At 45.2% G+C, this 143537-nt stretch overlaps 3 protein-coding genes across 6 annotated transcripts; 1 reads left to right on the top strand and 2 right to left on the bottom strand.

Annotated features, from left to right (window-relative positions):
• Window positions 1-30811: 30811 nt before the first annotated feature.
• AHNAK2 (AHNAK nucleoprotein 2) lies at window positions 30812-53548 on the top strand. The gene is made up of 4 exons (XM_054635384.2): window positions 30812-30869; window positions 31474-31615; window positions 31956-32131; window positions 32973-53548. The coding sequence occupies exons 2-4, from the start codon at window positions 31480-31482 to the stop codon at window positions 52584-52586; spliced, it is 19926 nt and encodes a 6641-aa protein (XP_054491359.2). The 5' UTR covers window positions 30812-30869; window positions 31474-31479; the 3' UTR covers window positions 52587-53548.
• Window positions 53549-57664: 4116 nt separating this feature from the next.
• On the bottom strand, window positions 57665-72281 carry PLD4 (phospholipase D family member 4). Its single transcript, XM_054634618.2, has 11 exons — window positions 72159-72281; window positions 69148-69237; window positions 66746-66981; window positions 65911-66094; window positions 65456-65576; window positions 64972-65099; window positions 64286-64486; window positions 63736-63875; window positions 60561-60726; window positions 59429-59525; window positions 57665-58156 (listed from the first exon to the last, which is right to left on the bottom strand). Exons 1-11 carry the CDS (start codon window positions 72159-72161, stop codon window positions 57957-57959), a joined length of 1566 nt encoding a protein of 521 aa, XP_054490593.2. The 5' UTR covers window positions 72162-72281; the 3' UTR covers window positions 57665-57956.
• Window positions 72282-76863: 4582 nt separating this feature from the next.
• On the bottom strand, window positions 76864-135257 carry CEP170B (centrosomal protein 170B). 4 transcript variants are annotated; one of them, XM_077180772.1, is made up of 21 exons: window positions 135120-135257; window positions 133740-133875; window positions 121692-121781; window positions 118628-118706; window positions 116065-116123; window positions 114648-114786; window positions 106176-106277; window positions 105125-105601; window positions 102825-102887; window positions 101128-101873; window positions 98829-99014; window positions 98516-98624; window positions 95278-97053; window positions 91782-92031; window positions 89379-89538; window positions 85567-85605; window positions 84877-85020; window positions 83388-83476; window positions 82754-82847; window positions 81784-81835; window positions 76864-81060 (listed from the first exon to the last, which is right to left on the bottom strand). In XM_077180772.1, exons 2-21 carry the CDS (start codon window positions 133842-133844, stop codon window positions 80825-80827), a joined length of 4995 nt encoding a protein of 1664 aa, XP_077036887.1. In that variant the 5' UTR covers window positions 133845-133875; window positions 135120-135257; the 3' UTR covers window positions 76864-80824. The 4 variants fall into 4 exon arrangements, with proteins under 4 accessions (XP_077036887.1, XP_077036888.1, XP_077036889.1 ...); XM_077180773.1 differs by lacking the exon at window positions 85567-85605; XM_077180774.1 differs by lacking the exon at window positions 102825-102887.
• Between the last annotated feature and the right edge of the window lie 8280 nt (window positions 135258-143537).

The following is a 143537-nucleotide window of genomic DNA, read 5'->3' as shown; positions in this document are numbered from 1 at the left end:
AATGTATCTTGTTTGTCAGGATGTTGTAAGATGGCCCAGAAAGGCTGGACCTTGGTATATTCCTAAAGACAGTGCACAGAAATAGGGATGTCAGCAGAGCCAGCCTGAGCCAGCTCTTAGCAAGGTCTTGTTCCCATTCTCAGCCACCTCAGTTCACTCTGCTGCTGCTGACTGCACCTCAGGAGGCCTTTATTGCTCCTGGCACCTCCATCCTGGAGGCAGCTGCAGGACATCTTGCTTGAAACACAGAATCATGGAATGGTTTGGGTTGGAAGGGACCTCAAAGTCCATCCAGTTCCAAGCCCCTGCCATGGGCAGGGACACCTTCCACTAGATCAGGTTGCTCCAAACCCCACCCAGCCTGGCCTTCCACACTTCAGGTGCCACCTTCTCACTTCCCCTGTGCTAACACTGTGCCATTGCTTCATCTTCCCCCTTCCCAGCCTTACCACCTTGCAGTGGCTACAGCCAACATCTGCTTTTAACTCCTTATTTGGGTGCCACACTCACAAGATGACAGAGGTTGTATATGAACTGCATACTGCTTCACAACATATTTATATTAATTATATATGATTATAAATATTGTATATAATCACACATTATATGTGATTATATATTATTTATTTTGTATAGATATACAATAGCATCCCATAATAAATAGACACAATTGCTGAAGTGTTATTCAGTTCATGTGCTGAAAAACTGTATATTAATTAGATAAAATTGCATATAGTATTTCTAAATTAAGTCATATCTGTGATCTGTAATTAATATATAATGTATAATTAGATGTAATAATATACTTTAATTGCACAAGTTAAATAATTGGCTTTACTATAAATACTGTAGTTGTGTGACCCTGTTTTCATAAAATGGCTGTAAAGCACCCACATAGGATGGAATCAGAGATACACACTCAGTTTTCCTCTCAGATTTTCAAATACCCTCTGTGACAACCATGTGAGCCCATTCCAAACTTGGGCCCAGGAACCCAACATCCGCAGAATTTCAGGTGTCAAAACCTATTCAGAGCCAATAGCATAAAAACCCCCCAGCACAGCATCTGCCTGGACATGAAACCAGGCTGCTCTGTAAACACAGGGGTTCTCCTTCTCCTTTGGCTAGAGTGGTTTTTACCTGCTCAGGGGTGTTGGCAAAGCAGCCGGAGCAATTGCAGGGCACTCCCAAGGCCACTTACGTGTTGTTTGTATTTTACACCCTCTCTCACCTCACCCCTATTTGACAGAATGCAAACCAGCAGCCAGATGCTTCTGTGAAACACGGAAAACCTGGGCTGAAATCTCTCGCTGCGACTTCTTAAAGCTCCAGGGAGGAGGAGTCAAAGGATTAGTGGAATTCCTGGGAGAGGGAGGAGTCAGCTGTATTGCAAATTTCTTTCCTTTACATGGGGTGTGTCATGGTTTTACGCTGGCGTATGTCTTCAGTAGCTACACCAGGTGCCAATATTCAAATCTGAGTACCGATTAGTTTGACCACAGCATCCCAAAAAACTCACTTCTTTTTCAAACCAAGACACTGTGAAATAGAAACAGGTGAGAGGAGGGGCTGGAAATTATCACAAACCCGGTTTTGCTGATTTTAAGCAGCTTCCCTCAAGCGTAGAATATCAGCACACGCTGAATGCAGCTTTAAGCACTGGCACTCCCACCTTGCCAGACACCATAGTGCTTCTTCCCTTGGTCTAAGCATTGTCAGCTCAGCATTCTGGGGGCTTTCGGAAACAATCAAACAGCTGATAAAAGTGACAAGGAGAAAAGAACTTAGAGAGGGCACTGGGGCAGCCTCGAAGCCCGTTTGAACCGCGCTGTTGTGACAGGCTGCATCCTGCGTGTGTGCATGCCTGCATGAGAATTTACTAATACATACAACGCTAATTACCCAGTTATGTCCTGGAGCAAGGCTGGGAATGAATTTCAGGAAAAGAGATGTTTGTTTTGCGCGGGCGCCCACATCCCATATACTTCCAGTGCCGCGGAAATCGCCCCGCATCTCCGCCCTGGGAGCGCCCGCAGGCAGCAAAGCCGGGAGCGGACACGGAGCTTACGGAACCCCCTGTGCCCCCATCCCTCAGCGTCCCCCGACATGGAAAGCCCGACCAGCACCAAGCCCAGGGTCTGTCCCCTGCTCCCGCCTCGGCTGAAGGCGTACAGCTGTTGCCTGAGCAGAGAAAGGGATTGGGTTTCACGGGCTGTGTAATCTGCGACAGTGCTCCCTGCCTTGGGGAGAGCAGCGAGCCTCACCCAGGCTCAGCCATCCCCTTTCTGCCCGTGAGGAACGCCCCGGTCGACATAGAAGGAAAATTGTTTGCTGAATTTCTGCACAGCCCTCCTTCCAATTGCTGGAGAGAGAGGGGGAGTGAGAGAGAGTTTAAGGCAGGCTCTGCACTGGTGTTCTGGGCTATTTCAACTTCAGGGCAACTTTAGAGAACTTCAGTTATTTTTGGTAAGTTTTTTTCTTAAAACCCAAACGTCTCTCTCTCTCTCTCTTTCTTTCTTTCTATGAAATCTCTGGTGCAGATTGCAAAAGTTTGCAGTAGATGATGGGCTTTTAAAAATGCAGAGAGATGTGGGTGTGAGCATTTCGTGTCCTTTGGTACAGAAACCGGACTTTACAATTGTAAAGACACAATGTTCCCAGCTGCTGTACTTGATAAGCGAAACCTGAAGATGTTGTGTGTTAAATGACACTGCTGGGGAAAAGTATGCACAGAGCTTCAACCAAGGTGCATCTCACCTGGTGTAAACCTTTGCCCCTTTCCTGTGTATGGGAAGAGGTGAGATCAGGGATGAACAAATGTGTTCACCCTGATAAAAAGTTTCTGATCCGTGTTTTTACGCAGGGGGTTTCAAGCCTCTGAGCCTCCCAAAGCTTTCAGAGGGATGTTGGTTCTTAGTGTATACACACCCCTCCATTCAGTAATCTCTATTCCAGATCATGCATGTTGTTTTTCTTACTTCCTCTGTCTGTATACTTAACCCATCGGGACCATCTCAGAGATAATGAAACTCTTTTGTGGTGCAAAGAGCCAATCCCAATAGTTGCAATGAATTTCAGGGTGCAAAGAGCCATGTTCTTACAGTGAGGTTGATTTCTGATGAAGATGAGTTTTCTGTTATTTGTCCTATCCTAGATCTGTTTGGATTTTATAGTATCTCTGCTCCTATAAGAGGAATACTATTTGTGTGGATACTATATCTCAATAGATACTATTTGCAGTACATATGTATACTGACTTGGCATTAGGATCTCTGAATGTTCATGGAATTTGAGACTAAGATTAACCTTGAGGCATTCCAAAAGCAGATCCATAACCTTGTCAGTAGAAGTTGGATCCTGGAAGTGCTCCCTGCAAGGCTGCTGAAGCTAGTTCATAAAGTGCTGGGAAATACACAGGGTAAAATTATTCTGTCCACCTGTCTAGGTTCATCCATGTACCCTGATACCTTTCTGAACGTGTGAATACAGATGGTCAGAAGTAGAACTTGTAACAACCTGTAGAGAAAATGAAAAGTCCATTCTCTCAAAGCTTCAATAGAAAAGAGGGAAAACATTACTCATATGAGACAAAAGACCAAAAGTCATTGCTAAAACAAAACAAAATGAAAAAAAAACCATTATTCCTTATAATTTATGACACAAAGAGCACAGAAGATTGGAAGATGACTTGTAAGAGACACTGTATGATCACCTGTTGCATGCATGAGGGAAAAGGTCTAAGTGTTGCCTCACTCTTTCTTTTACTATAATAAAAACGACAAATTTTGCAGATCTAAGCAAATCAGAAGTAAACCAGCTTACAACAGCCAATTTACTTCCAAAATCTATCCTAACATAGGTCAAAAATCCAGCATAAAAAAAAAGTCAGATGTTTAACGGCACAGGAAAACCTCTAACATCTCAGGATTTATTGGGTTTTATTAGCTATGTTTAAAAATGATAAGCGTGACTGGAACTTTTAATTGCCGAAAGTGTATAACAATGGAGTTAACAATAACTCTTCAGCAATAAACTGAAAACCATAAATCTGCTCCAGGCACTCTGCGGTGCTGACACGCTCCACCATGGCCGTAGCTTTTCTGTGCAAGCATGTAGATTTGTTAGCTAAAACTGCATTTTACTATCTTTGGTGTGGCACTCTCGTAAAGTAAACTCTACTATTAGATTATGAGGCTTGTGTAAATCTCTGACTGAAGTCAGTTTGACTCTAGTCAGTGCTCGTAAGCAATCCATTGGGGATGGCTGCCTTCCAAGCTCCTCTGCAGCGGGTGTTAATGGCTTTGCAGTCGGACGGGGCAGCGGGAACTTCTGGCAGTGGCTGCCCAGGGGTTTGGAGATGGCACGTATTGCCTGCTTTTAATTGTCTTGGACTCTCCGTCTGTCTTCACAAAACTATGAGGTCAACGTGCCTCTATTTGCTTTTGGCTGTACTTGAAGCTCATCACTGAAACAAAATCCAACAGTCTGCAACGCGTGGTTGTTGGGAATAGCTGCAATCTGAGTTAAACTCCTGTTGACTTCAGGGGGTTCAGTGCCCTGCGCTTGGACACACCTTTCTCCAGGAAGGCACACCATGAACTCCACAGGTGTTTCACTTAACGTTGTCACTGTGAGTGAGTGGAGGGAGCATCAGGGTCTTACTGAGATGTCATGCCTTCCATGAAGCCACAGGAATGTGGATTTGAAGGTTTGAATCTCCAGATATACTCAGAGATTTGGGTTGTTTGTGTTCCTTGAGTTTTCTACTTGGGCAAAGAAGTAATTTCATCCTATACAAGTGTAAAACGCTGAGGGATTAGAATAAGATTTTTTCCAGGATTCCTCACATTCAGAGACCTAAATAATTAGAATACAAGGCAGTGTATTTGAAAGGTGTGAAAGCTTATAAGCTGAGTAAATATTCGAGTAAATAGAGTCAATCTAATTTTTTACATCTAGCTATTTTTGCGTTCCATAATGCTGCTTACATTTGGAAACAGCAAAATATGCCCTGAAAAAACCCAGCGTTCCCTCCTCTGTGTTTGTGGGCTCTGTATTGCAGGTACAGTGTGAACCAGTAAGGCTGAGAAAAGCCTCACCCTTAACCTTGTTTGGAGTGAGGAGGGGACCTGGCCCTCTGCACCAGCACAGGCAGACCCAGCAAGGCCAAGCACTTGCTCACAGGCAGTTTGCCATGTCCCTGACCCCCGGTGCACCAACAAACTGTTTTCCTGACAACACCAGCTAACAACTGCTGCCTTGTCTGCTTCCCTTTGGTGTAACATCCCAGCAGGCTTTTCCCTCCACAGCCAAGTGGTGGAGCAGGGCTGAGTGATGTCGGGGACTCGGCTCCCGGTGGAGCTAAGATTAAACCCAACCAAAACTAATTTGCCATCTCTCCACGTGCTGCAGGAATCAAGGCAACATCCTTGTGGCAGGGAAGGTCCTTTGGATGACCCACAGCTGTGCCTAGCCCCAGTGTGGGAGGGTTATGCCTGCTCCAAGGAAAATTTGCTAAATCCACGTGTTTGCTCGTTTCACTCCGGATTTCAGAGTCAAGGCTGGAATTCATTATTTCGTATTGGAAAACAAAACCTCAGGCTAGGAGAGGACTGTTCATGCGCTAAATACTTCCTACTAACATGTTTACTTCCTGAAAGGGGACTATAGGTAGCCAAATATCTGAAAGTCACCACTGACTTATTGGAGAGAGTAAGTCTGCAGTTTTCTGTCAGAGAAGGGGATGACCAAATGTGTAGTCCAGAAGAGAAAATAGTGAGTCCAGAGTGAAACAAGTCAAAGTATGGTAAGGGTGCTGTGGCGTGTAAGTAATAAATAGGCCAAGATAATTGATAGAGGACCCATCAGTAAGGGATGGCAACTCTGCAAGGGAGAGATCCCAGGCCATGGTAACAGCCCAAATCCCAGTAAAATTCCATGGAGCAGGAATGCAAGTGCCTGAAGAAGAGCAGGCACCAAGTCTACTTCATCTGCCTAATAAAGATAGCAGTGTCTTCAGGGGGCAGAATTATCTGTTTTTCAGAAACACAAACAAGGAGATAAGGTTTATATGATTTCCAAGCTTGCTGATAAATACTCGAGACTCCAAAGCCACAGGAACTGCTCTTCACTGCTGGGCAAATGTTGTTTCTTCTCTGTAGTTAAGAGAACAAACACTACTTGATTTTGATAGCAGTGCCCTGTACCTGACTTTCACAGAGTCAGAGGAGCAGCTCTTATCCATGCAGCCCTCTGATTTTAAATACCTTTTACCTGCCCACTGACCTCCCAGTTCTCTCCCCTTGAACAGTGGTGTGTCTGCAGCCTCAGCCAGCCAGCACTGGAAAGCAAAGCTTTCAAGCTGCACACACTTCTTCCCATTTCCACAAGTCCTAGCTAAACAGTCTAAGAAACTGTTACAGATATAAAATATTCCACCTTGAAGTACATCCTGAAAGCTCACACATTTTATTAGTCCAGGCATCCCTACTTTTCCTAGGATTCCCATACTCCATACCAGCCATAGGAAGCAAACGTCATCAGGTGTTCCACAGGTCCTCTCTTCATTTACTTGCTGTGTGATTTACTCCAGCTCCTGGACCTTTGACTGTCAGCCAGGCACAGTGCTCTACTTTTCCCTCAAGTAAACACATGCAGGAACTTTTCTTTCCTTTTCCTCACATCACTCCTTTTTAATCCAAAGAATTTGCCTCAGCACTATTACTTGGAGGAGTGAATTCCAAAATGGGAATTTTTACCTGAATAGAAGAAACTCAAAGGATGTGCATGCAGGAGCAAAAATTATTAAAGTTAGCAAATGGGATAGTAACTTTTCCACACAGTAGGAGTGGCTTTAATTGATGCTTGAATTGTATTCTGAGGGGGAAAAATGGCTTGGTGGCACTAGGCATCATTATCTTGAAAATTAGAGATTAGTTAGCTTTTGGTGAACCTCAGAGAAGTTAGCAGCTCTCCCTCAGATCAGAAGATCAGATAGGCATTCAAAAGATTTGGTTTGATTTTTTTTTTCTATTTGCTTGAAAACTGAGCATGGTGGTATTTGGTCAAAGGTTGGGCTTTATGATCTTGGAGGTCTTTTCCACATTTAAAGGTCCTGTGATTCTGTGTGTGTGTGTGAGTTTATTGGAAGGTCTATAAGAGATGAAGATCTGTGAAACTATCATGAGAAAGTTGGTGGTTTCTATTGCTGATGTTTCCTGATATGAGCTGAGCTTCCCCTATTCCTGCTTCTAAAGTCAGCTGAAAGCAAATAATTTACAAGAACAGTAAAATGTCATTAGACATTCCCCAAATATTTTCATATATGTCAGAGCTGATCTGATTTATGCTTCAGTGAAAGGTCGCATTGATTTTTATATGAAATGTGTCCTCACACTCCTTGGGGCTGACTTTTTCACATAATGGACTTGATTATGAGAAAAAAAATTGTTTGCAGAATGAATAGCTCAGCGCCTAAAGAGTGAGTGAGAGCTCATACTGGAGGCAAACTGGGCATTTTCACATGAGAATGATTACATGCTGCACTTGGGTTCCTGGTGATGCCAGCTTGCTACTCAGGCTTCCCATGAACAGCATTGGGTGGTGTGTTCTTAGGGTTTGCTATCAGTATCCTTTTGGGGGGCACGTCTCAGACTAGAAAATGATTGACCATGTAAGTGGTGTAAAACAGACTCTTCACACACAGGTATTTATGAGGGGACATTCCAGTGATCAACAGAGCTGGATGGAGGCAGGGCCCTCACAGGTCTGCTGTGAAAGGAATAAATTTAGTAATGGCACTGTGATCTTATATCTGTATTTGGGTTAGATGTTCACAGTGGATTTAACCACTGCTTCAGTCAGTCTAAAAGCAATCCGTGAATGAAAGGGTTTGGATAGAGATAGCAGGAGAAATCATGTTTTTCTTCTTAAAATTATCCTTCCTCAGAGATTAAAAAGAAGCTTTTGGATAACTGTTATTATAACTGGGTTATGCCAGAAAAGCTCATCACAGGGATTAGTGCATTAACTACATAATTATAATGTATACACTGCATGCTTCACCAACCAAATATATAAACCTCATTTAGTCTAAATAAACCTTAAAGCTCAAAGAATAAGCCCAGCACTTTCAGATAAGCTCAAGCATGAATGTAATCTCTCCTTAATATACCAGCTTTTTTCTTAGAAAGAAAACAGTGTGCTCAGCGCATGTGACAACAAATCATCCCTGGGTCTCATGGTGAGGAGATCAGAGCAGCCATCAGGAGTCCCTGAGGAGCCCAAGCAAACTGTCCACAGCAGCATTTTCCTGGGAGCCCTGCCCAGTGCTTCCCACTCCTCTCCCTTTCTCACTTTTCTGCTTTTCTCCTGTGGATAAACAGCCCCAGTCCTGCAGATCCCCTCACATCCCAAGCACATGGCCAGTCCCAGGCCATGGGACCCCTCCCAGAGACCTGGATCATCATTTCCCTTCTGCTGCTGCTGCTGCTGAGCACAGCAGGACTGGGAGTGTGCAGGGTGTGTGGGTGCCTGAGGTGTCCCTGTTCAGAAGTCAGGCTGCTCCGAGGGTATTGGCAAATACAGCATCCCAGACAGGCAGGATCTCAGCTGCAGAACGTAAGGAGAACCTGGCAGCAGAAATGTACTTGGAGGGCAGCAGTGTGTTGTCATTCTGGGGCCAGCATGAGCAGGTACATGTGTCAGCAGCCTTTACTGCACATCACTAAGATGATGTTGTAGTCAAGCCACGGGCTCCAGAGCATGTTGTCACACAAATTCAGAGCTGCCCCTCTCTTGATTAGGAAAATGCTGCAGTCCCTTTCTGTCAATAGAACCGTGGCTTTTCCAGGAGAGCAGTGCCTGGTGCAGGGCAGGGAAGGCTGTGGCAGGCAGAGGGCAGGGCAGAGGGGTGGTGGTTCTGCAGGTTGGGCGTTTGCAGGCAGGCAAAAGGTGCAATGCTAGTAGGGGCATTGGGGGCACTCAGAACTGCAGGTGCTCTGAACAGAGAGGGTGAAGCACCTGAGTCAGATTAACTTGTTGGATGTGGACCATAGCTGATGGAATGGCTTTGGAAAGAAAACCTGTGGAAAAAAAAGTGATTTCTTATTTTCAGTTTTTAGAGCTTTTTTCACCCAAAGAAATGTTTAACTTCCTACAGCACCCATGAAGGACAACTATGACAGGCCAACCTTGAAGTCCTTTGCAGCTGGTACCTCTGGGATCAGTCTGCTTGGCAGAGGCAGTGTTGAGGGAAGATACCTTGGCAAAAAGACAGGTCTGGGAGCAGGGGAGCCCACAGCACACCCCCCTACCACAGGCTGCTGCATCAGCAAGGCTGCTCAAAGGTACCTGTGATGGAGTCAAAGACAACCCCAGAGCAGGGACAGAAGCAGATGCCATGGAAAGAAAACCAGTGATTTTGGATTATTTTTCAAGGGCACTGAGAAAGCAGCCAGCAGGGCCACACACAGACACATCCAGCCACAGGCCAGTGAAAACCAGTGTGGGTGAGACAGCCTCATGCAGCAAAATCCCATGTGGGCAACCACAGCATTTTCCAGCCCAGGAGAAACACCTTGTAGGAGTTGTGCCAGAGCTGTGTTGCACATCAGCAACAAGGCACACTGCAGTGTGTTTGGGGTGTTTCTGCTGACCACTGCCCCCATCATCCTCAGCTGTGCTTCATTAATTTATTTGCCCTCCTGTGTGTCTGGAGCTTATTGCTGGTTCACATTCAGTCCCTGCCCAGCTCTGAAGGAGGGGGATTGGAGTCAGCAGATCCTCCACCCTGGTGTTTGATAGGGAAGCGGCGCTTTTGCAATGATCCCCCAAGTTGTGACATGCCCTGGAAACTGGTCCTCTGCCAGCAGCCCTCTGTGCAGGGACTGCTCATGCAGCTAAGCTCAGGTGCTGCATGAACACCTCTGCACTATCACTCTGTTGTTTCATGGCCTGGGCTGACAAAGTTTGGGCCCCATGACAGCACACACAGATACAGCCCATGGAGCTGGGGCTTTCATTTGCACCACAGCAAAGGCAGGGCAAAAGAGCCATGAGAACCTATTATTAATGTTTCCCCTCCCCACAAATCCTCCTCTTCCAAATGCCCAGTAAGGGACGGAGGGGGAGGGAAAACCATCATCCTCTAATCCAGAACAGGAGCTGGCTGTCATACCAGCACAAACAGACCACACCAACTCCTCCACTAACTCTGCTCTTGTGGGGAGACAGAGATGGACTGCGATAAGGTTTTGGCTCTCAGACACACTTGGAACCATGGGGAAGGCCAGCCAGAGCCTGTGCATCCAGGGGAATTGCTAAATCAGCACTGACAGATTGCAGCAAGGAGCAATGTCCTTGACCTGGCTGCAATAGCTCTGAGGAGCAGGAGGGAGAGCTTCTTGCTTTGCAGGGACTTTGCAGACAGCAGTGTCTCTGGCAGGAGCACAGGCTCAAATCTGTAAAACTAACTGCTGTTGCACAAAAATGGCACAACCCAGCCATGTTTGTCAAGACCTATTCCTCATTTATTGCTGCTGCAGTCTGAGGGCAGGTTAAGGTCCCCACCTTAGGTGAGAGACAGTGTCCTTCCCAGGTGTGCCTCAGAGGATTTAGAAGGTTTGTGTCACACAAGTTGAGCAAAATGGAGGTGACAGTAATAAACAGTTCTACAGAGAAAGAAGGAAGGCTTTTTCAAGGTGCATTTTTGCCTCCTTCATTGTCTAGAAGATCTCAGAAAATGTCAATGGTAGTAAAGCCCTGCTGGCTGGAGCAGAGCTGTGGATGCAGTTACCCAGCAGTGGGTTTGTGCAGAGTGCTCGTGGTGGAGACACCTGATACAAGAGCATCTAAGAAAACCATGAGCTCTTTGATCTTGTCATGTAGGGGATCTCCAGCTGCTCTTCTGCAGAGGAGCAGGAGGCTGCTGCTCTCTGACAGGAGACCTGAATGCAGAATCTGGAGGGCATTTGTTTTCCAGTCAAGAGAAATAAGGGAGTTCAGTGTTTTAGGCAACCTGCAGCTGCTGAAGATTTTGTTCCCACTGTCATGCCCCTTGAGTTTTTGGGTGAGAGGAGGATGCAACATGAAATGCTGCATTTCTTTTTAACTTTTGTCCAGCTCCCCTGAAGTTCCTTCAGTAGGCAGAGCAGCATGTTGGAAGTGGAGTTATAGCAACAGCAGCACAATACCTACAACCCCAGTTGGATTTGTATGATGACAGGTAGGAAAAATGGAATGGCACTCACCTTGAGGGTGAGAAAGCAGGCAAGTAAGAGTGTGTTTAACTGCTCAGAGATGTGGACTTACCTTGGGCTGACAGCAGTAAGGATATTTTGCTGACAGGACGTGATATATTTGATGGAAATGAGATTTACATTGCTTTTGGAAAATACATGAACGTGGCCTACCACACAGACACCATAGATAGCTTAATAAGCAAATTTTAAATATTTGGACATTCTGTTCACAAAATAAATTGATGGGAACATTAATGAACATTAATTAGCTATCAGTCTTTTGGCAGACCCGAGTAGCTTCAATGAAAAGCATCCTGACAGACTTTACTACCTTTCAACAAAATAAAAATATATAGAAGCTCATCTTAAATTTATACTTACAAAAAGCATACTGTATTGCTTTTTTTTTTTTTTTTTTTTTTTTGCCTTTTTTTTTTAATAGTAGTAGCTCAGTTTATTCACAGCTTGGTTAAGTTGCTGTCATGGTTTAACCCCAGATGTCAGCTCAGCCCCACTCTTCCTATTCTCTCCCCATTTCCTCCCTCAGTGGAATGGGGAGAGAATAGGAAGAGTAAAAGTGAAAAAACTGGTGGGCTGAGATAATAACAGTCTAATAGATAAAACAAAATCCACACACAAAAGCAAAACAAAACAAGGAATTAATTCACTGTTTCCCATTGGCAGGCAGGTGTTCAGCCATCCCCAGGAAATCAGGACTCCATCACAGGCACTGGGGAAGACAAATGCCATGGCTCTGAATGTGTCCTTCCCCCTCCTGCTTCTTCCCCCAGCTCTATATGCTGAGCAGATGCCATATGGTCTGGAATATCCTTTGGGTCAGTTGGGGTCAGCTGTCCCAGCTCCTTTGGCACCCCCACTCTGCTCAATGGTGGGGTTGCTGTGAGGAGCAGAAAAAGCCTTGACTCTGTGGAAGCACTGCTCAGCAATAACAAAAACATCCCTGAATTATCAACACTGTTTCCAGCACAAATCCAAAACACAGCCCCATACCAGCTACTATGAAAAAAAAAAAAAAAATTAACTCTACCTCAGCCAAAACCATCACAGTTAGAAAAATTGTGGCTTTGTAATTAGTGGTTCTTTGCAAAATCATGAAATATATATGTGTATGCACAATGCCTATCTATATAAAAGTTGTATGTGCTTAAATGAGTTTTGCACTGATAGGCTCCTTGGCAAAGAAATCACTTTTAGTTGTCCATTAGGGCTGGACTCAATAGAAATTTTGGCTGACTTTACTGCAAGCCTTGGAAACCATTGGAGTATTCAAGACTTAGGCAGTCAGATGCCTGCTTTAATTTCTATTGACAAAGGAAAAGGAGGGATGAGTAAATGTAAAACATTTCCTTCCAGCTAAGAGAGGCAGCATGGTGCAGGGAGGAGGTGGAATCCAGCACATCTGGGTTGAATTTATTGCTGGCTCTGCTGCCAACTTGCTTTGTGACTTTGAGCAAGTAATTTTTTTTTTTTTTTTTTTTCACTTTGCTGTCTTACTTTCTGCAAGGTGGGGAGAGCTCACCTAGTTTCACATGGTGCTTTGGGCAGGTGGAGGGACTTCCTTGGTGGCCATGACCAAGATGGGGCAGTTGGCAGGCTGGCAGATTAGTAAGTGCCAGGCAGTGCTGTCTGTGTGACAGAGGGTGCAAGGGGTAGCTGTGCCTTTTGAGGGAAATATGTTCATCAAGTGGCACCATGCCTGCATAAACATGTGTCCATTAGTGCCAGTAACCAGTGCCTCCTACATCACAAAGTAATTTGGAGCTGAAGCTGGGTTGGCAACCTCTGTCTGTGATCTCCTATTTCATTTTCTACAGCACTCTCAGGGAAGAGCAATTGCTTTGGGGCTAAATCACAGAGAATGAAGTGGCTGTTTTTAAATGGTCTCTGTATTTGTGCTTCCTGGACCCAAAGCTGTTTTCACATTCCCAGTGTGGAGGAAAGAAGGATGGCAGCTTCCTTTTTCTTTTTTTCTTTTTCTTAAGATGCATTTTCTGCCAAAAGTGAAGAACTGAAAAAGCATGTGAGAGCCAAGAGAGAGTCATATATGGCCCTCTGCATGCCACCACGACTGTGGTCCAGCAGTGATGCTTGGGCTACCAGAAAGTTCCTGCCTATCTCTTATTTGCCTTTGTTCCTCACTTTGTACAGCACTGATGTCTTAGTGCTGCTTGCTGCACCCACCAATGCAGCTCATGGCTAATCTACAAAATTATTGCATTTTTTTCTCAAAGCGTTTATTCTTACAGGGTTGCAGGTGTGATTGCTATGAGCAGTGATGTGTACTCTGCTGGATTTTGCAAATCAAAGCTGACCTCAGCCCATATCACAGTCTGAATTACAAGATGAATGCAATGTAACATGCCATGTATCAGTTTCAATGGGGCCAAGTGATGTCTTGCTTGAGTAGGCACAGAATGAAATATCAATACTTCAGGATTTGATCCTGTGGCATTAGGTGATCAGCAGGTATCATATAAGTCCTGCTGATTTTTGTAAGCTTCCATTTATGGCTTATGATATGTCCTTATGATCCTACTGGTGGATCAGGATGTCTTTCATGAAACCTTTTGGAAATACCTGGAATGTGAGAGCTTGGGCAGATTTATCTCTCCACAAAGTTGTACCTGAACTCAAGACTGTTGAGTATTGTACAGATGATGGAAGAACTTGTCAGGAATAGTGGTAATCATATGCCTTTATGCATAAATAAAGATGCAATATTCAAGTCTACAGACAGAGTGATTATTAAAATCAATAGAAAACATTGATGGAGACTGATGTGATCTATACACTCTACTGCAATATTCTCCTTTATTTTTTTAACCTACAAAGGAGAAAGGTTATTAAGAATAACATGGTAAGATGAGTATAAAATTTTCCTGACATACTGTAGCTTTGTTATAAGCTGTCATAGTTTAGGTGTCCCTTCAACTGCACTGATTTTCTCTCCTCTGCAGGGTACATAATGTATTCTTCTTCTCACAGTAACATATTTGGCAACTAGAATCAGTCAACTGAACGGGGGTGCAAGACACCTGGGTTCAGCCTCTGACTGTGTGGGGGATGCAGTCACATCACTTCTGTGTGTCTGCCTCCCCCTCTGTCCAGCCCCCTCCTCCTCTGTTAGTTTAACAGAAAGCCCTTTGGGGCCAGCACTGTTCTCCATTGTGTATTTGTACAGCATAATGAGGTGTCAGTCTTGGGGCAGGCTCTTGGAAACTACCAAAGCATAAATGGTAATAAAAATTAATTAAGTGAATACCCATGTCCTAGGTGTCAAGGCAGGGTGTAAAAATTATCTCCAGTAAAGTGGTCTGAGTGTTTTAAAGTGTGATACAAAGCTTCTCCAGATTTCAGAGGCTTAAATCCATCTCTTAGCATGCAGCCAGGACTTCCTGCAAAGTTCTCTAGTCCTGCACAGACAACTTTGTGAAGTGAAAGCTGGATTTGAATTGCCGTGGGTTAAAGGCGGTTATTCCCACAGTTCCCATTTCCTAATGTTTTCCACTTATGATGTTCTTCTCTCTTAATGTTCATAGTAACTTGTGCCAAAAAAGGTGTTTCCTATCATGTTCTCCTCACATTGTGTGTTGTGGTTTAGGGATTTTTTTTATTCCATATTTTCAATCCCCAGAGAGCTAAGGTTAGTCATAAACATGCTTTTGGCTATCAGATTCATGTGTGGTTTGCTATAGCAACAAACAAAAGCATTAGTCAGAAACTGGCATGAAGCTATAAACACATATTTTTTTGTGATATTACCCAGAGTTAGCTGAATTTATCTGGTACACTGTTGCCACACAACTGCATTGTATTTGGACTATAATCCTGGTTGAATAGGAACATCATAGAAAACCCAAATAATACATTATAGAGAAATAAGCAAGACTTTTAACTGATGTTGTTAACTGTCTGAAGATCATGGCCAGATTCTGCTATTGCACTGTTATAAATTCAGATGAACACCTTCAGGACACAAATTTAGATCAGAGGCTAAAATCTGAATCTGTATCTATGGAATAAAAGGAAAATTATCATTAAAAAAAACCTTTAAAAACATTTATTAAAAAAACCCCAGTTTTTCCTTTGCTGTTTTCACCTCCATAATTCTACTGCAGCAAAATGATTAGAGGGAGGTGTTACCAGGTTGCAGTAGGTGGTGTAAGTCCACTGCCAGCACTCCTGGAACACCCTGCCTGCAGCATGGCAGGGAGGGAGCCCTGCTGGGGACAGTCTCTGTCTGGCTGTGCCTGCACAGCACTGGGAAGGTGCAGGCTGTGCAGAGCTGGTGTCTGTCCAGCCAGCCTGGGCATGGGAGGAGTGGCTGGTGCAGCAACTCCTGCTTTCCCTGGGGAGTTGGTTGGGTTTGTGAGGCGTGCACTGAAATCCCACAGCTCCCAGTGCCTGAGCCAGATGGTTTAAAGGTTGCCCTGAAGGCTCTACAGAAGTGGTGATTTTTGCCTAGGCAGAGTAGGCACATTCCTGCTTTATTCCAACCATTTGTCTTCTCATCCCTGCACCTTTTCAGGAACATGAGCCCTGCTCTGTTTTGACAGCTGCATTTAATAAAAAACATATGCATGAAAAATGTGTTTTCCAGTATTCCTGATCTGGCACTGCTCTGCAAGGAGAACTTAAACTTCCCTAAAAATTGTTTAGATACATTTTCAGGTCCCTCTCTTTGAAGGTGCATGTGTGAAGTGGTCATGACCTTCCCTGCTGCAGAGGTGTGCAGAGTGACATAGCTGTAGTATCCACACCTGCCCAAGTGATAAGAGCAACAAATCCATCAGAACCTCCTTGTACCAACCAGTCTAGAAGTTTTTCACAGGGCCAGTGGATAAACCTGCAGCAACATGTACTTTGCACATGTGTGCTTGAGCCCTCTGAGAACTGGCTTTAGAAGTTCAGGGATCAGGAACAAGACCTAGCATTGGCTAAGTTGTGTACCAAAAGCAAAGTTTTTTTCCTTAACCAACCCCCTAGCAGAAGGACATGCCCCAGGAGATCTACATTTTAACCTCACTCTGTGCTTTTCTTAGTGTTGTTGAATCTGGGTCCTACACACCTGAGACCCTGGCCGAGGTGTATTTTCAAAACCTTTTGGGATAATTTTTCCACAGTCGATTTCCCTGATGCAGAAGTGTAGAAGGACCTGTTTTGCAGTTAGCAGGACTTCAGGAGGCTTTGAGCAACCTGCTCTAGTGAAAGGTGCCTCTGTCCATGGCAGGGCGTTGGAATGAGATGATCTTTAAGGTCCTTTCTATACCATTTGGTGATTCTGTGATTCTGTGGCTTACTCTGGGCTTATGTGTGGGTTTGTCTTTGCCCTTTTCTCATGTGTCTCCTTTTGCATCAAGCCCTGCACTTGATTTCTCTGAAAAGAAGAAGAGCTCTGGGTATTTGTCTTTTAAGGTCAGCAGAGTGATTTTCTTTTACTCTGTTTTGGTCAAATGGGGGCAGATCTTCTTCTTAAGTGTTCAAAGTGGGATTAAGTAGTGTTCAAAGTATTTGCAATGAAGAAAGAAACAAATTCTGCTCTCAGTGTAGTCGCAGAATTCTGTCAACACTGCCCCAACACCACTATATAAAGGAAATATTTCAGTCTCTGCTAAAACCCTATTAACATCTCAGTCCATGGAGGACTTTGGGACTGCAGCATTTAAAAATGTCACAGTAAGATGGTGGTAGAGCCTTTTGTTTTAGACAGGATAATTTCATGGTAGCAATCGTTTTCCTTTTCTGGCATTATTGACTGTAAGCTGTGCATAGTGCAAGGAATGCAAATCCACCTTCCTTAGGAGAGGGCAATGGTCTCTGCTGCACACAGAGCTCACAGAGAGCTGAACCACTGCTCAGACAGCAGAGTCCTCATGGGGCCATTGGACCAGGCAGGGTGCAAGACAGCACAGGTAGTAAAACACCATTGGTTTAAAAATACTCTTTGCAAAGAAAAAAAATACTTTAAAATACTTAATACTTCAAAAATATTAAAAATACTCTTTGCAGATAACCCTTCAGATGGACTGAAAGGCATCTCCAGGTGCCTCCCATTCTTTCCCTTTGCTCAAACTCTTCACAGTTTCACAAATCAAGGTGCTCACTGCTATTCTTCAGAGTGGGTAAAAGCCACTCCTGTTGCACAGATTTAAATGACTGAAGAAGCCACCTTGGAGCAGATCTCAAAAACTGTAACTGAACTCCAGGATCTTCCTTTTCCTTATACTGTGTATTGGTACAAAGCTCTTTTATTTCAGTGGAGTCTTGATCTGGCTGAAGAACAAAATGTAATTTACTCTCCCTTATGAATTAGTCTGAATTTAGCACAGCTGTTTATCAAGAAAAAACCTTACCATGCGCCTCCAAAAAGAATGCATCCTGTTTTAACTGAGTTACAAGATGCTTAACCTGAGTGTGAACAGACCATTATGATAAAGTTACTCATTTCCATTAGATAGCATTATTTTCGTATTACAGAGAAGCTCTGGATGTTTGGAAATGCTATGAATCAGTGTTAGGGTTGATAATCAAATCCAAGAAATAGTCCTCTTAGTGCTTTCAAACAACTCCACCCATCTCAATTCAATTCATGGATGAGCCACAGTGTAGTTACTTTCTTGCTATTTTAGTCTTTACCCAGAAAGAAATCCAGAACTGCAGTAATGAGTCTTGAAAGAAATGGTTTCTCCCAATCGTTTACACTTGTGCCTGTGAAACCTAAAACTGAAATCTACTTCCTTAACTAAACTGTGTTTCCCTCTAATCTATTAAGCAACCTTTTGATTTGTTATTTTTGGGTGCTAGGAGGTACAGAAATGGAAAATCAGTACTGAACCATTTAAAAACCACATGCAAAGATTCAATTTTATTTTTTTCAAAAATATAATGCAACAAAAGTTTGTCAGCGTCAGTTTTTCCTTCTGTCAATTAATATGCACTTAAAATTTCAATGCTTTTCAGTCTTACAAAATCATTTCTAATTTCAAACAATGAAGATTAAGGTAACATTTAATTTGTAAAAGAAGACGTATCAAATGACACGTTTAGAAAATGCTGGGCAAGGTATGCATCTGTTAGGGAAAGGTATTCCAAAAAGAGGTAAAAAACAATGGGCTGAAATCACTAGACAACATTTTGAAAAAGAATTTGGTATGTGACCAACTCAATTATTTTGAAATCTGACCTTTTTGTGACTGAAACCCAAGTTTATAGTCCATTTATTCAGGTTTGAATTACACTGATGTGGGCAGAACTAAGCTAATTTATTTATTTATCTGACTCAATGGATTAGTTTGTCTGTAAATGAGATTTTACGCTTTTGTAAACCCACAGTCTGCACCCAGAAATTCTCTCCAATTTTAAAGAGAATCTCCTACCACACAAAAACAAGGAAAAGTGAGCTGTGCCAAATGCTATTTTGCTACTGTCAGTGTTTATTGACAGAAAAGATTTTTATCTTAACAAAGTGAGGGAACTGTTAACTTTATCTTTGATGTAAAATATTTTCCCATAATAATTTTCTGTCACCTTTATCCCATATCTCTTGTATTACATATACATTAAGGAATTTAAAAGCTTAAAAAATATTTTCTTCTGTGGTGATTTACATCCAAACAAGTTGCCCAGGGAATTTTCTCTCGAGCTGACAACCTGTTTCCAAAGGCAGATATTTATATAAAAGCCCCCATAAAAGGTTGTGGGAAAACTACCAGGTTTTTTTCTGCATTCCTGTTTTGAGAGGGGCTGTGCCCAGCATACCAAAGCGACAGCAAAGTCGCATCACTCCATTAATATTGCTGTATCTGGGCACTGGATTGTGCACTGAATTTTATCAGTTGGGTAAGGAGAAATAAAAGTCTTCTAGACCATAAGGACCTTAAGGCCATAAGGATCATAGTACAAACTCTTTCTCTCTATATATGTATGTGTTTATATTTATCTCTAAATACAAACATTTTACTGAGCATTGATTCTGATGGGGATTTTTTTAAGCAAAGGGTTTGAAGAGCATTTTTAGCAGTTTGGGCTAAAATGTCTGTTTCTAATTTGGAGTGGTAAGTGCCATTTACACAAAGCCTGCATCAGTTTCTTTGGGCTTTTTGCAAAATGTTAGCAGTTCCTCTATTCTTATCTTAAGACCTATTCTTACAGAACAAATGTGCTTTCTACCAAAACCACTGAGAATTAGCATCTTTCTTCATGTACTGGGCTACCTTAAGAGACAGCTTGGTGTTACAACCACTTCTTCCTAAGAAATACTGACTCTGTGGCCAGAGAAATTGAGTCTCGGGGCTGCCAATCAAGCCTACGCAGGCAGAGAGATCATTTTCCATAAATGCATTCATTTGATTCATTTATAAATCTGAGCAGGGCTGTGCTTTGGCAGTGGAACAGGCAATCTGCTCTGGTTGAAGCCTGAATTCTTGGAAGGGTGAATCAGAGAGGGGAAGGAATGTGGCAAAGTTAGTTTTTGTGATCCTTATGGGCCTTATCTGCAATAGGCACCCACCTGCCTGTGCTTCTGGGTGAGTCGTGGTAAGAGCTGAGTTCACAGCTGTCCAACAGGGAAGGCTGCAGGAATCAACTCCTTGCTCTGAGAGGAAGGCAGATGTGCTGTGCATTTCCTTCCCAAGTCTAGTTTGTTGTGTAGGTGAAGGGGTTTATTTCAGAGGGGAGAAAACTGCAAGATTTCAATAATCAATATGCTGGATAATCAAATAGCTGCAGAATAGTTCCCACTAGGGTTTCTGAAGCTGGTAAGTGAGAACTCTTCATTTGCAACACATTCCTGAAACCCTTCTTAAAACTCAGATCATCCAGATGGGCAGTGACACTCCAGGAAATTTTATTTGGGTATCCATACAACTATTTACTATTTACTGTTTATCCATACAACTTTACATTTATTCACACAGTAGTGAATCAATTGCAAGTAAAACCAGCATATTCCAAGAGATAAAACTTGAGAGTCCCCGGAGATAAAGCTGTTGAGGATCAGAGTGGATTAGACCAGTATTTATTGCTTTATTTGGCTATGAATTGCTAACTCACTTTCTGTCCAAAGGGTGGTAAGCAATTTTGGTTCAGTCCAGGAGTTTGGGCACGCATAGCAACAATTGCTAAAAAGTGATTACCTTCTCTTATCATCTTTGTGAGAACAGGCCCTGCAATCCTGGAAAAAATCATAATTTATAATTATCCTGATTCACAATTATTCCATTATCACAATGTTATGCAAGAAAACACTGTACAAATTCATGCAGGAAGTAAAGCACAGACTGGAAACCCATTCTGTCAAATAAAACCTGGGAGGGAGGAAAACTCCTGCCTAACACATGCAAGACAGAGACATGGGGCAGGAAGTTACATCTACCCTCTATGCAAACAGACTAAAAGTGGGGATGATACAAAACTTGTGCTTCTGAGACAGAACCATGGCCTAGGGGAAGCAGCACCAAACCTCTGGTTGCCTGCTGGGTGCCATGAGCATTTGCCTTTTTCACTTGTGTTATAGCTAGGAGGAGGAGGGACAGACCAGGAGAGCCAGATACAGCTATCAACCACTGCTGTCTGCTTTTGCTGTCTCTTTTGGACATCCCTCTATTCATGTTCTTGCAATAAACTTTGGTTAAGAGCTTATTTTCAAACTCGCTGTTACTTGTAGGAAAGGTTATTCTGTTTCAGTAAGAGGTGAAATATCAGCCTAATGAAATACTTTATTTAATATTTTATCCTTGTAACAGAAGAGTTATGTGAATCTGGCCAAACTACATTTCCTATATAGCCAAGTAACCAATAAATGATGATGGCTAGATGAAAGTCATTAACTCGGGGTCTGCTAAATTTCAGTTTGACAGTTGGAAAAAAAAGTCCCCTGTGCTTTTCATGTTAAAATATGACTCAAACTGAGAAGGTCTGTGCAGAGCCCCACCAGAGTGATTTATTTTCACGTTCTGAATTGTTCTGTGGCTTCTATCAAGTATATCTTTACCATCAGAGAAAAGGTAGACCACTGTAAGAATCACGAACTTCTTTCTTCAGCCTTCCTAGAGGTTTTGCTCCTATTGTGAAGTGTGACGAGGAATGCTTTTAATACTTTTAAATCTGTGGGCAGAGCTTATCAATAAACACACACTCATGGGAAAGCCATTCACTCTTCTTTTCATCTGGGGGCTGTTAGTTTTTGTTTTTATGGCAGTCTTTATATCAGTTCTTAGTTGCCAGTGCTCTTACACATCTTTCCTGATATTAGTCAACCTGTAGAAAATGCTCTATAAAATCCTACAGAGCTCAGTATGGTCTGCAAGGAAGCTTAATTCCTGAGACATTTCCCTGCTTGGATGTACTTTGCAGAGCAAAGTACTGTTCCTTTTGATAAAAATAAGTGTTAACTTCATGGACAATCCTCTGGCTGGGCAAGGAGACTCATGATTGTAACTCACATATATATAATGTCTTCAAAAGGTTTTGAGATGAAATGATTTGAAGGCTTTTAATGAAGTACTCTAACAGCCAACAAGGGCAGCTTAACATACCAAGGCAATGAATCAAAACATCTTGTTCATGCCTTGAATGGAAGGAAACTATTCACACACGTTGGTTATTTGGGAGTAGCTGCTCCTTTAGCATGACTGTGCCCCTGCTTTCGGCTCCCAGGTCCGAGCTGCATTCATCACAGCACAAGTATGCAGCCCCGGGACAGAGTGCAGCCAAGGGGCATTGCCAAACCAGAGCAAAACAAAGGCAGGAGTGTAGCTTGAACACCGGCCCAGCTGGTTCTGATAGCATCCCGCTGATAACGAGGCCTGTTAAACTCCTTCAGCAGCAAAATCTTTATCTTCATTCCACAGAGCAGGCCTTTGTCTTCATCCCACAGAAATTTCAGGGCTTGGTGGGGAGGGTCCCACTGGCAGCACAGAGCAGAGGGGAAGTGCTAAAGGGGCGGTGCTGACGCTTACTTTAACACCTTTTTTTGAGGCAGAACGGCTGATTTTGCGCTGTGGCAGCCGTTCCGTGCAGAGCTGCCGGGCTGGTTCTTCTAGCTGGAGCTGCTGCGTGCCCTGCTGTCTCGCTGGCAGCGGTTCAAGTGAAGTAACACGGCATTCCAGCCATGGAGGGCTGGGAGCGGCAGCTCTCCGTGACTGTGGAGCCATCCATGGCCATGGAGCCTGCTGGATAGAGTGACAGCCGAGTGTCCCCATCCATGGCTATGGAGCCTGCCCCGATAGAGTGACAGCCGAGTGTCCCCATCCATGGCCATGGCGCCTGCTGGATAGAGTGACAGCCGAGTGTCCCCATCCATGGCCATGGAGCCTGCCCCATAGAGTGACAGCCGAGTGTCCCCATCCATGGCCATGGAGCCTGCCCCATAGAGTGACAGCCGAGTGTCCCCATCCATGGCCATGGAGCCTGCTGGACAGAGTGACAGCCGAGTGTCCCCATCCATGGCCATGGAGCCTGCTGGACAGAGTGACAGCCGAGTGTCCCCATCCATGGCTATGGAGCCTGCCCCATAGAGTGACAGCCGAGTGTCCCCATCCATGGCCATGGCGCCTGCTAGACAGAGTGACAGCCGAGTGTCCCCATCCATGGCCATGGCGCCTGCTGGACAGAGTGACAGCCGAGTGTCCCCATCCATGGCCATGGCGCCTGCTGGACAGAGTGACAGCCGAGTGTCCCCATCCATGGCCATGGAGCCTGCTGGACAGAGTGACAGCCGAGTGTCCCCATCCATGGCCATGGAGCCTGCTGGACAGAGTGACAGCCGAGTGTCCCCATCCATGGCCATGGAGCCTGCCCCATAGAGTGACAGCCGAGTGTCCCCATCCATGGCCATGGAGCCTGCCCCATAGAGTGACAGCCGAGTGTCCCCATCCATGGCCATGGAGCCTGCTGGATGGAGTGACAGCCAAGTGTCCCCATCCATGGCCATGGAGCCTGCCCCATAGAGTGACAGCCGAGTGTCCCCATCCATGGCCATGGAGCCTGCTGGATGGAGTGACAGCCGAGTGTCCCCATCCATGGCCATGGAGCCTGCTGGATGGAGTGACAGCCGAGTGTCCCCATCCATGGCCATGGAGCCTGCTGGACAGAGTGACAGCCGAGTGTCCCCATCCATGGCCATGGAGCCTGCTGGATGGAGTGACAGCCGAGTGTCCCCATCCATGGCCATGGAGCCTGCTGGACAGAGTGACAGCCGAGTGTCCCCATCCATGGCCATGGAGCCTGCCCGGATAGAGTGACAGCCGAGTGTCCCCATCCATGGCTATGGAGCCTGCCCCATAGAGTGACAGCCGAGTGTCCCCATCCATGGCCATGGAGCCTGCTGGACAGAGTGACAGCCGAGTGTCCCCATCCATGGCCATGGCGCCTGCTGGACAGAGTGACAGCCGAGTGTCCCCATCCATGGCCATGGCGCCTGCTGGACAGAGTGACAGCCGAGTGTCCCCATCCATGGCCATGGAGCCTGCTGGACAGAGTGACAGCCGAGTGTCCCCATCCATGGCCATGGAGCCTGCTGGACAGAGTGACAGCCGAGTGTCCCCATCCATGGCCATGGAGCCTGCCCCATAGAGTGACAGCCGAGTGTCCCCATCCATGGCCATGGAGCCTGCCCCATAGAGTGACAGCCGAGTGTCCCCATCCATGGCCATGGAGCCTGCTGGATGGAGTGACAGCCAAGTGTCCCCATCCATGGCCATGGAGCCTGCCCCATAGAGTGACAGCCGAGTGTCCCCATCCATGGCCATGGAGCCTGCTGGATGGAGTGACAGCCGAGTGTCCCCATCCATGGCCATGGAGCCTGCTGGATGGAGTGACAGCCGAGTGTCCCCATCCATGGCCATGGAGCCTGCTGGACAGAGTGACAGCCGAGTGTCCCCATCCATGGCCATGGAGCCTGCCCGGATAGAGTGACAGCCGAGTGTCCCCATCCATGGCCATGGAGCCTGCTGGACAGAGTGACAGCCGAGTGTCCCCATCCATGGCCATGGAGCCTGCTGGATGGAGTGACAGCCGAGCATTCCTGCTGCGCTCCGGCTGTGCCCCGGACCCCTGCCCAGCAGTTGCTGTAACTCAGTCCATGGGATCTTGCAGGACAATGGAATGAATCCAGGTCTCTGGAATGCACTAGGAAGTCTCTGTAGAAGATGACTTCTTGATTTTTTTTGCTGGTGGTTTTCCCCAGCATTGCTGGAGCTGTTGACTGGAAGTGCCACAAACCTTCTCGAGGTTGTGGTGGAGCCTGCACAGTCTGTGCAAGAGCCTGTGCTATAACCGTGTTTAAACCTTATGGCAGCTTCCTTTAGGAACAAGCACATGCATAGCAAGGTTTATTTGCAGACACTTTCAGATTCTTATCTTTGCAGCTGATGCTTGCAGGATCATTTCCCTCCAGTATTACTTGCTTGGGAGTCAGGTGAGCTTACCTATCTGAAAAAGTGCTCTTGAGAGGCCAAGATTAACGTCAGGCATGTGCATAGTGTTCCTGTTATCAAGTGCTTTCCTGAACTGGGACCTGCGATTTAAAACATTCTAAGTATTCTAAGTATTCCCTATTTCAACTATAAGAAGTGAATCAGAAGGAGCTGCAGGACCTCATGCCAGCACTGCTCAGGAGCTGTGAGAGCTCTGAGAGAGGAAAAGGAATCCCAGTAATTGTGATACCTGCAGGAGAGGGAGAAGCCGTGGGGGAAAGTCAGGCACACCATCCATCTGGAGAGAGGGATGTGGTTTTAAAACCAAAAGACTTTCTGGTGAAATGCATTAGCAGTTACCAGCCATTTATGCATGAGGAGTAACAGCCCTGTGTGACAGAGTGCCTGGGGGCAGAGGGACAGACTGACCTGCAGGTACAGGGACTGATGGCTGCAGGAAGAGAGGTCTGGTACAGGAGCCAGCTGAAGCTGTCCCTGACAGCAGCCTTGCACATCTTTGTTTACAGCTAGACATAAGCCCATGAGGGAGCACCATGAAAACTGCTAACCTACATGTATGAATTCTTTAGTGGGTCAAACACAGTGCCAACAACGACAATGACATTAAATTATGTTGTTTGTCTTGCAATTATTCATTCCTCTTTCTCCTTATTAATAACACAAATGAGGTTATGTGTCCAGAGCATGCTTTGCACTGTCAGAAAAGACCTGATCTAAAGATGTCCCAGCCTTGCCCACATGTCAAGGTACAAGTTTTCTAACTGGCTATGGACTCAGAGTTATTTCCACAACACTGCACAAATAGATTTGCTAGTTTCTTGTCACAGCTTAGAAATGGTAACTAGCAAATGCCAAAATCTTCATAGAGAAAAGGCATAGGTTGTGACAAAGCATAAAGAAAAGGCATAGAGTGTGTTATTGTTAATAAGTGAGTGAGCAGAGCATAAAAGTCCTCACCTGTGGGCAGGTTTCTGTCTGTTAAGAGAAATTATTTGTTGAAGTAATGTTGAAGTTGATGCAAGGAAAAGTAATATGCTTAAAGATGAGAACAGATCACTTAAATTCACTATTCATATGCAAATATAACTTTAGTACAAAATCTTAAAAAGCAAAAAGCCCAAATCAAGAGCTGAAGAAAAAGGGCTATAGTCTGGAAGCAGAGAAGCTAGGATGATCAGCAAAAGACATCTTTGTTTCTTTTAGTAACATCTCTGGTATTTTCATGTACTATTTAATTTTGAAGCATACAGATCGCAGGAATTTTATATGCCAGTGTTCCAATTAAAACTAGGTTTCTCTTTATACAATACATTAAAGCACATTTGATTTCAATTAAATGACACTGCCTTACTTGGAATTCATTATATTGTATCAAATGTGATTTTGGAGACTGTTGCCCAATGAATGTGAATACCAAAAAAATAGCCTCTTTTTACTTTTTTCCTTCTGGTTTTGCCCAAACAGTCCATCTGGGTTGCTAGGCTAAAGATAAAATAATTTTAAAATAATTGCATTTCGAAAAGCAGATACAGATTTCAGCCATATGATATGAAAATGATCCTGCCTATATAACTCCTACTGCTTACTTTCAAAAAATTCCCTTGTTCTGAAGTCAGTCCAGTAGCTATTAGAAGTAGTCATGATGTAAATTCCATCTTGTTTATGAAAACATTTTGAACAAAGCATTGATTGTCCAGGGTCCATAAAAAAAAAAGTTAAAATCTTTAAAATGTTGGCATTGCTACTATTCAGGGCATGAGAATGACATGCATATAAATCATAGTTTATTGGCATGGGCTTTTCTACTCAGAAAGAAGGCTTTGCTGAAAATGTACTGCAATGCCTCTCTTTTAAAGATTTCTTTTGAAAGTGTTCTGAATCAGGAAATAATCAGAAGCAAATCTTAGTTTACAGTAGGAACCAAGGGCACAAGTAGTCTTTTATGACATGGGTTAGCTATCATAGAGGGGCAGCCTAGGCAGAGTTTGGGGAAATCAGGGTGGATGGAACAGCCTCAGTGTGAAGCTTTGGGAGGCAAGGTCATCTGTGTGTCTGATGCCCCTCCTTGGAGTCTCACCCACATCTCTGTTAGCCCTAGGGACAGTAATACGTTGGTTAATTTTTTTAGGAAAAGGCGCTACTATCACAGTTTAGGAGAGGTACTATACTTGCATTGCTCCAGTTCCAGACAGCTGAAGTGAATCTGAAGATACATCAGAGTAAAACAAGAGTGAACCAGCCTAAGAAGTCTCACAGATGATTCTTTCCTGTTTCTTTTCCAGTAGCAAAATTATTGGCAGCCACCAGGGATCAATGCTGCAGTTAACGTTGGAGTGCTGCACTGAAGAGCAAACACTCCAGCAATCCAAGCAATTTTCTGTTAAGTCATTCTACTGGACTGCAGGGCTTGTGGGTGGGATTCTCCTAAGGGGAAAATATGGCAATGCCACAAGACTTAGTCCTTACTATTTCTTGGAATTTTAGTAACAGCCATAAAATTTATTGTTGGCACCTGAATCTTTAGAAGCACTAGGCAAATTAAACAATCAAGCATCAATCCTACAGCTCTTCGCCTCATATGATGCTTATTAAAATACATTTGGTGAAGTGCTTCATGAATGGATTCCAGAATTTTCAAGCAGAAATGCTTAAAATCAGGTTCATAACTCCATGTCTAAATTTTTTAAGATGGTTATGCTAATTTTTCAGGTTTTTTGAGCTTTTGAAGACTACAAATGCTAGAGCTTTTGAAAAAAAAATCAAGCTAAATTTCAGGCAGGTAATTAATCTGAGCTAAAATGTGCATTAAGACCATTTTCTAGAATTTGCTAGAATTGTCCATTGTAGGTGTCAGGACTAGTGCTGTGAAGGCTAAAGGAGGAATAATCTGGCAGCCCTGATGTGTTCTGAGTTGATCCTAATTCCCTGGAGCTGTAATGCTGCAGGGGAGCTGATTATGATGCTGTACATATGGCTAATGTGGATTGCTTTTTATTTTATCAAGTTTGGAAGCCTGACCCACAGATTGGTAGGGGATATTCCCACTGGAAGCACACTGTTTCCATCCATCTTAACAAAGCAGTCCATCACTGATCACTGGGGCATAACTCTTCCAAAACTTTGCCTGTACTATATAATTTTATCATCGAAAAATCAAAGAAGTAAACACAGGAGATCAGAAAATTATGAGGCATGACCAGCAAAATCCCAGCCACTTTAACAAGAGCTTGGCAACATGTGTAAGTCAGTGATTGCAGACATGACTAAGTCGTGCCATCTTGTCTGCACACAGAGTGTGTAATGTCCAGAAATCTTGTGTTCCAGCCCAAGGATTCTCCATTTGAGACAGACAATGAGTTGCACAGTTCTTCTTGTCAGTTGTTTTCTCCAGTTTTTGAGCATATTTTTAAGCCAGAGGATCTGTTTAGGAGAGCCAAAGCTATGTATAGTAATGGCAGTTGCAGAACTGAGTGTTGGGGAGCTAGACAGTCTGATGGCTTGGAAAAAACAAGCATGGAGACAGGAAAGAGACATAGTTATTGGGACAAGGACTTGGGCATGTGTGTGAATAGCTGGTGCATTAGGGAATACGTAGTTCAGCCACACTGTCCTCTACTGGTTAAAGCTGGATCTCTGCAAATGTTCTAATTCTGTTCTAAAATGCTGTTTTCATTCTTTGGTGCCCAATTTAAAGCGTTTCATCATACTTTCAAGACAGCCCATCTCCTTCACCTCTTCTCTGTCTGCCCTCAATACTTTTAAAAACTAAGAAAAAATGTCTTTTGTACTGTCAAGGTTCATGATATTTACTCTCCTGTTCTTAAGACCTTTGTCAGAAGTGAGGAAGAGTTTCAATATGAGGAATTTCAATCAATTTAATTCACTGTGAATTAGCAACCTTAATTACTGATTCTGCTATTTTAAAGAATAAAACAACTCTGGTAGAAACACTTCAGATTCCCTCTGTACACGTCTCCTTAACTTTTTCTGGTCTCCAGTCCTTCCAAGCTTTCACTGTGGGCTCAGTCCCTCTGGAAAGGTGGGGGCTGGTGGAGGAGACTGGGGTCAGCAGATGGTCGATGCTTTTCTTTTTCTAAACATATCAGAAATACTCATACCCAGAACTCTAAAGGCTTTTGTGAAAAAGAAAACTCCCCAGTTTGGAGAAAATGTGGAATTAGAAGTAAACCAGATTATAACCCCTGCCCATGGCTAGTAGGGAGAACTAGATGATCTTTAAGGTCCCTTCCAACCCAAACCATTCTGTGATGCCAGGAATCTAAATTAAGGCAGGCCTTTCCAGTGGCCTGTGCACAGCCCTTGCCCTGCTGCTCCAGGGAGTTTCAGCTTGCAAGCTGACTGCTCTGTGCTCTGTGTGGATCATGCAGGCACCAACAACCACAACCTGTGTGCTGCTTTCAGGTTCTGGACGACAGCTGAGACCGGCCGAGCCCCCGGGAGATGCTGATGCCGATGCAGATGCAGAGGAGGAAGATTCTGTGAGTTTTTTAGGGTTGAATTTTTCTGTGATGACAGTTTGGCAAAATGGGATCTTAAATATTTTGTTTATGGCTAGGTCTTGCTGGTGGTTTTCCTTCCTATTAAAATGTATTTTTGCTTGGGATTGTCCTGCCAGCTCAAAACCCAGAAAGATGTTTCAGTGTAAAGGCATCTGCTCTTTGCCATGGTTCATTGGCATAAGTTTACTACCAAGACTTAGCAAACTATTACATGGCTGTTAACTACAGTAACTTTTCTTTAAGGATTTAGACAGTTTAGGTTCCCTATTGTCTGACTGGAGAAGGAAGAATGCCAATTGCTTGTCAGCAGAAATTCCTGCTGGGACGTTTGCTTGCTTATAGAGGGCAATAAAGTTTGAAGCCATTGGATGCAAAGTTTAGGTATGGAAATAGAGCAGGGAAGGGATTTTTTTTTTGTAACTTTTTCAGTTATTACTAATTGATCTGTCTGTTTTCAGTCTGTTCAGCCTGCAGATACACACAATACATAAAGAAAATCAAAATAAGCTTACCACTGGGTTTTGTCTCTCAGAACTCTGTCCCTTGTGGGTTTGAGTGCTTTAACATGAGAACTGTATTTGTTCTTGACCTAAAAAAAAGTTATTGGTTATTTTTTATCCACTGTCAGTAATGAAAGATTTTTACTCAGAAGGTTACTATGGATAGCTAGAGAAACATTCCTAAAAACGAGTCACTGTTTAATGGTGAGTGTTCCTTTACCACTGCTCGTGTCTTTTCCACAGGTTACTGAAGTGGCAGTAGAAGACATTCGTCCAAGGCCACAAGGATCCTCTCCAGTTTATGAGTATCCCGTAGAAGAAGACTATTTAAAGGCAAGATAACTAAATTTTCATGTAGGCATGGCTTTCTCAAGATACTTTAGCTCCCACAAGTAGCAGAGAGCCACATGCCATAGAGTGGGACATTGCTGCAGCCATATTGTCTTCCTGTCCCCACCAAAACTGCATCTCTGTTCATTGATGGATTTATTTTGTGCTGGGCTTCCTGACCATGTTCTTGTTTCTTGGCATGAAAATGCATTTGACTTAATCCTGTAAAGGAACAAGGCAGAGAGCATAAAGAAATTGTAGTGTTTTTCCTGTTAGAATATATGGCTTGAACCTAATTAATAAGTATTTCAAAATTACCTGCACCTCTTGGTTATTCAAAGTTAGAGATTTAATTAGTACAGCCATGTTAAGTAGGTAACAGTTTAAAATTCATGCTGAAGTTGAATAAGTAAAAAAAATTATGTTTACAGAATTGAAAGATGAACAATGTACTACATTAGGACACAGAAAGTCTCCCAATATCTTAAGACATTTGGTCTCTGACTAAATGAAAATTTTCTTACAATGATCTCTGATTTAATGCAAATTTTGGTACAATGAATGGAGGCCTTAGCATGTAATTTACTGCTGGGATTAGTATAGTTAAATCATTCATGTTGTACATGGCACTTGATCCTGATTTTGCTCTGTTGCCATTAAAGTCAGCCTCATTTCTTGCTCTAAACCAGGAATTTTAACTGACTTTTTTTGTACTTAAGAACACTGTGGCTTCTGAACTTGAAATAATTTAAAATTGTTTTTCAGCTTCAAGAAGAAAACAAAAGACATTCTACAGACAAATCAAAGCAGAGTCATCCACAGGTCAGTCTAAAAGCACTCTGTAGTTTTAGGTATGAGCTTTGTAAATAGTAAAGTTTGTTAAAACACACAGAGATGAATGGATGGACAGAAGGAAGGACAAATGGGCAAAGAATCACTTCAGACTTGTTTTGACCAGGAACTCCATGAATGGCCAAGTTGTGGCACGGGCAGGAACATTTATTTGTCCTATTTGTGGTCCTTCCATAATTCTTTTTAGAATTCTTTCTTTAGCCTTCTCTGATTTGAGTGCAGTACAGCATTAACTCTTACTCTGACTTTTCTGGCCCATTGACTTTAATTCGAGTGGTTAACATCTTCACAGAAAATACAATCTTTCAGCCCTAAAAGTTTCCATATGTTTCACATTTTAAAATTATAACCTATTTTTCCTATGACCCTGATTTAACATAACCCTAACACATGTGCTTAATTGTAATTTAGAACAGAATCAAACCCATACTAAGTATATCCTCTATTTTGGATAATCTTTTTTGCGCTATTGAAAATATACTTGAGGAGATTAAATTTTTTATTGTAGAACAACTTAGAACCCTTTAATACAAATTAGTAAAAATGATAAATTCACATATTTTTCTATCTCTAGGAGACAATGGAAGTGACCCTGAAAACAGAAGTGGAAGCTGGAGCTAGTGGTTTTAGTGTGAAAGGTGGAGGAAATGAAGGAATATTTATTAAAAAAGTACTTAAGGAATCTCCTGCTTCAAAAATATTTAGTCTTAGAGAAGGTACAGTCTGATTTTTTTATTTTGTTTTGATTTTATTCTATATCTTTAAATAATGAGAATTGTAGCTGTGTGATCTGCCATCTCTTTGGGTATCAGAAATAGTAGATTTTAAACCAACTAATGTTATCTATGAGCTTAACCTGTCCATATTAATAATTTCTAAGATCACTTGCTTGAACAATAATGAAATGTGATGTTTTTTGTATACCGTAAAAAAAATCAGTTTTCACTGGAACAGTGGAAAAGACACATAGAAATTAGTATATACAAAACTAAAATAGAAAAAAAAAACTATAAGAAAACACAAAGTAATTAAAATTATGTATTATTCCACTTACAGGTGATCAGCTTCTAAGTGCTACAATATTTTTCGATAATATCAAATATGAAGATGCACTCAAGATTCTCCAATATTCCGAGCCATACAGAGTCCAATTCAGCCTCAAAAGAAAAATTGCCGTGCAAGAAGATCTGGAACACTCTACAGCCCAGCACAAAAAGGAAAGGATAGCCCAGGTAGATTTCTGATTAGTTTACAAAGTTTGGATAACATACTATAGTAATGTGCTCTGTGGAAATGATCATAAAACACACGCTTGTGTCTTCTTAAGACTTACACATGTGTTTAAAGTTACTAGCATGAATATTCATGATTTTAAAAAATCCCACACAATATTTGCAGCTTTTTAAATATCTTGAGTGAGACTATGGATTTTATATAAATCCACAATCTTGTTTTAGGTGGTGATAATACTCTTTAGTGAGTCAGCATTTTTTAATTGTTAATTGTCCACTGATGGAACAGACTTGGGTAATCTCTGTAATACTTATAATAAGCATGTTCAAAAATGTAAAATATCAGTGAAAATTTTAATCCAAAGCTTCTCTGTAAGATTTTTCTATTAAAAAAATATCTGTGTCTAACCACTGATATTTTGCCAGACCTCTTCATAGGTTTCCATCAACTTAAAGATTGTATTTTCTTCAAATACTTATACATACACATAAATACTATATATAACATATATTTGTACAGGGATAGATAGATAGATAGATAGATAGATAGATAGATAGATAGATAGATAGATAGATGCATACATACATACATACAGAAACCACTGTTTACTGTAATATTTTGAAAGGAATATCTTCAGAAATCCATATATTACAGTCCATTTGTTTTATGTAATTTCTGCCTGACATTGCATATTTTTATAATCTTCAGGATTTTTTTATATAACAAGTAGATACTAGTAATCAAAAGAACATTTTTCAGGTTTTAAGGTATGTTTTTTATTTTCTGTTGCACCTATATTTAGGTTACTTCTAATCTTCTGAATACTATTTGTTCTTTTAGGAAAAAGAGCTCAGTGAGAGCATTCCTGAAGAAACACTGCATGTTTCAGGAAAATCCATTTCAGAAGAAGACAGGGAAACATTAATTGTAAGCCAAAGAGTAGGAAGAAGTAAGAGACCTAAAAAAGATAGATTATCATGGCCAAAATTTCAATCAATCAAAAATAAAAAGATATTGAGGCACAGAAGATCTCATAGTACATCAGATGCATATGAGCCTGCTTTGCAGGATATTTCCCCTACAAGCACGGACACAGAGTCTCAATTTCCACAAGAGGTCCATACCAAAGAGAAAAAAGGAAGCCAAAAGAAGCTGAAGTTCCCTAGCATTGGATTCAGAATGCACAGGTCCAAACCAGAGCCACAAGAGAAGCAAAAAAAAGAAATAAAAACGACACTGATCTCTGAAAGAGAAAAAATGCATAAATATGATATAAGCCTGGAAAATCCCGAAATTTTAACTGTTGAATATACCACATCTCCTGCTTATGAAGTGAAGACAGGGGAGGGACATGAAACTTTAACAAAAGACTTAAAAGAAATTAAAAATGGCATTCCGTCTCATGTAAAACAATGCCCTGAAGTTGAAATAAGCATTAAAAATGACAAGGAAGCATCATCAAAATTTAGTGTACCTGAAGTACCAGACATAACAACAGAGATACCAAAGCCTAGTTTAGAAACTGCTGATCTGAAAGTAAGCCCAACTAAAAAATCTCCACAAGCCTCATCAAAATCCCGAAAAAAGAAACAGAAGGGAACAGCAGATAAAAAAGATGGAGAAAGTGGAATTAACATAGACTTGATGGGTCACAGTACTAAAGGATCTGTACAAGTAAAAGGCCTAGAAATTGGCACTGCTAAAGTAGAATTACAGACATCTGAAACACTGGAAACAGGAGAAAAACAAGCAGAAGACACACAAATACTAAATATTCAGAAAATAAATTCTGGAATTTCAGTGCCCAACAGAAAAGAGACAGAGACTGACATTACTAAACAGGGAAGTGACGTTCCACAGTCAGTCCCAGAAAAAACAGCTGATATGACTTCAGAGGACAGCAGGAATTTCAATGCAAAAACTCTTTTGCCAGATGCACAATCAGATGTATCTACTTGGAAAATACAAATGCCATCATTCAAAGTGGCCAAAGCACCCAAAGCACCCAAAACAGACATGAAAATAACAAGAGAAGAAAGCAAAGAGGACACAGACGATAGGATAAAAAAGGAAGGTATGGAGGAAGATGGCATGCCCACAAATGACAAAGACTTAAACATAGAAATTGAAATGAAGAGAGGAGAAAAAGATATAGAGGGGAAAGAAAGCAAATTCAGACTGCCAAAGTTAAAATTCCCTACATTTACCTGGTCAAATACCAAGGAAGAAACAGCCCAACTTGAAGAACAGATAAGTGACAGAGAACTAAAAGTGCAAACCTTGGAAAATGCAGGAGGACTTCAGGTAACTGGACCAACAGAAAAAATTCCAACTGCTGAAATGGAAATAGGAATATCCATGGGAAAAATTGATGAAAACAATATAATACAAAAACCTGAAGGCCAGTTGCCGAGTCTGAAAAAACCAAATATAAAATCTACCCCAATAGAAATAAAAACAGAAGATACCAAAGGAAAAATACAGATTTCAAAAATAGGTATTGAAACAGAGAAGTGGGAATTCAATAAAAAATCAAAAGATAAAATTTCAGAAATTACACCATCTAATATCAAAGCTCCCAAGGGGGACATCAGTCTGCCCTCTGTTGACGTCACCCTTCCACAGGCCAGCGTTGACTTGCAGGCCCCCGAGGCCAGCCTTAGCCTTGAAGGAGAAGCCAAAGTCCCAGAGAAGGAGGCCACCAAGACCAAGGACGGCAAGTTCAAGATGCCCAAGTTCGGCATGCCTTCCTTTGGCTGGTCCAGCAGCAGAGAGGCCAAGGGCACCGTGGCCGCCGAGGTGGACGTCAGCCTCCCGGAGCCTCAAGTGACGGTGCCTTCCGGAGCCAGCGAAGTGGAGGTGACCCTGCCCACGGCCGATATCCAAGTGCCCGGTGTGGAGGTGACCGTTGATGCGGGCACAGTAGCAGCCGAGGGTGAGAAAGGCCGATTCAAGATGCCCGACGTCAAGATGCCCAGCGTCAAGCTGCCCAAAGTCAAAGCTCCCCAGGCACAGGTCAGCCTGCCCAAGGCCGAAGTCTCGCTGCCCAAAGGCCAGGAGGGCGAAGCGGCCCTGCAGAGCCCCGAGGCCGAAGGCAGCCTGGAGGTGGCCGCTGGCAAAGCGGAGGGTGGCGGCATGAAAATACACATGCCCAAAGTCAAGGTGCCCAGCGTGGTCTTCTCCAAGCCCACCATCAAGTCTCCCAAACTGGAGGCAGACGTCAGCCTCCCGCAGGCCGAGCTCAAGGCCGCCGACATCACTGTCACGGCCCCCGATGACAAGCTGCCCTCCGTTGAAGGCTCCCTGGAGCTCCAGGCGCCCGACGTAGAGGTCAAAGCTCCCTCCGCGGAAGGCAAGCTGGAGCTGGAAGGCACGGGCCTGAAAGGCAAGCTGAAGATGCCCAAATTTGACAAGCCCAAATTCACAGTCTCCTCCCCCAAGGCCGAGGTGCCCACAGCCGAGGACAGCCTGCCCAGCGCTGAGGTGGAGCTCCCATCCGCCACCGTGACGGCCTCAACAGAGGGCACTGGCGTGAAGCTGGAGAAGCCCTCCCTCAAGATGCCCAAAGCTGACATCAAAGCTCCCAAGGTGGACATCAGCCTGCCCTCTGTTGACGTCACCCTTCCACAGGCCAGCATCGACTTGCAGGCCCCCGAGGCCAGCCTTAGCCTTGAAGGAGAAGCCAAAGTCCCAGAGAAGGAGGCCACCAAGACCAAGGACGGCAAGTTCAAGATGCCCAAGTTCGGCATGCCTTCCTTTGGCTGGTCCAGCAGCAGAGAGGCCAAGGGCACCGTGGCCGCCGAGGTGGACGTCAGCCTCCCGGAGCCTCAAGTGACGGTGCCTTCCGGAGCCAGCGAAGTGGAGGTGACCCTGCCCACGGCCGATATCCAAGTGCCCGGTGTGGAGGTGACCGTTGATGCGGGCACGGTAGCAGCCGAGGGTGAGAAAGGCCGATTCAAGATGCCCGACGTCAAGATGCCCAGCGTCAAGCTGCCCAAAGTCAAAGCTCCCCAGGCACAGGTCAGCCTGCCCAAGGCCGAAGTCTCGCTGCCCAAAGGCCAGGAGGGCGAAGCGGCCCTGCAGGGCCCCGAGGCCGAAGGCAGCCTGGAGGTGGCCGCTGGCAAAGCGGAGGGTGGCGGCATGAAAATACACATGCCCAAAGTCAAGGTGCCCAGCGTGGTCTTCTCCAAGCCTACCATCAAGTCTCCCAAACTGGAGGCAGACGTCAGCCTCCCGCAGGCCGAGCTCAAGGCCGCCGACATCACTGTGACGGCCCCCGATGTCAAGCTGCCCTCCGTTGAAGGCTCCCTGGAGCTCCAGGCGCCCGACGTAGAGGTCAAAGCTCCCTCCGCCGAAGGCAAGCTGGAGCTGGAAGGCACGGGCCTGAAAGGCAAGCTGAAGATGCCCAAATTTGACAAGCCCAAATTCACAGTCTCCTCCCCCAAGGCCGAGGTGCCCACAGCCGAGATCAGCCTGCCCAGTGCTGAGGTGGAGCTCCCATCCGCCACCGTGACGGCCTCAACAGAGGGCACTGGCGTGAAGCTGGAGAAGCCCTCCCTCAAGATGCCCAAAGCTGACATCAAAGCTCCCAAGGTGGACATCAGCCTGCCCTCTGTTGACGTCACCCTTCCACAGGCCAGCGTCGACTTGCAGGCCCCCGAGGCCAGCCTTAGCCTTGAAGGAGAAGCCAAAGTCCCAGAGAAGGAGGCCACCAAGACCAAGGACGGCAAGTTCAAGATGCCCAAGTTCGGCATGCCTTCCTTTGGCTGGTCCAGCAGCAGAGAGGCCAAGGGCACCGTGGCCGCCGAGGTGGACGTCAGCCTCCCGGAGCCTCAAGTGACGGTGCCTTCCGGAGCCAGCGAAGTGGAGGTGACCCTGCCCACGGCCGATATCCAAGTGCCCGGTGTGGAGGTGACCGTTGATGCGGGCACGGTAGCAGCCGAGGGTGAGAAAGGCCGATTCAAGATGCCCGACATCAAGATGCCCAGCGTCAAGCTGCCCAAAGTCAAAGCTCCCCAGGCACAGGTCAGCCTGCCCAAGGCCGAGGTCTCGCTGCCCAAAGGCCAGGAGGGCGAAGCGGCCCTGCAGGGCCCCGAGGCCGAAGCTAGCTTGGAGGTGGCCGCTGGCAAAGCGGAGGGTGGCGGCATGAAAATACACATGCCCAAAGTCAAGGTGCCCAGCGTGGTCTTCTCCAAGCCCACCATCAAGTCTCCCAAACTGGAGGCAGACGTCAGCCTCCCGCAGGCCGAGCTCAAGGCCGCCGACATCACTGTCACGGCCCCCGATGTCAAGCTGCCCTCCGTTGAAGGCTCCCTGGAGCTCCAGGCGCCCGACATAGAGCTCAAAGCTCCCTCCGTGGAAGGCAAGCTGGAGCTGGAAGGCACGGGCCTGAAAGGCAAGCTGAAGATGCCCAAATTTGACAAGCCCAAATTCACAGTCTCCTCCCCCAAGGCCGAGGTGCCCACAGCCGAGGTCAGCCTGCCCAGCGCTGAGGTGGAGCTCCCATCCGCCACCGTGACGGCCTCAACAGAGGGCACTGGCGTGAAGCTGGAGAAGCCCTCCCTCAAGATGCCCAAAGCTGACATCAAAGCTCCCAAGGTGGACATCAGCCTGCCCTCTGTTGACGTCACCCTTCCACAGGCCAGCGTCGACTTGCAGGCCCCCGAGGCCAGCCTTAGCCTTGAAGGAGAAGCCAAAGTCCCAGAGAAGGAGGCCACCAAGACCAAGGACGGCAAGTTCAAGATGCCCAAGTTCGGCATGCCTTCCTTTGGCTGGTCCAGCAGCAGAGAGGCCAAGGGCACCGTGGCCGCCGAGGTGGACGTCAGCCTCCCGGAGCCTCAAGTGACGGTGCCTTCCGGAGCCAGCGAAGTGGAGGTGACCCTGCCCACGGCCGATATCCAAGTGCCCGGTGTGGAGGTGACCGTTGATGCGGGCACGGTAGCAGCCGAGGGTGAGAAAGGCCGATTCAAGATGCCCGACGTCAAGATGCCCAGCGTCAAGCTGCCCAAAGTCAAAGCTCCCCAGGCACAGGTCAGCCTGCCCAAGGCCGAAGTCTCGCTGCCCAAAGGCCAGGAGGGCGAAGCGGCCCTGCAGGGCCCCGAGGCCGAAGCCAGCTTGGAGGTGGCCGCTGGCAAAGCGGAGGGTGGCGGCATGAAAATACACATGCCCAAAGTCAAGGTGCCCAGCGTGGTCTTCTCCAAGCCTACCATCAAGTCTCCCAAACTGGAGGCAGACGTCAGCCTCCCGCAGGCCGAGCTCAAGGCCACCGACATCACTGTCACGGCCCCCGATGTCAAGCTGCCCTCCGTTGAAGGCTCCCTGGAGCTCCAGGCGCCCGACGTAGAGGTCAAAGCTCCCTCCGTGGAAGGCAAGCTGGAGCTGGAAGGCACGGGCCTGAAAGGCAAGCTGAAGATGCCCAAATTTGACAAGCCCAAATTCACAGTCTCCTCCCCCAAGGCCGAGGTGCCCACAGCCGAGGTCAGCCTTCCCAGTGCTGAGGTGGAGCTCCCATCCGCCACCGTGACGGCCTCAACAGAGGGCACTGGCGTGAAGCTGGAGAAGCCCTCCCTCAAGATGCCCAAAGCTGACATCAAAGCTCCCAAGGTGGACATCAGCCTGCCCTCTGTTGACATCACCCTTCCACAGGCCAGCGTCGACTTGCAGGCCCCCGAGGCCAGCCTTAGCCTTGAAGGAGAAGCCAAAGTCCCTGAGAAGGAGGCCACCAAGACCAAGGACGGCAAGTTCAAGATGCCCAAGTTCGGCATGCCTTCCTTTGGCTGGTCCAGCAGCAGAGAGGCCAAGGGCACCGTGGCCGCCGAGGTGGACGTCAGCCTCCCAGAGCCTCAAGTGATGGTGCCTTCCGGAGCCAGCGAAGTGGAGGTGACCCTGCCCACGGCCGATATCCAAGTGCCCGGTGTGGAGGTGACCGTTGATGCGGGCACGGTAGCAGCCGAGGGTGAGAAAGGCCGATTCAAGATGCCCGACGTCAAGATGCCCAGCGTCAAGCTGCCCAAAGTCAAAGCTCCCCAGGCACAGGTCAGCCTGCCCAAGGCCGAGGTCTCGCTGCCCAAAGGCCAGGAGGGCGAAGCGGCCCTGCAGGGCCCCGAGGCCGAAGCTAGCTTGGAGGTGGCCGCTGGCAAAGCGGAGGGTGGCGGCATGAAAATACACATGCCCAAAGTCAAGGTGCCCAGCGTGGTCTTCTCCAAGCCTACCATCAAGTCTCCCAAACTGGAGGCAGACGTCAGCCTCCCGCAGGCCGAGCTCAAGGCCACCGACATCACTGTCACGGCCCCCGATGACAAGCTGCCCTCCGTTGAAGGCTCCCTGGAGCTCCAGGCGCCCGACGTAGAGGTCAAAGCTCCCTCCGCGGAAGGCAAGCTGGAGCTGGAAGGCACGGGCCTGAAAGGCAAGCTGAAGATGCCCAAATTTGACAAGCCCAAATTCACAGTCTCCTCCCCCAAGGCCGAGGTGCCCACAGCCGAGGTCAGCCTGCCCAGCGCTGAGGTGGAGCTCCCATCCGCCACCGTGACGGCCTCAACAGAGGGCACTGGCGTGAAGCTGGAGAAGCCCTCCCTCAAGATGCCCAAAGCTGACATCAAAGCTCCCAAGGTGGACATCAGCCTGCCCTCTGTTGACGTCACCCTTCCACAGGCCAGCGTCGACTTGCAGGCCCCCGAGGCCAGCCTTAGCCTTGAAGGAGAAGCCAAAGTCCCTGAGAAGGAGGCCACCAAGACCAAGGACGGCAAGTTCAAGATGCCCAAGTTCGGCATGCCTTCCTTTGGCTGGTCCAGCAGCAGAGAGGCCAAGGGCACCGTGGCCGCCGAGGTGGACGTCAGCCTCCCGGAGCCTCAAGTGACGGTGCCTTCCGGAGCCAGCGAAGTGGAGGTGACCCTGCCCACGGCCGATATCCAAGTGCCCGGTGTGGAGGTGACCGTTGATGCGGGCACAGTAGCAGCCGAGGGTGAGAAAGGCCGATTCAAGATGCCCGACGTCAAGATGCCCAGCGTCAAGCTGCCCAAAGTCAAAGCTCCCCAGGCACAGGTCAGCCTGCCCAAGGCCGAAGTCTCGCTGCCCAAAGGCCAGGAGGGCGAAGCGGCCCTGCAGGGCCCCGAGGCCGAAGCCAGCTTGGAGGTGGCCGCTGGCAAAGCGGAGGGTGGCGGCATGAAAATACACATGCCCAAAGTCAAGGTGCCCAGCGTGGTCTTCTCCAAGCCTACCATCAAGTCTCCCAAACTGGAGGCAGACGTCAGCCTCCCGCAGGCCGAGCTCAAGGCCACCGACATCACTGTCACGGCCCCCGATGTCAAGCTGCCCTCCGTTGAAGGCTCCCTGGAGCTCCAGGCGCCCGACATAGAGCTCAAAGCTCCCTCCGTGGAAGGCAAGCTGGAGCTGGAAGTCACGGGCCTGAAAGGCAAGCTGAAGATGCCCAAATTTGACAAGCCCAAATTCACAGTCTCCTCCCCCAAGGCCGAGGTGCCCACAGCCGAGGTCAGCCTGCCCAGTGCTGAGGTGGAGCTCCCATCCGCCACCGTGACGGCCTCAACAGAGGGCACTGGCGTGAAGCTGGAGAAGCCCTCCCTCAAGATGCCCAAAGCTGACATCAAAGCTCCCAAGGTGGACATCAGCCTGCCCTCTGTTGACGTCACCCTTCCACAGGCCAGCGTCGACTTGCAGGCCCCCGAGGCCAGCCTTAGCCTTGAAGGAGAAGCCAAAGTCCCAGAGAAGGAGGCCACCAAGACCAAGGACGGCAAGTTCAAGATGCCCAAGTTCGGCATGCCTTCCTTTGGCTGGTCCAGCAGCAGAGAGGCCAAGGGCACCGTGGCCGCCGAGGTGGACGTCAGCCTCCCGGAGCCTCAAGTGACGGTGCCTTCCGGAGCCAGCGAAGTGGAGGTGACCCTGCCCACGGCCGATATCCAAGTGCCCGGTGTGGAGGTGACCGTTGATGCGGGCACAGTTGATGCGGGCACAGTAGCAGCCGAGGGTGAGAAAGGCCGATTCAAGATGCCCGACGTCAAGATGCCCAGCGTCAAGCTGCCCAAAGTCAAAGCTCCCCAGGCACAGGTCAGCCTGCCCAAGGCCGAAGTCTCGCTGCCCAAAGGCCAGGAGGGCGAAGCGGCCCTGCAGGGCCCCGAGGCCGAAGCCAGCTTGGAGGTGGCCGCTGGCAAAGCGGAGGGTGGCGGCATGAAAATACACATGCCCAAAGTCAAGGTGCCCAGCGTGGTCTTCTCCAAGCCTACCATCAAGTCTCCCAAACTGGAGGCAGACGTCAGCCTCCCGCAGGCCGAGCTCAAGGCCACCGACATCACTGTCACGGCCCCCGATGTCAAGCTGCCCTCCGTTGAAGGCTCCCTGGAGCTCCAGGCGCCCGACGTAGAGGTCAAAGCTCCCTCCGCCGAAGGCAAGCTGGAGCTGGAAGGCACGGGCCTGAAAGGCAAGCTGAAGATGCCCAAATTTGACAAGCCCAAATTCACAGTCTCCTCCCCCAAGGCCGAGGTGCCCACAGCCGAGGTCAGCCTTCCCAGTGCTGAGGTGGAGCTCCCATCCGCCACCGTGACGGCCTCAACAGAGGGCACTGGCGTGAAGCTGGAGAAGCCCTCCCTCAAGATGCCCAAAGCTGACATCAAAGCTCCCAAGGTGGACATCAGCCTGCCCTCTGTTGACATCACCCTTCCACAGGCCAGCGTCGACTTGCAGGCCCCCGAGGCCAGCCTTAGCCTTGAAGGAGAAGCCAAAGTCCCTGAGAAGGAGGCCACCAAGACCAAGGACGGCAAGTTCAAGATGCCCAAGTTCGGCATGCCTTCCTTTGGCTGGTCCAGCAGCAGAGAGGCCAAGGGCACCGTGGCCGCCGAGGTGGACGTCAGCCTCCCAGAGCCTCAAGTGATGGTGCCTTCCGGAGCCAGCGAAGTGGAGGTGACCCTGCCCACGGCCGATATCCAAGTGCCCGGTGTGGAGGTGACCGTTGATGCGGGCACGGTAGCAGCCGAGGGTGAGAAAGGCCGATTCAAGATGCCCGACGTCAAGATGCCCAGCGTCAAGCTGCCCAAAGTCAAAGCTCCCCAGGCACAGGTCAGCCTGCCCAAGGCCGAGGTCTCGCTGCCCAAAGGCCAGGAGGGCGAAGCGGCCCTGCAGGGCCCCGAGGCCGAAGCTAGCTTGGAGGTGGCCGCTGGCAAAGCGGAGGGTGGCGGCATGAAAATACACATGCCCAAAGTCAAGGTGCCCAGCGTGGTCTTCTCCAAGCCTACCATCAAGTCTCCCAAACTGGAGGCAGACGTCAGCCTCCCGCAGGCCGAGCTCAAGGCCACCGACATCACTGTCACGGCCCCCAATGTCAAGCTGCCCTCCGTTGAAGGCTCCCTGGAGCTCCAGGCGCCCGACGTAGAGGTCAAAGCTCCCTCCGCGGAAGGCAAGCTGGAGCTGGAAGGCACGGGCCTGAAAGGCAAGCTGAAGATGCCCAAATTTGACAAGCCCAAATTCACAGTCTCCTCCCCCAAGGCCGAGGTGCCCACAGCCGAGGTCAGCCTGCCCAGCGCTGAGGTGGAGCTCCCATCCGCCACCGTGACGGCCTCAACAGAGGGCACTGGCGTGAAGCTGGAGAAGCCCTCCCTCAAGATGCCCAAAGCTGACATCAAAGCTCCCAAGGTGGACATCAGCCTGCCCTCTGTTGACGTCACCCTTCCACAGGCCAGCGTCGACTTGCAGGCCCCCGAGGCCAGCCTTAGCCTTGAAGGAGAAGCCAAAGTCCCTGAGAAGGAGGCCACCAAGACCAAGGACGGCAAGTTCAAGATGCCCAAGTTCGGCATGCCTTCCTTTGGCTGGTCCAGCAGCAGAGAGGCCAAGGGCACCGTGGCCGCCGAGGTGGACGTCAGCCTCCCGGAGCCTCAAGTGACGGTGCCTTCCGGAGCCAGCGAAGTGGAGGTGACCCTGCCCACGGCCGATATCCAAGTGCCCGGTGTGGAGGTGACCGTTGATGCGGGCACAGTAGCAGCCGAGGGTGAGAAAGGCCGATTCAAGATGCCCGACGTCAAGATGCCCAGCGTCAAGCTGCCCAAAGTCAAAGCTCCCCAGGCACAGGTCAGCCTGCCCAAGGCCGAAGTCTCGCTGCCCAAAGGCCAGGAGGGCGAAGCGGCCCTGCAGGGCCCCGAGGCCGAAGCCAGCTTGGAGGTGGCCGCTGGCAAAGCGGAGGGTGGCGGCATGAAAATACACATGCCCAAAGTCAAGGTGCCCAGCGTGGTCTTCTCCAAGCCTACCATCAAGTCTCCCAAACTGGAGGCAGACGTCAGCCTCCCGCAGGCCGAGCTCAAGGCCACCGACATCACTGTCACGGCCCCCGATGTCAAGCTGCCCTCCGTTGAAGGCTCCCTGGAGCTCCAGGCGCCCGACGTAGAGGTCAAAGCTCCCTCCGTGGAAGGCAAGCTGGAGCTGGAAGGCACGGGCCTGAAAGGCAAGCTGAAGATGCCCAAATTTGACAAGCCCAAATTCACAGTCTCCTCCCCCAAGGCCGAGGTGCCCACAGCCGAGGTCAGCCTTCCCAGCGCTGAGGTGGAGCTCCCATCCGCCACCGTGACGGCCTCAACAGAGGGCACTGGCGTGAAGCTGGAGAAGCCCTCCCTCAAGATGCCCAAAGCTGACATCAAAGCTCCCAAGGTGGACATCAGCCTGCCCTCTGTTGACGTCACCCTTCCACAGGCCAGCGTCGACTTGCAGGCCCCCGAGGCCAGCCTTAGCCTTGAAGGAGAAGCCAAAGTCCCAGAGAAGGAGGCCACCAAGACCAAGGACGGCAAGTTCAAGATGCCCAAGTTCGGCATGCCTTCCTTTGGCTGGTCCAGCAGCAGAGAGGCCAAGGGCACCGTGGTCGCCGAGGTGGACGTCAGCCTCCCGGAGCCTCAAGTGACGGTGCCTTCCGGAGCCAGCGAAGTGGAGGTGACCCTGCCCACGGCCGATATCCAAGTGCCCGGTGTGGAGGTGACCGTTGATGCGGGCACGGTAGCAGCCGAGGCTGAGAAAGGCCGATTCAAGATGCCCGACGTCAAGATGCCCAGCGTCAAGCTGCCCAAAGTCAAAGCTCCCCAGGCACAGGTCAGCCTGCCCAAGGCCGAGGTCTCGCTGCCCAAAGGCCAGGAGGGCGAAGCGGCCCTGCAGGGCCCCGAGGCCGAAGCTAGCTTGGAGGTGGCCGCTGGCAAAGCGGAGGGTGGCGGCATGAAAATACACATGCCCAAAGTCAAGGTGCCCAGCGTGGTCTTCTCCAAGCCTACCATCAAGTCTCCCAAACTGGAGGCAGACGTCAGCCTCCCGCAGGCCGAGCTCAAGGCCGCCGACATCACTGTGACGGCCCCCGATGTCAAGCTGCCCTCCGTTGAAGGCTCCCTGGAGCTCCAGGCGCCCGACATAGAGCTCAAAGCTCCCTCCGCCGAAGGCAAGCTGGAGCTGGAAGGCACGGGCCTGAAAGGCAAGCTGAAGATGCCCAAATTTGACAAGCCCAAATTCACAGTCTCCTCCCCCAAGGCCGAGGTGCCCACAGCCGAGATCAGCCTGCCCAGCGCTGAGGTGGAGCTCCCATCCGCCACCGTGACGGCCTCAACAGAGGGCACTGGCGTGAAGCTGGAGAAGCCCTCCCTCAAGATGCCCAAAGCTGACATCAAAGCTCCCAAGGTGGACATCAGCCTGCCCTCTGTTGCCGTCACCCCTCCACAGGCCAGCGTCGACTTGCAGGCCCCCGAGGCCAGCCTTAGCCTTGAAGGAGAAGCCAAAGTCCCAGAGAAGGAGGCCACCAAGACCAAGGACGGCAAGTTCAAGATGCCCAAGTTCGGCATGCCTTCCTTTGGCTGGTCCAGCAGCAGAGAGGCCAAGGGCACCGTGGCCGCCGAGGTGGACGTCAGCCTCCCGGAGCCTCAAGTGACGGTGCCTTCCGGAGCCAGCGAAGTGGAGGTGACCCTGCCCACGGTTGATATCCAAGTGCCCAGTGTGGAGTTGACCGTTGATGCGGGCACGGTAGCAGCCGAGGCTGAGAAAGGCCGATTCAAGATGCCCGACGTCAAGATGCCCAGCGTCAAGCTGCCCAAAGTCAAAGCTCCCCAGGCACAGGTCAGCCTGCCCAAGGCCGAGGTCTCGCTGCCCAAAGGCCAGGAGGGCGAAGCGGCCCTGCAGGGCCCCGAGGCCGAAGGCAGCCTGGAGGTGGCCGCTGGCAAAGCGGAGGGTGGCGGCATGAAAATACACATGCCCAAAGTCAAGGTGCCCAGCGTGGTCTTCTCCAAGCCCACCATCAAGTCTCCCAAACTGGAGGCAGACGTCAGCCTCCCGCAGGCCGAGCTCAAGGCCGCCGACATCACTGTCACAGCCCCCGATGTCAAGCTGCCCTCCGTTGAAGGCTCCCTGGAGCTCCAGGCACCCGACGTAGAGGTCAAAGCTCCCTCCGCCGAAGGCAAGCTGGAGCTGGAAGGGACGGGCCTGAAAGGCAAGCTGAAGATGCCCAAATTTGACAAGCCCAAATTCACAGTCTCCTCCCCCAAGGCCGAGGTGCCCACAGCCGAGGTCAGCCTTCCCAGTGCTGAGGTGGAGCTCCCATCCGCCACCGTGACGGCCTCAACAGAGGGCACTGGCGTGAAGCTGGAGAAGCCCTCCCTCAAGATGCCCAAAGCTGACATCAAAGCTCCCAAGGTGGACATCAGCCTGCCCTCTGTTGACGTCACCCTTCCACAGGCCAGCGTCGACTTGCAGGCCCCCGAGGCCAGCCTTAGCCTTGAAGGAGAAGCCAAAGTCCCAGAGAAGGAGGCCACCAAGACCAAGGACGGCAAGTTCAAGATGCCCAAGTTCGGCATGCCTTCCTTTGGCTGGTCCAGCAGCAGAGAGGCCAAGGGCACCGTGGCCGCCGAGGTGGACGTCAGCCTCCCGGAGCCTCAAGTGACGGTGCCTTCCGGAGCCAGCGAAGTGGAGGTGACCCTGCCCACGGCCGATATCCAAGTGCCCGGTGTGGAGGTGACCGTTGATGCGGGCACGGTAGCAGCCGAGGCTGAGAAAGGCCGATTCAAGATGCCCGACGTCAAGATGCCCAGCGTCAAGCTGCCCAAAGTCAGAGCTCCCCAGGCACAGGTCAGCCTGCCCAAGGCCGAGGTCTCGCTGCCCAAAGGCCAGGAGGGCGAAGCGGCCCTGCATGGCCCCGAGGCCGAAGGCAGCCTGGAGGTGGCCGCTGGCAAAGCGGAGGGTGGCGGCATGAAAATACACATGCCCAAAGTCAAGGTGCCCAGCGTGGTCTTCTCCAAGCCTACCATCAAGTCTCCCAAACTGGAGGCAGACGTCAGCCTCCCGCAGGCCGAGCTCAAGGCCACCGACATCACTGTGACGGCCCCCGATGTCAAGCTGCCCTCCGTTGAAGGCTCCCTGGAGCTCCAGGCGCCCGACGTAGAGGTCAAAGCTCCCTCCGTGGAAGGCAAGCTGGAGCTGGAAGGCACGGGCCTGAAAGGCAAGCTGAAGATGCCCAAATTTGACAAGCCCAAATTCACAGTCTCCTCCCCCAAGGCCGAGGTGCCCACAGCTGAGATCAGCCTGCCCAGCGCTGAGGTGGAGCTCCCATCCGCCACCGTGACGGCCTCAACAGAGGGCACTGGCGTGAAGCTGGAGAAGCCCTCCCTCAAGATGCCCAAAGCTGACATCAAAGCTCCCAAGGTGGACATCAGCCTGCCCTCTGTTGACGTCACCCTTCCACAGGCCAGCGTCGACTTGCAGGCCCCCGAGGCCAGCCTTAGCCTTGAAGGAGAAGCCAAAGTCCCAGAGAAGGAGGCCACCAAGACCAAGGACGGCAAGTTCAAGATGCCCAAGTTCGGCATGCCTTCCTTTGGCTGGTCCAGCAGCAGAGAGGCCAAAGGCACCGTGGCCACCGAGGTGGACGTCAGCCTCCCGGAGCCTCAAGTGACGGTGCCCTCGGGACCCGCCATCGTGGACGTGACATTTTCTGAGTCTGAGTTCCAAGCGCTGAGCTTTGATGTTCCCCTAGATTCTTCTTCTTGTAAAGAGGATGTTGGTAAATCTAAATCTTCTGTCTTTAGAATGCCTAAATTTTCTCTTTCTAAAAGTTTCAAACCTCATGCACAAAGCCAGTCTGGATATGATGTTTCTGTCTCTGAAACTCTTTGTTATTCTTTGACAGAGGAATCTTCTTCTGTCCCTTCTGAGAGCATTGAACCTAAACATTTTACTGACATTAAGGGGGAGAGTGTCTCTAAAAGTACCAAATTCAGAGTTCCTAGCATTGGTTTCTCTAAATCTGAAGTGACTTCATCTGAAATTGATCTGGAATCCTCATTACGACAGGGGGATATTACTCTTACTAAATACCAAACTAATCTATCAGAATCGGAATCAAAAATACCATCTCTTGCTGATGAAAATCTTTCAGATTTTGAAATTTTAAGTGAAGATGGTTCTGAGGAGCAAGGAGGTTTTAAGCTAGAGGGCAAAACCACATCTGCTGAAATATCTTTGGGTGACACAGAGGTCACAGTTAAAATTCCTAAATTCCGAAAACCAAAATTCAGAATTCAATCCAAGGGAAAAGCATCTGAAAGTGATGTTGGTGCCACTGTGGAATCTGAAATTTCCAAGGGAAGGATAACATCTGATATGACTTGTCCTGATATTGAAAAACCAGTTCAAATCCCTGATGCCCATCTTGCTGTCAAGTTGCATAAGCCTTCACTTGAAGCTGTTCTGGATGCACCAACAATGGATCCAAATCTCTCACCCATGGAGGTTACCTTGCCAAAATTAGAAGCAGAAATCCATGGCCCAGATTTAGAGTGCAAGGCAGAACAGGAAGTAGTTACAGGAGCAAAGGGCACTGAGGAGAAAGAAAACAAATTTAAATCATCAAAATTCAAATTGCCTTCATTTAGGTGGTCCCCAAAGAAAGAAGCTATTGCTCCTTCTCATGTTGAGGAGCATTTGGAAGGACCCACTTTGTCTACCTTATCTGGAGACATGGGATCTGAATTAACTTTTCCTACTCCTGAGAATCAATACCTTCATGAAGAATTTGATACAACAGAAAAAGATGGTGAAAAGGCCAAAACCAAGAAGTCCCAATTTACCATGCCAAAGATCTCATTCCCTAAAATTAAGGGTCAGAAAGTACAGGTCTCTCTGCCTGTAGTGGAAAGTGGTGTTTCTGGACCCAAACAAGAAAAAGAAGGTGTTTCTGTTCAGAAATCTGAGAAAGGAAGTAGTGGAGAAGTTGCAGGACTGGGCATAAAAGTGCCCAAAGTTACAGTCCCAACTTCAGAATTTTCCAAACCAGAAGCCAAAGCTCCCAAAATAGAGGTGGATATTAGCATGCCTACAGGTGAGGTCAAAGTTCCTACCTGTGAAGGAGATGATCTGACACTGAAATCAGCTGCTGCTAATGCCAGCCTCTCCACCTCAGATATTAAGATGATACCTGAAGGTTCACTTGAGGTGAAGAGTCCTGACATAAGTGTTGAAAGAACATCAAGTGAAATTGCTGTGGGTGATGTAGAGATAAAAGCTGAAGGTTCTGAAGGGAAAACAAAAACGTCTAAATTCCAAATGCCAAAGGTAGGAATCACACTTTCTAAAGGGAAAGGGTCGGAAAAGAATGTTGGCCAATCCAAAGCAGAAGTCAAGGTTCCCCAACTAAAAGCAACAGTAGAAATATCTGACATTGCTGTTGAAGCACCAGACTTGAAGGTAGAATGTGGCACAGAAACAAGGACTTACAGTCCTGAAGCCAAAATTATCAAAACTGACAGTAAGACATCAGAGGCTGATGTTCACCTCCCATCATCTGACATTCCTATTCCAAAAACAGACAGTGATATTCAGGATTCAGATGCAGCAGTAAAGATCAAGGGGGAAATAAAGCAAGATGGAGATGGAGAAGAGAAAGAAGGACATTTCAAGATGCCCAAATTCAAACTTCCATCCTTCAGTTGGTCACCAAAAAAGGAAGCAAGTGTTAAATCTGATTCTGGAGCAAATTTGGAAGACCAAAAGCTTGTTGTCATGTCAAGCAGAATAGATACAGAAGTGAATGAAACTGCAACTGATGATCAAGGTAGTGGGCCAGACCTTGATCTGGAAATATCTGCAGGAAAAGTTGAGCAAAAAAGTCCAATTAAAAAGCCTCAATTTGTCATGCCTAAAATTTCGCTCTCCAAGATCAAGGTTCCAAAATCTCAAAAAGTTGAAGCTGATGCTACTTTTCCTAAAACAGAAATAGAGGGTGATGATTCTATTAAGATACCTGATATAGAAAAATGTCATCCTGAAGGGACGGAAGAAGGGGCACAGATCAGCATAAAACTGGCTGACACTACAGTCCACACTCTGGAGTTTTCCAGAGTAGAAACTGAAGCCTCTAAAACTGAAATAACAGTCAGCTCAGCAAAGATTGATGCTTCTTTGGCTCCCTCAGAGGGGAGTTTTCAACAGGTCGACTTAAAAATAAGTTCTACCAATGAATGTAACATTCAAAAAACAGGTACTAAGCTCCCCAAAGGAGAAGCTTCAGTTGATTTGAAGAGCCCTGATATATTAACAGAAAGCTCATCAGTTGTGGATGGAAGAAAAGTGAAATTAGAAGGTCCTGAAGGGAAGATTAAAATGCAGAAATTCCAGAAGACAAAGTTTGGAATCACTAGAACAAAAGGGAAAGTCCCAGAGACAGAGATCAGTTCTCCAAAAATAGAAGCTGAGCTACCCCAACTAAGAACAACAAAAGAAATTGCTGACATTGCTGTGGGAGTTCCAGCATCAGAACTTATATCTGATGTGTCAGATCCTGGAGTAGTTGATGGTAAGGTAAAAACACCCCAAGCTCTGACAGGTGGCATTGAAGATGCAAAGGTAGACATAAGCACCAAACCAAAGACAGAGGGGGTTAGTGAGAGTCTTGAGGAGAAGGAAATCAAATTAAAAGAACATGAAATAAAAGCTGAAGTTCAGACTGAAGAACATCAGGGATGGTTTAAAATGCCAAAATTCAGAATACCTGCATTTGGCAGGTCATCCTTAAAGGAAAAGAAAAGTGATGCCGATATTGAAAGAAGTATGGAAAAAGCTCAGGCAACTATTCCTTCTGCTAAAGTACAAACTGAAACAAGTGCTCCTGAAAATACCTTCTCATTACCACATGCAGTTGCTGAAATTACTATTGGAAAAGAAGGGATTCAGAAATTAGGAGATTCTGTGGAGAGTTCTAATGTTAGCTCGCCAAAGATTGAAGGAGACATTTCATTATCCACAGAAAGAACAGATAGTAGAGTGAGTATTCCAAAAACTGAAACTTATGCAGATGTAGTTAAGCGCAGTGCTGAAGGACATACTTCAGAAATCACAGTGTTTGCAGCAGAATTGTCTAAGTCATACCCAAGCACTTTGGAAACTGACAAAGACAAGAGTTCAGCAAATAAGTTTCCTACGTGTACTCTGTCGTCTCCAGAGCATAAAGGCAAATCACAGGATATAAATGTCCAAAAGGTAGAAAGTTCCATAAAGTTAGAGACATCAGGGGTAGGATTCAAGCCATCATCAGCTGAAATTACTCTGGATGCAACACAGAAGAAAACAGATGTTAATCTTCCAAAGGAAGAGCTAGATATTCAAAACAATGAGGCACCAATTAAAAAAGGAAAGATAAAGGGTGAGGTGAAAATCACAGGAAAAGACAGTGAAGAAAGTCAATTAAAAAGGACTACGTATGAATGGTCCACAGCAAAAGGATCAGAAGATGGTACTTATGTTACTGCTAAGCTGGAAGATCTAAAGGTAGAAGTTCCAACATTGAAGACGGACGTTAAAATTACTGGAGTAGATCCTGAAATGAAATTTCACGTGAAAAGTGTTGAAAAGGATGTGTCTGCAGGAGTGGAAGTGCAAGTAGAAGATAGAGCAGAAACAAGTAAAATTAAAGCATACAAGTTTAAGATTCCAAGGTTTGGAATGTTGCATTCTGAAATCAAGGGGTTTGAAGATGATACCAATTTGCCTAAGTCAGAAGCTGATTCAGCACCTAAAAGTGAAAGAGGCACAGCAGAAATGCAGTTACAAAAACCAGAAGGATCAATTGGCCTGAAAAGTCCAGCTCTAGATTGTATAGAAGCATCTGCCAGAGTAACAGGGGAAACAGTGGACCAAACACAAGGTGTCCCAGAAGTAAGTGTAAGAATTCCCAAACTAAAAATACCAAGATTCACTTTCAGAGCTCCCCCAATTGAAGCTGATGTTTTACTGTCAAAAGTAGTAACAGATCCAAAGGGATCTAGTACTGACATTGAAATAGTGCAACTGCAAGCAAGCTCTGCTATCCCTGAAGAAACCCCAGGAGCTGTAGAGGGGGGTATTCAAAAAGCAAAAAGCAAAATTTTAACACTGACTGAACCTGCCATTAAAACAGCCCAAATGACAGCTACCATAGAGTCCTCCCTTTCAAGTGCAGGGCAAGACATTCATTGGTCTTACATAGAGGGCCAAGAAGTAAGTGAAAAAGTAGAACCTGAACATGTTGCTATTGAGCGGTGTGAGATTTACACTACTGAGATACTGAAAGAATCAGAGATTCTGTCATCAGAGGTCAAAACTGCTACTTTGGGATTCTCATTGCTCAAGGCCAAGTTGCCTGAATCACACAGTGATTTAGATGTGCTGGTCCAGCAGCCATCTCCAACAGGAGATACATCAGTGAGAATACCTACAGGTGCTGGTGAAAGCTTTGGAGTAGCTGCACAGGGAAGTGGCAGTGCTGAGCTTAAACTATCTGACAAACCACACCATGGGTCTGAAGAATCTAGAGGAAAAGTAAGTTTGTCAAAGTTAAAAACATCTGCTGCTGAAGTAAAGGGTTCCAGTAAACTTGAAGAGAGTTTTCCTGATAAATCACCAGAGAGAATAACTGCAGCTCCTCTCTCTGAAGATGAAGATGTAGTTGAAGCAGTGGAAGGTGAAGAAAAAGACATAACCAATGAGAAAGAAAAGACTGATAGTAAAAGATCTCCTGGAAGATTTAAATTTTGGCTTCCAAGTATTGGCTTTTCATCTTCTGGGGATGAAACAAGCACGGATGCAAAAGCAGAAATAAAAAAATCAGTTCCAGAAGATGTGAAACCTGCTGACACATCAGATGATTCCTCTAAGCAGGCTGAAAAAGCTGGATGGTTTAGATTTCCCAAGCTTGGTTTCACATCTCCTTCCAAAAAGGCTAAGTCTGCTGACAAAGAAGAGGTGGGTCATAAAGAGGGGAGACTCTCAGATGAAGATAGCCCAACAGATAAGCCAGATGTGTTTTTTGATGCACAAGAAAGCTTATCACCTAAAGAAATAGGAGAAAGTGAAAAAGCTGAAATTGATGGGGCCTCATCTATTGTGACATCTTCAGCAAGAACTGAACTGATCCTGTTGGAGGAAGAAAAAGAGAGTAAATCTAGTATTGTTGGAGATACAGCCAAATGAAGCTTGTATTTTCTCAATCCTCAATGAAAACAAAATCATCCACAGAAGAGAATGTTTTCCTAATTTTCTACTAACTGAAAATTAAAAGCCAAGGTTGGTATTCATGAAAACACTTGAACAATTTTTCAAGTACATGGATGTACTAGATTGTACACTAATAAAAATAATGATTTCTTCATATCTACCCCAAGGGCAACAATTATGACAGGTGCAGATGAGCCCATAGGTTGAGCAAAGTCTGAGTAGATACCAGAACCACAAAAGTAAATCATTGAAAGGCTCAACAATACCAAAAGACTTGTTAAAGAGGCTTCTCAAAACACACCAGTTATATTTAGATTACAGATTATTTCCAGAATGGGCTCTAGACTAGTATTATGAGAACTACACTTACCTGTTTAGATTTTGGAACTTTCTGATCTACTTTTGCTTTGTTATTAAAATGTTTTTTCTTTATTTCAGCTAAGGTAGTATGTATATTCCACAAACATTTTAAAATATAAAATAAAAATTAAATATTAGTGTAGAGAGACTAATGCTTTGCCTCTTCCTCTCTTCTCATTTTTTTATTATTGTGGCAGGTCATATTTAGCCTTACAATAATTTAAAATAAAAAACAGCAAAACCCAACAGAATAATTTCAAGACCAAAAAACATGTAACTAAATCATGTTTGTAAGATACCAGAATAAAACATGCTTACAAAGAATATTATTCAAATGTGGATAAATAAATTTTAATGTATATACTTATGGGATTGTTAAATGCTTAGAATGATCTGCCACACTGGTGGAATTGCTTCAGAGATTTTCTGGGAAAGGAGGTGTATATAATTATTTGCTCCTTTGTTTATATTAATGCTTCTCTCAAGTGCACAATGAAAACCAGGGTGTGTATGTGACAGCCTTCACATGTACCATTAAACACTGTCTGTATTCTTAATTCACAATAAACTCACTATAGGAATAATAACTTGAGTAGCGTGAGTTACTGACATTTCTGATTAGGAAAATCCCAGCTTAAATTTGCAAAAGTTTGCATGTTCTTCATGGACTTAATGACAGCACAGTTCCTTAATGTAAGGGTAATGGAGACATTTCACTCAAAGTTGAACCATAGAATATGTTGAGGCAGAAGGAACCTTTCAGGATCCTTGAATCCCACTCCTGGGCCTGCACAGGACACCCCAGGACTCGCACCATGTGCCTGAGAGCATTGTCCAAAGGCTGCTTGAGCTCTGTCAGGCTTGGGGCTGTGACCACTGCCCTGGGGAGTCTGTCCCAGTGCTGAAACACCCTTTGGGTGAAAAACCTTTCCTAACATCCATCCTAAATCCCTCATGACTCAGCTCCAGCCGTTTCCTCAGGTCCTTTCACTGGCCATGAGAATGAAGAGATCAGCACCTGCCCCTCTGCTTCCCCTCATGAGGATTTGAAGGCCACACTTGAGCTCTCCCCTCAGTCTCCTCCAGGCTGGACAGACCAAGTGACTTCAGCCCCTCCTCATACAGCTTCCCCTCCAGACACTTCATCATCCCTGTGGCCTCCTTTGGACACTCTCTAATGTCCTTTTTTTTTAATTGTGGCACCCAAAACTGCTCACAGGACTCCAGGCAAGGCTGCCCCAGTGCAGAGCAGAGCAGGAAAATCCCCTCAAATACAAAAACATTTTCCAGGAGAGTTTACTCACCAGTTCCTGAAGTCAGCTCTCCTCCTGTCCAGAGTTGAAGTTTTGCTGTCCCTTTTCCTCCTGTTGAGATTTTAAACTCAATTTCTTTGTGGCTTCTTTGGCCAAGATGGCTGCAATCACCACTTCACTCACGAGATACTCTCTCCAGAATGACATGCTTCATTATAGTAGTTTTCCCACATTTCTCCATGTTCTTCTTAGTATAGGAAAGCAGACACAGCAAAACACTTTGGAAATGGGTTGTAAGTGAAGTGCACTTGGTTGTCTAACCATCTGTAGATTAAGATGTTCTTCATTTCTTCTCTTCTTCTTATGACAGAATCACAGAATGTTAAGGGGACAGAAGGAACTTTAAAGATCATCCATCTGCTATGGGCAGGGACACCTTCCACTGGCCCAGCTTGCTCAGAGCCCCATCCAGCCTGGCCTTGAACACTGCCAGGGATGGGGCAGCCACAGCTGCTCTGGGCAACCTCTGCCAGGGCCTCAGCAGCATCACAGTAAAGATTTTTTCCTTGTAGCTGATCTAACCCTGTTTCACTTAACAGACAGTTAGAATAGAATAGAATAGAACAGAATGGAATAGAATAGTTAATTGAAAGGGGCCCAAAATGATCATTCAGTCAATTGCTCGACGACTTAAGTGATGACCAAAACATAGAAAAAACATTGAGTTTATTAAGGGCATTGTCCAAATGCTTGTGGCATTGAACACTTCTCAGGACAAGTCTGGTTTAGTGTTTGAGCTCTCTCTTGGTAAGGAAATGTTTCCTAGTGTCAAGTTTGAACCTCCCCCGATGCAACTTTGAATTATTCCCACACATCCTCACACTGGATACTGGAAGAAGGAGCTGGCACCTCCCTCTCCACTTCCCCTCTTCAGGAAACTGCACCACCACAACACACCCTGCAAATAAAGCTGACTTTTCTGGGCCTCTGCAGAGAGCAGAGGTCTGTGAGTCAGTGCCCATGGCCCAAGAGCTATCCTCTAAGGATTGTGGAGATATTAATGACTGTCATGAAATTAAGTGTACCCTGATATGGCATAAATAGTAGATGAAATGTTTTCCCAGTACCTGGATTAAAGCAACAAAGGTATGTTTTATCTGTAACAACTGGAAAAGGAAAATCCTGCATAATGGCAGGAAAAAGTGTGAACAGATAATACTAAAGTTTTGGAACAAGCTGGTGTCTAAGGTGACTTTGTGCTCATGTCAATACTCATAACCCCTGAAGCCAGCTGGGTTCTGTCTTGCTGTCACCTGCATTGCTGTGCACTGTAGCCACAAGGCACTGCACCAAACCAAGAGCTTCCAGAGGTGATCCTGCTGGGAGAGCAGTGCAGCAGCTCCTCCTGAAAGCCACTGCAGTGAAGCAGAGCCAATTCTCACACCTTGTACTCCCTCATCACACAGGTACCTGAGATGAGCTGATCAGAGGAGAGTGTCCATGCTCAAGAGCCAAAACAGTGACTTTTTCTAGACATGAATAAACCAATACTGACAAAAATCTGAACAGCCTACAGTCAGACTAGAAAATCATAGATTATCCTGAGCCAGAAGGGACTCACAAAGTCCAGCTCCTGGCTCTACACAGTACAACCCCAAGAATCACACCACATCTCCAACAGTGTAGTTCAAATGCTTCTTAATGTGACAACTTTCCTGGGGAGCCTTTCTACTGCCCAACCACCCTCTGGTTGAAGAACCTTTTCCAATAGCCAGTCTGCCCAAAGATGATGCTAATAAATGCCACTGGAGGACCCAGGATACATTTGGTCCAGTCCTTAGCTTGGAGAAATCACAATCTAAACAAACGAGATATGTAAGAGATGAATGGATAAGGACTATTATTAACCCTGTTTCATAAATAGAAAATAATTGAGACTCAAAGCCTGGTTTTAACTTACATGTTTAATAGAAAACAAGTAAACAAGAATCAATGTATGAACAGGCTTCAAAAGTCTCACAAGAAACCAGGGAAATACTCCCAAGTTCCTCTTAGATCCAGTTCACTGTATTAATTGTAAACACCCCCCTCACCTTCCCATATGTAGAGGAAAACCAGCAGTGAAGTCAGTAGAGAAAACAGAAGAGCACTCTCCTAAACATCCATTTTTCTTTTGTAAGCCAAACCTTAACCCACCTGAGGTTTATATGGCCATAAGAACAATTCTGCCACCTTATCCAGAAACTCTGTCCCACTGAACAACTAATCCAGCACTGTCAGATTTGAGCTCCCGAGTAGAAGAGAAGGAAGTTTTCTTCTTCCTCCTGCAGTATCTATCTCTGCCAAAACAGAAAACACAGCTTGGAGTGCCATCTAGAGGAGTGTGCTCCTCTACAGAAAACTGTTTTGTTGATTGAAGATGTAACGTCTCACAAAGATTTTCAAGCTAGCTCTAGTAAGGAATTAGGGGGTGAGAGCACGAAAAGCACCTGCATGTTCCTCAATATTTTGGCATGTATGGGACTACTCCCAAAATTTCCATGATGCCTGTACATGTAACTACCTGTCTTAGAAAATCTGCCACAGTAACAGGAAGAATTGATTTGTAATGATGGATAAAACACTCCAAGGAATCTTGGAAATGTCTGAAGAGATAGCTAAGGAGCAGCCTGGAAACCAAAAAATGGAACATTGATGGGGGTCATCTCTGAAAGTCCTTATTTGTATGGGGGTTTTTGTGTATGCACAGCCCTGGCAAAGCTCATGGAGCTCCAGCCCAGTGTCACTCACAGCTGGAGCACGAGCCCTGCTCTCCTTTCCTGTCACCTCAGGAAGTCACCCAGGGCAGAGCTGTGGTGGATGTGGATGTGGATATCAGGCACCAGATGGCTCAGGGCTGTGGTCCCTGAGTGACTGCAGGAGGAAGGGCAGCCCAGAGACTCCACACTGCTCAGGGCCAGCACCAGGGCAGCCCAGAAGGAGGAAGGAGCCTCTCCAAGCACTGCCCACAGTGCAGGTGGGATGCCCCAGCCACAACAGCACCCATGTAGCAGCTTTGCCCTGCTCCCCATCCTGTTTGCTGCACAAGACTGACACACAGACATCCAAACACCCCCAGACTCTCGGGGCTCCAGGGCAGCTGAGCTGGAAACTGGCCCCAAAGTTTAAATCCCAGGCATTTATCTCTAGCAGCTGGCCTTAACACTTAGAAACAGGTATCTCTAATTTTTTCAACCAACATTAATCCCTGTATCTCTAATTTCTAAATGCCTTTAAAAATCTGCCCTTGCTATTGTAGGTGATCATTATACATGGCTAAAAAGTTAAGGTGGCCAGGAGTTTTTTAAAAATGTTTAAATACATGTAAGCAGACACTGTTAATGGAACTTTTAGGTTGAAATATACAGTTTCTAAAGATAGAATAGCCGAGCAATAATGATCTGTGTCTCTGATGTTTGCTTTAATGTCAGACAGCTTGTCATACAACATTGTATGGATTTCATTAACTCTGCAATGAGGTAATCACACCAAAAAAATCAATCACACACTGACTAGTGGTTTTGCAGGTAGAGTCAACTGTCAGAAATTCTCCTGTCACCAATGTGGATGCCACGAGGAAGTGATTTCTCTGACAAAGACAAAAAGAAGAGATTTCCTTGATTTGCACCTGCACAAGATTCAAATATTTTTTTTTTGTTTCTATTTTAAGTGCACATTTCAATTCACTTCAGGTCTAATCCCAGTTACAGTCTTTCTGTCCCTGCACATCTTCCAGATTCACTGCATATTTGGAATTCCAGTCTCGCTCAAAAAGATCTTTCAGCTGTTCCTGGACACGTTGTTGCCTTCTTTGCAGGTCGGTCGAATTCTGTTTGATAATTAGTCCCACACCAGCTGTATCAGTGAAGTAGTTTTCTGACCAATTGGAAGTCCCTATGCAATGGAAAAGCAGCTGATTAGAAAACATTCATTTCTCAGTGTTCTGTTTGATCTCTGGGCTTTGTTGATTTGCTCTATGACTGCAAATCTCATTAGGACCAACGAGGCAGCAAAAATCAGGTCACCTCCTTCTTATGCCAGACCTCAGGTTTTGAAAACTTGCTATTAACTGCAACCCTGAAGGTTCATAACCTTCTGATTCATTACAGCCTGTGACAGAGTGCACAAATCTACTCATAAACATGGCAATAAAGTGCAATATATGAGTATTAAGAGAAGTAAAAGCCATGTTTGACATGGGTTTCAGTGTTTAAAGAAAGAAGTCTTTAATTTACTCAATTCTCTTCACTTGTTAAAGGAAAACAAAAGGAGAAACTGGACTCCTGATCAATAAACCCTCAGGAGCTGTTCTGAGCTTGACACGCAAAGCCTGCTTCTAAACCAGGCAAAGCTGGAAATCCAGCTGCAGACATTGTCTAGAGCTCTCTCCAAAGCTACCTCAATTCAGACAATCAAGCACTGTGAACAATGCACATTTTATCACTCATGCACTTCCCCTCGTGATCGCCTTAGCCAGAAAAATCTGCCAATTCCAGAAGGTGCTTAGGCATGAAAACAAATCATCTGCATATCTGCCTTCAAGTATAAAACAAGTTATTAAAGTATTGAAGGCAACTGGGGCTGTAAACCCTCAGCCAGTTGGAAGATGAGGCTATTTGCTGGAGTGTATTGCTGGGAGGATGAGCTGGCTGAAGTGACAGAGCACTTTCACATCTCCTTTTCTGAGGGTTCCTAATAAAAGGATGAAATGTAAACACCATCCCTGCTTTCAGGAACGGCACACAATTGACATTACTGTTTTCTCATTTCCTTTCCTAGAATTCTGTTCAACAAACAGTGCATGGAATTAATTCCTCCCAGCAGTTCCTCTTTATTAAAGCACTGTAATGTTATGTACTGGAGCACCAGCTATCCCTGTGTCATTCTGAGCACACAGGCTGTGAAATCCCCGCTGTGTTTGTCACAGGCTGTGCACTCAGCCTTGTCACACTCTGCTCCTAATGGCTCACAATCACATGAAATAATCTCTTACTGAACTTGACCTACATTATTTTCTCCCCTTTACATCTATACTACTTTACCTAGAACAGATTTTGGTTTGTATGGCAAAATGAGGTATTTTTTGGTATTGCAGCTGATCCTATCTCAGCCTCAGTCTAGTAGATCTGGGGATACTGTAAATATTTGGAATCATGGAATACATACCAATGTAGGCTACTTTATCAGTGACCATGTATTTGTTGTGATTCACTCTCCCATGAGGAATGTTTGTGTGATTGAGAACAGGAACAATGAAGAGTTTCTGGAGGGAGAGGAATTAAAAATATTAACACAAATACTAGAGTGAGGAACAGACGTCATGATTGGACAGTGCATGTTTTCTGTAGTTTCAAAGAATAGAAGAGTGTGGGAAGAACAAAAGAGAGCATACTGCACTCTGTTATTGAATAGACCATAGAAGAGATTTTACTCCTATCCAAGAAAACTAGCAAATAATACTTCCACTATACATAAAACTGGATAAGCAATTAAGATCAGATACAGAAAATGTTTGCCTCACAATGTTCCATTAGTAGCACAGCTATTATCATTACAGGGCAGACAATTAAATGCAGTTTTAGGCAGCTGTTTAATAGATTGCATTTACCACTGATTGCTGCTCTTATTTTGTGTGAGAATGAGCTGATCACAGACACAAGGGGTACTGTAGGCAACTATAATGCCTAACTTTTTGTGTTAACTCTTACCAAAATCTATGTTTCCCTTTTTATTTTTTTTTTTCTGAAATCCACTCCTCCTTCTGTGGTATTTCTCTGTTGTGATAACTGCATCATGTTGGGAGCATCCACACCATCCCCACTCCACCTGATGCATTCCAGCCTAATGCCTATGGCCTGTGTGCAATATTTAGTGTTCAAGAACAGATCTATCTGTAGAGGCAGAGAGCAGAGCTCTCAATTAAAAAAAAAACTGATATCAATTAAACCAATTTAACATATTCCATGCAGGAAAAGGTCTCTGAGAGGAGCACTAAGTTATCATATAAACTGTTACTTGTCACAGTGCTCAGCAAAAGCAGCTGCCTGGATAACGTCTCAAGTGCCACAGCCAGGCACATACCTGATATCACTAATATCTTGAAATAGCTACTTCCTCAAAGATTATATATTGGGCCTTATTTTCACAAAAACGGGAAGCAGTCACCGCAAAACCAGACAACCAGCTTCTCTAAAACCTAACATTTGTACACACAAACAGCAGCTTATTCTCAGAAATCAGAGAACTGGGGGGCCGTATCCCCAAAGTGTCTTTCCAAAATCAGGTTTTTTATTCATACCACGTCGACACTGATGTGGGCGTGTGGGTTGTTGAGGGCACGCAGGGACCTCAGGTAGTGGAGCATGGCGGGGTCCGTGTAGGCCCAGCAGCTGACCAGGAGCCGGACCTGCACCCGGTGGTTGAAAGCTGCACGTCTGAGGGCATTGTCAATGGCTGGCCAGTATCTGCAGAAAAGCAGGTGTGTGCAAAAAGGGATGGTTTTTTAAAGCCGTTCACTAGAAAGCTGTGAAGTTAAACTGAGACTAGGAGTGATGATGCACAGATGGGGTTTCTGATGTCTAGTAAGTGAAGCACTTGTAGCTTCCCTGGAGGTACAAACAAGGTTTCTGCCTTCTACCAAGCCTGTTCTTCTCACAGAACGTGTTTTGAGACCTCCAGATCCTGCCAAATTGGGGTGAAATTAATCCAAAAGTCTAAAGCTTAGTAAAGTGCCCATACACAGATACACACACAGCGTGGTGCCTGCTTAGGAGACTGAAGATAACAATAGCAACTCCAGGGTAAGGCCAGTTCATACAGCACAGGGTAAAAGGGCAGTGCAGAGCCCATAGGAAAGTCTAAGAACCATTTTGCAGAATATGGCTTTTTCAGGGCCCTGGAGACTGTTTCCAGTGTCTGCAGTGGTCCTGTGCCATCGGCCAGCATGGGCAGACTCCACCCCTCCCCACCCCTCCCTGTTCTCATTGTGTGTGCCCAAGGTAAGGGACACAGCTGTGCTCTCCATGTTCCCTGAACATGAGAAAATCTGTTTTCCTGACCCTTGTGTTGGCTGTAGCAATGGGGGACATTTTTAACTCCTTCACCCAGCTACACAACACTAAGAGCTGAACAATGTGCATCCCAGGGCTGGTAACTCCAAACACCCACGTGGCATTTTCATTGCGTGGATCCTAACAAATGCTGCATGGAGGGAGACAAGCATGTTTAGTACAGATTGGAAGGCTGATACAGAGAGAGGTCCAGCATTTGCTCACAGTCCCATGAGCAATGATGAATTAATTTGCCTAACTTAATCCTTTTGGTCTTATGTACAAAGGCCTGAATTCTCTGATCCTCCCCCGTGCATCGTCCTATTGCGATCAATGGCCTGGCCACGTGCTCTGAGGCTCAGGCTTGACTTACAGATCCTGAAAAGCTTGGAAAATCATGCTATTTGAAATGCAATTTTTGAATGGTTTCAATTTTTAAAATATATCAGTTTCTAGTTGATGAACACTCAGGCATTAGACAGCAGCTTTGTTTCCTCTGCCTCAGCTGCTGGAGGAACCTAACCTGAACTAATCAGCTTCAATTCATGGCACTACAGCTGGTTGCTGTGGAGATAGCCCGAGGCCCTGTGCCACTTTCCCTGGGCCTTTCAAACCCTTGTTTGCATCTGATCAGCCCTAGATGTCACAAACTGTGGATTAAGCTTTCAGATGAAGAATAAGGAGTATTAATGCACTCAATGCTAAGGGGGGAAAGAGACTTTCTGGGAACTTATTCCCAGAAAGATGAGTGGGTTCTCAGAAGATGAGAAACCCAGAGACTCAATTGTATTACATAGAAACTGAAAATCCTCTGAGGTGTTTGATTTATTAAAGATATCCTCCAAGTAGAGGCTAGTCTCAATTTTGCTTCTTGGACAGTAGAATTATCTGCATCTCTCTATTATCCTAAAATCTTCCCCATAACACACCTATGCCTCAGCTGAACAACAGAGGCTTTACACAGTTGTGGCAGAGGGACATGATGCATGGTATCATTCTGGCTGAATGGCAGCCTAGAGCTTAACCTATTCAACAAGACATGTATGTAATTCTTTCACTTGAACTTCTTTCTCAGATCATTTAGCTGGTGGGAAAACTCAGAAATGTTGTAAGCAGGTAATTCAGAGCACTTGGTTGCACAGAAACATCCCAATTCAAGCATATCTAAGAGGATTTGGGAGTTTTAGTGCTGCCCCATGACTGTGTAACTTTCTGTGCTTCTCAGGTTTGGGTTCATGTGCAGAGCCTGACAGTTCTGCTGAGCCTCGGGCAGTCTCTGGAGCAGGGCAGTGGTTCAGGCTCAAGGCCAGGCTGGATGGGGCTTTGAGCAGCCTGGTCTAGTGGAAGGTGTCCCTGCCCATGGCACAGGAGGGGAGGAATGAGATGGTCTGTAGCCTAAACCATTCTGTGATGACTCCAGATCACCACCATCACTTTATCTCTGAAGCTGCTGCTGGAACGTAGGTGGAATTATTAAAAACAAAACAAAAACCCCAAACAACAACAACAACAAACCCCTCAACAACAGTAACAAAAAAATGCTAACCCCCAAACAAACAAAAAACCCAGAAGTTTCTTTTAGAGGCTGTTTCAGCTCTCACTGCAAAGGTCAGGAGAGTCAAGAACCACCCTCTAAACCATTGGTCAAGTGCATCAAGCAAGAAATAGAGCAGGAAGTCAAGACTCTTCAGAAGTAAAGAACAGCAAGAAAGAAAAATGGGAGCAAGAAAGGAGAGCACAGCAATGTTTTCTCTGAAAAATCTGATGCCAGATGTATTTCTGGTGTTCCCTTTCCTCTCTCAATTCATAAAGCTACTGTGTTGAATTTTGGAGGATGCTGGACCTGACTGTCCCTAGCATGGCATTCCACAGCTGTTCTGCTGTGTGTAGAGCACAGCAGGCTGCTCCAGAGCACCAGCAAAGCACACAGGTACTGGTAATCATCCTTCCTGCGGCATCAGGACTGGAATCACAGAATCCTGGAATTGTCAGGTTCTGGAAAAGACCTTTAAGGTCATCAAGTCCAACTCTCAGCCCAGCAGCAGCACCATGTTCACCACTAAACCATGTACTCAAGTGCCATAGCCACAGAATTTTTAAACTCTTCCAGGGATGGTGGCTCCACCACTTCCCTGGGTAGTCTCTTCCAATACCTGACAACTCTTTCCATGAATTCCTTTTTCCTAATATCCAATCTAAACCTCCCCTGGCACAACTTGAGGCTGTTTCCTCTCATCCTGTCCCTTGGTACGTGGGAGGCACAGTCTATGGGATGGTTGTGAATGCAGAGCAAAGCCTCTCTCCATTTTGAATATTTTCATTGCAGAAGGAGAAGAATCATATTTTTTTTTCTTTAAATAGTACCAGTAGCTGATTTGCTCAGGATGGAAATTGTGAAGATAATTGTGAAGATGGAAATTGTACCTTTTTGGTTGAACAAAACGGCTGGTAGGGAAATATTCCATAACAGAAACATAGACAAACTTCTGTGCCTGACTGATTATACTGAGTATAGCATAGAGGTCATGGGTGCGACCTTCTGGACAAAATGCTGGAGGAGAAGCCTGTAAAAAAAAAAAAAAAAAGAAGAAGAAAACATGTAGATCAGTGACTTTTTTTTTCTTTTAATCTCAGACTCCTTTGTGTTTAGATCTGTCTACTTTTCACTAAAATACCACGAAGCACTTGAAATGGATCACCATCTTTCCTCATGTCTTCCATATGCTGCTGGGTCAGATACTTATTGATATATTGGGCCTACAGGTGATTAAAAGAGACTTGCACACTGTTCCTGCCATACAGTTTGCCAGATTATGCTGGGTTTATCCCTATCCTTTGAACATCCCAGAGAAACCTAAGGAACAAATTATTATCCACCTGGAACACAAGCAACTGAGCAGGACTGCTGAAGAAACTTTCCTGCTCAATCCTTAAGCACTTTACACTCTGTCGTGTTATTTTCAAACATACTTACAGAAAAATAGGTTTTTGTCAAGATTCCATTAAATTCTACTTCCAGAGGATGATGATTGTTAATGTGGGTTGAGTAATTGAGAGGCCAAGGGGCTGGGATAGTAGCATTAGGATATCCAACATCCCAATAGGTACTAAACGTTTTCCAGAGGTCTTGGGCCAAGCAGCTGCAGTTATACATCACAGCACCAAACTCTTTCACCTGCAAAGAGAGCAAGCTCTGTCACAGCCCCAGAAGGAGCCACCTCCAGGGGTTTCTGTAGGGGGATAGAATATAAGAAAATAAAGGTAGTATAGAAAGTAATCTTACCCCTAAAGAGTTGCAGCTGGGCTGATTATTAAAGATTAGGAGCAGGCCTGACTTTAACAGGCCACAGCTGTAGCCAATAAGGAGAAGAGTGCTATAAAAGAGTGGGTTGGGTGGTTAAGAGGGGAACTGGTATCAGTTGGCTGCTGTGAGAAGGAAGAGTCAGTGCTTGGAGGAGCTGCCCACAAGAAACATCAAGGAGGTACGAAACCCTTGCATTAAGGAGCCAACAATATGGAACCTTTGTAATGTAATGACAGCAGGTTTCTTTGCTGTTTCTTCTGCTCTGACAATATTTTATATCAATATGATTTTTCTCTGTTATCTGGTAGGATATGAATTTTCCCCCACATTTCTGAATATGCAGTAGCAGATGTTACCTGAGATAAAGATCTCCAGTCCATGTTTGCACTACCGATGTATACGTGTTTCATGTCTACTATCCAGAATTTGCTATGCAACACTCCTCTTGTCAAATGTCCAAAATCAATCTTCTTCACATGAGCCCCTGAAGAAAGATGGAGGGGGGAAAAAAAGAGTTTAGATACAGCATGAAGATGGTTCCTCAACAGCCAGAACACATCTGCGTGTCTGACTCTTGCAGGCAGTAACAAGAGTTACTGCCTACCAAAATTCACAAGCACTCATTCCCGGGATCACAGTAACTTGAAAAAACAATATGCAAAATGTGAACTTTCAGAAGATCCTGAAGAGCACAGAAAGAAAGCATGAACTAGTGAGCAGATGGCACTTGTCCTGTGAATTTATTTAAGCACTACATCAGAACAGGCCTTGGAAACCAGGTTTCCCACAGATGCCTTTTTGCAATACAGAAGCTGTGAGTGGATCACTGAAGGGAATTACCTTTTTCTTCTAAAAGCTCAAGGTCCGTTGATTTTGTAGCCAGAGTTGGTGAACTTGCTGCAATATACAAAGAGACATTCTCTGCGAGTAACCTCTCAAACCTCTGCAGAATATCTTCACCCTGTGTGATGAATTATTTGTTTATATGAGTTATTTTTTTATATTTTGTTGCAGAAGGTGTAGCAAGATATAGGCAAGGGCAGTGTTACTAATGGATACTTCCTTTGAAGAACCCCAGCACAAGGAAGGTCCGAAATTTCACTTATTTCAGCCTAACTTGACTAAAGGAGGAAAGCTGGAGTGTTGCTTCAGAACAGCATGGAAAACCTCCCTGGATTTACAGGAGGAGTTAAGCAATGTCTCTGGGAGACACACCACACAGCCAGCCTGTCCTCTACCACATGGACATGAGGAAAAACAATCACAGACCATGCTTGCTGCTGGTTTTACCTTACCTGCTTGGAAGAGGAGTCATTGACACCAATATCCTTCCCAGTGAGAGACCAGTAGTAAGAGGCCACGTGCACTTTTTCCTGGGCTAGATCAAGCAGTTTTGTCCAGGCTTGGTACAAGGGTTTGGCTGCAGTGCTGTTTATCTCGAAGGGTAAGTCATAAGGAACATTTTCCACAAGTTCAAAGCTGCAATGGCAATTTTGTGTTGTGAAGCAAGTGACTGTGACCCCCAACAGGACACCAAGCCAGACTGCACAGTTGGCCATGCTGGGTGTCAACCTCCACAGCAAACAAGAAGAGCTGGACAAACAGGCTGGCAGTGCTCTCTACCCCTAGCTTTTGTAGCCAGGCTTATATTGTTGTACAGTGACCTCCCAAATTCAGCAGAGTGGTTTCTCGGTAGCTATTCTGAGCTTTTTATTTTACCCTGCTAAGATGGGGAGAAAAGCGAACCCCCATAGCTGGATGTTGCTAGGGTACCCTCTTCACCCTCTCCCAGCACAGACATTCCCTGCCCCTGCAGCCTCTGGGAAAGGCTGCTCTGCCAGCTGGTGACACAAAAGGAGGGTGGCTGCAGGGGCAGAGGAGGAACTGAGCTGGGATGAGCATACAAGCAAGGACTGGGAGCAGAGCTGTGACACTGCCCCTCACAGCAGGCAGCTGCCAATTACCCAGCGCCTAAACAGCACCCCCAAATTAGCACTCCTCCCTAATTTGTGGTGCTTCATCACTTATGGTACAGTGGGAAGAGAATAAAGCCCATGCTGATATTATCAGTCCTGTAGCTATTTCTCCCTCTGGTGATGAGTTCTCCATGTGCCATCTAACCTGACTCACCTGCAGGAGTCATTGCATCTGTTGGTGCCCTCCTCAGTTGCTGTGGCTCTTGGGAGATCTCCATAGAGTCCTTCTTCCTCTGGGAGATCTCTGTACAGTCCTTCCTCCTCCACATTTCTGTAAATGCTGACAGCTGCTGCTTCTTCTCCATTACCATCAACTGTGCTGTCCATACTCAGGAAGTAAAAAGCCACCAGGACAAGACCAAGGGTCAGAATCGCCCCTAAGATTTGAAACTAGAACAGAACCCACAGAGGAGAAGATTTAAGTCATCACCAAGGCATTGATGCACCAGCTAATGGATGACTACCTGTGCAGGTGAATAAATCACAATCTTTGAATGGGAGATCTGCTTGCAGCTCCTGCCAGACAATGTTCTTAGGGGCAGCACTGAAAGTGAGGAACAACTGTTCAAGGTCTGCTTGGACAGGGCCCTGAGCAGCCTGATCCAGTTGAAGATGGCCCTTCTCTCTGCAGGGTGGTTGGATTAGATGACCTTTAAAAGGTCCATTTAAACTCAAGTGAGGTGCAGTGAGAAGGACTAGAAGTTGCTAAAATTTTACACATTGAAACCCCAAAATTGAGGAATAAAGGTAAACAAAGAGACATGAGAATAAATTGAAGAAAAGAACTGCTTAAAAAAAAAAAAAAAAAAGAGAAAATTCTGAAACTAAGTGAAAACAGTAAAAGTTAATGGGATGACACAATGTGCAGGGGAAATGGACCAAAGCTTGACCAATTGATCCTCATTGAAATGGCAAGATTTCATTCCCTTCCTGAAAGGAGGAATTTCCTGAAATTTCATGAAATCTTGAAATCAGAGAATCAAGTGGAACAAACACTCTGGAAAGGAGATATGATCAAATAAAGTGCAACTGGGGTAAAAAAAGAAAATTTGGAAATTGATTGGTGTTGGTTTATGTGAAGACTGTGATTTTAGTTCCATTTTTTGGTTCAATTTTTTTTTTTTTGTGCCAACATATCAATCCCTTGGAGCTTTTTTCCCAAATTTTGTGATTAATTTGACATTGATTAGCTTTATTCTAGCACAGGACCAACGGGCATTCAACAAAATTTCTACCAAAATCAAAATAGGGAAATTTCTAACACAAGATTAGCTGTGGGATTAAGCCAAGCATTACCATAGAAAGGAAGTTTGTGTCGTCAGGGGAGAAAAAACAGTTCAGAAAGTGTCAGAGGCAGAAAGACATTTTGTGGTTTCTGAACACGTTCGGTTTTGTCTTAAACGTCCCTTAACTGAAGCAACACAAATCTCATTTATCCATGTGCACAGTATTCCCATGTCATTTTAGTGTGGTGAGTTAGTTTCATTTCACTTTTGCTGCACTTTCAATTTTTTTCCTGAATGTAGATTGGAAAAAAAAAGTAGCCTGGCTACCTGGTAGCTTCAGATCTGCAGTCCAGCCACTCACATGCTGAAAATTTTAGCACCAGGCTCTAAATGCTGCCTTGAACTGAGCAGGCAAAGACAACCAGCCACACATGCAGATCTATTTCCCCCCAGTAATTATCATGGCTGGCTCCCCATGGCAATTTATGGGAGCTGGAACCATCCACCAGCCTGTGATAGGCACCATGGACTTCAGAGCTGAGCTTCTGAGCTCCCAGGCAGGAGAATCAAGTCTGGGGGTGGTCGTGAGGCTGCAGCCATAAATCTGAGCTCCCAAAAGGGCACATGGGAAAACCACACAGAAACCACTTGCCTCTGAAAGTTTCTGTTTCTATGTGGTTTCAGTTTTAGTTTCTATGTGGATAAAGCTTCCTGCTTTTTATCTTCTCTGCTTTTCTCAAAATCTACAGTGCTGACATAGATTTCAGGCAGCAATTTTAATAAAATAATCATCTTAAAGGTATCTACTTAAATTTTTGCCCTCTGGGTTGTTCTCCACCTTACCACAAAAAAAATCTCACCCATTTTTAACAGTTCCACATTTCATCACATGAACATGTTAGCAAGACTTAGGTTTTAGAAGTTATTTCTAAGGTAAGAAATCTATTTTGAAGTCACATCATGGCTGTCACCATGCTACACACTGTGATGTCCAGGTACTCTGGGCATCTGAATAAATGAACAAATGAATACATTATTAAATGCTGTGCCAGGAGTGGAAGTGAGGCTGTTTGTATGAGTGTGGTTTCCTTGTCCTGAGCCAGACAGAGCTGCAGGATTTATCTCCACATTACTCCCTCCGGGCAAGGTTTGATCAGTCTACCGGATAAATCAATGAGGGTTTTGTCACTCACTTGTTTACAAATAGGATTGAAACCTACACAGTTTTCTAAAATGGCCAATAAAATAATTCTCAACCTGTTATTTCTTTTCAGAAATGTCAGCACAATCCCAGCTTTTGTAAGCAAATGTGGTGCGTCCCAATAATTACCGTTTTGACGTCTTTTTGATTGTTCACGCCTAATTTCATGTTGGAGGACTCATCAAACATCAGGGATGTTTTTAATGCTTTTTTCACAATCTGAAAAACAGAAATGTATGCAAGGGGAAAAATAAAGCTTTGTAACAACATTTGTGTACAGCCAATTACAGACAAATAGTGCAGATTACTGCCACTGCTTTACACAGTGCTCTGAGATTTGAGTATGGATCTGTGCAACATCCTCCTGTATTATGGGTCTTGAGTGACATTAACAGATTCCAAAGTGACAGAGAGAGACGTGTCCCCACTGTTTTCCCCCCGTGCTCTCTACACACAAAAATCCCTGCAGTAATTAATGTGTAAACAACTGCATCACTGCCTCTTCCAGCCATCCTTCAACACCCGCTTTTGTCCTGTTGCAAGAGAACATATTTGCCAACAAGCAGTAATTAAATGCAGAAGCAGTGGGTGATAGTGTGCAGAGCATCAGTCTCATCCTGCATGTGACTCTCTCAGGCTTCTGCTCTCTTCCTGTGCCTGTTGTCTTCAATGCCAGCGTCTCTTCCAGAAGTGACTCTGTTAAGGGGACAGGGACCAGGCTGAAATACAAACTCCCTTTCTCCCCTGTTGCAGTCATGACTCTAGAAAATAAGTTATCTTCTTTTCTTTCTCAGGCAGTATTTCTCCAATCTTTTGTTATCACCAGCAGAGGCAAACATAAGAGCAAATACCAAAATATTCCAATATGACAGCAGATGGTCAGACAGGGGGAGTTGGCACTTGCCTATTTTACCTCCTCAAAAACTTGACACATGCCCAGTGGGTCATGAATCATCCCTGCATTGGCAGAGGTGAATTTACACAACAGGAGCCTGATGACACTTTTCATTCCCAGAAGCAAGAAGCAGATCCTGGGCTGGAGCAGATCTCAGAAGGTGCTACCAGATGATACCTCCACGTGTCCAGTCCCTGAATGCCTGCTTCTGACCCCTGAGCCACTGGGCTTTTGTGGCCTGGAGGAGGAACCTGCTGCAGTGGTACTGGATGTGGAGTTGCTCTGTGGGTGGCCAAGCAAGGTTTGTGTAGGAAGGATCCTGCCAGGCTTGTTCCATCCATCTTGCCATGTGTTCACAGCTGTTGTCACCTGAACTGGGCGGGCTCACAGTGTCTGCCCTCCCCCAGCAGCAAAGCAGCATGGCCATACACATTCCCTGCTGCTTCCAGCTCCTGCCCACTCCACCCTTCTGTGTGGATGCAGTGGCTGCATGGAACAGGCAGGGGTTGGACACAGCCCCAAAGGCTTCCTCGACTCACAGGTACTGGTGGGGCTGAACCAAAGAGGTGGAGGATGGACAGGAAGACAAGGGAGGAGAGTCTGAAACAGACTTGGGGAATGCAGAGAGGAATGTGGAAAGGGGGGACCTGTGGTAAAACAGCAGATATGAGAGAATGACAAAGATGGAAAAGGTGGGGAGGGATGAAAAGGTACAAACACTCCTGCTTAAAAGCATACTGGAGCTGCATAGAAGAAAGCCCAGCTTCCATTTCAGGACCTGTTTGTTGTTATCAGCTGCAATCACTGTAGCAGAGCCCACTTCCCAAAGCAGTTTTACTCACACTTTTCACTGTTACTTCCTTTTGCTGCCCCAGGCTCAGCTGCAAGCTTTTCCACTAAAAATAGTTACAAATGCTGGCAAGTAAATATCCATTCTCCGAGCCCTGGAGAAATGGAGTGGCTGCCAGCAGTGAAGGACAGTTGGCCATTCCCATAGCTTTGAAGTCCCAGTTCATGTTTTTAGCACAGAATAAGGACCCACTGTCTTTCCCCCAAGAGCTGACAGCCCAAGCAGATGGGGGGATATAACCCACCACACAGGGAAAGGTGTGACAGCAATACACATGAGAGGAAGGGGTCACATTGCAACCCAGAAATCTTAGTGGGTAGAAAGGGAAGAGAAGCAAGAGTGAAGATGTGAGAGAGTTGGGTAGAAAGTGAGACAAAGGTATTTTACAGGAGGAGATGAAAGGCATCTGACAAACAGCAGCAGCCCTTCAGGCTGGGCCAGGAGAGCCCACTGGGGCTGCAGGTCACACTGCACAGCTTGTGCCTTTGGCACAGCTGTCCCAGCCAGCTGGGCTGGCCAGGAACAAACAGCCACCACGAGTGCTTCTCAACACAGGACTGGAGCTGAGAGGTGTAGAGGTGTCCCTCTGGCTCCCTTGTCCCTCTGGCTCCTAAAGTCCCATCTGGTGACCCAGGCAATATCTTGGTAAGAAACTGTGGGTGTCAGTGCTATTAGAGCCACGTGATGGCCTCAGATGGATGGAGCTTACCAGAAACAACTTGTTTCACTTCTCTTTTTCAGCAACAGTTACAAAATGTCTTCCAAAAGCAGTGTTTTTTCTTAAAATACGAAGGTGAACAGATTTTGTATGTGCTGTTATAGAATTATCTATCCTTCTGTTCAAGCAAAGCCCTTTCTGATGTTTTTGACTGGTGATGGGTTGAAGTCCCACCTGCTGTACAGAAGTTGTGAGAACTGCTCTAAAACAGTTTAATTTTCAAGAAGGGAAACATCACCGAAACAACCAGAATTCCTAAGAATAATATTGTAGCTAGTCAGCAATTAACTACAGCTCCCTCAAAGCTTTCAGGGCTCTACCAGCTGCCAGTTTCAATGACTGAATGAAGCTCATCCAAGAGCAGTGAATATAAGCACTACTTAGCATTGCTGCACAGGCTGGGGCACCAGCTAATGCCAGTCTGCTGAGTACCCACAGGACACTGCTGTTTGTAACATTAAGTTTGCTTTCTCCTCGTCTCCAAAATGCTTCTTGGAACTTCTTTTCTCCACCAGCAACAAATTGTGTCAGACTTTGCATTTCAAACACAAGCATGTGATTTTTCACTGTACCGAATCCTCCCCGGGAGCAGTTTGAAGTTCCTCACATGAACAAGGTGCACTCATCTCTCCATTTCCACCCCCCAACTCCCTCAAGATGAAGACAAAGGTACTCACCATCCTGGAAGGTCTCCTCCTGTGTGGATGTCCCCCTGTACTCTGATGTTATCCCAGCTTTGTGTACAAAAGGCAACAGTCATGCTCTGTCAGCACATTTGTTTAGGTTTCTTCTGGTTTTTTCCCCTCCTGCTGTAGATCACTTCCTCTTAGACACTGAGTTTCACAATGTGTACTGACAGGGTACTAAGTTATCCTCCAGTTGTTGTGACCCAGTTCTTAAACTCTGGGTCCTGATCTTCACATGTTTGCCATAACTTGCTCTGTTGGATGTCAAAGCTCCCACTCAGTGGTGGAAAGTCAGAGTCCACATCAGCATGAGAAGACACTGGTTGGAAGGACTGCTTAGCTTTGGTGCTCTTTGCTGCCCAAACATGGCTCTATTTTCACTGCACTATCTTGACCAGAAGCTTCATTTTAAGCAGACAAACAAACCCTCCAAAACAAACTCTCTACAAAGTTTTTTTTGAAAGCACAGTTGTGTTTGGACAAACACAAGGGAGCAAGGCAGCTCCTCTGAAACAATGCAGCCCTCGTCTTGAACATGTGGCATTTGGAATTTGCAGTGATGCTGTTCAGGGGTTATATCTGACATTGAGTTTGGGGCAGCTTCTAAGAAATTATGCCTTCTGTAAAAATCCAAAGTCTGCACCTCAGCCAACACGAATCCTTCTGGGAATGCTGCTGTTTTCCTCCAGGCAGCCTCTTGTTCCTGCTGAACCCAAGGATGCAGTTCCCTAGTGCAGGTCCAGAGGAAGGATGCTGTAAGGAGTGAATGGAGACAGCTTGGAACATGAGGCTTTAGCACACCTTGTACTAGGCTGCTGAGGATGGAAAAAATAAGGAGCCAGAGGATAGGTCTGGTACAACAGAAAGAGGGCTCTCCGTGGAAAATGCAAGTGCCATGAGTCCTCTGCTTCCCTCAAGACCAAAACACAAGCATGAACTCAAAGAAGCCCAAAAAGTAATTAGTAGAGCAGATAGGACACCTCTCTTCCCAGCCACCTCACTCCTGAATTTACTGCTCTGCACAGATCACTTATCATGGGAGCCATCCCAAATCTCTGGATTTACAACAGGGCTTAAAAACAAAGCAAAGGCTGCTGCTGTCCCTGTAGATCTGAGTTACCAGAAAGCTGGAGGCAGGATCTGCAGCCAATGAAAAGAGCTCCAGAAAGCCACCCCTGCTAAAGGTCCAATCACCCCCAGGAAGTGTCCCTGGCCCTCAGATGACTTCAGAGGCTGAGCATTCCAACTAAATATTTCAGCTAAGCTCTTGCTTGTGTGCAGGACTGAAATCCTGGTGTGAACTGTGTCAGACAAGTCACAAAAGCTCCCACTGAATTCGGGATCGAACCACACAGGCAGCAGCACCTTTTTACCAAGTTCAGGATTCATAATTTATCTCTCCAGTATCACAACTTCAGTTTAAGAGGGTTGTATCAGAGGAAGAGCAGCTCCCAGGAAAAGGAATGCTCTGTATTCCTCCTCTTTGTCAGCTCTCTAACCACTTGCAGCACTGATGAATTCCACTGTCCTCCTCCACTCCAGCTTGCAAAATCCTGGTTTCCTTCTCATCTGACCTCACATACCAGCCCACCCATTCTGCATTTCTGATCTTGCTAGCAGTGTTGTAGCTATGACAGCTTCAGGATGGAAGAGGGTTTATGGGTAGAATATGGTTCTGTTTGACCAATACATGCAGCTGGGGGGAGGAAAGAAAAAAGGAATAGCAAGTTTTAGAGCAAACAGGAAACTTTATTTCTTCTTCCTCTTCCCCATCTCTCAGACAAGGCTCCTTCTACCAGTTGCTTTGGCTGACTTGCCATCATCCCACACAGAATAAATGCACCTCTTGCTGTATGGTTGGGTGGCACTCTATGGTTAACATAATCCCTCTAAAAATCATGCCTGGACTTCCAGTTTGCTACAGGGCGCATTAAAAGATAGAGTGGAGGAGCTTTTTCTGCCTGTGTGGGAGGTTTGCTAAGAAGAAACTGCCAGTTTAATGCATCCTCATCTCTGAGAACTAATTATAGACAAAAACATCAGTACCACTGCAGAGATTACTACAAAATTACACTTTCTGTTTCATGAGAAGGAGGCTGGGCTCCAAATACCAACAGCTGACAGAAGGATGGGAGGCAGGAGTAGTCAAGGTCTGAAAAGAAAAGTGCTCTATTTATACTTTGTGCCAAAAGATTGTATACTTAAATTAGCTGGGGAAGGGGGGTGGGGAACCAAAAGAAATTATCTCAGGTTCAGAACTGGGAAGTGATTCAGCTGACAAGCCATGGGAAAATTTCAAAGTCTAAATAAAATTGTGATTTGTTTGGAAGTATTTTTAAAGATTTACTCAGTTTCCATCTTTTAAAATATTCAGTAAATTCACTAAGATATCTCATCATGGACTTGAAACATTCAACTTGAAATATATAACTTATTTGGAATAAGTTATAATAAATTTTATAATAAATTTTATTCAGCCTAAAATTAAATGTTCTATTTAATGTCTGCCATGTCTGCCAGCCATGTTCTGTTTAGAAAAAAATATTTCAGGGGAAAACAAATAAAGCTGTGATTCATATAGCACAAGAAACTGCAGAGTCCTTTGCTGTCTCAGTCTTGTCACTCATCTTTTGTAGCACTCACCCTCCAGCCACACCTGGGAAAGATGACTTGCAAGTATTAGGAAAATACTTCAGTGTATGCTGTGTTAAAGGTATTTTCTAGTATAAAAATTATACTCCTCTTATCTCTGTGGTTATTGCTGTTGCTGAAACGAAACCTCACCCAGACCTCTGGATCTCCTGTTTGGGAAGTGTCTGCAGGTGCCAGGTGGATGCTGTATTTTGTGGGCTTTGGTGGTTTTTTTCCTTCCTGTGATTTGAATGTTGACAGAAGCATTTAGTGTTGAACAAACCCTTTCTGGCACCAACTCTTTTGGCAAGTATAATATTTCCAGTATTTTCTGTTCAGAGGAGAAAAGGCTTAATCAGGGTAGAGTCCTAATGAGTGCTGCTTTCTTACATTCATTGTTCTTGGCTTCTCTTGCTCAGCCCACATCACTCAGAGAGCTCAGCAGCCAACCCACTGCAGTAACACCTTTGCTAGGTAACTGCACAGGGGAGTGTGCAGGTGTGTGCTGGTGCTCAGGGCTGCACCCAAATGGCTGCACCCCACTGAGGAAAGCAGCCCCCTGCATGCACACTGCCCACTGCAGCCCCCTCGCACCAGCTGAGACCAGCAGGGCTTTGCTCTTCAAAGCCCAAGGATGTCCTTGCTGTCCTGACTCTCCCACCAACCCATGGGCAGATGAGGGTCTACTGCTGGATCTTCACACAACATCCAAAAAAAACCAAAACAAACCTGTCTCCTCCAAAGAATGAAAAGTTTTGTTCTGAGAAAAGATCCTGAAACCCTGTTCAAGGCAAAGCATTCTGGTGTTCCCTGCTGTGCACATGTGGAAAACCAGGCTCTATTTCCCAAAGCAGCTGAGGATGTTGGAGAGCCAGGCCTGCAGCTGAAGGCTCAGCAGGAAGATGCACAGAGGAGATCATTACTTTTCCCATCTATCCTTTATTTTTCAATTCTAGCAGCTTTCATTATGTTGCAAATAGTTTTGGCTAGAGTTCCACCGCCTCTTATGTTTATTCAGTCAAACAGTTAAAAATTAATGAAGTGGGTGCACTATTGATTTCAAAAGGGCCCTTTGCACAGCATCCCAACTCAAACACTGCTCCATACTGTCAGGGAAGCCTGTGGAGAGGCAATATTGTCAGTGTGTAATGCAGCCCTGCATTGTAGGCAACACAGAAACCTCTGCAGAAACAGCACACAAAGCTTCAGAAGGCTTTTTAAAAGAGACATAAGATTTATTGTTTTTTTAAGAACAAAATCCCTCCCTAAAACTTTTCAATGTAAAAGATTTCTATATACAAGTATCTGATGGAAAGGTAACGAGGAGATGGAAAATCTCTCAGTGATTCTACTTAGGGACTAATATTTTCTTCCTATTTCTGTTTCAGTCATTGCTGGCAAGCAATGCCATGTTTTCATCAGCTGCATGTGTTCTGCTTCCTACAGGAGCTGTGCTGATGCAGAGTCCCATGTGGCACCAGGCAGGCTGGGGGAGGCTGAAGGCAGTGCAGAGAAGGAGGAATTAACATTATTTCTAAAGTGCCAGGAAGGATGCAAAGCTCAGACAGAACTGCAGGAGGGAAGGAGGACACTGGTGCAATGAAGGAAAACATCAACAACTATTTCACAGACACATAAGCTATATATATATGTATCTAAAAAAATAAATAAGCCTAATAATGTATCTGCAATCACATACCTCTTGGGGAATGATCACTTCCAGGCTGGATTCAACCACCATGTTAATCATGGCAATGACACATACCAGCACTAAAAATTAAATAAAGTATCACCAGACAATACTGAGATGTGCTAACTTCATGTGAAAGGGACTTAGGGACTTAAACCCCGGAGTTTCTGGGGGAATAAGGGGACTCCCGCTCTTTGCAGAGGGATCTGCCCAGCCACAGGTATCACAGGACTGATCCAGCCATGCTCTGAGTCTCCAGTTGCTGACAATTCTGTCATTCTACTGCACTTAACACCAGTGAGAACAGGCAGTTGAAACAATCCATCCACCAAACACATCCTCCTCCAAATCAATGCACAAAATGCAGCATCACTGTCACATGATAAAAGAATGATTTATTAGAGCAACTTTATGATAAAATTATATAAAATAACAATTTGGTTTTTTAAAGACATCCACAATATCACCTTGAAACAAAATGTACAGATACTGCCTATAATCCAAACAAAAATAAATTACCGTTCAAAAAAAAACACAACAAACCAAAAGTGGAAAGAAATCAGGGCAGAAGAAACAAATCAAAATTATACACAGCATTTCAAGAGGGCGTGGAAGAGAGAAAGTCATTAATCGATTCAAGTTATACAAACATGTTTCAGCTTTACTCTCAGACAGCTCAGCTTGCATTTGTGTTGCATGCAAATGGAATGATCCAGTGAACAGTTCAGAACAGCAGAATCAGCAGCATAACAACAGCAGAGAGTGAAATAGGCACAATTCAGCACGGGGCACATTGAAAGTGAACAGGTAGTTCTGTCTGGTCTTTGCAAAAGTTATACACATTTACCAACTTCAAAAATAGCTAGTGTGATCTGCAAAACAAGAAAAAACTAGTAGAGTCTTGCACTTAAATACTTTACACCTTTTTATCTTTTTCTTTTTGTCTCCTTTTTTGTCAGTAGGCTGTATGTAAACATTCCACTAATTGTACCTTTACTAAAATACTCAAGGATGATGCAGACGTTCTTTCCTCCTGGAGCACGACCACAACATGACACCACCACAGATCCAGCTGGGTCCTCGCTCCCAAAGCTCCTACATACCCTCACAGGAATTTACATTCACCCCATCAGAACAGAGTAACAGGATTTTACATTTGAAAGCGTCGAACTGAAAAGTTTTCAAGTATAGTGGAAGAGCTGACGGCTGGGATTTCGGAAGGTGCTCAGGGCATCAAGCACCCAAAGCATATGGAAACCCCAAAAGAACATGAGCACCTGCTTCCCTAAGACTTCAAAAATCCCACCCTTGGTTACATTGCTTTAGTCAAACACAAAACACACAAAAGCAGTGGCCCAGGAGTGACACACAGGGCAGTGCTAGCCCTGCCAAGCTCAATGCAGGGCCCATCCACAGCTCACAGGAGCAGCAGGAACCTCGTGCACTGATCCTGGGCCCCCCAGGTACACCAATACACATGGGGCAGGTTCACATTGGAGTCACACAGGCATGGTTCCATGGTTGCATACAGTACTGCTTGAAAGAACCAACAATCAGCAAAGGAGTGGATAGCTCTTTGGCTTATCTGGAGCAGACAAGTGCAAACCACAGTACGGCAGAAGCAGTGAACACAAGAGAAAATATGTCGCGTTTCATCGTTGACTAGCAAAACCTTTTCAAATGCAAAGATCCAAGAATGAGCATTGTGTCAGGACACAGAAGCATTTTACAGTTTGGCTGAGTCACAAATAAAACAAATCAAGCTGTGCATCCTCCCTGCCTTCACACACTCATTTCCAAATTATCAAGAGACACTGATTGTTGCATCCTCATTAGTCACTTGAAGAGGTACTGTATTTTGCAGGTTGATTTAATTGATGCAAGGTGTCTGTGGGTTTGCTCTCTTCTAGCTCAGAACAGAGCAACCAAGGGAGAAAAATCCCTCCCTGATGTGTTCAAGAATCAAAGAAGAATCAAGCAATTTTCAAGTGAAAGTAAACAGAAGTCCCATCAAGGACACGTTGCAGAGAAACAGAATCCACTTGCGCATAGCCATGAAGATGTGGAAATAACAAATAATCAGAGAAGTCAGATTTATGTCTTAGTAATTCACTTGTTTCTACAGCAAAACTGAAACTAACAGCAACACCTTATCTGTGAAGGTCCTTTGACTCCTAGTGAGTTGGGGTAGCACCTGGTCGGTTCAAACCCTAACTAAGAAGGGCTTGAAAAATTGTGTTTCATATGTCAGGAATGATACCACCACTTATGATATTCACCAAGGACACAGTCAGGTATTTCAAGAAAAGACAGATCAGAATCAACGACTGAATTAACACATTCAGATAGTGCGTATATTACAGGCAGAACAACATCAAGGGCAAATTCTTTTTATTCTGCATTCATCTATGTGAAATCCAGCAGATTTCTTCATGGAAGGGCATCTCCACACAAGCAGATGAGCTTATAGCCTACTGGAAATCTCGGAAGGATATCTGCATCTACTATTTACCAGCCAGCACCTTGCAGGCTCAAAAATAAACTAATGACGTGTTGACATACTCCCATTTTGGGACTGATCCTGTCTCTGCTGAAATTGATGGAAAGCTCTCACTGGCTCCGCCAGGAAAGCAATCACCTTCTTCACTAGTAAGGTTAAACACTTTGTGAGCATCCCTATTTATGTAAATTATTTTAACAGGTTCCCACAGTTACAACATCCTAGCAGAAAAGCTCAGGTAACTACTGAAGCTAACTAAGGAATCCACTACTCACCCCAAAATATAGAGTCAGCACACAAGAAGCAGTCAAGCTTGGGAAACCATTTTCACTGGTTAAACTACATACTGTATGAGGGCAAAGTGGAACTCATCTGCTCACCTTTCCCAGTAAATGTATCCTCCACAGCTACAAAAGAATTTCTTTACCTGATTACTATTTGTTGACCTGGAAGAATGAAAAAGGAATTGATACAAGACAGAAAAACCTGGGAGCAAACACATCTGGAAGAGATCCCCTCAAAACCAAAATTTTTGCTCTTAAAGCAACAAAAATTGCTTAGTGTTTTGCACTTTAACACAAAGACAGAATATAAACCCCAACTTTTGTTAAATAAGAAATTGCTCAAAGAACTGTACACAATCCTTAGTGTTTCTAGGATTATAACGGACCAAAGATTAAATCCAGAGACAAAAATCCCAAACGTACCTATACAAGTGCTTGACACTGTTGAATAGTTTCTGAGGAACACCACAATGGTGGCCTTCACAAGCACTTTTGCATTGAAAAAAAATTCATAACAGAATTAGCCATAAAGGTGGAGCTACATTGAAGCCATTATTTTTTCAGTGCTGTCAAGTGATTCCACTAGTTCACAGCAACTGTGTAATTGAGTTTATTCCATGAGCCATTGGAACAGATGGCTTTCTTTGCAATTGGGTAATTGCAAACATCTTAGTCTTTGGCCCAGCCAAGAGCATCTGTAGCTCATGACGAAAAGACTGTATATTTAAATTAAAAAGAAAAGCAGCTTAAAGACCGCATTTGTACCAAAATCATGAAAATTTGGCAAGCTAAATTGTAAAATGTAACTTTTTGCACCTACCCCAAACTTTGGGTCTGAAAGATAATCAAAAATAGTAGGTGTATTGGTAGTCTTTACATTCATACCATTATTAACTTTTATACTTTCCCAAGAGAAAAAACAAAAGGGTTTATTCTGTCTTGTTTTGGTTTTTGGACTGAAAAACAGATGCACAACTTCAGAGTGGCTTCTTTTTTATGACTGCCGAAAGGAAATCTTACACAATTGCAAGTAAGGGTTTTCTCTCAGAAACCCATGATATTGCACAATTGTTCTGTTGGATTTGCAAGCTGATTCCAACAGTTGTAATGCTTCACTTGTACACTTCAAAAAAATTCAACCAAATAAAACCCAAACAGATATAGTACCAAAAAGGTGTGGTTTTTTTCAAATTGAGCCACATTACAACTTAATAGTTATAAACAGGCCAATGCAAGAGCACTTTAGCCTCAGCAGTATTGAATGAAAAATATGCAAAGCCTGTTTTCTTATGGCACACTGGAAGAATAAATAAATGAGTAATTTAGTAAAAATCAGTTTGCCTCTGTGCTGAGTATGTGCTGCTCCACAGTGCTAGTCTTGTTTAAAAGGCATACACAGACTTTCCATTCACCCTCACAGCATAGATTTTTCTTTTTTGTGCAACATGTTAGCAATCTAAAGAACTGCTCCACACAAACTGTCCACAAACCACTCATACACAATACTAATGCAACAGTAGATTACAGTATAACAGCAATACAAAATATTGTATCAGATCACATATTTCTCTCCATCTGGAATGAAATTCGAATCTTGCAAGCTAGAAGACCCACAGTTCGATTTCTGAGCGTAGTTTCTCATCTGTGCTAGGGACAAAGTCTCCAGTGTGGACCCAGAATTGTTAGCAGTCCTGACTTTAGTGGCTGTAGATTGTTTAGCAGCAGAAGATGCTTTGTTACTGGCAACTATATCCAAGTTTCCAGTAGGGTCAATGATAGCGTTTATGACTAGGGAAAAAAAAAAAAGAGACATAAACACATTAGCAGCCATCAGCAAAGTTTCCAAACAGAAGTTTGCTGCCTTCATTTTGAAGGCAGCAGAACTGTAAGCAGTACTTTTGTTCATCTTAGTCAGGTTATTTTGCTCATTAATACGTTCAGGTCTAAACAGCTTTAACAAGCAAAACCTCTCCCAGACTGAAGAGATGTGGACTCTCAACTTTCTGGTTAATTTGGAAAAGACAAATTAGAGCAGCCAAATGGCAAGCTTTTAGCAGGAGCCCAACATGTTGCCTGGATGTTTTTACATGCCTTTATTATGCTTTTAGATGATGCAAGAGCTTGTCTTGTTTTTCCTAATGCAGAGATCCATGTGCAAAATTCAAGTCCAAAAAGCATAGCACAGCTTATTGGCTGAAAGAGCTGCTAAATATTATTTTACCAGAACAGTCCTGCACCGTTTTATCTTATGGGAATATGCTAATTACCACAAACAAAGCATTTCCATAGCAACAGCTTCTACATTTCAATAGTACAAAATTTTCCTAAAAACAGGCAGTATAAGATAAATCTACCGTTGATTCCCTATGCATTCATCAGACAGCCCTGTGGTAACAGCCTGAACTTCTGCATCCCTTCCCAGCTTTCACTGACAAATCAGGCCAACAATACTCTGTTTTGTGCAACTCTACTGGCATTTGGGAGACAACAGGAACATTTTAGATGACCAACCTTCAAGCTGTTTTTGAACTCGCCTCAGCTCCTTCAGGATAGAACTGATTTCCTAGAAACAAAAGCATCAGAATGGAAAATTAAGCAACAAAGTACTCGACTGACACAGGAATCTAGTGTTACTGCTTCTGCCTTATCTGATCAAGAAGATTCAGGGTCAGGCCCAACCTTGTTCATTTACCAGAAAAGCTGCATTGAGGGGCATTTGGTCAGTGCACAGGGAGCCTGCTCTGCACTGTGTCACCAAGTGCTACTACAGCACCCCATTCATGGCCACAGTGGCTTTTATGAAATGCTACACCTGTACAAAAACTCCTCATTAATACGAAATACACAAAGATAATTATAAACTCAACACCTAGACCAGACAGGGCATTTGGCCACATTTATACTGCTGCAGCACCAAGCTGCACAGGTCTAGCACAAGGTTGTTTAGCATTAATCATATTCACTGGATCCACTACTGCACTTAAATCCTTACTGACAATCCCCTTCAAGGACAATGAAAGGCCATGACAGCACAAGCACCATCTTGAGGCTGAATCACCTGAGTGAATGCACCCTGAGGTGGATTTTTACTGCCCTAACATCAAACAGTTCCAGGTGAAGAAAACAAACATTCATGAGAAACACCTGTCTGCAACTGAAGCTGTGGCAACCACATGGCAGGTGACCCTTTGGTAAATGTTTAAATGAGGCCTAATGACCCTGAACTTCAACATCTGTTAAGAAACCCTGGCTTTGAAGATCATTTGCAAAGGAACTGGGAAAGGGTTTGGTGAAACAAAACCACAGAAAGAACTCACTCTGTGACACTTCAAACAGTAACAAAATCCAGCAGTTCAACACATGAGAATGGACCAGAAATTCCAGAAATGGATTTGAGAAGGGTCAGAGATTGTTGGTTTGGTTTCTTGCAAAGCTTTCATGGATCAAGTCTTTAGTATTTCACTGGTTTGCATGGACTTACTTTGTTTGATGTCTTCAGAATTGGCACTTCATTTTCTGAATTGATTTTGGCCTCCATTTCCTCCCAGGTCCTTTCTGAGTTTTGAAACAGAATCCTGTAATACAAAAAGTAGAGCAGATCTTAAAATTGCCATCAACAAACTGCTTGTTTAAAAGACTTAATTATCACAAGATGTGGCAACAAAAGAGATTAGTGGATTAGCAGCTGGATAAAGCTCCTTTCAGCTGATTTAGGAACAATCCAAAGTCCTTCCCTCTGATGTCTCTAGAGCAACAACAAACTTTGAAAAGATTTCACAAGCTTGGTAACATATTGCATATTTACAAGAGCCTTGTAAAAAGAGAAAATCCACCAGTTTTCTGCTATATCTCCTGCATAGGCAACATTTCAAAGTCAAGGCATCAACAGGCAAACCCAGCATCAAAATTCCAAAGGCCAAATATATGAGGAAAAGTGATAGCAAATAATCGTATTACCTCTGGTTCACTACACACACACAATTTCCTACATGTAGACTCCCTGCATCTTGATTACAGAACTTTCCAAGACAACAGTACAATATCTTCCCCAAGTAGCAAGTCAACAAACTCACCAGCAAGTCAATATTTCAGGCCAGGGACAAGAAGTTACTTACTTCATTTTTTCAGCAAGGTTTTCTGTATTTTCACGGATTGTATGTGATAACTGGGACACTGGGTTCAACATCAGATTGTCAAAGATTACCTAAAATATGAGGACAAATTGGAAAACTTTTAGCAAAAGCAGCACATTACAAAACAGGAATTTTTTGTACAGTAACTCATCTCCACTGAAACATCTTTGTTTGTGTGGATGATACTTGAAGTTCAAGGGAGATTAAGATGGTGTGCAGCTTTACTGCAGCACTTTGGCAAGAAAGTTAATACTAACTTGTTCAGACATTTTCTAGAGACAGAGCTGTTTGCAGTAACATAGGCATTTAAGCATTTCTGAAAGAACAGCACTTGGGACTTCCCACACTCCAAAAAAAACCCCCAAAAGTCAAATCACAATGCAAGAAGCCCCACAAGCAGTCTCACTGATACTACCTAATGTGACACATATGAGTTCAAACCACCTTCACAGGCAGGAATCCCACCATGTTACATTCTGCTTTATTAAAATACTATCAAACTCCAAATATTCAAGTCCTGTGGCTTCGCAGAGCCTCCAGGCTTCTGCCAGGAAAGCCCACATCAAGCTGGGGGCACTCTGAAGCTGCACCTTTTATCCAGCCTTGGCACTTCTCTACAGGAGAGGAAGGGACTGCTTCAAAACAGCACAGGATCAGTTCCAGTGGCTCAGCCCACAGTCCCCTGTATGTGCCTGTGTGAGTCACACTCCACCTCCAGAGTGGCTGTGCTGGAGCCAGCTCTGCCTCCCTGAAGCCTCTGCCCAGCTCTTCCTTCCCACCACAGCTGGCAGGCAGAAAGCAAGCAGGAGCAACAGCCAGTGCGGGATCAGCAGCTTTCTCCTCCTCCTCCTGGCACCATCACCGCACTACACCCCTCATCCCAACACCATTCCCAGCCTCAAGTGCAGGACAGGCTTTCCCAGCCTTTAGCATCACCCCAGTGATTTGCAGATCACCCTGCAGGTAACATTGGAGGGAGCAATGCTCACAGACTGCAGGGCACAGCAAACCAGCTGTGCCACAGCCCCAGTCACACACCTCTCCTAAGGTCCAGATCCTGCCACTGCTGCTCCATGAGCAGCTCTAGCCAGGATGCCAGCTGCAGAACAGTGCCATTGAACTATCAGTGCTTCTGCTTTCAAAGTTGAGATGTTTGAGTTCTTCTCTAAGACAGCAGTGAAATAGCCTAAGAAGACACTGAATGTGTGCTCCCAAAAACAGGTGATCAAGCCTCAGGTTTTACTGGCATTTTACACAAGAGAGGAAACTTCCAGTCACTACTGGCAAGAGGGGTGGTTCTGTTCTTCTTTTTTCATTTTAAACACTGTTTCTATACCCACACATCAGTGCTGCTGAGAAGTGTAGGCTTGGGTTTTTTTGAGCAGCCTCCTTTGGCAGCTTACAAAGAACAAAAAGACATACAGCAGCTTAAAACCATGTCATATATAAAGTAAAGAAAAAGGTGGCCTGCCTCCTCACGGTTTCTGGTCCTTGTTTTTCTTGAGGGATCCTCTTCTCTGTTGTCGTTCATATTTTGGTCAAAATCCTTCAGTTCCACTGATCCCGGAGGCACTTTCTGGTAGTTCAGACTTGCTTCTGGAATGTGCTGCACCAACTTGGAAATAATGAGTAATGAGTCATTAAAAATTAGTAGGGAAAGCAGGTTCACAGGCACTCACTGAAGGTATTGCAGATTTAGAGGAATACTGATTCACTTAAGTCTTGTTCAGACAGGTATGGGCTTGTAAGCAAATTACTAGACCCCAATCCTGCAAGTGCCTACCCACTGGAGTCATACCACAAAACTCTGTGGGGCTATTCTACTTTAAAATTTTGAGTCTTGAGCATGTATGCAAAAGTACATCTTTGTCTTTTTTGAATTTAGCTAAAACTCAAAAGGACTCTGTTTTCCTGTACCTTATGTCTTAATACATCAATGCAACATTAAAGACACACTCAAATTAATCAGAAACCATTTAGTAACACATGAAAGAGATGAAAAAGCAATACAAAACCACTAAAAAAGCAAATAATTAACAAGAAGAACAGAAATGACAAGACAGTTACTCCTGTGGGGTTTACTGACAAAAACTTTAAAAGAAGGGGAAGAAAATAACAGTGACAAGACAGAGATACAAAAATAATGGGATGGAAAGTGCACCTGAGATGGATATGCCAGCCGAAAAGATCTACGAGCAATCTGTGTTAAAACAGAAACAAAGAGATCAATGCTAGTGAATGACTGTGACAGCAAGTATCAAAGAGAACACAGGGTTTGGGGTTATTTGGGGTTGATATTCCCAAAAGCACATTCCTGAGGACCAGCACTTGGTGCCCACCTCCCATCATGCACTGAAGCCCATGCTGATTCTGGCCAGCAGCCAGTTCTGCTGAGGTGGCCTCGGGCAGATCCCCAGTTACTCCAAACTGGACTGTGCTGAGTGAAATCCAGAGTGCTCTGGGAAAGGGAGGAACACCCAGCCCAAGAGGCTCTTTGGTTGGCAAAGCACACAGCTCCTTGTGAGGAAACTGTGTGCCATCCAAGGTCCAGGCTCCCCACACTATGCAACAGCACTTGGGTTATACACAGGCAGCAGGTGTGAGATATTATAGCACAGGGGCAGAACAACCAAAATATTTAGCTAATAAGCTTCCTTTCATCAAGTGCAGAAACAGTAAGTTAGGCTGACTGCAGCAGTAAAAGTGTCAGAAGGGAATGAGATATTCCTACAGTGAGCAGGTCTCAGCCCAACCAGCTGAAAACAAGGTAAGGACAGCACCTGCTCCACCATCCCAGGAGATTTTGGGCATGACCTGTTCTGTTCTCACATTTTCTGTTCCATCACACCCGTAAGCATTTCCTCTTGCTGTACCAACACTAATACTGAGTATGTTACACAACAACTTAACAAACTTAATCAGGCTCTTTAGTTTTTGTTACATCGTTATCAACATTTTTTAAAAAGACCTGCCAAAAGAATTTTATGCAGGGCTAAAATTTGCAGAAGTAGCCAGTGATTTGGGATGATCCAACCTGACTGTGTTTGCAGCAGCTGAGGTTTAAGTTTGATGGCTGAGATCTGCAGAAAGCTGGGTCCTGCAAAATCTACACGCCCCCAAAGCAAGGCATCCCAAACAACCCAAGGCTTTGGTAAACAGGAAATATTAAGGTTTCATCCTTGCTGAACTCTTTTGTTCTGCTTTGTTGGGGTTTTTTTTAATTTGCTTAATTTGTAGCAGTACTCAGCTCTGTATGCCAAGAATCTATCTTATCATAAACTATACAGCTGAGCCTAGAAAAACAAAACCACCCCAAACATACACTGGGGAAATGGAAAGCCTCTTTGGCAAACATCCAAGCCAGCACCAAACCTGAAAGAACAGAAACTGAAGAATAAGGCTTAAATCTAAGGCTTCATCTTAACTTATAAGGGGATACTCCTAATTTAAACTTTAAACTTAACCAAGCTTCTTAATAAAACTAATTTAAAAAGCAGTTCATTTGAGGTTGAGAAATGCCAGCCACAAAATGGTCCCAGATGATGTTTCTGGTACAGCATTAAACACTCAAAAGTGATTCCAGTACCAGTACTTATTTTTCCTGCATTTTCCCCACTTTTTTGGAATATATATATTTAGTACTAGAATGCAGAATGGCATACAACACTGCATAAGCCATTGCAGCATAAGAGACACCCATACAGAAAATCTTTTCTTACTCACATAATTCCTTCTATCAGATCTTTCAATATATTACTATTATAACCACGGTAGCTATTTCTCATCACTATGTCCTTTCCTAGAATATTTCATATAAAGATTTTTTGATAAACACTCACAAAATTCACAGTGCTCAGCATCACACACACTGATCTTCAGAAATTTCCCAGCAGCTTCTCTGCATCAAGCCAAAATTATTAATTCAGCACAGTTTCAACAACACTCAGACTGGGGGAAGCAGGCATGGCAGTGCACTGGTGCTGAATCTGGTCCAGCACCAAAGATGAGGTGTCTGGTTATTAAACTCACATCAGTTTAGACTGTTGGCATTCATAACAAGACCCCCAAGCTGCACTGTTTAGGATCCCAAGCTAGGATCTGGTTCCATCTCATCTGCCAGCAGAAAGCCCTGCTGATGGAACCTGTTCCTGGCTATCGACCACATCAGGCAGCAACACCGATGCACTTTGCCATTTGGGGTGTACTCAAATGGGCTACCAGATGCTGGCCCTGCTGAAATCATGCTGATATCCACTCCTGTTCAGAGGAAGCCTCATTAGAAACCTTTAGAGTGTTTTCAGCCACTACCTGAACACACCAAAGGTTATGGCTCCTGATCTGTCTTCCCTGATTAATATCAGTGCTTCGTCCTTCACACCACTGTAAGATCTCAAAAACTGCTCTGGTAGTAGGCACTGCCAGGAGGACTCCCTACAGTGTGACAATCCTGAATTTGCTCTCCTGACTGTTGTGAGGGACTGACTGGCATGTCCCACACAGCAGCACTGCAAAACCACAGAGAAACCCTCATCCAGGTCTGAGCAATCCTGGGTTTGTGATTCTGCTATTCATCACCACACTTTGGAGCCTGTCATTTTGCACAGAGCAGAAACACTGTTTTCCAGGTGTCCTCCACTAGCAGCTGGGAACATCCCTCTGTATGAACTGAGTTATGGTTGAACCCTTCAGTGGCACTCCAAAAAAAAAGCAGGGATGCTGCCCTTCCTTCCCTACTTTTCTGTAAGCAAGTGGGAGCCCAGTAAAATGTTTCATTTGCAAGTCAGAAGTACAGTAGGTATGTCACCTTTACTGCTTGAAAAGAATAATACAAAAGGCAGCTTGGCAGGTGTGGCACTTGCAAGGAAACAAAGCAATAAAACACTTTATCTCAGAGCCTGCAGTTATTGTGAAACATTTGTGCACTTTGGCTCCAAAAGGCCCCAGGACAAACCCCTCCCTGAGCAGGCTGCAGCTGATCTCAGTTTAGCACAATCACAGCCACACTCACCTGATCTTCTGGGTATCTCCCTAAACTTCTGCTTGATCTAGTGCTGATCACAGCAGGATCACAGGGCCTCCAAGGACCCTCTTGGCAGAGTAAGAGCCTTGGTCTCAGCTTTGATCCCTGCCTAGGATGGGTCTGCAATTCTCACAACAGTCAAAGACAACAGGGGGCCAGGGGAACCATCTGAGCAGCAGAGAGCTGTGTATTTTTTAAGCCCACACTGGTGGTACACAGGAGAGAATCTGGATTTAAACAGTAGCAAAGGCAATTTTGCTTCAGCATCTGAAGCCTCCTGGTGACCTTGCAGCCAAATTTGAGCTGAGCTGGTCCCTGAGCTGGTCCCAGTGAAACAAATTAAGAAATTGCCTCTCTCCTTCCTAGCCTAGTGCAGACAAACTGTGCTCCACAGTTTGGGAGGAAGCCACAGCTTCACTGAAGGGCTGGGGGACAGCACTTCCCAAGCTACCTGCCTGCCTCCCTGCCCAGCTCCCAGAGTCCTTGCCCTCCTCCATCAATACTCAGCTGGAGGGAAGGGATTCAAGCAACACCTGCACAGCATTTCAACAGTCCTGGCAGAAAGGACACAGCAGAAGCACAAAACACAGCTGACACAGAGTGCTGACACGGTCAGTGCCTTGTGTGAAACAAAGAGGAAGGCTCTGGCTCCCTGGCACAGCAGCACAACACATCCCCCTCCATCCTGTTCCTCAGATGCAAATTTCAGGGACCAGCATCCAAACAGAAGCCTTGGGAAATTACATGATTCTGGCTGCGGCAGAGAGGAGAAAATAAAGAGCACCCTGCATAGGCTGCAGTTGGTCTTTCTGGTGGTGCTTTTTAGGAGTACAAGGAATGAAGGTTTTTTCAGTGCTGCAGCAACTGGGTTTGCTGCCCTGGTCTCCCACCCCAGCCATGCCCCAGGCACTCACTAGCACCGAGGGGCAGAGATGTCAGTGATCCCACCTTACCTCTTCTCTGGCAGATATGGTGGAAGCTGGAGTGTTGGGCACAGAGCTGAGGCAGGGGCTGGGTCCTGTCCCCGAGGAGCTCTGTGAGTCCCCATCTCCAGCAACGTCGTGAATCTCCCGAGCAAGGATGGCCACATCCTTCACCAAGGTCTGGCTGAGCCTAAAGCACAGGCAACGAAGCAGAACCATCAGGACACAGAATACAGCACGCCTCATGTTCATAACATATAAAAAGAGGAGCCACAAAAGGTTTGTGGGAACTATAACCTCTGCAGAGGCTAGGGCAAGCAGGGCTTTTTGGGCTGCCTTGGCTGAGGAATGTTCTAGCTGCATAAAAAAGAAATCCCCTTCCCTCCTGAATCCAGCTTCAAAGTGGAGAATTGATATAAAGCAAATTCTAGTGACTACACACTGCCAGAAAGTAGAGACAATCCATAAAAAAAAATATGCTATTGCTCCCCCACCCATTCACTCTACTTCTTTCTCTTGTTTGCTTGCTTTCTTAATACAGTACAGCTAATTTTTCTTCCTGGGTCTTGTTTTCCATTAAAAAGTACATACAGGGGAAAAACTTTTTTTTTTTTTACTAAAAGAAAAAAACCTCAATTTCCCTTGCATTTTCCTTGTGGTCTGTAGACTGAAAATCACAATATGCCTCCACATTCTCCACAAGAGCTGAAGGATTATGAGGATAAGCATAGCATACATTAGAGGGATCTGGTTTTCAGAAACCAAATCTTGAAACTTCAAGCCCCTTGACAGGTGTCCAGTTAACAATCAGTGTTGGCAGGACCTTGCTCTATCTGCCCTAGAGCTCAAAACCAGTTCCTAAGTCTCTGGATTGTTGGTAGTAGAGCTTTAAAAAACCCCTTCAGACCTGAAGTAGCTGTTGTGGTAGTTTTAAAGGAAAGCTTCCACAAGAAAAGATAATCTTACAGCTAGTCAGATTAATTTGAAACAAGTATCTTCTTTTAATGAAAAAAATCAAAACCAACCACCAAAAAAAAAAAAAAACCCAAAAAAAAAAAAAAACCCACAAAAAAACAAAAAAAACCCAAAACACCCCACCCAACAAAAAACCCCATTATTATGGAATATTCCAAGTTGGAAGGCACCCACAAGGAAAACAAGCAATGTGATAAAACTGTCAGCTCATCAAAACATTTCCTTGGAAAGAAAATGCACAGTTGAACTAATAAAATGCAGGCTGAGCTGCCTGTATAAAGTAACCCCTCTCTGTGCTGGTTTGGATAGAACTGTCACCAAACACTTCCATTATGTGACTCACTACTGTAAACAAGTGGCATTTTCCCTTTTAACTCTCCTTGACTCCTCTAAACCCCTCCCAGTTAATTCGGGAGCAGCAAGGGAAATCAGAGCTGCAATTACCAGGCAGACTCTGTGACAGAGCCCCGCACGGTGCAGCGCCAGACGAGGCTGACGCAACCCTTTATTTATAGCTGCTGAGAGCCCCAGCGCTCCGGTGCTGGGAATGCTGCTGGGAGGGAAGCTGGCATCTCTCACACACACACGTTGTGCAGCACAGGTAGAGCAGCCTGGTTTGAAGGCTGACACACTTTCTAACAGCCTGACAGCAACTTTCAGGCAAGAAAAGCCCTGTAGAGGTGAGCGCGGCAGCGGCGAGGGCGATGTGGCCAAAAGCAGACACAAGGCAGCTTCCTCAGGCAAAAGTATTTCAAGTATGGCCAGTACAATGGAAGACCAGTATTTCTGGAAAGTTGGCATAACACAGTTGCATATAAGAGATGACAAACCTCAAATGCCACTGTTTAAAAAAAGAATCTATTTGCTTTATTGCTGAAGTCCTCCAGGCAACCATCAGACCACCAGTACACAGCAAGCACTGTATCCAGGGACATCAAGCTAAGCAACGATTCATTTATATACAAGGTCTAGACAGGTTCAGATTCAGTTGTGCCAAGCAAAGAGGTTTCTGCCCTGCAGCTATTTCTTACTGCTCCCTGACCAGCTTCAGGCAAAGCAGCTTCAACAGTTTACATATTCAGTCTTTGCTAATCCATTTGACTTCCTCTGCAGAGAATTAAGAGAGTTCACACCAACCACATCGTACACACACACACTGTGACTTCCAGCAGAGAGCAGAGTTATGCAGGTATAAACAATTAGACTTCCCACAGCTTGAACAAGAAACAAACCAAGAGACAATGCCCTGCACCATGGCCTTTTGTAGATACAAGGTACAACCAGTACATCCGGGCTGTAAAGGTTCCAAGTCAATGCTCATATATAAAGGAGATGTGGGGCACACAAACAACAGGAGAGAGCCTCTCCTTCTACCCCCCCACCTGGGTTTGACTTGAACACTAAGGAGAAAACAACCCATTTTCAACTCATGGGTTAACAGATAAAACCCCAGCTCACCTGGCTATTTCTGCTATCTCTGCTGTTTGCGCCATGAAGTTGTAGGGGTCAGGGTTGTCATCAAAATCTTCATCCTCGTCTGTTTCTCTGCCGTTGTGCTTCTGCTTGCCCAGCCCAGAGCCACGTATCCTCGGTGTTTGTGTGGCTGTTGAAGTATGGGAGCGTTTGTGTTTAGGGGAGCTGTGATTTGAGCCATATTCCTCCTCCGAAGTGGAAGTGTAATCTGAACCCTGTGGTCTCCGCCTTGATGCTTATAAAAAATGAATTGGTTTCAGACCGAGGACAGTAGTCAAGAGTAACTACAAAAGGCTGAAAGGTAACACAAAACTAGCCCAAGAGCACAAGGAAAGGAGAGTTTCTGTGCACATCTTAAGTTAAAATACCACATTCTCTGAGCTTATTTCAAAGTTGAGCCCCTCTATGGCTCCCATTCACTGTACAAATTTGGAGTGGAAAATTCCAATGGAAAATCATAATGACTGTGTTAACGCCTCCACTGTAGTAAATTACTACCACAGACTTTGCTTTCCATGCACAGAAGCTCTGTGTATAAGTAGCACACATTTCAGACTCCTCATAGTCCCACAGATGTCCTTTTCTGCAGAGAGCCCAATTTTCAAGCCTGCAGATACCTTTCTAATTAGCTCCAAGTACAAGCAGAAGGAGGGGTTTTGAGTGAAGAGTAGACTGCTGGTGCTTGGTGTTATTTGCAAGAGTCCACACCCCGTGTTCACCTCCTGCCTCACAATTCACCATTAATGACACTCTACAAGAAAGTGCTCACACTCAGGACAGGCTCCAAGCCCTGGAGCCAAGTGGAAGCTGCTCACTTATCCCAACTTGTTCTGCAGATCTGTAGACAGCCAGGTCTTCCTTGCATGGGAAATGTCAAGGTGTCCTTGTTTGAAAACTGGGCTCCCAATGTTTGCTGCTTCACTATACTCTCTACAGGTACTGCTTCATTCCCTTCTGTCCACCCCTGGAGAATGAAGACCCACCAAACACAGAACCAGACGAGTTATTTAGAATTACAACACCAAAAAACTTCACTGTGTTACCAAGACAATCCTAACACTGAAACACTACCTGTGAATTAAGTCAGCATCATACACCATACAAACAAAACCAACTAATTTGGCGTGTAAGATGCAGGTAGAAACTATAGATAATTACTGTATAGTGAAAGAAGAACTCCTAGACATTGCTATCTCACCCACAGCTACAATAATGCCTTGGCTTAGGATATATATATATATATATATATATATATATATATATATATATATATATAATAAAAATAAATTTGCTCATATTCAATTCATAGAGTTGTGTCTCTTTTTTTAAATGCAGTTTTAGAATCAAGAGGTCACCCTGTCACTGAACAGCAATTTTAAAATGCTAAGACTCATTTTCTATCTCTGTATGCCAAGGGAAATCAGAATCAGCTCCCTCAGTATCATTTAAATTACCCTGAGTAAACAAATTGTGTACACAGAGGAGCATGGGAGACAGGCCTTTAGCTCCCAGAACTGGTAAGTTGGATTATTTTGATGCTATCTGTGACTTTCACAGAAAGCTACTTCAGGTGGCCCAACAATACACTGGCATTTCTTGTCTCATGGGCAGACAGTTCATGCTGTTCCTCCACTAGTGAGATTAACTTTCTCCCACTGGGAGAGTTGGGAACTCCTGTGGTTAGCTAAACACTAAGAACTCCTGGAATAAATCAGCCACAGCTGCCTCCCAATCCCCTAGGCTTGACAATCAAAGCTTTCAAGGGTTGTTGTATTTTTTTTGCTGCTAAAAAAAGTCTTGATGGCACAGTGCAATAGTCCATTTTCACAACATGTCACTCTTGTTGCAGGAAGGGAGTTCTAGCTGTTGATTTGCTATAACAGCATTAGTACAGGAGCATGGATCACACAACACCAAGCACAATGAAGCTCGAAATACACCAGTGTGTACTTAGAGCTTGCACAAGGTTCACAATCCTATCAAAGAATTAGGAGGTTAGTATTTTAGGAGTGACTAATTCAGAGGAAGGATTAGCATCATCTGCTGCAACTATGGACAAGGAAAGGTGTTAGCATGCTGCTACAGAGGTGTGGAAATCAAAAACCAATTCATTTAAATAAAGAACTGGCCAACACTTATCATTTTTCTCCAAATGATTTGAAGCCTGTGGTCCAAAGGCAGAGGGAGTGCAAAGAGCACCTCCTGTTTGGAAAACTGACCACATTATCTTTCTTTAAATTTGTTTATCAGCATTAACAAGAAGTTAATAATAGCATCATCTCAAAAAAAGGCAAGAGAAGAGACTGTACATACTCTTTTAGCTTAATCACATTCTGAATTACATGCATATACAAGTGTGTAAGAAAAAAAAATCACTAAAATTAAAGGTGAAGCTGAATGTACTAAAACAATCCAAATCAAAACAAGCAGCAAATAACATTTTTACCATGCAATAAAAATGAATACTGCAAGAGGGATAAATACTCAGCTGTATGAAAATATATTAAAGGACACATTCAGAACTCCAAGACCCCTTATAAAATCATGAAACTGCTGAAAATAGCATTCTTCTCAAGAGGACTGAGAAGTCCAGCCAAAGGGGGTCTTCCTGTCCCTTTGGCTGCCAATCATTCCTAAAATCCTAAGCAAACACATCTGTTTTGCCACATCTGTGGCAGGTCAAGGACTACAGGCATTGACTTGAACTTAGACCAAAGGTTTCAGGAACAATCTCCCATTACCAATTACCATCCCAAGGTTGTCATCTGAATTGTCCCCACCTCTTAATTGAAGGCTGATTTCAGTATGACAAATGCTGATATTTCAAGGGTCTATTGAGTGCTCAACTGCAGGGAAATGTAGTCCCCACACCTCTGCCTCATGGGAACCCCAACTGTGAACCTGCTTTAGCTGTGGCAAAAGTCAGTGAAAATACACAGAAGTGTCAATCTCTTGGGGTAATTAATGTGCAGTGTCTAGCTCTGTATTTATATTTTCAGGAACAACAAGGGAACAGCTTTCACAACACATGGACATATATTTTTTGTTCTTCAGTTTCAGAGGCCTTCAAACCTGCCACCTTGGACATCAGCTGTCACCAACATCATTATAAGCTCTCTGGGAGAAAACTTTGAATCGTACAAGTAAAACAGATCGGAATTTTTTGTAGCACTAGAAAGGCATTAAATTCTTTAATATGGCAAACTGTCAAATGGCAACTGGTTGTTCAAAAACCAAACCACTGGAGTAGCTATTTGGAGTACCCTCACAGACAACCACAATACCATCTCACTGAGTATGAGAGTGCTCTGCTGTCTCCAAATCCACATGAAGTCTCAACATCTGTGCTGCTCATGAATGCAGACTTTTGTACTCCCAAGGCAGCATCTCTACTACTGTGATACTAATCCTTGGCAACCACGTGCAACCTGTAGGTCAGAAACAGGGGAAGAGGGGAGAAACATAAAGCAGGAACACTTACAGGATGATGAGGAGGAATACTTGACACTGCTTGAACGAGTCCTGCTGAAAGGCTGCTTGGCAGAGGCAGCAGCTGCCGTCTTCCTGGCTGCAGCTCTCACCTCTGACACGCCCGTCTTGCGATAGGACTCGGCGCTGCGGCCCGAAAACCCCGTCCTCGCCTGCGCCGTCTCCGAGTCACTGGGCACTGTAAATGATCCTGCCCGTTTCCTGGGCATGGCCAGGATGTCCAGCCGGGACAGCTTCTTCGTCTCCGTGGGCTGCTTGGTGCCCTGAGCAGCGGCATCCGAGTTGGAGGCTGCTTTGTCAGCATCCACACATTCATTGTCCGAAGCATCTCCCAGCCGGGCGCGGCGCAGCTTTGAGGCCCTTGTGGGCCGTGGGGTGGATAAACTGTTGGACCGGGTGAGAACCTGCTGGATTTTCTGCACGTTTGAGGTTGTTTTGCTCTGGTCCTCCTTGGGGGGCTGAGTGAAAGGTTTCCTCCTGGGCACAGGCCGGGTTACTGAGTGCTCATGGTCAGACACAACCGCATCTGGGACTGGCAGGTAGGGCGAGTTTGAACTTCTCTCGTCATCTGTGAAGTCAAGTGACCCTCGAGTCCCAGCGCTCCGCTTCATCTGGAAGCGTTTGGCGGCCTCTGCTCGGTTGGGTGCCTCTGGTGCTTGTGTTTTCCGCTTCTCCGTCAGCCTGTCCCGAGCACTGGGCTGCCCACACTGGTCCTGGATGGATGGCGTGGAGGAAGATTTCTCCTTCTGCAAGCTCACAACCGCTTTGCGTTTCGGGGCACTTGCTGGGACGTTTTTGCCGCTCACCAAGCTGACTGTGCTGGCCGTGTCTACATCTGAGTCCCCTGACAAGGAGTCCTCCAGCTGACCAGCAGTTTCCGATGGCTCCAGCTGTTGGCTTTGACCAAGCAATTTGGCTTCCAGCGCTGCCAAGGCAGTTTCAGTGTCCTTAAGCAGAAGATGAGTGTCCTGACTAAAGTCCATACGAGTTGATCGAACAGTCTCTAAATCTTTAAGCAGAGGGTGACTTGAAATATGTGGGAGTTTATTCTGAGGAACACCACTGCTTGATTTATCTTTGGTAAAACTTTCCTGTCTAACAAAAGATGCCGTTTCCTTTCCTGACATATTTTCTTGATCTTGAGGAAGACTCTGATGAAGGGAAATGACAACTTTTCCAGCCGTGTTTATATAAGCACTGACATCTTTGACCGGTGGCTTTCCAGAAACTGGTGTGCCAGCACACTTGAAGGAAAACTCCGGATCCTTGCTGTCCTTGTCTGCTCGAGCATGGGATATACTCATAGAGAGCTTGGAGGGAACCTCTGCATCATTGCTGTCATCACCAATGTAGAATGAAGTAGAAACTGGCTCACTCACAGCTCTCACGTGAGAGATCCGGGTGGCTCCTGGCTGCCGGTTCTCTGATCTGTTGTCTTCCCTCATCTGCTCTAGCATTTTGCTGTTCTCTTTATATTTCTTGCCTTTTTCTGTGCTGAAGCCATCATCAGATCTGCTGGCATCGCTGAGGCTATCCGGATCCAGGTCTTCCTGGATGAAGAGGTGGCTGCTGGAATCGCCATAGGCTTCCACGCAGTGGTCCTTCACGATGGTTCTCTTGGTAACCTCCGAATAGGACTCCTGGCACACCAGGACTGTGGGAGTGGGGCTGTCTGATTTATCACTTGGAGGGAGCTGGGGAAGAAGGCGCCTTGTTCTCGAGGGCACAGAGTTTTCTGGTTCCCCAGGTTTTGGGGGTACCCCACTTTCTGAAGAGAGTTAAGAGGAAAAGAATCAATTACTGTAGAATTGTGCCATTTGTTTATTTATTTGTTTAGGAAGAGCTTGATCCTACAAAGTACAAGTCCACAAAAGCACTCAAAAGATGTGCTTATAACTAAGGTTTTATGTAATATGAACATCAGCAGGGCCTGGTTGGTGCCTGCTCCCTCGAGTTTATAAATACAGACATTAAACTTAATTCCTTTGCTGAATCACACTGCCCAACACCTTCCCTTCTCGAGGTAGGAAGTCAGATTCATTCTCCCCTAATATACCTCTCAGTAAAAGCACTATGGAGTATAATGACATTGCTGACATCTAGCATCAATCAGGCCATGGGAATGAGATGAAAAGCCATCAGACATCAGTGATGCAGTGTTTTAAGTGCCATTCTAAACAACATTGCCCATTTGACTAAATAGATTGTGTTTTTCACAGTACAAGTTCTCCTACACTCATGTCCCAGAGCAAAGTCCCAGGAGAAAGACCCTATAATAATCAAGAGACTGTGAATTAGAGCTCACTGCCCCAGCATGTGTGGGCTTATCAGCAGGAACACTAACACTCCATAGAAAGAGTGTTCCTTTTTCTCCCATGCTTCTGGCCAAGCCTCCCTATCTGATAACACCTTTAAGTACCAGGATAACTGGTTATTTGGCTATGGTAATGTTACAAGCACTCCAGGAGTTAGGTCTCCTGCATGGTGTGAAAACAGTAGCAGTGATCTCTGAAACAAAGATTCCTTCTAATCTTTAGGGGATCTGTCTACAGCAGTAGATGGCAAGAAGGTATGACAAGTAATCCCAACCAAAAAAAAGTTGAAAACATTTGCAAAAGCCAACAAAGTGCTTTTCTCCTTTTCTCACACACCAAGAGGACCACAGAGTCCATAAGGTGTTTTCCAAGTTAGGAAATTGAGGGATATCAGACTCCCATCATTTCTCCCCCACCGTATCTAGTTTCCTATGCTGATCTCCACACCCTTTAAAACTGCCAAATTCCAGAACAGCAAATTCCAGAACAGCCTAAATTCTCAGCACAACCAGACACAGGAGAAGCACACAAAAAAACATGCAGGTCAGGAACTAACTCCAAGGCTACGTGCAAAGGGTTCTTCTCATCTGGCATCATAAGGCAGTCTAAGGAATCACAGCTTGGGGCTGGTTAACACCCAAAGCCCTTACAAGCTTTCTCCTGCCCAGGTTCCATTTAGTCATGTCAAACCTAACATTTAAGAACCTCTTGAATAACTCCAAAATGCAAACCAGAGGCTCTCTCTATCTTCAGTCCACTGGGAACTACTCACTCTGTGCTTCCCATCTCCAACTACTGCAGCTAAAACAGATACAAAGCTAAAGCCAGATGCAGAGATGCCCTTAATTTCTGCTTTTCCTAACATCCTTGTTTAGATTCAGATACCCTCAAACCACAGTGCTGGAAGAGACTTACCTGCACTTCCATCACCCTGCCCAGAGACAGATCCAGAGTCAGAGTAACTGTCCGCAAGGCTCGCCCACCTTGACACCCACTTCTGACTCCCTTGAGATGCTGCAGACATCTACAAGTGGGGAAGATGAGGTCAGAAAGAGGGTTTGGACACAAAATCTTAGCCACAAAATCCTAGCCACAAAATCTCTCCTCTCTCACTGACATCACTCAGTCTGTTTAAAATAGAAATCAAGCTACACATCACATTTACATCCAGACAGAAAACCCATCTACACCTCCAACATCGCAGGAAATCCACCTGGACTGCTCATACCTGTGCTTCAGCCTGAGACCCATTCACAGCTTTTGAGGAAAAAGCCTGGAGCAAGGGTGACTTCTGACTGGTGCCGTTTTCACTGATTAGATGCTGAGAACCGGAGTCATCTTTTTCACCTTTAATTACTGGTCTAAAGGTTGAAGAGATTCTGGAAAATTCAGGTGATTCAAGAACACCAAAAACCTGAAAAGATGTTTGCATGGGAATATTAAAATGCAAGGAAACAGAAAAACATTAGCCAAAATCTATGAAAATCTGTGAAACATTAGTCACACACAAACTATGATCCCAAGGGGCCAGAAACACTTGCCAATGCTTCCATGCAAACCATGTAAATGATTTTCTTCTGTACTCCACAGTAGCAGCTTTAAATATACATAATCACAGAATTCCACTCACACCCACCTTCCCTCTCTCCCTCATTATTTAGGGGTGTTGCCTTTAACAGCAGTAACTTTCACTGAAAAGGAGTCCCTTTTCAGCCCAGAGAAATTTAGGATGAGTGTTGGGAAAGCTATTTACCAGCTCATTCATGAAGATTTAGACAGAGAAAATGGGAAAGCTCCATCCCCAGTGCCTTTCATAGACTGTGGCTGTGAGTGGGCTGAGCAAAGCAGCCCTGCACTGCCACAAGGAACTGGGACAGGATGCACCTCTGAGATGGGTGAGTGTTTGAGCTCATTGCACAGATTCCCCCTGAAGATAAACAGGCCTTCACTGCCACAAGGAACTGGGACAGGATGCACCTCTGAGATGGGTGAGTGTTTGAGCTCATTGCACAGATTCCCCCTGAAGATAAACAGGCCTTCTATGGGGGGTGATGAAGACTCATGCCTCAGAAGGACTTGTTCCTCTCACTTGACTGCAAGAAGTTCAGAGGAAGATACACCACAGAGGGTGCCTTGGCTGTGCAGAGACGGCCATAAAGATCTCCACTCTCACTGCTCTGAAAAAAATGTGCTTGCAATGGTGGAGGAATAAAGAACAGAAACACCTTAGAACATAAATAAGTCCAGAATTCATTTTCTTTCTTCCTGGACAGAAGCACTGAGGTTCAGTTACCAGCTGTTTCACAAGTGGCAGGTCTGCACTGCACCAAGTCTATGGCACAGTCAGGACCAGAAGCTGGCCAGTTTGTCTGCTAGAGTCACATGGCTGCCAAGACTATTCCCCAGAAATATTTGTATTTTTGTGGCATTTTCCCTCATACTTCCCCACCAGAACAATTAGTCATCTATTGTCAAGACTAGGACCTTGCTGTGACCTAAATGCCGTGCCCTGAAAGCTTCCGATCACATTTCAAACAAGATGGAAGGAACAAATGTAATCAAAAACAAAAGAGAGAAGCTAGATCCAGGCTCATAAACACTGTATACAAAGCTCTAAAGCCAGGCTCAATTAAGGCTTCCTTTAAACCTTGACATCCTCCTGACTACATTTCACTAAATCTTCATAACAACTTGCCAGTTTTGTTTTCATAATAGACCGCAGATGAGAGTTAAACCTGAAAATCAGCCAAACTTTCGTTTGCCCTGCGGTTGGTTAGTTGGGTGGGTTCTTCTTAAGCCTTCCTCATCTCTGGAGTTTATTTTTTATGCAATCATTCACACTGCAAAATCTAAACAAGTACAGATCCATCTGGGATTGCCTCTGCCCTAGATCACACCCTTTGCTATCTCAGCCAGCTGCTGCTTGCCCTGACAGCAAGCACTGCCTTTCTAATCAGGCACAGCCAAATACAGAAACATCTGCCACTAAGGCTTGTAAGCACCAGCCCTTGGCATTTCCTGTGGCCTACCATGGGATGATGCATCAGTGAGGACTGCAGCTCCCATCTTTATAACAGTGGGCAGGAGGTGATGCAATGCCAAGGCAGAGGCTTGGGAGCAGTCCTAGAGAGCAGAGCTGCTCCCAGCCACAGCTGTCAGCAGGATCAGCCTGATCTTTATTCAGGTGTTGCCTTTCCTCTAAACAGATGGCAAACCCACTCTTTCCCTTTTGCTTCCAAATTCCATTTTTTAAGCAAGCAGCTCTTTGCTGTGAGCATGTTTTGCCTTCTTTTACTCTGTGGTTTTTTCTTTGTTTGTAATTTGGTTGTTTTGATGGGATTTTTTAAAGACAAGTGTCACAGTTTGTTTGGGCCTATCCTTAGCACACGTCACTCAGGACAATTTTCCACTCCTAACTATAATGCTCTGCTGCACCCAATTGCATCCCTTTGTGGCAACAGTTAATTTAAGCCCTCCAAGCCTTCAGCCCACAGCTCATTGGCCAAGCACAGAAAAGCAGCATTTACCTGATCTATCATTTTTCGCGCTTCCTCCACCTCTTTGTCCTGCGACTCCGTCTCAATGGTGTACGTGCCCGTCTCACTCACACTGTCTTCCTCATCATTCCTCCTGCCCTGGGCAGACTTCACCTCTGGAGGTGGAGCAGAGGCAGGCTCTGGTTCCGAGGATATAACCACGCGTGGAGCTACGGGCACAGGGGCTGCTTTCTCAGCGCTTGGCTTCCCAGACTGAGCAGTCTCACGCAAGTACTCAGCCATAAAATCCTGAGCCATTTTCGACTTTCTCCCAACGCTCCCATAACTTTTTGCTCTGGGAGCAGAGGAGGACGAAGAGTTGATCCGATCCTCCGTCTTGTCCCTCTTGAAGGAGCTTGTTCTTTGGGTCCCACAGGAGCTGTTGCTGGCTTTGCCCGCCTGGGCTGTGAGGTGGGACGGTGGCACTGAATTTCCCGGCTTCTCCGCTGGCAACGCGTTCTTGCGCTTTTCCACCTTGCTCTTCATCCCCGGATCCGTGTCGCTCTGGGACGAGTGAGCGCTGTGCGTGAAGGACTGGGACCGCTTCTTGCGCGGCGTGTCCTCGAAGAACTCGATGACGAAGGCCTGCTTGTTGTGCAGCATCTCGTGGGGGTCGCGCCTCATCTGGCGCTGCAGCCTCGTCTGCTCTGTGGGACGTTCCCCGCCCGCCGTCGGCGTCTCCTTCTCCGCCTTGGGATCTTCGGTGTCGCTCTGTGTCCCGTCCTCGTGCCTGTTGCCTGGAAACAAGGTATGAATATTTGACCTTCGCACTCTCAGATGTTGTGGGCCTGTCATTACCTCCCAGATGAAATTTATCATTTCAGTTACAAGAAAAGCATTCTGTAAGATTAAAAAACTCCAAAGACATCTGTGTGGTACAGTGATTACACCCCATCACAAGAAATAAAGAGAAAGCAGCTCTCTCCTGACCCCACTTTTCACCACTGGTTGGCTACCAAGTTAATTATTTATTTTAAAAGAATTCAAGAAGTACTTTTAACCTTATTTTTATTCTTATTTAAAAAGAATTCAAGAAGTACTCTCAACCTCATGGATTTCTGATTTTTCTGATTCTGGTGATTGGTTTACATACCTAATGTTTTGTTTCTTTACTTTACTTTTTCAATTCAAATAAAAATGAAGAGATTATTCTGCCATTCTATCCAATTACTGTAGTCCAAGACCACCTCACTGGGTTTTCTCTTTTACAGAGCAGAAATATCTCTGCAGGATCAGGAAATAAAACCCTCACACTGCATGCCATGAAACCAAATCCCCTCGATGAAAGACCAGACAGATCACTGCATTACAAGTACATGCATCTCTGAGCACCCATGTCACCCTCCTCTACAAGGGAAGATAAAACAGAGGCTAACAGAAAAGTGGATTTGCAGGATTCTTTACGCTTCCTGGAGATTTAAGAATCACACCATGACGCCCCCATGAGTTACACCATCCGATCACCAGCCAAGCAAAGGTTAAATCATTACTTAAGAGTTCACTAAGCTTAAAATAAGTTTATAATTATTTTCATTTATGTTAGCAACAACCATCTTTTACAACTGTCTCTACATACCAGTGACTGCCTGCCTCTCAGCACCTTAGCTCAGGACTCTCAGAAAGTAAGTTCAAGTAAAACAAAAAGTCAAAATTAAAAGAAAAAGTTAAAAGTAAAACAAAAAACAAACCTTTTTTTGGAGAAGGAAACAGGTGTGAAGGCACACAACACGATTCAGTCAACGACCAGGAACCTGTCATCGGGAGAACGGGGAAAGAGGTCTCTGCGCTCTAGACTGTAATATGTAGCAAGATATACTGGCTAAAACACCACGTGTTTGAAGGAAAACTGCTCAAACCAACTTGGCAAGTTCTCCAGACTCATGGGTGAAGACCATTTATTACAACAAGTTAACTGCAAAAGATTAGAATTTAATGTAAGGTCCATTCAACCCAGGAGTCAGTTCTATGAAGAGTTTGCTAATACACTGATGAAGAAAGCCAGCAAACTTTGCATTGTGCCCTGAGGGCTGATAAGCTTCACCCTTGGAAGGGAAAGTTCTTAAATTAAAGGTCTTGAGTAAGAGCTCTGATGGATGCAAAACAGTGAGGACACAAGGAAAACATGCACCATGCTCACAGATGCCCCAACAGAACATCATGCACATCCTCTCAAGCTGCTAAGACCTGAACACCCTGTAGTCTTGATACTGGACTTTACATTCACCACACTGTTGCTGGAAATGAACAAATGTTACTTAGATAGCCCTAAATGGAGGGCATTTCTGATCCTGGAAATGCCCAAACCTAGTAGGCAGCCAGAAGCAGCCTCCAAGACATCTTCAACATCAGCCCTGCCAGAAGAACACGTTGCACAGCTATCGTAGATAAATGACACCTGCCAAAGCAGAGGAGCATCAGCTCCTCAGCCCATCAACACTCCATGTTTTAATCAAATGTCCAGTGTTGATTTCTTGATATGCAAATTGCACCCTGAATCACCTCAGCTTCTTTCCATGCCTTATGGACTGTAGAGAGGCAAATGCAGTCAGTCCCTAGTGCTCCTGTGCATCACAACAGCAACAGCTGCCCAGCTCTCTAGTTTTCTCCAAGAGGAAAGAGCAAAACCACTGAAGCACATTTCTACCCTTGACAATGTTCTCTAGTAAGTCAACAAAATCCAGTATGACAACAACATAAATGCCAGCACAAACCCTTTCATCACACAGTCACAGTACACTGAAAATAAGATCCTAAATAATGAAACAGGGCACCTCAACACTGTCCCTTATTGGGCAGAACTAGAACCAAGCATTGGCCAACAAAGTAGTTCAATTTCCATACCATATGAAACCCTATAGCTGAATAGAAGACCTTTATGATCCTACAGGGTTCCCAAAAATATGTACCAAAACCAGCAATTTGGAGGTGTAATACATAAAACTCTTCATATTACGATGAGTTTTCGGGTTTTTTTTTCAAGAAGGTCAAAGCAAATATTCCTTAAGAGAAAACAAGGCACAGCTCTTATTTAAGTAGGACCTCAAGCACAGGTAGGTCTGGTAACCTTCAATTTGACTTCATCAGCTCAAGCTGCAGTTCAAAACAATAGCTCTTCCAGAGGCAAGGCAGTGAGAATGCAGGAATCACTGGTCTCCTCCAAGCTGTTCAGAGGATGGCCCAAGAGAGACACCTAAGCAACCATAAATCTTGCAGAACGTATTCCAAGTTGCATCAGAATCATGTAAGTCCCACAAGCTGCTCTAAGAACTGAGCTCCAAATTTCACTTCAGATCTTTGAAAATCCCCCAAGAATTCCTCACAAGTGACACACTTAACAAGACAGAGGTTCACTAAATGTGATGTTCTTGAACAGAGCAGGATTTCAGAAAAGCTTTGGGTTAGAAGAAACCTTTTCCTACGAGCACAACAATTTCCTCTACTAGGGATCATGTGTATCTCAACTCTGCCAGTACTGTTTCTGTCAGCACTTTCTGTCATCCAACCAACTGGCTCTGGCCATTACCAGATGATCACACTTAAGGCAGCAGGATGATCATGCTTAGACTCCTATGGATTACAGTTAAAAAGAAAAGCCATTCCATCAGCTAGAAGCCAAAAGAACCAAATTCATTGAAATATCTGTGTTTATCAGCCTGCCTGACCATATGGAAATTATTTTAGACATTTAAAAACCAAAATCTTATTTTCAACCAATTACTACTGAGCTGGCATTATAGATGCAGAGGAGTCACATTAGTGTCCCCAAGCCAACATCACACATGACTTCAGGGCCAGGTGAAGAGCATGCTGGATGCATTCAAAATATCAACAGTCATTGAAGTAATATTCTTCATCTTGCAAATTTGGAGCAGAGATAATTAAGTCCAGTTCTCCTTGATAGGAGAAGGGTTTTCATATTTTACTATGAAAGGCTGCATTTTGCATGGCCAACAGAGAGCTATGTCCACATGACAAGACATTCACTCACCTTTGAGCGTCCTTACATGAACTGGCAGGTCACTCTTGGTACTGTAAACATCATCTCCTGCAGACTGCCTTCTCATCAGGCTTGGGTCATTCTGGACAAGCCAGTCAGCCACTTTGCTCTCTGCCGACATCACTTCTGTAGGAGCTGGTTCCTTACTGTAGGGTCTTCTCTGTCTGAGTGAAAATTTTGTTACATGGTCTTTTATCTTTATTTTACCAGGGGTACCATCATCAAATTCAATGGTGAAAGAGGCATGACTCTGTACCACAGGGGCTACCACAGCATCAACATCTTTTGTTGGGATCTCATGAACCTGTGTTTCTGGAGATTTTGATGGCTGCTGAAATTCCTTAGTTGGAATCTCAAAATAACTTGGCTCTCTCCGGAAGGCAAACACAGATTGTTCTTGGGCATCTCTATAGGTAGAAATATTCCCATTCAGTTCCTCTTCATGTTGGGGTATCTCTTTTGATCTCTCTAGAAAAGTGGAAAAAAAAGGATAAAATAACATTTTTTCAGTACTACTTAATTAACTTATTTCAACTTCTTGGGAGGGCTATTAATCCCAACCCTGCTAGAGAACAGATACACTGTGTGTGCATTGAACTAGAACACTTTTTTGTGCAGTAGAGCACATGCTTGATGGAAACACCAGGTTTGCTGCATAAGTGAAAACAAGATACCTCTTCCATACACACAGATTCAACAGGAGTGTTAAGACCAAATGGCTCCCAAGGATGATGAGGTGAGAAACAGATACAGGTACAAAACAGATACAGGTACACAACTAACTCTAAAACAAACTTAGTGATTTACTCCACAACTACTGTTTCTAATGGTCAAATGTTTTAGGGAACACATTTTAACTCCCTCTTATTCCAGTTTCAGCAGCAGCAACCTACACACAACACAGGAGCGTGCAAATACAAGGACAAAAAAAGAAGTAGTAATTACAAGTCTTGAAACAGGACGGCTTCCAACAGTAAATATCAAAAGTGTGCCAAAATTTTGTGTCCTGTATCTTCTCCCACCACACCTCACCCTCCATTACCTGAGTAATGTTCCTCTTGCCTTCTCTCCTCCTTGTTATTTGCATCATCTTCCCCCCACCAGGAGGGCTGTCCATAGAGAGGGGTGCGGTAAGTATTTGTTTCTAGGAAGAGGATAAGCAAATATTTTAACACAGAAAATACTAATTTACCAGGTTCAATTGCACAGCAAGAGGGGGAAAACAGCAGGGCCAGATGAGACCATGAACCTGCTACACCACAGCTATAACAACAGCAAATTATATATAATAATATGTTCAGGCTTCTCTTTGTTTCGCCCTTTTTTCCTTTTTACATTCTATTGCAAGATACTAACTTCACCTCCTTTCATTGTCTTTCACATCTGTGTTTCCCAGATACTGGCTTTTGTCCCTTTCTTGCCTTGCTATACGCAAAAAGTAGAAGATTTGTGGCAGGACAGACTACAAAACACCACAAAACTGTCTTCAACTCTCCTGAAATTCAGGTGAAAATCTTTTTTCCTCACCTTAATTGGGAAGACTTTAGCTCTACCCTTTTTTGTCCCACCATATCCTTGGATGTGTCCAGGCTAGGGATTTTTTGCACTGTTTACCACTCCCACTGTAAGTGACACATATTCCACAACAGGAAATTCTTGAAGCATTACAAACTTATGAAAAATAGTAAAACCATCTCCTAACACTTTCATAAAGAAGCAGTAAACTCTTGCTCTCTAAAGCTTATTTATAGTAAACCAAATGAGTTGCATAGTCATTGTAGTACAGAGGTTTTTCTCATGGAGAATTTCCCTCTAGAAGAGCCAGGCTTACATTATTTCTCTGTTCAATAAGCACTCACTGCAGGATCAGGACTTCACTGCAACAACTGGCACCACACTCAGTGGAGCTGATCCACTACTCCTCGTTTTGTATCCCACAAAACAAGGCTGTGCTATGGCAGTGCCTTGGGCTGCTGCTGTTTATGCAACAAACGAAAAGAATACACCCAATTTGCCTGTGGTACAGTTAATATTACAGTTTTTTCATAGTTCAAGAGAAGCAAATAAATTTGCTTTTGTTCTTTCATCTACAGGTGATAGAAACACCAGGATAGGTCAGGGGCTGAGGTTAAGATCCAGCTTTGTTAGGCTGTTTCTGCCTCTGCTCATAGCAGCTGTAGCCAGCCACATCTTGAAACCCTGGCTCCAGCTCCAGGGCCATAGCTGGGCTTCTACTGCCAGCTGCTGCTCAGCTTGTGGTTTTCAAGCCACACACTGCTCTGTGCAAAGCAGCTCTCAAACAGCCCTGCAATTTTGCATTCCCTGCTTTAGTAGGGACATGACAGAAAGCAGTTGTTTGCATAAGGGAAGTCAGGAGGGGAAGGGGAATCAAATAACTCAAATTTAAAAAGCAGCCTGATTTTATGCTGTTGTTTCTAAAGCAACACAGGCCCAGTGGCCACTTCAGATATTTTGGTCTAGGATCATTCCAGATATATAAGCTCATACACTGACAGTCCACAGGAAGAATTTTGCTTTAAAGATGCAGCCCACAGGCCCTTTTCTAGAGATCTTCTTCGTGTTTCAAAGATAACCACACAGCCTCCCTTCTCACTGAGGATCAAAAGAGGCTGAAAGTATTGCTCTCCTCCCTGCCTAGAGTGCATGGAAGATAAACCATGCTCCTATTATGTGGGCGGCCTTTGAAAGTTCAAAGGAGGAAGCATTTCTCACCATGATAAATTGGAATTGCCAAGCAATATGTTTCATAACTGATGGGTAAACCACTCATGGGAGAGGGGGGGAAATGATAAAAAACCTATTCACAAGGTTGTCAGTGAACCCTACTCCAGTGCAGGGTTTGGTTCCTCCTAGGTTCAGAGCTGCTGTCACACAGCCTAGCAGAAACCTACCATCCTCTTTTCATGCTGTAACTTGCCCACTAGAGCCCACCCCAGCCATGCAGGATCGGCTCCACCAGTGTCAGGCACTTTGGGCACACCATGGATTATTACCCTCTGGCTTGCAGTACAGACCTTAGGGTTGATGGCCAAGAGGCAGCTGTCTGGGGGAAGCCAGAGGAGGGAGATCAGCACTTTAACACAAATCCATTAGCAAGAGCTGTCTGAGGTAATTTGTGCCTAAAGGGATCAGCTACCCCAGATGAAATGCAAAGACCACCTGCCCTCCACTGTTGCATATTCCCAAGGATGGGTGCTGTTACTGCTTGCATCTTACAAGGAGTTGCAGCTCATTAACAGCTCATCTCTGCAGCACATCCCAGCCCCAAAGGGATCCCAAAGGCCCCCTAGTCTAGAAGATGCCAGTGATCTATTCCAAGACAATTCTGTGTCCAGAGGGGCAGAAGAGAGCTAAGAGAGCTCACACCCATCCTGCAGGACAGAAGTCTTCCCAGAAACTGCTCTAAGATCTGTGTCCCATCTGAGTACAAACACAGGAGCTTCTGCCGTTGTTGGACAGGAGCTTTTCTACTACAGGGAAAAGGCAGCCAGGGAAGTGAGTCAGACTTTTGGTCAGACCTCTTCTGTTGATGAGGAACTTTGGGATTACAACTGAAGATGAAGGGAGAAAAGAAAGGATTTATAAAGAATGATGATCCAGTTTCTCTGCTGTCTCAAATTTCCCTGGGCCCTGACAGGTACTTGGAAATTACCCTAACAAAAGCTAACACAAAGTCAAGACCCCAGGGCAGGTCTAGGAACACCTAAAAAGAGTGCACCAGGTTGGCCAGAGTGCACAGATCTGGGGCCCTCCGGTGGAAGACACTGCACTGCACTCACTGCCTAGCAGCAAAAGGTTCCTCATGCCTCCTGATACAGAGCTCACATGGCACCACCTGCAATGCCTGTTACAGCATCTGTGACAAAGCTGCACATCTGTGTGTGTGGCATTTCATTCCTTTTCTCTCCTGATCTCTACAATGAAATGGAAGTTAATTTTAAAACCGCAAAAAGCACAGACGGAAAGCTGAGGAGTCAGTACCTTCCTATTCAGGGACAGTTTCAATATTTTAAGAGCAATTAATATTTCCCCTGAGCATTCATATTAATTTTCATTTTGAGTAATACTGTCAAGTGACACAGTCACCATCATTCCTGGCTGTTGCTGAAAGCAGACAGATCCTGAACCAGACTAAAATTTCTGTGACCTCAGAAGAGTGTTGTGGTTTAACCCCAGCCAGCAGCCAAGCTCCACACAGCCACTCACTCACACTCACTCCCCCACCAGTGGGATCAGGGAAAGAATCAGAAGGGTAAAAGGTAGAATAGTCATGGGTTGAGATATAGAGAGTTTACTAAGGAAAGCAAAAGCCATGCACAGAAGCAAAGCCAAACAAGGAACTCATTCCCCACTTCCCATGGGCAGGCAGGTGTTCAGCCATCTCCAGGCAATCAGGACTCCATTACATGTAACAGTGACTTGGGAAGACAAACAACAATCACTCCAAACATCCCCTCCCACTTCCTCCTTCTTCTATACATTATATACTGAGCATGTGATATAGTCTGGAGTATCCCTTTGGGTCCTTTTGGTCCCTTTGGGTCACCTGTCCTGGCTGTGTCCCCTCCCAGGCAGCTCCAATCTCCTGACCAGCGTGGCAGTACAGAGAGCAGAAAAGGCCTTGGCTCTGTGTAAGCCCTGCTCAGCAATAACAAAAACATCTCTGTATTAACAACTCTGTGTTCTGCAAAAATCCAAAACACAGCTCCATACCAGGCACTGGGAAGAGAATTAACTCTACCCCAGCCAAAACCAGCACAAAGAGCTACATGAATTTGCTGCCCTGCTCATGTCAGAAGCTTCTGTCCCTTCTAATTTGCCAGCACAACTGACACCTCTCCCAGCTCCAGCTCTAACACAACAATATTGTAGAAAAAGGGGAGGGGAGGGGGGAAAAGCACGAGGGGAAGGCAGCTAAAACAGATGGCTGTGACAGAAGTGGGCCAGGGAGCAGCTACACATGCAGTTGTGCCAGCGGGCTTTGCTCTTCACCAGCTGGGATCCATTTTAGGTAGCAACCTCAACCTGGACCTGCAGCATCCAGAGCAGCATGTTTGCCTGTGTCCTGAGATATGCAAAGCACCCTGAAGCCACCTCCTGTCTGCTCTGTTTTAGCGTAAGATGGATGTTCTTGCAAGAGCAGAGAAACTCGGGGTTTGCTCAAGTCAGCAGTGAAGGGAGAACACCAATGAAAATGAACTGCTCAGTCATTTTAATGACATGAGACTTCCTCCAATTGATGGCAGCTCGTTACCACCTCTCTCCACTCCGTGCCAGGCTGCCCAGATGGTGCCAATTCATTTAGACATATTTCTTGGCTCATCAATTCAGGCAGGCAGCCCGAAAACCATCCTTTTAGATAACTGAATTGAGGTCAGCACAAGCATTCAGCCAGATAAATACTGAGTTACCAGGGATGGTGTAATACAGGGAAGACCACTGACATACACGTGTTCTGCTCCTGGATTTCAGTCTTTGGGGCAGTCACTCAAAAGGAAAAAATGAAGGCTGTTTTAGCACAGAACAAGGGAAGTCCATTTGTTTAACAGTCTGAAAAAATGGGCCCTGTTAAATTAAAACAGAACTATTGATCATCTGAAGGAGAGGCACCAAAAGAGAGAATGAGACGTGCCAATACAAAGGGCGTATTTATGAAGAAGTGAATCACACAGAACACAAGGCCACAACCAGAAATGCACTCCAGGTGATGAAAGGTAAAGGAGAAAGACTGTGTTAAAGCTGCTTTCCATCATCAAGCAGGAGGAAGTGCTTTCAAGACAAGCACACAGCTCCCACTAAACAGAGGGGTCTGATTTCCCTTGAAGGTGTCCCCTGTGGTCAGGACAGGACTGAGCACTTTGCCTGAATCTTCACAAAACTTCACACAATCATGAGAGAGACAGACAGTCAGCAACAGCAAATTTCTTTGCTCACAGAAGCACACACAGCTTTGAAGCTCGCTACTGCAAGTCATAACAAAAGCATGAGAAATCCAGCTTCCTTTAAGTCAAACTGTTTTTGATTCATTATTAATAACAATAATGTCCATCTCTAGAAGATGCAGAGTAGGTTTCTTACAGCAGAGGCCTTGGGGAAAAAAAAAAAAGATTATCTAGCTACAGCATTTTAAAATTAATTCCTTACATCTCTGCTTTTTCACTCCTCTCCAAAATAAAGAATTCAGACCTAGCAGGAATAATCATAAAGCAGTTCTCTACTCTTTGCCACACAATTTATTTTCTGTGTGCATGGTTAATCTGGGCCCTGGTCTTTTGTACTCGCTGTGAACATACACAGATCCCAGGGACTTTCAAATCAGGCTGATGATCACAAATGTACTTGTATCACTTACATGGTCAAACCTTAAACATGCTGCAGTTACCACCACTCTAGTTGAGGCAAAAAAGCAGATATAACACCACTCCCTTAAATTAAAGGCTAGGGCAGAGCTGTGTGTCTAAATAGCTATTGCCATGATCTCATGGGGAAAGCAGCCAAAGACCATGGAAATCACTTCACAGCTGGGCACAGCTCCCACTGCCTCCATCCATGCTGCCTGCTGACCTCAGCCCTGGACATCAGCAAGACTTTCAAATTGTCCACTCTGCTGAGAGGACTTAACTAATGACATGGACGCTGACTTGGTGAGCAAACCTATTTCACAGATCCCGGTAGAAGCTCCTGCAATTGGTCCTACTCCTGCAAGTGATGATGCCCATTTCCCTGTAAGCAGCCTCCACCCCTGGAAACTCAGGCCTGCAGCAATTATTCAGAGGTTAGTCATCAGATTCAGGATTACCCACTCCCATCAGGCTGTGGCAGCTTTGAAAATACTAAAAATTAAGATCGGCCTGAGGATTTAACCATGTGCCGAGAACAGAGGATCACAAAGCAGCTTATCTCATCAAGTACCTCAACTCAGGTAGCAACAGATGGGAATAGGGATTGTGACTGTCTTGAAATCTACTCAGTTCAAGGCTCTACCTGGCTTCCTGATAACTTAAGGCTTTAGACATGAGAGCTAATAGCTATTTTTAGCATTAACTAGCTGAGCTGTGGACAGTTTTATTCATATCCATCTCCAAGCTATAGAATTAACTAAGCTCCTTGCTTCAAACATTTCACAGACTGATGATTTTCTGCTTACAGGCAACATACACCCAAAAGCTGCAAGTTCAACAGCATAAAGACTAAACTGACTGTTTCCCATCCACTCCCCTGCATCTCTTTATCCTCAGCCCCTCACCTCCTCCCATTTCTAAGCAGCTCTAATTGTTCACATTGTTTTGTTAAACCTCTTCCCTGAAAGCTTGCATTCCCTCTGCCTCCTTTCCACCCGGGCCCTGGGAACCGATCCTTCTAAAGGCTTTTGTCAGCCCAGACCTTGCTTTAATTAGTCAGTGCAAATTCCTAAATACCTACAGGCTTAGCAAAACAGCTCTTTCCCTAAAGCCTCTTTCTGCTGCCACTAAGCAAGCCCACTCCCCTTAAGAACACTACAGCTCTTCTTTTCACTAATCATTTCAAATTGCTGCCAGTCCTCCCAGCAGCCGAGGAGAAACAGTGCATGTGTGCAGCTGAGGACAAGGTGAATTAGTCACCTCGCAGATGAGAAAGGGATCCACTGATCATTCTGCTCACGTGACAGAGATGCTTTTGGGAGAGCCAGGGACTGATTTAATGCTCAGGCTCTTTCCACAGGCTTCAGTCCAATCCAGCAAAATACTTCAAACAAAAAGTCCTGATTTCCTCTATATTCAGTGGGGTTAGCAGCACTTGACAGATTTTTTTAGCTCTGCCCATCAGTCCCACTGCATGTGACATACTTCAGTGCTGGTCCCCAGCAAGAACACAGAGCCTGTTTTGCCTCAGACCTCTGGTCTGTGCCCAGTGAAGATGACAGAAACAAAATGCAGGTCTGCAAATCACAGGCCAGAAAAACGGGTCACCTTGCTGAAGAGTCACTCAATGTCCTGGCTTTGAAGGTGTTCCAAATATCCACTGCTTATGCTATGTAGGTTAAAATCAATGAGAGTGTATTTTGGAAGGTGGCAAGAATAAAAAACTGAGTGCGCATGGAACCAGGTAGTAACAAACACAAAGTGGTTCCAGTTACTGGCAAAGCTTTCCAAGAACCTCCTGCCCCTTGAAAGGCAGTGGAGAGATCCTCCCCCGTTGGAGTTCACCCCTTCTCACCCTCACCAGTGTCACACTTAATCATCCACAATTCCATCCCTTTACATTCACGCTTGTCAGGCTCAGTCCCAAACACAGACACAGCCAAAGCAACACAAAGAAAGGTTTTCTAGTGCAGAAAATGGGAGTGCTTCCCACACAGCTGGAGACAGCAAAGAGACCAGGGAGGAACATTTCACTGTTTTAGTGCACTGTGTCATCCTAGGGGGATTTTCATAAGGACAATACATGGGAGATTATGGTCAATCAATCCACTCCAATTAGTTATCATGAAGCCTTAACAGATCTACCCAAATATGTATACTTTTCTAGAAAGCTGCCATACCTGTCTCTAGGCAAACTCACCCAAGATGTTTACCTCACTCTTTTACTTGCCATCCCCTTCCCTCCATTCTCCTCCCTGATTCTTCCTCCAACAGAGTGGGCAACTCCCCCTGCTAAACCCTAAAGCTTTCCAATTGCTCTGACATCCTGAAGCCACAAGACCACCACTGGCAATCATGTCACCAGTATGCTTTAAAACCTTTTTTGTTCCTCCCATGCACCAGCAAGCCATGAACTGATGCCTGGCCAGAACTGGGGAGAGAGACCTGTCAGGACAGCACACACAGGGGGCAGGAATTTGGGTGAAATGCGTGAGACAAGACTGCTGGGAAGGTCCTGGCAAACCATAATGGGGAACACTCATGTTCCCCAAATTCAACAAAGGATCTTTAAAGGCAGGCAGCAGTTGTTAACAAAATGGAGAAGAGAAGGAATTTCTCAAACAGAAAAGGTTTGAAGCTGGGGAACAGGGAACCTGAAGCAAACACCTCCCAGTTTGGCAGTCAGTTTCAATCCCACATGTTGGCACGTTAGGAAATACAGCCATTTAAAACCATCCAGGCTTTGTGAAAGAAATGGCTTGTTGCTTCTTTGCCTGCCAGCACCATGCCACAGCAGCTATACATTTTCTACTCTGAGTCACCCTCTCTGTTCAAACACCAGCTCATGATTAGGAAATTAAAAATAGACCAGACAGGTGCCAGAGAACTTACCAAACCTGCTCTGCCCACAGGTTTTCCAGAACACACACAGCGACAAGGCATGTAGGAGCCATCACACCAGCTGACTTTTTTTTGAGACTGAATCTCCAAAAACCCAGAGTCTGGAATAATCCAAGAGCTTAGAAAGATGATCCTTCCAGAACTGCTCCCAAATGCAACCCACAAGACTCTACTGTCAGAATAATAACCCAGCACAGGGCTCAAGCTGCACTTTGCTCAGAATCCAGAAGAACTGGTTCCCAAGCAGGTACCTGTAATTGCTTTCCTCTCTCCTTTCTCCAGCTTTGCTTGTGGGGACTCTGTGTAGACGCTGTGCTCCATGGGCTGCTCCGCCCTCTTCACGGCCGTGCCTTTGTAGTTCATCTGGAGTTGGCTGGTGTACTTCTCATGCTGCAGAGACACCAACAGCAGTGAAAACCTCTTCCCCACCAACAGATCACCCAAAACTCCACTGCAGCTCTGTCCTTCAGCAAAAAGCATGCACACCTGGGAAGAAGCTACAGAACAGGAGAAGTACCCCATTTGGAAGCCATTAAGTGACAATTCTAGTACACAAGAAGGTCACTGTGACTTAGCTCTGCAAAACAACTAATTAGCAAAATCCTTTAAAAAATAGACTGAGAAGAATCAGAGCACAGGCCATTCTCCACTCAGGATTCAAATCCTGAAATCCCCTTTGTTCTTAAAAGAACATTATAAATTATTTCAGGGCGCTCATCTGCATTATCTCAGTTTTTCAGCAAAGGCAATTGGAATCTATTTGAATTATTTTCTCCAAACCCTTTCCCCAGCTAGGAAAGTGATTCTACCTTAAAACAGGTTCCATATTAACACAGTAAATGAGCTATTTAGAAGCTGGTTTATTACAAGTAAATTAATAAAAGGGTGAACCCATCCAGTTTATCCCTAAGTAAGTTCAATGAATCATTTGCCCAATTGTAGCTGTTAAATTCCCTATTTTTGCCAATTCCTAAACATGGAACCAGGGCTAGGAAGGCAGTATCTGCTAGCCAAGAGCTGATGCATGGCACTGATAGCCCAGTCCCACAGTTGAACATTATAGCTTTCTTGCCCAGAGGGGATTGCTTTTCTGCCTTAGATAAAGGGATGCTTGAATATTTCTTACCTGCTACTGAACAATGTTTAAAAAACACCTCACTCCTAAGAAAACTGACTGCTACTTACTCAGTAAGTAAAAATTGGGAGCTTGAAGGCAAAAATGAGATGATACCCATGAATAAATTAAGCAAACTTCAGCCTGATTGAGGAGGTGTGGTGGAGCTGGCATAAGTCACCATGCTCAGAAAAGACATCTGTGCTCCACTTCTGGGGAGAAAAAAGTTTTGCTGTGCTTCACCCACAAGTTCATGTGCTGGTTATTCTTTAACACGTTACAGCTTTAAGGAACCTTTTTTTTCTTGGCAGTCATGAACATACAGAACTTGATCTACATGTTAGCACAGGGATAGGAGATCAGAGTTGAGATAACTGGGAAATGTATCTCTCCTCAAAGGAAGGTTTCATTAAGTCCAAATCCAAAGAGAGCCTCACATTTTGAAACATATCACTGCCATCAAGAGTATTTTAATATTTCACTCTGCTTGACCATCACTAGAGTATTTAAAAGTTGGTTTTTTTTTTAAGTGCACTGCACCCAGCCACTCTTACCTTTAATGCTTCTTCTGGGACTTTGTGTTGAATTTGTTCCAGGACATACATATTCGAATGTACAGAAAATTCATTAAGGAAAATACAAAGGACTTGAATGGACAAAGAAATTTAACATTTAGTCACAGAAAGAAAACAGGATCATAAAACCAGAAAGTCTTAAAATAGACGGGGTAGTTAAAGTTGCCTGTGCTGCAGCCCAGCATGGTCTTTGCTGTGCACAATCACATTTGCTGGGCATATCCAGGACAGCTGAGGGGCAGCAGACGTGGGCATCCTGGCCAAGATGGGCCAGTTTCACATGCTGGGTAAGGGAGCAGCAGAGCTCAGCTCCTTGCTCAAACCCTTGGGACTATGGTGCTCTCTTGCCCTGGCAAGGCCTTTCAGTCACTGCAGTTTTCTAGATGAAAAGTAAATCAGGTCATGAGCTGCTGTGACCTCTTAGGGGGGGAGGCATTCACATGGTTGAGCCCAGGCAATAATCCTCAGCAATGCTGTATTAAAAAAAAAAAAAAAAAAAGGCAAAAAAAAAAAAAGCTGGCATCTGGAATGTCATCATGAACAACCCAATCAGCACAGCAGAAAGCAAAGAGGAGGAAAAAGGAAAGATGGAAAATGTTAGACTAAAAATAAACCCAGTGATACTGGCCTAGCAGGGAAACTCTGCACAGCCTGTAAGTGAAACTGTAAATGGAAAAGAGAAAAGCTCTCGTGCAATGGGACACAGAGACTCCAAGACCTCAGGAGATGCTGCCATCCACACCAAGCTGACTGCAGTGTGCACAGAAAGCTCTGCTAAACAGAGTGGCACCAACACAGCAAAGCAGAGAAAGACCTTATAGCTGCCATAGGTACAGTACATCTTACAAAGGTTACTCTAAAACCTACATTCTTTAAAATTTTCCTGTTAAGGGCAATAAATTCTACAACTCAGAAGTATAACCATTCATTTCACTTGATTATGCATGAAAGGGCTGCAGGACTAAATACTTAAACTCAGCTGCTCATTGCTGAGAACAGCTTTCTGTAAAAAGTTTAAACTGGTATTGCAGCCATTAAAACCCACCCATGCTCCAGGCACTGATTTTTGCCTTCCCAGGACTGGAGCTCACAGCAAGTCTTCTCTGCATTTCCTCACACACCAAGAGACCAGAATATACACAAGCAGCTACATTAAAAAAAAAAAAAAAAAAAAAAAAAAAATTTGCAAAATCAAGAAAAGCTTCATCTGAGGTTGCCTGTAACAGATTTCATCACATGTGCAGCAAGACACCACCTTTTAATGACAGGATTCCAGAGGAGAGTGACCAAGACCCAAATTATGACCCATGGCCCAGAAAACTCTCTTTTCCTGCAGATCCAGAATGGCACACACAAGTTTAAGCAATCCTGGTGGCAACAGTGAGTGCTCCTGCACTGTCACTGCAGAGAGCTGAAGTATCAGATCCCTGGGAGACCAGCAAGGCTGAAGGTTTGGAGTATTTCAAGGGCTAAAGCATGGCCAAGCACAAATGGATTATCATGGGACAGCAAAAGGCGGAAGAATGTGGCCTTGGGGTCAAGGATGCACAAGAGTTTTCCAGCCAAACATTTTCCCCCACCAAATTTAAAACTAAAACTTAGTCTCTGCCTCTATTCTCAGAAATGTCTGGACTGTTTTAATTGACATCTCCCCAGAAAAGAAAAAAAAAAAACCTGAAGAAGACACTTGCTACTTCTAAATTCAGCTTGAGTGGGCAAAGTTTGGCAGATAGAAGCAACTGAAAAAAAAGTGAAAAAAGTATTGGAATACATGAAAAGACAGCAATAGGAGCCTCTACTTACCACTATTGCTCTTCAGACTCAGAAAGGCATGTCAACATCTATTCTTATAGCCAGTCATACTGTCACATCAGGGTAAAAAAGCAAAGGGATGAAAGCAAAGGTGTTTTAGCAGACACTGGCAGGATTTGTGGTCTGTAAATAAAGCAATAACTGCAACCTAGCTTCCCTTGCTAGAGGTGAAATGTGCTATTGCTAAAGATTTACTCTTGCATTTTATGGCAGAACCAATTTGCACAGGCAAACTTTAATCAGTACACAGTCAAGGTCTAGCCACAAACTCCACAGCTAAATGTTGAAGGCTGAAGGCCTGAAAATTGTCTGAAAGAAAGCATCTGGGTGAAATGACTAATAAAACAAGGCAAATTGAATGAAAAAAATATAGGAAGATATCAGTTCATACAAAAATATATGAACTATGTTTGCTCCCAGCTAGTACCAGCTACAGTTACCACCCAAATAAAAAGAAAAAACCACAACCCTTCCTTAGGAAGAGACTGAAAAGGCACTTCCACATTACTGCCAGTGCAGGGCCTGATCCAAAGTACAATGAAAAAGCAGGCATCATGATTAATGTGCTCTGAATCAGGTTCATGTGGAGAAACACAAGCTCATGAGACACGCAAAGGCTCCAAACAAACACCTTACTCAGTAGACACAATTAGCCCTGGTACCTCTCCATGCAGCCAGCAGCACAAAACCCAAACAGAGCCTGAGTCCCCATCCTCTCCAGAAAGGATATCATAGCCGAAGCGAATGACATCGTTCAGTTTCAGGGTGATGTACTTCTGGTCAGGAATCCTCACATCATTGACAAATGTCTGCAGGAGAGAAGCACAGGAATGGGTTTGGACCGAGGGTACCAGGGTGATGGATCTCAGAGCCATCTGCTGATGGCACTGCACGTACTCAGAGTGTGCCAGCACCAAGTCAGGAGCTAGGAGCTAAGTTCCCTGGAAAAACCAACACCAGCAAGCAGCTCCCATGGGCAAGTCAGAGCACCCCAATTATGCTTCAAAGCAAGGTGCTGTGAAGGGACCTTTAGGGAGATTTCCTTTGCACCAACTGCAAATGCAATTTTAGTTCCTGACTTGAGCAGGTAAATGAGGTGCCTGAAGTTAGGAACTTCAAATGCTCTTGGTTCTCCTACACCCGTCTCAACCAGCAAACGGTTGCAACTCATGCCCTTAATTACTGAGCTAGGAATCAGCTTTCTGCTGGATGCCAAACAAGACTGTGTCAGCCCCAAGGCCTGATAATTTAACAAGCAAAGCCTATCACAGAGGAAGGGGAAATGAAAATGTACAGGGAAATGGGAAAAAAATTTGAAGCAGCATCACCATGACACCTGAGGCCACACTGTCCGAGATAACCAAACCCCTCGTGCTGAAACTTCACCCGCCCCTTTTGCCCATGCTCCAGGCACTTAACTGAGGCTGAAAGGAACTAACATCCTTCTAAAGGTGCAAGACATGTATTTCACAGCTGTGAATAAATGTCTTTGATGTCTGTGCTTCCTGAGGGAACCCACTATGAAACAATTCTCCCAGACCAACCGAGGATCAAATCAAGCATGCATGGACATCTTTCACAAATAAACCCATGTGCCTTTGCAATGACCTGGGCCAAACAAAAATAAGAAGGGGCAGAAGAAGCCCCAGAGTGCTGATGGGGATTAGCCTCTCCCACAGCTGGATTTGAGGCTGTCAGACACCAGGAGTTACCCTACTTGGGAAGGTGGGATTCACCCAGCCTCTCAGACCAGGAACCTGCTGCTGGGGCTTTGTGCCATTAATGCAAATGCAGCTGAGGAAACAGAATTAAACTAGAAAATGAATTTGCATGTTTGCATGACTGCAGCACAGTCTTTTCCTTCTGTCTTCTCACCTCAGCCAAGCCAAACATGCATGATAAGACCTAGTATTAACCACAGATGAAAAATAAATGGTAGAGCAGGAAACTAGAATCTCAGCAGACAACAGCCCCCAGTTTCCTGGCAATTTACAGAAGAGTTGGGAAACAGGCCTGTAATTTCAGAATAAAAACAGTGAAGCTAGTTAAAAGGCACAGAATTCCAATTTGCATTAAAGTTTTTAATATTTAAAAAACCCACAACAGTCCCATCTGGAACAAGAATAATTGTTTGCTGAATTTTCTTCAAAAAAGTCTGCAAGAACCCATTTTGATAGTTACCTATTTGTCCACATTTACTTGAGATAAAAGTAACTTCAGTAAAATTCTTAATCTGGATAGAAATGCTACCCTTAAAAACAAAAACCTCTGAATAGAGACAGAAGAATTACCTGAACATTATAATAAAAACAATATAAAACATTTTGACAATTAATATGAACCAGATTATCCAGCAAAGCCACATAATGCATTGCTGACTACTCAAATACAAAATAAAAGGAAATTCTGAAAATGGATTTAAAATCAAGACGCTCAAAGGTGATTTCTTTAGTTTCAGGAGGGTAAGCAAGTTTTTGTGACAATTTTCAAATAAAAATATGTTTCTTGCATGCAAAATTTGGTTTGGCCACAACAGACTTTTTCAACAGAAGTGTCTGATCAGCTGCAAAAACAGGCACTGCTGCAACTCCCTTTTACTCCACTGCCTCTCTAAGCATAAGTCTACTATTAAAATGCTGTAAATTCTTATGCTTTAGGATGTGATAGAAAGATAGAAAATAATTAGTGGTACATGTCTTCCCTCCCTTGCAAGCAGAATCTTTAGCTGCTATTTTGCCACCATGAGTTAAATACCACAGCTTTTGAACCAGGGATCCAGCTAGAGTCCAGACCAGTTACTGGAAATATTCCCATTTCAGCAGGGCTCTGTGCCTTCAGCTATTAGGCTGAGAAGGATTAGCACTCATTCTTGCTGTGTTCAGATGCCAGAAGAGGCAGAATGGTTGAGGGCTGCTTTAGCCACTGTTTTTGTACAAGTTTCTGGGCTCATCTTGTGGTTTTGTGGCTGTGATGGTGGAGGGCTTCTATGTCCAAAACAATGAAACAATGGCTGCAGTAAAACCCCCACTGGGAAGACAATTAGGTGAATCTAGCTTAGGCCTGCTCCAGCAGAGGAACAGCTCCACTTGTATGAAAAAACTACCAAAACAGAGGCATGCTACGACATTTGGACATTTTTAACAAGAGTGGTGTATTTAAGTATCATGGAATTCAGGTGTCTAAAACCACTGCATAAGTTGAAGCAGAGCAAAGGTTAAAATTCAGTCAGGCTCAGTTCCTTCTTCTATGCTCACAGTATTCCTCAGTCTTCATGCAAAGCAGGCTCAAGGCAGGCAAAAAAGCAATTTTTATTATTAAAAAAAAAAGAGGTGGTTTTAAGTAGTTTCTCCCCAATGAAATTAAATTTCTCATCACCCCATAAATCACTCCATGCACTGACAATGAAACCACCAAAAGGTCACCCTGCTCATGCTGAACAGCTGCTCCAGAATCTCCACCAGTTTAAAGTTAACATCCCCAACATGAAACTGAATTTAATTCCTCCCCTTTTGCAAGAGGCTTTCTAATTTTGTGAGCCCTGAAGCGTTCTGCGAGGACACCAGCAGAGAGGGAAAAAGCAATACAATATTCACCAAAGCTTTCCCCTCCCAAGACGAGATGCTACACGACCTCCACCTCAGGCCTTGCAAATAATGATGCATGTTTGGCTTAACTCGTGCCAACAGCTGCAGTGACCCAAAAGGGTCTGAGAGCAGGATTCAGCGAGCACATGAGTGCTTGCAGACTCAGCACAGCACCAGGCCACCCCTGCCAGCTGCAGGTTTGGTACTCACCCCGTTTAAGCTGCCGAGATCCTTCACCCAGTGCTCATCCTTGTCCTTGTCATAGTTGATGACAGCGTGCTGCTTATCCACACTGCGGGACTGGCAATGGAAGCACAAAATGAGCATCAGGCACAGAGACACTGGTCATCAGAGCAACACTGAAGCATTAAACTGCCTTCATGGGGGTAGGGGGACAGAGGGGGAAAGCAGGGAGGATTAAATACTATTTACTGCTATAAATAATGGAAGGATAAGCAGTAAATGCTTCCACGGTTGGTTGCAGAGTTTGAAGACAATACGCTATTTTCATGGAGAAGGGAAAATAAAAAGTTTTTAAAAATTGCTGAAGGCTGTCAAGACTATGCCACAATTTCAATAAATTATATCAATACACACTGAACAAAATCAGTCAAGCTGAAAGCCTGGGGGCCAGGATCTGAGCCAGCATGAGCTAGAAGATCTCCATTTTTCAACTGCTGAGGCCAATGGCCTCAACACTAGGGATGCTCCTACTTGGGATCATTTCTTCCTATTTTTCAAAGAGAAAAAAAATCATTTTCTTGAGTTACACACCGAACTTGTTCCCAAAAATTTATACTGTTCCCAGGATTATGTCCTGGAATTGATTTAAATTTTAGGATGTGTTCCAAACTAGAGGTTAGTAAACCTGGAATGAGAAAGAAAGCAACTCCAAGAAAATTTAAACTGTAAACTGGGTTTGAGTACACTGAACTTAACAGTGATCTGGTGCCACTGGCTTTGTCACAATGCACAAGTAATGCACCTTATCTTCAAAACAGAGTGTGACACTTGAGGAGGCATCATGTCAGACTTCTGAAAGAAGTGCTAGGACAAGATCTATGAATAATTTTGAAATATGGTGTGTTACAGCTATAAAGACACCAGACTGTCTGTTTTTAGACCTGCTGCCTCTCGTAACCTGAATCCTTGCTGCAGTTGACCTCAGGCAGACACTGGAAGCAGTCTCTCCATCAGCACGTACACACAGCACTGAGACCTCCCTGGTACCTCAGGCCAGGGGAGGGGAGAGCAGGGAGACCAGCCAGGCTCCAAGTCAGCTAATCCTCATCCTCCTGGGCACCAACCAACAAGTTCTTGCTGAAAGTCCTTTCCTTTTGCCAAGTATAAACACACTGGTTTCCACAGCACCACTCTCAGCAAGCCATTATCTGGCTTCTTGCAAGCATGCAGAGGCAAAGATTGTTTCAGGCAATTCCTTGGTGAAAACAAAAGAGGTTTTTTTCACACAAACTGCTACTATTTGCAGGAATTTCTTCTGGCCCCACCAATATCAAGCACATGGGAAGTACCACAACACCTGAGAAATGGCATCTCCTTCCCCTGCAGAGCACCCATCAGCCCAGGAGACACATCCTGCAGAATAACCTTGAAGTACCAATATGAAGCAAGCACTATCTGGCCAGAAGATTACCCTTCCACCTTGCAACATCCCTCACACTATTCATGACATGTCACCCCAAGCAGAGGCAGTGAGGACAGGGGCAAGTGACCCCATGCCTCCAGCTCCCTCACTAATACAGTTATCCACATGCTGCTGGACTTCCAAGGAAGCACTTCATGCTTTGCTGCCCAACTGATGCTGCTCAGACAGCAATCACCCCCCAAAGACACAAACAGATGTGGGACAGGCAGAGAAACCATGGCTGGGGACAGCCCACCTGTGCCTCCTGCTATGCTGAGCACTAAACAGGAGAAGCAACACAGAGCAAAGCCCTCCCAGGAGGGGCACACACAAACCCCTCACCCCCATGCCATCCCCACACTTGCTGTCTGAGCCCTGACCTCAAGGCAGGGCACATCTTAAGCATTTGCAGTGAAGGCAGTGCTTCTCTCTCCTGTTATCCACACCAGATGCAGCTCCTCAGTCCATTTTCAGTGACCCAAGTGGCTGTGGCAGGTGGGTGCAGTGCAAGGTAAGGATGGTCCAGGTGAGCACAGCTGAGGGACACTGCCCAGGCCCTGCACCTCAGCACATGGCCCTGAGGACAGGAGTGTCTCCAGGCACAGCCCCAGGTGCCACAGCAGCTGATGCTACACAAGCTGGGGTTGTTCCTGATCTGTCACATGGTCCCTCACACCCTTTGGAGGATGTGAGCCCAGAGCCTGTCCCCACAACAGTCTGGCTGTTCGAGCACTGTATGGACAGGGCTCCTGGAGGGATCACCACACCTCACCTACACAGCAGAGGGGGATGACCACCCCCTCTCCCTGTCCATGGGCATTTATGTGCTGTGCTTCATGGCACCGGAGTCAAAGACAACCATGCACAGGCAACCATGCAAACCCTGCACAGCACAGACATGGTCTGTCTTCCCTGTGATCCCTCTGCTACTCAAAACTGTGGATGCCACTGTTCCCAATGAGATACAAGGGAATGCTGATAAACTGCTGCAGCAGTGTTTGCTTTAGCTTTTTACAGCACATCATGGAGGCTCATTTAAAGATTAACAGATTCTAAAGGCAGAACAAACCATTTAGCTCCCTTCCAAGGGCAGAAAGGTTTCCAGACCAAAAAGTTAACTCAGACAAAAAATTGGGACAGATCTGGTATCTGATTTTAAATGTATCACAGGTCACTTTAAAAGAAGTTTATTTCTGGGAACCAGCTGTCTCCAAAAAATTCAATTTGCCCTGCATCTGACCCTGATGCAACTGAGCACAGCCCTTGGTCTGCTGTGTTCTACAACAGCTGACTTCAGGCACTCAGGGGTCCCCAGTCAGATGGGGGTCATCTCAGGGGAGCAGACATGTATTCCTGCAACATGATATTCCCCTCCATAAATGCAGAAAGAGGTCACCAAAGGAACCAATTTATGCCTGTTTTCCAAGGAAGTTTCAGCTGTGTTCAAGAAAGCCTATGGCAAAAAGAGTCAAAACAACATGCAAAATCTGACCCACAGTCTTCCTCCAACCTCTCAGCATCTCTTTAAGAGCACATCAGGAACAAGGCAAACTGTTATGCATATTGCACTTCTGTGAAATTTCATGCTTTTGTGGAGAAGAGAGGAATTTTCTTAGTTTTGTTTACGTTAAGCCAGCAAACATCACAGGAACTGGCAGCAGGAGTTCCTAGGGGCCTGTCTCCAAGGAAACTCAACTTAAAGTAACTAAAATCACACCTTATTTATTTTGATGCAGACTTGCCAAAGGTCACTCTTACTTGAGAACTGAGGTGTGGTTTATTTCAACATCAGTCACATTTAACATAAACTGCTCTTGTGTGCAGTGCCAGCAGCAACTCAGCAGCTGATGGTGCTTTTGTCTCTTGCAGAGAGGAGCAGGCTCCCTTAATCCCACTTCCCAAGAGGAGACTAACCAGTTTCCATGCTGGTAACAGCTGAGAGCCCAGGGACAGTCACTTCAGCCCAGCAGGCCAGTGGTTTCTAAGGAGTGACCTGCTGAATCACAGAAAGTGATTCAAGAAGCCTGAGTCAACACATTACAGAGCTGCCCATGGGTGCAGCGCTCCCAGCCACCTGCAACTTCACTGGAAAGATTTTAGCCATCTCTAAATTGAAAACCTGCAATTAAGTTGACTGAGTCACTAACATAAGAGGACTTCTAGCCTAAATGCACACGTGCACCAAATACTCAGTCTTGCTTAATGATCAGCCATGACCTCCACAACCAAAGGCAAGGCTGATCCGTCACGAGTAGACACAGGGGTCCAAAAAAAACCAAACAAAACAACAGAATTTCCAATAAAGTGTTACTAAGAAACCTCAATTACCTATATCCAGATGTCAAAAGCAAAAAAATAATCTGTTTCACCAGAAAAGCACTTGTGATGGGGTGAGCAGCAGTCCTGAGCTATGGGTAAGATATCCAAACAACCAAACCAGAGCTGGAGCACCTCAGGGGAGGTTGAGAAGGGGAAAAGAAAGAAGGGAGGTATCATCCTCTTAAGCAGTGGTGATCTTCAAGCAAGAAATAAGGCTACACTCCAAGAGGCTGGAAATGAAGGAAGCACATAGCATTCCCACCATATCCCAACACTGGACCTGTTATCAAATGAAAACAACTCTCAGGAAAACACGTGTGCTTTTCTGATTAAGAGTATTTACACTCCTCTGCAGGGAAAACATGGGCACTGATTTGTTACTACACTCAGCCCTCATCCAGGGCTGGAATTTCCAGACATTCAAATCACTTCCTAATATAAGGTTGTGTTGCTTTTCTGTCATACAATCTACCATGCATCATGTTTTAAATACCTAGTAGACAAAATGCACACACAGCATATAACTGAGGATGGAGGTTCTTTATATATAGCTCTTCCTTCTTCCATGAACATGTTAAGCAGATGGTACAAAACACAGGAATGGTACCTGGGGGTCTGCCAGTCCCCCAGTGGTACCAACACCTTGGATCACCAGTTTCCAATCAGCCATGCAACCAGGCAGCTCACTTGTGATTCTCAAAACTGCACACATCATCAAATCAGCAAAATCAGCTTCAAAAGCTTGCAGGAATCTCCATAGAGGCACAAATCACACTGTGGCTACGTGTGCTGCACACACCCTACAGCTTTGTGTTTGGGGAAGGGTCTGATCCAGAGAACAGGGATCTCGGGATGAAAATATGAGCTGCAGAGATGCCAAACAAAACCCACAAGGCAAAAAGACCTGCTTAGGAAGGCAGGAGGAGAAATACAGCCAGACAGCCTGTGTTTCCCCACAGGGCCAGGGAGCAGACACAGCTCAGCTGTCTGTGCAGATACAGATGCTACTTTTTCCCCAGGAGAATTACCATGGGTGAAAACCTACCGGTTGGGGCTGAGATTTGGACCTCAGCCCTGCCAGTGCCGCGAGGCATCGTGGCACTGGAGATAAAATAAACAAACATGAGCAGTTTCCCTGTTCCTCACTGCAGTCTGCTGTGCACTTCTGGCACAAAATAACTGCAGCGTTCTGGTGGCAGCATGCAATAAAACAGTTGCTCAAATACTTTCCATAGTGAACAGGTTACATTTCTGCCAGTACTGTGCTCTGCACAAGTGTCCCAGTAAGGAAATATAAACCTCTGCTGGTGTCCCACTTTAGAATGGAGACAGACAAAACCAAATTAAAAAAAAAAAAAAAAACACCAAAAAACAAAAAACCCCAAAACAAACAAACAAAAAACCAAAAAACCCCAACAACAACAAAAACAAAAGACCCAACAAAACAACAACAATAACAACAAAAACCCATTTACAGGCATTCTGGCCTGAAATGTGAATTTTGCTCCTCAAAAGTAAACATATGCTGGATAACATTTAATGACAGATGTGAACACCTCTTTCAGGAGGGGTGTTGGGTCACAGATGGGTCCCCCTCTTTCACCACAAAGCATCTCACAGTGTTGTGTGCACTGGCCCCTCCAGTACTTTTCCAGAATATCAGTGAATGCTCCATCCTGCCCCAGGCTGGCTGCAAGTGTGTCACCCCTGTGGCAGCCTGATGGCTCCCAGGGGCAGGTGCTGCCAGCTTCTAATGACTCTACCTGAGCAGACAAATCTCTTCAGCAAGTGCAGCCACCTCATCCTGGGGCTGGACTCTCTTTACAGCTCCCAGGCTGCAGAGGCTCCTGCCCTCAGCTCTGCTGCAGCCAAAATCATGGGCTTTGCAGATCTGTGGCTGAAGCAGGGCCTGAGTATTCAAGCAAAAAATAAGGCACTGAACAAAAGAGAGAAATCCCCCAGGAAAATGAAACTGTAATCCCCACAGCTTGGCAAAGGGATTTGGAAGCTGGCATGATTCCCATAAAAACTTAACCCGTTATTTTGGGGTAAAATGGGTTTTTGCTCGCTGGTTCCCCATCCCCAAAGTGAACTGGTTCAAGTGACCCAGGGTCAGATCCTGACCACAGGCAGGGAGCACGCTGCCCACAGATGCACTGGATTTTCCTTTGTTTTACATGGCCACCCAGGAGGAATGGAAAAGCATAATTTAAGGTGGGACACAAGCCTGAATTTTTATAGTGCAGCTGAGCTGCTAATGCCTGGATCAGGATCTCATACAAGGAAGATACATCTCCCTTTTTTGTCTGTCCACTCCAGAGTGGGACAAACCCTCTCTTGGCAGTCCAGGCTTCCAGCACCTTGCCAGCTGCATGAACCCCTCTCAACCCTAATAACCACCTGCCCTCAGTGCCAGCATCACCTCTCTCCCTACCCTGCCTCCAGCAATGAACTCCCCTCCCAGGTCTGCCAGTCCTGATATGCCTCCAGCCTCCTACACCCATATGCCATTAGGCATCATAACCTCCTCCCATCAACTGCACATTAACAGAACACAATGGGACAAGGAAGAGCCAAAAAAACAACTCTAGGCCTGGAAATACAGGATGTGCATCCTTCCTCCCACAGCTGCTGTCCCAGCACCTGGAAACACTACCTGTCAAAAAGCAGCACCTTCCCAAGGCTAGATCCATTCCCTTCTGTAAGACACTTACTTCCTTTGTAACACCTAATGAATTACTCTTGGCAATTCCCAACACCCAGGGACTAACTTAGGTGCTTGTTCACACCCTCTGGATAATTGCAGCAAAACGGCACAGGTAGGGCATCTCCCCATCCCAACTACAGCTTCCCACTTCCACCCTACACTGCCATGGGGAAGGAGGTCCAGACACAACAACCAGCAGAGACTCCTCATGGCTTCTTCTGGGAGCTCCCAGTGCTGGAAATACATGAGCAATGGAGGGGTACAATTTCTGCACTGTAGCGAATCCACCTAGAAGGACCAGGAAAAAGATCATCTACCAAGTTCTCACCATCTGCTTCTTCCCAGCATAACACTGTAGACAACCACACCTATTCACACTCGTTTATGTATGCACTAACTAAACTGCACAGGAGAGACACGGTATTATCAAGTATGGCCCAAGGAAGGCAGGATACATCAGGTCAATGAAACCTTAATTTGACCAGATGTCACACACAGGCAGGGTTCATCTTTGCACTCTATTATTTGTGGAGCATGCCGTGCACCCTGCATACCAGACACAGAACAGATCCTGCGGGGAAAAATACCCGGGAACGGCACAATAACAGATTGCATCTTCATGCCTATGTACACAGGGGCAGAGGCAGGATTACACAGGCAGCCTTCATACCAGTGTGTTGTAACTGCTCTGCAGTTATAAACACTTGACTTAGCAGCCATAAGAATACTCCTTCAGTGCCTAGAATGCTTGTAATTCCCTGTCTTTTTAACAAAGCAAGCTAAAAAGATGGAAACGCAGTATTGTTACCTTTGTGTGATTCACCACAATGAACTTGTATATCCAGCTCACAAGGCCTTAGCACTTGAACTGACTAATTGGTATCATAAGCAGCACTGGTCCCATCTGGACCAGTGACAGATGCTTGGCTAGGAGCTTTCACAGCTCTCTTCTGACACCAGAATAATAAACAGCAAGTCTTGACCCATCTCAGGCCTAAGGGCGATGCTGCTCAGCAGCCACATCCTGTAATGCCCGTTTTGCCCACACTGAGAGGCTTCTGCCCTATGTGCACCACCCTCTCCACTTCTCCACATCCTGCTGCTCCTCCTCTCACTCTGCACTAACAGAATCCTCACTTGTACTCGTTGTACTTCTTCACTTGGCCAAATCTTCATCACTTGGTGAAGCTCTATAGAGTAGAAATCCAACCGCTACATGCAAAGATCTGACCTGTGGCTTCCTGAAACACAGGTGAAGAGGTTGAACAAGCATTCTGGAAGTATCATTGCACTCTTAGCTTGTTCTTGCCCTTTCCTTGACAGCTTCTTTCACCACTGAGTCAGGATGCCAGGTTAGTTGTACCCTGATTTAATCCAGCACAGCTGCTGTTACATCTACACCCCAGCCCTGTGGATACCTGCACCCAGTTCCTCTTTGCCCAGCCTGTGACACTTCTCCACTCCATCCCCTTGCCAGCCTCACTCCCAGATGAAGTCACTTAAGGGAATACTATCAAATACGTCCCTGCTGACCACATTCAAACTCCAGATTTTATTCAAAGGTTTGGAACTTAGTCAAAGCCGCTCAGTGTGGGCAAAAAAAACCAAAACCCACCACCTCCAACCTAGTCATTCACTCTTGAAAATCTTCACTGACCCAGCTCTACTACAATGCCAGAACTTCAAAGAACAGGCTAAATATACTTTTAAATAATTGACCTGAAGAAAAAAGCATTTTTCTTAGAGTTGCTCACAGCAAAGACCAAAGAAGGGAGATAAATTATTGCATCCAGAACACACTGCATAAAACAGATGCCTGGAAAATAAACTCTCATCCCAAACACCTACAAAGTTTAGCAGAGTTATAAGCAATTGCAAACAGTGTCTCCTGATAGGAAATGTCAGGCTGTCTCAAAAGGCATCTAGGATAAAGGCATAAAAAAGAAAGCATCATGCTGCCTGCACCTACTCACACTCATGTAAAAACTCACATGCCCAGAGCATCACTCTAAAGTGAGGGAAATAATCAGGGGAGCACTGGTTAAACATTTCTATTTGCCAAATTTTCCAGTAAACATCCCTCTCAAACAAAACCAGGGAAATCATGACACTGCTTTCCATTCTGTAAATATTTACATTTAGCAAAAATGCAAAAAAAAGTTTTGTTTAGGAGCAGCAGGGAATGTTTTAATGGTTAAGTGAAATTTTTGAGTTTGCAAAATGTTTGTCCCCTGAGTACCCATCACAGTAAGCAAGTTATCAAAGCTGATAAAAATGGCAGCTGCATTTCCCAAAAGAAGGATGTTGGGGGAGGGAAAAATTATTTTCTTCAGGATGGTCCCAAAATTATTTTATTTTTTATTTTTAAAAAGTAGATTTTTTCAGACTATTGCTTCCTACCACCCCCGAGTTTCACATTAAAAACCTACAGCAGTGCAAGTTAGTGAAGGTCCAGACTTCCACACTCCTGCAGTTTGTTCACTGTTACCTGAAGGAAGCAGCAAAGCCGTTGAAGAAATAAAGCATTTTTCTTAGAAAAAGGGCAGAATGGAGCTCTTGGCTCTGGCAGCAACACTGCATGCCAAGCTACAGCTTCACTTCATGGCATTTTCACCCATGCATTAACATTCAAACCCAACGTAAATCTCGCATTTACTTGTACTAGAAGCTTTAGAGAGCTGCAAAAACATTTAAAATATTTCTAATCCTCTTAGTAGGTATAGAAGATATCAAGGTAGATTATGTTTCCCCACTATCAGACCTACTTTAAGATTAAAGACTTTGGGTTTCTTCACCTCTTTGTTAATCAGAAAGCAAATCCACTACTTGTATTACGAAATAAGAAAACCAGACAAAACTAAAGCTTAATTGCTTGGTGACAAATCCATCCTTTTTTGCTGTTTAGAGATCTGATACCTTGAGACAGTACATTCCAATAAAATATCAATATACAAGACACTCCTAAAATAGTAAAATGAGAAAGGCAAGACTGCAGGTCTCCAGGACAAGGTTTATCTCTGTGCCATGTGTTTGAGCACCGTGTTACATGTGGACTGAACAGGGAACCACAAACCATATCACTATGAAATCAATAAGCAGTAGCAGCCTTGGAGATGAAAAAACACTGACCAGGTCACCCAATCACTGCCAGTCTGTTCCCAGCTGTGCACTTTAAAGGATTAAATGCCAGTATCTTGAAATATATATAGAAAATAACCATGCAGTGAATATATAGTCTCAGGGTTAGTACCACAGAAATACTGCAAGGTGCAAACAACTGCCACGAGAGCTCTGTCCATCTGCTCTGATAACTGCCCTGCTTCTTAAGCTTCCCCCAAGACAAATGATTGTGCCAGTCTGCACAACGATTTTGTGACATGGACAGTCACAGTAGGGAAAAAGTCTATTTTTAGATCTCATCCTCCATCTGCTCACATACAATTCTGCTTGGATATGAAGTCTCTCTGCTCACAGTTTCTCTTCTGCACTCAGTCTTACTACAAACATCTCATTTGGAGCCCCAGGTAGCTCTGGAAAACATCTTCATAAACAAATGGCTAGGAAAAGAATGTGCTGTGCTGTTCAAAACAAGACCTTACATGTGAGCCTAGAAAAAGCTTTATTACTGGAGATAGCAGACCAGTAATAAATGTTTTTAATGTAATAAAATGTTAATATATGTTTATAAAGGGTCACATGTAGCTCACCCCATGAACACAAGCTGCTGGCTTTTATAGACAATCCAGAGCCTTCACTCTGGTGAAATAATGAAAATCTCTTTTAATACCACCCACCACCTATGAGCCCCCAGATACAACCATTTCACAGATATTCCTGGCTCCTCCAGGAATCCCAATTCATTTACCTTGTAGAAAAGTGCATGGCAAATGAAGAGCCTTCACAAGGTTGGGTACTCCACAAGCAACACTGACAAGCCAGCTCAGGCTTGCAAAGAAACATGAAATACTCTGGTTGGTATGGAGTGGCTCACAATCCACGACATCCAGTTAACCCCATAAGCAACCAGAGAAACAAGCTGTGCATTTTAAGCATAACAGGTATTTGGGTACTTTTATTTTAGAGTGCACATGACTGTCAGAGTACTGAAAGCTAACAGTAAGAAAAATGCACAACAAATCTCAAGTTTCTTCATAAGATATTAAGATGGGCAGCCACAAACAAAGACCATTTCTGGAAACCAGGGCCACTGTGTGTTTTCTCCCATCCAAGTCATGAGAGAAGATGCCAATCAGGTTCCTGACACCTAAATGCAGACGTACAGCAAATATCAGGACATTTTTAATGTCTCACCTTTACATGTCTCAGCAGCCAGACATGTAGAAACATGAAATAAGAGATAGTGTGATTCATGGGAGAACCCAAACAGATGATCTTGGAACAGGAGTCCCAGCTCTACCACTGCAACCCAGCTGTGCCACTCATTGCCAGCATGCAGAGCAGGACAAACACTGCAAGCTCTCCTCTTGTGGGCACTGACACTTTGTTACAGCTAGAGAGCACCTTGCCCATCAACTACACCTTGTGCAAGCACTTCCACCTCTCTAAACAGGCCTCCTACTGACATATCATACAAAATCCCTGCAGCAACTACAAACACAGCCTCCTACATCAGCACAGCATTTAGGACATACCTGTGACCAGGTCAGCTGTGGAAATTATGAGGAGGGAGTCTCCATTGTGCAGGCAGCTTCCTAATTTTGCCACCAACAGGAACATTTGCCACCTTCACAAAGGGGCAAAAGGGGGATGGACAGGTGCAATAGAACATTTTTTTTGTGCACTTAAGTACTCATGGCATGGGTTTAGCAGAATCACTAATTCAATTCTGAGCTTCTACAAATTCCTGAGCTAAACTGCTCCTGTCAAAAGCTCTTTGCAAGATTCCAAGCCCATTCGTCTGGAGTGACATCTACTACATTATGCTGTCAAACATCAGACCACAGTCAACACTTCAGACATGCTGGATTAGGTCCAGCAGAGACACATGCTGGTATGGAAAGTACTAATAGAAGCTCAAAGTTTGCCCAAGTAACACAATTACTTTGGGAAGAGGTCACCAGCCTACTCAGCCTACCAAAACAGATTTCCTCTGCTAAACATCAGCATTTTCTACCATGACAAAAACACCTGAGAAATACCAGCATAAATAATTTAATCAAACTTAAAGGGAAAAACAGGTAAACAAAAAGCCCTGCCTGCATTCAAATCACATGTAAACAGCACATGTGTTAAAAGCTAAAAAAGCCAGCAGCATAATCACAGATCAGGACAGAATGGAATGTCTTTGTTTACTGCTTCTAGTAGCATCAAGACAGTTAATCTATTTGATTAATCTCCCATCACTACAGATCCTATCCATCTGATGACATGGCAATTTGAAAACCTCACTTGTGCTGTCACAAACATGAAGTCTTCAGGGGAAACACAGACTCAGGATAAAAAGAGGAAGTTCCTTTTAAAAGGTGTCACTTGGAAGCATCAAACATCTCTACAGATCCCCAGCATTACATACACATTTACTGCATCTTCAGAAGAAATAATTACAAAAAAAAAAAAGCCATGTTACCTGGAGCATCAGTTCACAGTCATCTCTCCCAACAAATATCATCTCCCGAGGGAGCCGATGGCGAATGCCAGTGCTGCTCACCAAGAACCACGAAGTCACGCTCATTTTGGCGCTTGGCACTTAACCTTTATACATCCTAAACACAAAAAAACCCACAAGACACAGTTAGCTATTAATGAAGTGTGCAAGTACAAGAGTGTAGCTGCCATTCCCAAATTTCCCTCTACCGTGGGACCCAACGCTGCCTCATGCACTTGTGTTCCTATCTTAGATCTCTGGTGACAACAAGCAGTTGTTGTGAAGTGTCTGCCAGGACCTGCTGCCCATGTGTAGGAGCTCTGCAGCCCTGGAAATATTCCCATGGCAAAGTAAGACTAAGGATCTGCAGAAAGGATTGTTTAAAAAATTGAAGGATCCAGCTGAATCCAATGAATGAAATGATGAAATATGGTGGAGGGGAAAAAGGAGAAAACAACAAAGATCTCCTTTCCGGAATATTTCCAGAACATTTTCCAGAACCACTACCACAGTGCTAACGGCTTGAGCCTTCCCCATCACCAGAGATGTGGACCAGCACATCACCGAGGTGACATAACGTGGCTCCTCTAACCTTTCTCAGCGCATTCCCAGGAGCGCTTACACCAGCGCTAGGAGGGAGGAGACCAACCTCCCCATTGCTCATCCCACTTCCACACTGATGTAAGTTGGGAGCCCACAAATCCTTCCTTCCTTCCTCCCCCGCTGCACGGCTGGTCCAAACACCGAACGGCTCTGCGACCCCAGGTCAGGAAGCCCAGGCTGCGGTTGATTGCCAGCGGGGCTCGGTGCCCAGCGGGCGGAGGGGCGGCAGCGCTGACCGGCGTGCGGCACTCACCGGGCGCTCTCCCGGCCACACCTGTTTGTTGTCGCTGCTCCTGCGGCCTCTCCGCCTGCCTCTCCCACAACATCCCATTTTACCCTGCCTGGCTGAAGGAAGGAGGATTCACGGCACACGCCAGGCTCTCGCCTTCCCCTCACCCACCTCCCGGGCTCCCGGCTGCATTCCTAAGCGCACCGGGGGAAAGAGATCTCCATTTTCCCCGGGCTGCGCGGCGCTCCCCGGCCCGACCGCCGCCTCAGCAGCCTCAGCGGCCGTGGGGCGCTCAGGTGGGGATGAGTGCCCTCCGCGGGGACCGGGCACAGCCCGCACGGCCCCCGCCGCCTCCCCGCCGCTCCAGGAGCCGCCGCTCCGCGCTGCCGCGCCCGTGTCACGACACGCGAGCGGCCCCACATACCGCGGCCCCGACAAAGCGCCCGGGAAGGGGAGCCGGGAGCCGCCGGCAGAGCCCTTTGTGTGCCGGCCCCGCGGCCCCCGCCCGTCCGTCCGTCCGTCCGTCCTACCTGCTGCGACCCTCGGCGCGGTGGCAGCCGGGCACCGCGCCCCGCCAGCCGGCTCTGCCTGCCCCGCGGGCCGCTCCCGGCGCCCGCCCCGCTCCGCCCCCGCGCCGCAGGTTCCCGACGTCAGGAGGCGGCTCCAGCCCTGCCGGGCCCGGCCGGGGGAGGCGGCGGTGCCGCGGCGGGGCCCGCACCCGGCTCGCCGGGCACCTGGGCGGAAGGTGCTGGCCTGGCTTTGGGTCGTGTCGTCGCTGCAGGGACACAACCGTGGCATGGGTTGGCTTGAAAGGGGTCGTAAAGGTCATCTACCGTAAAGGTCATCTACCTTAAAGGTCATTACCCTGCCACCATGGGCGGGGATGCCACCCACCAGACCAGGTTGCTCAAAGGCGTATCCAGCCTGGCATTGAACATCTCCAGAGATGGGGCATCCACAGCTTCTCCAGGAAGCCTCTGGCAGTACTGTGCCCTGGTTCAGCATCCCTCCCTTCAGGCTCTCAGAGGGGCTCAGTGAGTGCCAGCAGAGCCTCTGGCACCTCACTGACCAGGGCAGCCTGGGAAGGTCCAACATGCAGGCTTGGTGCCATGGGACTGGAGATGCTGCCTCTGCAAGACACCGGGACCAGACCCAACACCAGGGAGGTCCAGCACCAGCCTCTTCTCCCACTCAAATCCCAACACCAGCTGCTTCTCCAGCCCAAATCCCAGCACAGCCTCTCCAGTCACCCAAGTGTGCCTCAGCACCAGTCTGTCTCTCCAGCAGGCTGCAGGTTGGCATCCATCTCCACATACCCTCCTTGTCCTCTTGCAGGGCAGTACCTAAATGCAGTTGGCAGGATTGAGTTAATCTTGAGCATCTAACCATGGAATAAGAGCCTGAAATGGGTGCTGTGAAAGGATGTGCCGTTTTATGAGTTCTTTTCAGTTGTAGGTAACTAGAAAATTCTGAACAATTTCAGAATTTTGTGTAAGTGCAGCGAGTGATGACTTTTTCTCCCATTGTGAGGAGCATTGAATATCATGGTAAAGCTTTCTCAAGAGGGCCCCAGCTCCTGCAGATGTCAGTGGAGCTGCAAAGAGCAGCAGCTGAACGCTGGTTCTCTGACACAGGCTGTTAAAGGAAGACTATAGGAACACATCAAGTTCATAGTGATATCTCCCCGGGCTGATATTCCAGCTGGAAAGACAGCTTTGCTTTTGTACTCTGTACAGTTGGGTTTGAGTATTGTTTCTGTCATCTGCAAGAACTTTTCTTGGTGTCTTCAGTCGTGTGTACTTTGGAATTTTGGCTCAGGATGTAATCTTAATAAAGTCTGATGGCATGGAAACCACAGGTCTGGCACACCACTTGCAGGGGGTGGCCCTTTGGCCACATCACTTTGTGGGCTTACCCCTGATTTATACTTTTGCTGCAAGGCTGAGGAGCCAGGAAGGGCAAAGTGAACTGCAGCAGGACTGCAAGGAGGGAAGGAAAACAGCATTTCTTCCTTTTCCTCCTCTTTCTGAAGAGCAGTAGGACTTTGTTATTATTTAATTAATGGTATTATTGCCTTCTTTAAATCAACATTTGACTTCTTTCTTGGCAGATACGTCATGCCCCAGAGTGATTTCAGGGTATCATTATCTTCAAAGTCTTGGAAGCTGGCTGAGCTGCAGCATCTGTGTTTTATTGAAGTGCTCTTGGTCTCTGCTTGGAGCAGAGCACCACACCCTAGCAGCATGCCATGTCCCTCAGACACCAGGCAGGAGGATGGAGGGAGCAGCTGCCACTTCCAGGGCACTTTGAAGGCTTTTATACTGAGTGCTGCCATCAAGTAATAGAAATCCTTTATAAATAAAAATGGATTTCTGCCCTATTTTGCCAGCTCATCCTGTCATTGAATGATGTTTTATTATTGGTTTAACTGACCTATAGCTAAAGTTTTTATATATATTATTCACTTCTTTATGAACTGCATCTATTTACTGGAGAGGCTGCTCTATGAACTAATCTGTAGAGCATCTCTAAACTCCTCGAAGGAAGTAGGATAATTTACTTCTTTATACAAGCCTGCCATCTAGGCAAATCTTTGTTAGAAGTTGCTATAAAAAGGTTAGTGTTTGCTTTAGTCTCTCTTTAAGCCCAGCTTTACCATGCATTTATCCATGTGTATTTACTTGAGCAGTCAGTCAGTACTTCAATGTTTATAGGGAAGAAAAAAAGTCCCTGTTCCCACCACGTGTCTTTTGACCTGGCTGAGGATGAAGTTTGGGCCAATACCCTGGGCCTGGCTGAATGCTGCATTGCAGCCTCTTTATTTTACTTCAGTGATCTAAAAGGAATAAAAAAGATAATAAGTGGTGTCTTTCCTTGTCCTCTCTCCTCACCCCTCCAAAAAGAGTGTGTGGGCAGCATATCCTGGTGCTACACTGTCATCTTTAAATCACACTCAGAGCATGTGTCCATGGGGAAAACAAGCTGTTGCACTGCTGTACTTTGAGTTTTACATTTTTTTTTTTCATATTGAAACAAGCCCTTTTGGCAGGCAGTGTAGCCCTTGGGCTGCTGAACCCCCCAGGCTAGCCAAACACACAACTGTCTTGGAAAACACAACCCCATAAAAATGACATAAAAGCACTTCTTCCTGCTGGGAGGAGGAAAGGCCAGGGAAAGGCCTCACTAAGTTGGGTGTAGCAGCAGCACCATGTGGCTCACACTAAATTTGGGGCATATGTTTATCGTGCAAATCCCTCTACATTCATCTACAGCATTGTCACCTTCAGCTAGAGGGGACACGCTCACAGCTGTGTTAGCCTGCATGGCCCAGGTGGCAGGAGGTTCATTGCTCTGTACACTGTGGACCAGTCCCTGTCCCAGAGCACTCATATTCCCACTAAACAAGGAGATTGAGGGCAAGGTAAAATGTCCAGGCAGAAGAATAACAGGTCACAGGGCAATCTGTATCCAGAGCTGTTGAATCAGGCCCTCTGCTCCACTGAAATACTTTGACATCCTGAACCCACAGCTTGGAGCAAAACCACTTTAGATCCCTGCTTCAAAACAAAGATCCCACCATCCCCAAAGGAGCTGAGCTAAATCAAGTTCTTGCTGGCAGGCTCTGAAGTGAAGGAGATTTTTGAGAGTTGCCAAACAAGAGCTGCATCTTGCTGCAGAGGAGGCTTCTGTTCCAGAGCGATCACAGCCTGATCCAGATGTCCTGTTTGGCTTCCCCTCTGAGGGGCAGTTTTCCTTCTCCATGAGCTAGATATCAATATGCTGGGTAGCTTAGAGATGAAGGTGTGCAGGACTGCTAAGTGAACGTGGCCTGATTAACTCTTTGCAGGCTGGCTGAAATCCACTGTGCACAGCTGTATGCACACACATTCATGAGTGCAAGTGCAGCTCGTGAATTCCTGACTACTTTGCATCCAAGGGCTGTAGAAGTAGCTGTCAGTCACTGTTCCCCGAGATTATTTCATTTGTTCTTTGTTAACTCACTTTGAGAAGCATCAGGAGAGGTTCACAAGTAGGTCACGCAGGGTTTCTTAACCACTTCTTCATTCAAATGGATTCCACTCCTCAGTGATTACTTTCTTTCCCAGAAAACCAAAATTGGACACATGCCAGCTCTTTGAGCCCTGCTGCAGGGAGATGTGTGCCTGCAGCATTCTCACTTCAGGTCAGGATTTCTGCCTGGATTTTTACTGTAACCAGGAAAGATCTGTGGGCTTTCACAAGAGAATGCTGCAGGTCTGGACCTGTGTACTTCACACAGCTAATGGTGCTGTTGGCTGCCAGCAGAAAGGGCAGCACTGAGCCCTTTCCTATGGAGCCTGAAACCAAAGCTTTTCATCACTGTTTCTGGGTATCAGCATGAGCTGGATCAGCATAAAATGCAAATAATCCCCCTTCTGAATGTACACCTTCTAAGTGTCATTTCAAAAATATTTCCCTTGATTTTTGGTGGTTTTTTTTGTTTGCTCGTTTCTTGCTGATTGGTGATTTTTAAATTACTAAAAAGAATTATTTTTTAATGGATGTTTATCTTAATTTTAAGGTGTAGGAACCTTGCTGAACTGAGTTTGGACCAACAAAAGCAATCTGCCCCTCCTCTCTATCTAAGCACCAATCCTACACTCTGCCCAGTACCTCAGTTGTGCTGGTTGCCAACATTCTCCTCTCCTGTATAGCCAGGAATAGGCCCCAGCCCTACCCAGTCAACTGGAAAACAATAAGACCATTCATGTGCATGGTTATTCCCTGGCATAAGTATTTGCAGAGATACAGTCTGACTGGGACAGGCTTCTGTCGTTTGGATGGTTCCACAAGATGGCTTTTTGCAATACTTGTGTTTTTAACCTGTTTATTAACCAGCTATAGGGACAGATTCATAGCTGGAATGTGGTAGCATTGCCCAAAACAGCTTTAGTTTGGCATCTTTGTTTTACACCAGCTGGAGAATTTTACTTGTATTTTTTTTTTTTTACCCACAGCATAGTCCTACATACCAAGATGAAATTTAATTTTACTACTATGGAATTTACTAAAATAAAACCCCATTTGTGTTAACACTTCTTTTCAGAATGTGCAGTATGGCCTTCTCCAGTGATCCTCTTTTATTCCCCAGCTAACCCACGAAAAATATCTTACTTTTATTATGGAGAGGAATTTGTACAACTATTTTTAATTTATGACCCTCATAACTTGTGGCAGGGGAGCAGGAAGAATTATCAGTGCAATAAAAGAATGGAGCTGGTTTAGTGTGAACATTGTCAGAATGTCTCATCTAGGATCTGTGTGGTATAAAACTTCGCTGAAAGAATTAAAACATACGCTTAAGTGAGCTCGTTTTAGGGGGGTTTAATTAGTAAAAGCTCGGCAATGATGATGTCGTGCTGTCTGATGAGATTAGGTCAGATTATACATACTTGTATGGTGTGGCATCTTAAATGGGAATCACCTTATGGCAAGTCAGAGCCATTTCAATATCACATTTAAAGAAATAGCTTCTCAGGGAAAGTTGATTGGTTTCATAAGAGAAGCAGCAGGGTTTTGAGGCCTCCTGTGTGGGAGAATGGGAACAACAGGCAGCTTGAGATTGTCTCCATTTCAGGGGTTTTTTCCCTCTTATTCGTTCAATTAATTTTCATATATGTGTGTATTTCTTAAGAGAAAGGTTGCAAGCCTACTTGAACAGAAAAATGATTTCACATGGCCTGGAGAACCCAACACAACACACATGGCCAGAGGGCTGTACTTTGCCCTCCCAACCATGAACAAATTCTTTCTCCTCTTCCTCTGTGGTTGTTATTATAATGCTAAGGCAGGAATATTTGGTTGAATGCCAGAAATACAGGATTTCCTTAAGCAGTTTTGCTACAGTAACCTCCTCTATTTATTTTCCTTCCTCTTCCCTAGTACTGCAGTCATGCACTTGCACATTTTCAGACCTGGCCCAAGCTTTACTTTGCAAGTACATTCATTGCAGACTGTTCCATGCAGGGGATCCTTTGCTACCCTTTCCCAAGGGTCCACTTAGTCAGGAGATTCTTAATGTAATTTCTCCCATTGGTTCAATTTTCTGCATTTTTAGGAAAATCCTCTTCATATTTAGTTCAGTGGGGCTGTTTGATTAAAATTCTTGAGGATTATAAAAATCCTAGTTCAAAATGAAACATCAGTTTACACCAAAGAAAACCAACACTGTCATTCAACAGGATCTCACAGATTTATGAACTATTCAAGGTTGCTCCTTGCCTAAGAGACTTGTTAAGACAAGACTTAGAGACTCAGCAATGGGTAAATGAGAACTTCTGGAAAAGAAGTCATTCCTGTATGATTTGAACAAATTCATGCATTTTACTGGAAATCCAAGACCAATAAACTTATTTTGCTGATGTTATAAAAAACATTTTAGGTAACAGTAAAGTTTCATCATTATTATTGCCACTGTAAACAAGTGTTTGTTCTGCTGACTGATCATCTGGTTTAATGAAAATGTCAGTTCTGCTTGAAACTATCTTCTTGGTTTCTTGCATTATCATTTTTGCCTGCAAGATGAAAAGCTTTGATGAAATATTTAATAGGTACATGTAAAAAAATATAGTTCCCTTTAAATTGAAGAATATGTCTGAAGAATATCCAGTGTAGTGGCAAAGGCCTTTCAGGAAGAGAAGGTTCATAATTTGCTGCCCTGCAGGGAATAATTTATTGAATCACTTGGAGATTCACGTATTTTCTGCCCTGTGAAGTTAAAACCATACTGTGTTGATCTTTAGTGATGCTCTTTCTTCACTTGAGAATGGTGGAAGAATGCTATGAATGTGGAAGAAAAGGTCAGCAGTGTCAGGAGGAGCCAGCCCACTTTGATGGGGTCAGCTGTAGGGGCAGCTTTGGTAATTTATAGCATACAAGCCATCAGCTGGAGATTTATATGCTTGTTAGGCATTTTATGAGAGCTCATCAGAATAATATTTATTTCTTTGGGGAAAACAGTTATATAACCAGCACTACTGGAGAATAAAAGCCATGAGCAGGAGACCAACAGAGCAGTATTTTTGAGTAATAGTAATAGTGGCTTCATTACATGCTGGTTCTTAAAAGCTTCAGGATACTTTAGAATAATCTTCTTTAGTCAGCAGGTGCATGAACTGCCATGTGTTCCACATTCATTAAACCGTCTTAAAGGCCTGAAAAAAATGCACATTTTCTGACTGCACACACATAGCTCGTGGCTGTCCTCAGTGCAGAGTTTGTGAGTAGAAGCTCCATTCATTTAAGGTAAACAGAGTGATCATGACTGAAACAAGCTCTCAGGTAAGCTGGGCACAGATCTCTGTGTCATTGCAACACTCCTGGCAAGACTCAGGTTCCTGGGTGCTGGGTATTTCCATGCTGGTGAAATTAATTCCCAAAAATGAGTTGTGGGAGGTTGAGAGAGTTGACTGAAGAAGGCTAAGTGGCATTTGAATAAAAAGAGAGGTACAACAGTCTTCATTATCTGCCAAGCATGAAGCAACTGTTCACTTCCTACACACACAGGCTGCTTTGTTTAAATTGTCCTGAAGAGACTCAGAATGCCTCTCACCTCTACTAAGTTTCACCATCTTGCACAATTTTTTTGGAATTAATAAAATTCTGGGCCCTTTCAATACCTCCACCTATAGGATGGATGCTTGCTGGGAGATAATGGCACCCTTTTTTAACAATCAGCTTCAGTGTTTGGGGTTGAATTGCATTTTCTGCAGGAAAAGCTTTAGCAGAAACACCTCTGAACTGACCACATCTGGCCACTGCAGGCAGAAGGACCATGTTGTATCTTTCTGGCCAGATCTAATATCAGGGGGTGCAGGAGCTCTCAGAGGAGGGTCCAGTCACCAGCTTTAACTGATCTCTCTCCTTTCCCTGTGGCAGAGCAGATTTGTGCAGGTTTCTCCTTTTTTCAAAGACCCTGGCAGTGGTTCCAGAGAGAAAAGGAGGTAGATAACACCAGCAAGCAAGTTCTTTTCTCTAGGAAAAAACAGTGACTGCCACACCAGTCAATGCTGGTCACACCTGCCCACAGGCTGGGTACTTAGGGATGAGAACAGATTATACTACTAAATCTCACTAGAGGATTTTAGACTTTTTTTTTTTTTTTTTTTGTGTCCTGGGACATACAAAATAGGTTCTGCATCACATCAGTGGGCACAACACAGCACATCCCCAACTCAGTCATGCCTACCCTCATCCTGCCTTTGCCACTCGCTGCTACAGGTCGAATTTCTGCTCTTGGGATCTTGAGGAAACATCCTAGAGCTTTCCCCCCACACACCATGAGTTAACTTTGAATGCAGAAACATTCATTAGCATTAGTATTTTATCTTAATTTCTCATTCATTCCTGAGGGTTACTTTCCCCACTCTACAAGAGACATTTCTCAGTAGCTGGGCCTGCATATGCATCAGCTCAAACACATAATGTAACAGAGGAGCCAGTACAGCTGAGAGATGCCATGAAGAGGTTTCCCCAAGTGGTGTGGTTGAGACAGGGTGGTCTGCTAAACTCAAGTGCAAAAGAAAATGCAAAGAGAAAAAGAAAAATCCTGAGGACAATACACACAGGTCTTGTATGAGACTGAGAGGCAGCAACAATGGGTGGGACATAAGAATTGTCCCACTTTACAGCTTTGCCTCTGGTCTTTGGTTTCCAAGTAGACTGCAACCATTTTTAATCAGGGACTGTCTTAAATAATGTTTTTGTACTATGCATTGAGCTTCTCAGCACTCCTCTAGTACAAATATTCATTCAGCAGAAGCTGGTGTATACCTGGCAAGGCTGTAAATCAGATCTCTTTAAGAGCCAAGGTAAACCAGAGATAATGTCTTACAGGAATTTAGCTAAGACAATAAACTGATGAGGGGAGAGAATTGGTGAAAATAGTTAAGGTTGATGACATGGTCTAT

The sequence above is a fragment of the Agelaius phoeniceus genome, chromosome 6 (genome assembly GCF_051311805.1).
Source record: "Agelaius phoeniceus isolate bAgePho1 chromosome 6, bAgePho1.hap1, whole genome shotgun sequence".
Lineage (NCBI taxonomy): Eukaryota > Metazoa > Chordata > Aves > Passeriformes > Icteridae > Agelaius > Agelaius phoeniceus.
This window is presented reverse-complemented; position numbering and strand designations above follow the sequence as displayed.

Coding starts and splice junctions, on each gene's coding strand:
- AHNAK2 (XM_054635384.2), top strand. CDS start 31,480: ATGGAAGTGACCCTGAAAACAGAAGTGGAAGCTGGAGCTAGTGGTTTT. Junction 31,616..31,955: donor AATATTTAGTCTTAGAGAAG/GTACAGTCTGAT, acceptor TTCCACTTACAG/GTGATCAGCTTCTAAGTGCT. Junction 32,132..32,972: donor AAAAGGAAAGGATAGCCCAG/GTAGATTTCTGA, acceptor TTGTTCTTTTAG/GAAAAAGAGCTCAGTGAGAG.
- PLD4 (XM_054634618.2), bottom strand. Junction 66,095..66,745: donor AGATGCAATGACTCCTGCAG/GTGAGTCAGGTT, acceptor TTGCCATTGCAG/CTTTGAACTTGTGGAAAATG. Junction 65,577..65,910: donor ATGACTCCTCTTCCAAGCAG/GTAAGGTAAAAC, acceptor TTCATCACACAG/GGTGAAGATATTCTGCAGAG.
- CEP170B (XM_077180772.1), bottom strand. CDS start 133,844: ATGAGCGTGACTTCGTGGTTCTTGGTGAGCAGCACTGGCATTCGCCAT. Junction 121,782..133,739: donor ACTGTGAACTGATGCTCCAG/GTAACATGGCTT, acceptor TTCCATTGCCAG/TCCCGCAGTGTGGATAAGCA. Junction 118,707..121,691: donor ATCTCGGCAGCTTAAACGGG/GTGAGTACCAAA, acceptor TCTCTCCTGCAG/ACATTTGTCAATGATGTGAG.